The sequence below is a fragment of the Neodiprion fabricii genome, chromosome 5 (genome assembly GCF_021155785.1).
Source record: "Neodiprion fabricii isolate iyNeoFabr1 chromosome 5, iyNeoFabr1.1, whole genome shotgun sequence".
In the NCBI taxonomy this organism is placed as follows: Eukaryota; Metazoa; Arthropoda; class Insecta; order Hymenoptera; family Diprionidae; genus Neodiprion; species Neodiprion fabricii.
Window position 1 is genome coordinate 34,781,477 of NC_060243.1, and position 119,441 is coordinate 34,900,917.

General features: G+C 39.7%; 7 protein-coding genes across 22 annotated transcripts; 5 read left to right on the forward strand and 2 right to left on the reverse strand.

Annotated features, from left to right (window-relative positions):
- The first annotated feature begins 371 nt into the window (after window positions 1-371).
- On the forward strand, window positions 372-48,731 carry LOC124184045 (IQ motif and SEC7 domain-containing protein 1). 10 transcript variants are annotated; one of them, XM_046573388.1, is made up of 8 exons: window positions 372-906; window positions 39,902-40,240; window positions 41,350-42,304; window positions 42,372-42,742; window positions 43,008-43,663; window positions 44,055-44,396; window positions 44,499-44,549; window positions 44,700-48,731. In XM_046573388.1, exons 1-8 carry the CDS (start codon window positions 680-682, stop codon window positions 44,777-44,779), a joined length of 3,021 nt encoding a protein of 1,006 aa, XP_046429344.1. In that variant the 5' UTR covers window positions 372-679; the 3' UTR covers window positions 44,780-48,731. The 10 variants fall into 10 exon arrangements, with proteins under 10 accessions (XP_046429344.1, XP_046429338.1, XP_046429346.1 ...); XM_046573383.1 differs by lacking the exon at window positions 372-906 and adding exons at window positions 22,563-22,934; window positions 30,177-30,612 and having other exon boundaries at window positions 44,499-48,731; XM_046573385.1 differs by lacking the exon at window positions 372-906 and adding exons at window positions 22,563-22,893; window positions 30,177-30,612 and having other exon boundaries at window positions 44,499-48,731.
- A 979-nt stretch (window positions 48,732-49,710) lies between these two features.
- LOC124183996 (coatomer subunit alpha) lies at window positions 49,711-58,571 on the forward strand. Its single transcript, XM_046573271.1, has 5 exons — window positions 49,711-49,914; window positions 54,523-55,747; window positions 55,876-56,823; window positions 56,909-58,066; window positions 58,146-58,571. Exons 1-5 carry the CDS (start codon window positions 49,835-49,837, stop codon window positions 58,380-58,382), a joined length of 3,648 nt encoding a protein of 1,215 aa, XP_046429227.1. The 5' UTR covers window positions 49,711-49,834; the 3' UTR covers window positions 58,383-58,571.
- On the reverse strand, window positions 50,855-52,356 carry LOC124183997. The gene is made up of 2 exons (XM_046573272.1): window positions 52,250-52,356; window positions 50,855-52,161 (listed from the first exon to the last, which is right to left on the reverse strand). Exons 1-2 carry the CDS (start codon window positions 52,280-52,282, stop codon window positions 51,049-51,051), a joined length of 1,146 nt encoding a protein of 381 aa, XP_046429228.1. The 5' UTR covers window positions 52,283-52,356; the 3' UTR covers window positions 50,855-51,048.
- Window positions 58,572-59,583: 1,012 nt separating the features above from the next.
- On the forward strand, window positions 59,584-67,013 carry LOC124183995 (host cell factor 1). Of its 5 annotated transcripts, none has more exons than XM_046573268.1 (10): window positions 59,584-59,679; window positions 60,067-60,401; window positions 61,457-62,164; window positions 62,291-62,442; window positions 62,518-63,921; window positions 64,015-64,195; window positions 64,335-65,710; window positions 65,783-66,022; window positions 66,146-66,530; window positions 66,641-67,013. In XM_046573268.1, the coding sequence occupies exons 2-10, from the start codon at window positions 60,242-60,244 to the stop codon at window positions 66,760-66,762; spliced, it is 4,728 nt and encodes a 1,575-aa protein (XP_046429224.1). In that variant the 5' UTR covers window positions 59,584-59,679; window positions 60,067-60,241; the 3' UTR covers window positions 66,763-67,013. The 5 variants fall into 5 exon arrangements, with proteins under 5 accessions (XP_046429224.1, XP_046429221.1, XP_046429226.1 ...); XM_046573265.1 differs by having other exon boundaries at window positions 59,596-59,721; XM_046573267.1 differs by having other exon boundaries at window positions 59,615-59,721; window positions 60,055-60,401.
- A 2,573-nt stretch (window positions 67,014-69,586) lies between these two features.
- On the forward strand, window positions 69,587-72,393 carry LOC124182722 (cysteine-rich with EGF-like domain protein 2). Its single transcript, XM_046570306.1, has 4 exons — window positions 69,587-70,224; window positions 70,316-70,973; window positions 71,169-71,264; window positions 71,357-72,393. Exons 1-4 carry the CDS (start codon window positions 69,997-69,999, stop codon window positions 71,578-71,580), a joined length of 1,206 nt encoding a protein of 401 aa, XP_046426262.1. The 5' UTR covers window positions 69,587-69,996; the 3' UTR covers window positions 71,581-72,393.
- A 37,512-nt stretch (window positions 72,394-109,905) lies between these two features.
- Window positions 109,906-111,134, forward strand: LOC124182362. Of its 3 annotated transcripts, none has more exons than XM_046569511.1 (3): window positions 109,906-110,071; window positions 110,303-110,741; window positions 110,889-111,134. In XM_046569511.1, the coding sequence occupies exons 2-3, from the start codon at window positions 110,309-110,311 to the stop codon at window positions 111,122-111,124; spliced, it is 669 nt and encodes a 222-aa protein (XP_046425467.1). In that variant the 5' UTR covers window positions 109,906-110,071; window positions 110,303-110,308; the 3' UTR covers window positions 111,125-111,134. The 3 variants fall into 3 exon arrangements, with proteins under 3 accessions (XP_046425467.1, XP_046425468.1, XP_046425469.1); XM_046569512.1 differs by having other exon boundaries at window positions 109,918-109,985; XM_046569513.1 differs by having other exon boundaries at window positions 109,922-109,979.
- A 9-nt stretch (window positions 111,135-111,143) lies between these two features.
- LOC124182360 (VWFA and cache domain-containing protein CG16868) lies at window positions 111,144-117,667 on the reverse strand. Its single transcript, XM_046569508.1, has 9 exons — window positions 116,942-117,667; window positions 116,468-116,821; window positions 116,207-116,383; window positions 115,640-116,118; window positions 115,372-115,573; window positions 115,046-115,292; window positions 114,213-114,879; window positions 113,679-114,048; window positions 111,144-113,553 (listed from the first exon to the last, which is right to left on the reverse strand). Exons 1-9 carry the CDS (start codon window positions 117,393-117,395, stop codon window positions 113,021-113,023), a joined length of 3,483 nt encoding a protein of 1,160 aa, XP_046425464.1. The 5' UTR covers window positions 117,396-117,667; the 3' UTR covers window positions 111,144-113,020.
- Between the last annotated feature and the right edge of the window lie 1,774 nt (window positions 117,668-119,441).

Genomic DNA, 119,441 nt, shown 5'->3' on the forward strand with positions numbered 1-119,441 from the left:
CTGCTGGTACTATCGCATGGTAATCCATCGTGAGGTACCACGTACTGTTTTATCGACTCAGCGCTTCAGTGAAATCCCGCGATTCGTAAATTTGAAATAATTCAAAGTTCTAAGGCTTTTCACCAACGACATCGGTCATCTGACGGACATACAGGGTAAATTTATTGAAAACCACGGTAAGTTTACGATTCCTTGAACAATATACTTGGCATTCGGAATAAAACATCGAACGGTTCCACCGTACCAGTGAGACGAAAGCAGCAAACCCGAGATCGTTGAACGAACTCTGGCTGAGCGCGCTTGCGCGCTGCAGCTGCTAGTCGTTCACCGGGTCTGGTAGGGTTCCGGATCGCCGTGGAAAGTCCGAGACTGGTTTTAGAGGTAAGCACTAACAGCCAGCAGCAGGCAGCGGGTACCGGAATACAAGATGGCGAACGTGAGCCGAGAGTCGTCCGCGTCGTGAGTTTATCTGCGACGGCGTGGAACGCTATCAGTGAAGAAAAAACATCGTCGAGTTGATTGCTACCTGGAGGTGATGTAAGAGATGTTATGGCAATAATCGCACGCGCGTGTCCGGAATCGGGTGAAGTGAGAACGGGCCGATAAACGCTTGTTCCAAGTTGGAAATACAGAGTGTAGTAAGCAACGTACCCCCGCGGTGTGTGAAAACAAACAAACAATGAGCGATGTGACGAAGATCGGTGACCCGGGAGGGTTTCCGGATCCCGACCTCGAGACGATGCTCGAGGAAAAGAATCAGCTAATAGCGAGGCAATATGCAGAAATAGAAAGAATTCAGCACGAGCTTACGGACATCATAGGTGAACGCGACGCGTTGTTGTGCGAAGTGTCAAAACTCAAGTTTGAATTGGAGATGGCTGATTTGAAACGCCTACAGGATGACAGGTGAGTGATTCCTACTTCCCATCCAATTGCACCATCGTACATCATACTTTACAGTTTACACACAAGATCGACGGCGCATCATCGCTCTCGCGGAACCCTCATATTTCACATCTTATTTCGCTTCATGCTATCTAGACATCGGTACCTTCACCGCTAATGTCGGAACATTTTTTCTACCTAACGAGAGACCGCCAAAGCGACCTAGGATGCTGAATTACGTCAATCCATTTTCTTTCATTTGATTCCAGACCTCGCCGGATCTTCGAAACGTTGCTATCTCGCGATTTGTTATTTACATTATCGATATCGTTATAAGTGTCTGTAGCAGATTCCGTTCGACCGCTACTAACTACAAAATGCTTCTGCACACGTTTCAACGGTTGTGATCTCATGCCGGAAGCAATGTTTACGACGCGTACGTCTTACTTGGAGGATCACTTCGGTACGATTAGCACCGTCGCAGTACTTCGATCACTATTAAACACATCGGTGTCAATGATAATTGGTAACATTGAATGTTACGCTGGACAGAATCAACAATCTAATAACGAGGTAGACGCGCGGCATATTGAGTAGGCTGAGTACGTACAATTCCGAGCGCATCTCCCAGTAAAAAGTCATGAGGAAATACGCCCGAAGAATTTCTGGCGAAGGTGGATGGAGGTGGTACGGTTAACGCTAACACGGTTCAACAGCTTTCGACGTTTAATTTTCACTTTTTAAGACGAGCCGCACTCCGCCGGCGACACCCGTCGCTGTTTATCTTCAACCACAGACAAGTTTCCTATCCTACACCCTACTTGGTCTGCGGTTGTCGGATAAAATTCTCCTCGTGCAGATGTTCGTATACGATTACCATCGGTATTATTATATCGTGCGATTTTTCATAATCTAATTCCAACCTCTAGCTACACCTTATCGTTATCACTCATTTCTTTTCTTTCCCACTGAATTTTTGCCTTCAAGTCTGCTTGCAGATTCTTATCAAATCAATTCTATATCTAGATTTACGAATTTTCGGTTAACGAGTCAAGCATCGCTGTGGTTTTCGATCGCTGTTCGGTTAGTTCAAGTTCTGATCGTGCTGACTTGTAAATTACCAAGTCCGATTGCAAGAACAGGGGTACATTACCATATAGCGATCGAGCGAATCTGCTGGTGCTGAAAGTATTCGAATTGTGGCACTTGAGGACCAGAAGATTATCTTCGAATTCATTCCTGCATTATGCCGAAACCAACGTAGTTTTTTAATAAAATTTTCCGCCGAATCAGCTTGGCAATAAATTCTCGACCAATTCATCGTCTCCTTAGTTGCAAATAACCGCAGATTTGGTGATTTGAAATGACGCTCAATTTGAACGCACTTTCAGTGAGGAATGTTCCCGCGCTAGTGCCAACCGCTAGAGGATACCTAAATATATATAGGTATACCTAGTGCGCCGAAGAGATTTAACCGATAGGGTCATGGAAAGTAATTACGCTTTAACCGGAATCCCGATCGAATTCCTAGGCATTATCGGAAACGCCTCCAACAAGAATTGATAAAAAAGTCGGTGTTTGTTGATGCAAATTTTCTACACTCGAAACTGAACTTTTCAAACTTGAACAGCTGGGATATATCCAATTATGACATCGTGCAAATTAGATACATCTAGGTCGTGGCCATGAAAAACGCCATTTCGTGCGTCGAGGACGTAACGGAAATTTTTGCGCGTTGCCACGTTAGTTTACCGCAACGAACGCGTGACTGCAGAGGCTGTCTAAATAATCCATAATAAGCGGCAAAATTTAATTAGCTAAATTTTCGCCTGAGAGATTAAGTTGAACAGTGTACACAGACATACATGCCACGAATTCGAGGAACCTTACGATGGTAAAGTACCTTCGGTGACCATCGTTGCGTCCCAAGACTGGTAACCGCCTCAAAAAAAAAAAAAAAAAAATATGCAGGATGATTTGTAGCGAACCCTGAGCGGTACAAAAGGAGAAACGTGTTCCTTAAAAACTGCATTTACACACGTTATCGAAGAAGACTTACGACTGGAGACTTTTGCGCATGCGCATATTCAACTGTCATTGTTGACTGTACGTTGTACACATGCAGCTGTAGACCGTATGGACGACAAAGCGTTTAAAATAAGTTCCTCGAAGTGTGGACCCTCCTCTCCGCACAAAAGTCGACCTGATACTCACCGCTTCCTAACGTAACATGCACGTGGTGCCAACGCTTTCCTCTCGACTATTATTCAGAAAGCACACACAGATGCCTCGGCTCTCGATTTAATCCAATTAAAATTTCTTTCGTCAAACCAGAGAGCATGGAGACACGACAGTGTGGCGCGGCTATCTTATCACGTCTGGCACGCGTTCTATACGCCGGACTTTAAATACGTGGATTATCCTGGCCTGTTAAGGCCAATTAATCTCTAACTAAATTAGGACCGTTTAAACACTTTCGTTCCATGGGATTACTTCGCGAGTCATTAACGCCATGATTTTTATACTCATTGTCAAACGTATGAAAGTGTAGAGGACATCACATATGTACGTGTGTCACGACTATGACGAATCACCGTTCTGCTTCACCCAAACGTTAATTCGAATAACTCGACTTCGGTTGAGCCTTTTACAAGTTTACTACCGTTTATAGTCCGAAAGGCTCTGCATTTCTATCCGCTATTAACCATGTTTGGTTATCTCTTACGATGCAGTTGGTATTCGAATCGCTGTACAACTCTCGTGTAGCTCGGAAGGATGGCAAATTATTTCATTCTCGATTATCGCTTCGATGCTAATCGTAAGAGTGAAATGAATAGGAATCTGCTTGTCAGAAAACAAAGATGGAACTATCGCGTAGAGCGGGGATGCTGAAAACGATCCGATGAGCTGTTAACATTGAAAACGGACTTTGGGTCAGTCATCTCTTCGGGCGGTGCGTCATATGAGATAGATGTTAGAATATAATTTTATTATTTATACAGATGTGACGGCGGTCGTGCAGAAAAAAGGGTCGGCCTGTCCTGCCTCGCAGGCGAGTACAAGACACAGTGAAATTTTTTAAATAATTTGGGAAGATTTCGAGTTTTAGAGTCTTCCTTTGAAAGTGCAGTATTCGTACATATAATATATTTAGACTTCGTCACGAGTCTGAAGTCAGTCACGTTAACGTAACGAAAAATTACCATTTTTTAAGTTTATAGTGACTTTGAAGTAGTTTTCATCGTGTTGAAGTTAGTAACGTGATCGTAACGATTCATACTGAGGAAAAACCGTTATTTTGCAATTTTAGAATTGTCTGAAATTTAGTAAACTGTAATAGAACAAAGCACACTCATATTTCAAAAACTTAGATCCTTCAAAATTATTGTAAAATACGGAAGAGTTATTTTTTTCACCAATGTTTCGTTACGATAACGTTACTAACTTCAGCCTCATGATATTTTAGGGAAGTTTAACCGGATACGTGAGACTGAAGTTAGTAGCGTTATTGAAATGATTAACGCTTCGGAAAAAATGTTATTTCACAATTGCAGGAATGTCTGAAATTCAGTAAATCATACTCAGGCAATCGTATTGATATTTTGAAAACCTTACTTCAAAGTCACTATATAAACTTGCAAAATAGGAATTTCTCCTCCCAATGTTTCGTTACGTTAACATTACCAACTTCAGCCTCGTAATTCGTCACGATTTTACGAAGTACGTGAAACCTGAAAACCGATCGGAGCAGTTTCGAAATATTTTCACGGAATCTTCGTACGATATTCGTTTGCCTCGTGGCGGTAGAATTTCTCAGAATCAACCGATTCTTTGGTTAGGCTCTGGTGGCTGACCTCCCCGAAGCACACCACACACACCTATGTAACCTTAAGCCCACTTATTTAGAGGCACAAAAGATTCGACTCCGTGACCGTCCTTGAATCTGACCCCCGAGTCAAATGACAAAAATTGATCCCCGAGTTCGGCGGATGCTATCGGGGCCTTTGCCAACCAGCCACGTATGATTCCGTTATGTCGCTCCGTAATTTCAAATCCAACAAGAACCGTGTCACCGGATCCAGTAAACGACGTATAACAAGCCACACAGCTAGCTTTTCCCATCGGTATTGATTTGAAAACAAAAAATGCCGAATGTGTAAACGGTTGCCAGTTTCAATGTTTGTTCATTGCTTTTAAACTCGCGTGCCTGCGAGAGAGTGCCGGGATAGTAATGTGCTCGCATAGTTGAACATGATTCTAAAAATATCGACTCTCCGATGGTCCATTGCAGAGCAATGGAGAGCGTCTTCCTTTCCTCTCCCATCTCTTCTTCCATTTCTTCCCCGTCATCTTCCTTCGCCGCGGATGCGTAAGTTTTCTCGGAGTTATTTTCTTTTGTTGAAATAGCTGTAAGTATAGCAGCACCGCTGTGTTTGTGATTTCAATGAAATCTACTATCACGATCTACGTAGTTGCTGGGCCTACTTCGTTGGCTGCGTTTTATGTAGTACCCATCCGCCATTGGATTTAGGCATCCCAAATATTCGACGGCTGAGAGCCTGCTGCCGATAGAACGAAATTAATATCAGCATGCACGGGGGCCACTTTCGTTTGCAAACAACGTTTCACCGTCGACTTTTCGAGTTGAATGATATTAGCTAATGACGTAACAATGTTTGCCAACGTTCGGTAAATGTGAGTGTGCCACGAAAAAAAAAAACGCTACAATGGTCGAATAAAATTTCACTCCAAATAGGGCGGGGGTTAAAATTTGAAAGGGTCAATATTTGGAATGGCCGGTATATCGGAATTTCAAACATGCGAGAATAAAATAACATCACTGATTAGAGTGACAACTAATCACTGACACTTTCAAAAATCCAGATTTCGAACAATTCATCTTTCGTTATTTTATCTTCTCATGTTTGAAATTTCGATATACCGGCCATTCCAAATATTGATCCTTCCAAGTTTTGACCCCCAGCCTCCGCATACTACTCGCATCGGATTCGGCTAGGACAAGGAAAAAATCGATTGAAATTGGACTAAATCCACGCCTTGTATCTGTTGCGTATGGTGAAATTTTTATGATACGACACTGCGAGTAGACCAGACGAATTTATGACGACGGGGCGTCATTCTGTTGAGCGAAATGCCCGTACAGGTCTACCCACGCGCGGGTCTCGTAAATCGTCAAAGGCACCGTCAAGTATCACAACATCCCGATGACCATCTATCGTCCGCAGTTTACAAGCGAGGGGCAATCGCGGTAGGAGCCAAACGGCGATACATTCAGCGCGCCATTCGACCAGGCCCGGATTAACCGTAAGGCTAAAACGGGTGAAGCCTTAGGTCCCTGAAATTTTCTGCCCTTCAATTTTCGAAATCAAAATTTTCGAGATAGTACCGAGATTACCAAAAATGTGAACTCCTGATCTTTACCAATAATGGATCGCGTCGATGTCAATCTCTCGCTTCTATCCGGTTTCGAAGAATTTCCTGCATAAGGTTCGAGAACTTTGCATACACGGGTAGATACAAAATATCGTAGACCCCTAATTTTTTTCCCTAGTATCACAGGAATAACCAAATGCTTTGTCCCCGTTGAGCATAGAGAGCGAAATCGCTTGTAATTTAGATTTTGAAAATGTAAAAGATGATTTTTTCAGCATTGAGGCGTAAAAAAAGATGAAATATCATAACTCAATATCGTAGTACAAAATGTGTTTCTCTGTACAAGATTAATTTAAGCAAACTTAATTACATATACAGAGAAATATTATAATAAAAATGTTCTTCTTAACCTAAGTTGACTTAATTTTCTGTCACCACTTTTGAAATTTAACCTATTGGACCATCTTGCCGGACAAAAATTCGGTCTTTTTTGTAGAAAAGCCCCCTTAATCCGGGCCTGCATTCTACGCAGCTAGGAGAGAGGCGTAGACCGATTTTATCCCATCGATCAACGGCGGTCCGTCAAGGGTTTCGATCCCCGACACCCGATATGTTTTGTTATAGTAGGTGTATGTAGGTACCTCACATGTCGCATGCACGTGCGCACCTTTCTCTTCCTGCGATCCGCCACCATTCATACGTACACTTGCAACCCCAAACTTGCAGGTCTTTGCACAAAGATACGCCCCGGTGAAAATGATTTCTACGATTTTCTACGATTTTTTAAAGGAATTTGGAACATTTCGTACAATTTGGTACAAAAAATTATAAATAAGGATAGTATTTCATAAAAACTTATAGATTTTCAGTAAAAATTTGCGAGATGGTACAAGTAAAAAATCAGTAAAAATTCGTAGTGGTATAAATTTCCACCCGGGTATCGATGTATGTACAGAAAGATTTATTTTTCCACGTGCCAACTGCGGTACCGACGACTTGTGACAAGTACTCGCCAACGACTATTTCTGACGGATTATAAGTTTCTGCTTCTAAACCCCCTGCTTGGCTGGTTTAGAGTCTGCTATTTTCAGACTAAATGGCGTATATCACTTTTCGTTCACTTTGTTCACTGGTGTTTTTTTCGTCTAGAATGTTCTAGAAGGTTCTTTTATTCTCGAATTAAATGGAGTCATGTGCTGCTCTGGATGATAACAACTATACCTACATAGTTAACATCACGTACGCTCACTGATTGGGAAACTCATGAATACGATAAGCTCGAATGCAGATACATTGTGCATTCTGTGCAGAACAGAACTTATTATGAAGCATTACTAATCTGAGAAATCGTGACATCCCGTTGAATACCAACTTGTGCGTGATGAAGAATGTTCATCAAGACGCGTAATCAGGTACAACAGTGACTACAATGTGGTGAGACTGCTGAAGTTTCCACTCGAAGAAATAAAAGTGTCGACAGTCGGAACAAGCAGCTGCCTGAACTTATATCAAAACAGAATAAAATATTCTCCTTAACGGTGTTATTCACGTTTCTCAGGCTGTCTAAACTGCAAATATGAGTGCAGGATATATAATTATTCTCAGTGACCGTGAAGTCTTACAACTAGTCGTGAAATAATTGTATCTCAGCGAGGGGGTATTGACCGACCGTGTAACAAAACTCGCAGAAAATGAGGACAAAAAAATCGCGGAATTGAATCGAGGCAGAATTAAAAAAGAAAATGCCGAATCCTTTGATAACACATGTTTATAATCGTGTCCGACCCAGGGCGTGTAAATGAGCAGGTTTTTTTTTTTTAATACCAATTTCAGGAATTACAAGTATCGTGTATATCTCGAAGACCTTTTTTATTGCGAGTTCCTTTATGCTCGTGTTACTTAAGCGTTCATTACAACCCGACGTATACAATTAAGTTCACATGGGTAGAGGATACATGGAATTACTATAATTCCAGGTCCGTGAGAATTCAACGGCCGGTATAAAATACTAACTCCCATGTTTTGCTCGTGCTATTTTCTAACCGTCTTGCGGATAATTGTTAATTATCAATTTTCGGTATTGATGAGCTGATATACCACGGTGCGTTAGCTGTGCACCTGACAATAGATGGACAATGTTAACAATTATTAACACGACTCAAGCACATCATGAAATGAATTTTTTTGTGATGTTGATGATCCTTCGCACATCCACGCACCCACATGTACGAAAAATTGGAAACAATGACGAAGTGAATTTTCATTTTCAGGGTTAGGTTGCAATAGGGATATAAGTGGTGAAATTCATTGTATATATTACAGAGACGTCATGAGCTCTGCTACTTGTTTCGTACCATACTATTCGTTCTGCATTCATGGACTAGATGTGATGTAATAAGCTTGGAATTAAAAATAAATAACGAAACAAGAGAGAGAGGAAGAATAACACAGGTCTGCGATGGTTTTCCCCTGACAAAACTGAGTAGTAATTTCGGTCGGTATTAGGTACGAATCTGTGAGAAAAATATTTAAAAAATTCTATCACGTAAATTTTCTGAGAATTTTTTTTCTGTTTTTTTTAATACTACTAGAATTAACTTCCAACTTCTGTGTTAATTATACGGATCAATGGTAGTGTTGATATTTGAATATTCATCTACCCGCGCCAGTTGCTGTTTATGATGATTTTAAGCATATCTAGAGCTACGTAAGTAATACAAGAGAAAAAAAATTAAACAGGAGTTTCGAAGAAACTAGAAAAAGATATCACAAGTCTTTTCGATTTATCTAGTCTAAGTCTTGTTTAGAACTAATGCTATTCATTTCGTAACTAAGAATTCAATTTAATATTCATTGTATATTATTTTTTAATAAAAATTGATCGAACAATCTGTAAACATGTATATCTGGGATAAAAATAAATCTCGATGTGCCGTTAAAATAAAAAAAAATAAATAAATAAAAAAACTAGCGACATATATTAATTCAACGTGCCTAAATACCTAAAAAAAGCATTGTTACTTTAAAGGTGAAATTAAAGGTTATATTTCGCAGGCCTGTGTAATTCATGCAGTTTTCTTAGGCCGCGAAGTGACGGCGTTTCCTCCTTCGGGCGTCAGACGTACGATAAGGGTTGGTTTACCGAATACAATGGGAAAACGCAGGGATTCGAAGAGCGCAGACGCCGAGGGTTGGTTATAGGCAGCGATGACGCCGAGGGTCGGGACGCCGACGTCTCGTCCCCGCCAAAGCCCCACCAGTAGTTCCGTATAACGATTCGTCGTCGGTTCTTTCATTGACTGCGCGTGGAAACAAAAAGGAAGCAGGAATAAAAACAACCGGCTAAAAAAAACAAATCAGTGCCCTTGTAGTGTTGACGCCACGCGAGTCTTACACGGCAATGGAGTGCAGTCGCGTCATGTGTTTCACGTCTCTGTACAATCCATGCACGTTATAAGTGCCGATTGATTTTTGTTTTATCATATTATTTTAATCAACTCTCACGACGCCGGTTGAGAATAATCGTTCTATGAACTCCGTAAGCGTCGGCTAAGAGTGAAATTTGTTTTATAATTATTGTTGAATTATATTATTAAATAGTTGTGAAGCTGAAACTTTTCTTGATGAAAAAATCATTTCTTATTGGAAAATGAAAGTTGACACGATTTAGTTTGTTTGACGTTCAGTGAGGCTTACGAGGATCCGATAGTTCCGACTTGAAAATGGTACTGTTCTAAGGCCATGCTGCAATATGAGGTTTGTTTTTATCTCACTCAGCTCTGACAATGAATAACAAAGGAAATAGGAAGTCATGTCGATTAGGTTATTCATGATAAAAGTTGTTTCACCAACCTTTATTACGAATATTGAAAATCGTTATACTACCATGCTTCGAATATTTATAATTCACAGCTCCTACACAGCAATAATCAATTTCTTCTCTCAACCTAAATAATTAATGACCGTTTTCTTTTCTCTCTTCCTCACGTTATACATTCTTTATATCATATTTCCTTTGCGATACGACTATCCTTGCGGCAGTGACTAATCAGTCGATGATGAATATACTTGTCACATCCGTGTATTTTTTCTCTTTCCCCTACACTTTCAAGGTCCGTGAAGTTGGGCTTCCCGCTCAATCACGATCAATTGCATCAATTAGATCAGACTCATTGTACCCCTGCCGGATTATTAGCATGCGTTCCCCAACTCGTTTAAGCTATTTAATGCCATCAATTGCTCCTGAAATAATAACTAGCTATCCAGTAATCACCTCTAATGGTATTGAAATCCGGTACCCGATGCCAGAAGTTCTTTGGCTGCTGCAATAAAAATTCCTTTTCAATCTGTTCGACAAACGATTTGCCGAATGGGATAAACTTGACTTTTTCAGACTTTTTCAGACCGCATCCAACAAAAAGTTCCTGTTAATTCAGCAAACTGCTGTATTGTCCTTTCATCAACTTTTATCAACACTTATCTTACCGAGCGGAAATTATTCCTCTCTTCTAGAATATCTCTGCACTCGGTTAAGCACCGGAGTGACAGCGACTATATACCAGGAAAGCCAAATGCTGCACCCAAAGAGCTGATTCCTGCTATACTAGTCGCAGTTGCATGCGTGGGCATCAAGTTCCAAGATGTCAGTGCGCGTAGGTCGACTTTAACCTAGAAACAATCAAGCGTGGGCAAACCGCTTCGACGGTGTACATATGCTTGGTAAATGATCAATTTAGGCTTAGGGTGAATAAAAATATCCGAGCGTCGCCTCGGTAAAAGAGTAATTAAATTTATGAATACGATTCCCACCGGCTGGTGCATTAATTGAATAGGTACACCGAATTAAGTTAACGCAAACAATAATTACTAAACCGCTCGAATCGGCCAACCGTAATCTTATCTGAAAACACCTACTACTTGTAACGGATAAACGCACGTCTTTCTATCAGCTACTCTACTTTCTAGATAATTGCAAGTATATTGAACAACTGTTTCGAGAATTTGTATGGTACTCAAATATTAAAAACCTTCGCCTTCACCACACACAGTTATTATTCGTTAAGAAAAGTAAAATTAATTGATATGAACGTATAATTTGTAATCAGCAAGTTGTCAAATGCGTAAAACCTTAGTAGCTGCAACAATGTAAAAAAAAGCAGGGAAAGGACCCCACAGAATCGTTATGAAAATTGGCTGCCGGTCAAATTGGCCGGATTTTCAGTATGTTACAGTACGTATCCTTTCTATCAAAAGTTCTTATATACACAAATCCCAAAATCAATAGTTTCCGAGATACAGGCTTCGATACAGGCTGTGATTGATTCCGTCAACGCATTGACTCCATCCATGAACTCGCTAGTTTACCGGAAGGAGGTGCAACGTCAGATTTCGCGCGAAGAACGAAACCCTCCGACTCTTGCGACAATCGGCTTGTCCTGTTTTTCACGCGTATGCGGAGTCTCTGCGAATCGGCTGTGGGCTTTTTGAGTGATATACTTGATCTCAAGTCCGCCTTGAAGCTTTGTAATTCGTAAAAATTTTGTAACCCATAGATATCAAAAAATCCATCCACCCCCCTACCGAAGCCTATACCTCTACTGATTTTTTGGGACCTGTGTCCGTAAGAAGTTTTGATCGGAAGGATATGTACTACAACATATTGAAAATCCAGCCAATTTGATCGGGAGCGAATTTCCATAAGGATTCTGCGGGGAGCTTCGTCGAATCAGAGAATTGAAACGCTAAATTCGAACCCTCATCTCTTTGGCGTCGCCTCTCGTGGAGGTGCTGCAGCCATGCCAGTCACCGTGCTCTGTTATACCATTGCGCTCAGACTCTCTCGCCCCTTAAGCGATCGATTGCCGTTGCACGGTTTCGGGAGGGTGGATAATAAATTTTATTGCACCCTGCGCTGCACGCGATACCGAGTGCTCTGCTCCAGCTCTGCTGATGACAGCCTCGGCGAATAACATGACTGCGCTCTAATCGCGTCACACTGCACACATACATGCCAATAATATAATATGTACCTGTACATGCCAATGTGCGTGAGAATGACGCCATACATTAGCCGCCGACACCTTCAGTGATTAATTAATTATCAGAGAACCGAGTAATAACACGTTGCAATTTGGTAAGACAGATTATTCCTTCACTGCTCCACTACAACGAAACGACAGTAACAGTTAAACATTTGACGTGAAAGAATTTTGCCGCAAGTTTTTACACTATAGAAATATATCGCGGTGATAATTCCAAAAGGGCGTATAATTTTTTTTTTTTTTTTCATTGACGATCGTTCCGGAGACTCATTTTCAAGTTAAATCTTGAAAAAAAATTTTAAAGCCAAACGCGTGTATATTATTTTTTAATATTTAACTTGAAAATTAGTCTACGGAAAGATAGGCAATGAAAAAAAAAAATCAAAATTACACACCTTTGGCAATAGCACCGTAATATTTATATTCACGATTAGTTATGGAGCGCAGTTCTTTGTATAAAGCAGGAAGGATTTCATTCCTTTCGTATAGCTACGCATTTTTTGAGCGTGCTGCAGCATTTTGAGAATTGCAAATACAGTAACCGTCGTTCCCCGTCCGACATGAAACACGTTCCTGAGACGATATTGATCTTAAAAACTGCCCTATAATCGTTCTGATTCACCGGGTGCACCTCGAACCTTTGCTCCTGCCACACTGCAACCCCGTGCCGTGAACCACGTGACTGATGAAATTATAGGGGAATGAATGACTCACACTCTGCTACCCTCCTGCCAGGAGCAGAGAGAGACAGAGAGAGACAGAGAGAGAGAGAGAGAGAGAGAGAGAGAGAGAGAGAGAGAGAGAGAGAGAGAACATTGCGCTCACGCAAAGAGCATAATATAGTTCCAAAGAATCATTCGTATACAGGGTATATACGGTATTTTATTAATAGACTAAAAAACAGCCAAGCTATGATTCGATGGCGGCAAATTAATGTTACACGGTTTTTTGCACTTGTTTTTCACCGCGTCCTTGCGTCTTCCAAGCTCTGCCGCAGTTACCCTCCAATCTTTTTATACCAAAATCGATATTCATGCCAGACTAAATATAGCTGCATTATTATACCTACATTCGTACTATACCATGTGGAAAAGGGTCGTATCGTAAATAAAGCGTGCTTCGAATAATATATTATGAAATGAACACAGAGTGAAGATGTTTATGAGTTAGGTTCGCTGTCGTGCGGAGATTTGAAGAATAAAGCTGTTAGTTCAAGTTCATGATTTACTGAAATCCAATTGTTGAAAAACTAATAAGCGCTGTACCGCTGAAAATCAGAGATTAACTTGAAATCGTTACTTTTGTGAAACAACAATTCCACAACATAAATTTCCAGTCTGTGTACGCAAACACAACATGTTCTATGACCCATAGTGTTATATTGATCGTTGCAGTTGGGATAAGGGTAGAAATTCTCCCGAGGGATTGTAGTTCGCGGCTTACATGGAGCTCCACTGTCGCCGAGAGAGGAAGGGAAACGAAAGAGAAAGAGGAATATGACGGTAGAGGGAAAGAGACAGGGAAATGGAAAGGGAAAGGAAACGCCAAAGCTACGTGGTGCGGACTAAATTCGCCATAAGTCCCAGCACCGTACTACACCCCGTACGCTTGGCAGCAACGTATAGCCAAGGGTGAGCAAGTGGAGTAGGCAATTTCTCTCGGGTAAAATGCCAGCTGCACTCGGAGATGGATAAAGAAAAATAAAATTCCGCCCTGGGGGAACATGCTGATAGTATAATCCACATTTGAATTCCAAGTTCTTGTCCGTACGAATTTCATACGGTCTAGCAATTCCCAAGATGAGATTGAAATTTTTATCTTCATTTAATCAAACACAGTTGGACCTTGTATCAATGATTGAGTAATGAGGATCGTCGAATATACGGTAGTTGTTAGTCAAAACCTGCATGCATAGCGCGTATCGTTAAACGCCTGCTGTATGCAAATTTCTATTCTTTGGAGTCATGCGGGCTGCGGTATATAAACTCGCAGGCGCAAAAGTTGTCATTGCAAGTTGGCGTGATGCATGGTTGGATTTATCGAATGATCCATACAAATAACAGTATACGCGGCGAAATTAGAGGAAATTTTCATATCGCTGATAACGACTTGAGTCAGTGATTTCAAGTTTGGCACAAAATCACAAAATTAATGTAGTATAATTGCGCAAGTGATAGATGTTTCCATAGCAGTCGGACCTTGAAACCGTTGAATATTCCAGGAGGAACATGTGACTGTTAATAATATACTGTAAGAAGGAAAACAAGAACGTTTCCTTCGTGATCGATTTGGAGCTTACAACGCGACGACAGCAAACATGCCAAAAGATATTTATTATTAAAAAATAAAGGCATCTGCTTGTATAGAATAACGAGATATACATTGTTTGTCTTTCCTGATTAGTCAGATTGGGGGCGTATAAATTCGACTGGCAATTTCAGTCACTGTTTAGTCATTTAACATCTGGCTAAAATTATACGATACATTGAATAACGATTAATCAACAATTACTGTTCAGAGTTATGTACCATCGTGACAGATGCACGTTTTTTCTATTTCACTGTTGACGAATAAAAATATGATAATTATTCAGTTTGAATAAAATTCCTGTGCTGGACTGGATTCTTGCGTTATAATTATTCTACGTATTATAACTTATGTATCGCTTTAAAATAATGGGTCCTCTAATAAATAAAGTAAGTTCAGCAAACACACAGAAGATGATTAGTCGTAGGAAAACAGTTCAGTATATTAATTCACAATTCGTAAGTTGAGGTGAGGCTTCTCCTTGTAGTTGAAGCTCGTCATAATTCGCGCTCATCAACGAAAATTCAATTTTCACCAAATTGTAATTAAGCCTCGTAACGACGTAGCCACTCCACGTTATAAACCAGCCTGACAATTTTCCCGATCATTTTCACGCCAGCCACAGCATCCAATTAAATGGCGCGAACCAATTTGTGAAAAAAGTGAACGAACTTATCTCAGTCGTTGATAACGCCCCGAAAATTGCTAGAGATTCATTATTTCGGGCTTGGATCGTGAGATAGTCGAATGCCAAGAAACTGATCCATAGCAAATCACTGCAAACTTTTACGGTTCACGTGATATAAATCCTATTTCTAAGCGTAAGTTTAAGTTCGCGTAGTCACGTGTTCATTCTTGGAGATAAATTTACTGCCTGGTTGTCAAGATCAACGTTGACTGTGGATAGGTGTATTCAAACAAGGCATTAACGTCGCTTCTATAGCTGCATGTATTCACGATAAGTGCCAGTTCGTCACCAATAGCGGTGAGTGTAAGGTGTGGAAAGCTTGCGAGTGCGGCTATTTCAACTCGGGTTTCAGCAAATCAAGCGATTGTTGTTTGACTATCGCAGCGGCGTATTCTTGTCGTGCACGAATACTTTATCTCGCAATGTAACATCAGCGATAAGATAAACTCGAATAATTTAGTATTCCCTTATTCGATCTCGCGATCAACCATGATCGATATTCTTATACGTAAAGTATCGACGAAACGGCGTATGATTTTCGAAATAAAGAAGACAAAGACAAAGACAAAAACAGAGATAGATTGGATTCTTTGTGACGGTGCGATGTGCGAGGAGCAGTGCCTTTTTTGGATGTACAGTACCGTCAAAATGTGCTTCGCCGCTGTTTGCTGTCGTCGACTTGGTTATAGGTACTAAATAAAGGACATACAAATATTACAAGTCAAATGTGGAATGATAGTTCGTGCGTCTGTTCAACCTTCGAACATAAAATTTTGTACACTTGAGAACTTTTTTCTACCTTATCCAACCTTATTTCTCGCACACGTTTCTCCGTTCATTTTTTCATACAATAAATTCTTTTAATGTTTCGCTTCAGTAAAAGGCAATTGTCATTACAATGAGTTACGTTGTACCATTTTATCTGTTTCAGGTGAGTTGCCCCGGGCCTTTCAACAAATCAATTGTTATTAACAGACTACTTCGTGCGCTCTCGCTCAGGTATTTTTAGCCTATAATGCAATGCAGAATAAGACTGGAAACTGGTTTGACTGGTTTGCAGTATGGAATTCTCTCGATTCTTTTGTTCTTTTATTTTACAGGTATACAGTTTTATTTGCAACGGGTGGTAACAGCCATACATACACTAATCACACTTTTACACGCATCAAGATAATAATAGTAATAATAATAACAATAACACATATATCATTCTGATTTCTTACCTGCGAATTATTTTATTATTTGACCACAACATCTTAAAATAATTGTACCAGTACAGGTAATCCACATCTTTTGAATCTCAAACAGCACAGTAGTTTTTGCCTCCTTCAATTATGTAAGCCCGCGTTACCGCAATGCATGTCGTGTTGCCTTGCATCAGGAGATAGATGGCGGATTCGATCTTATGCTGGTCAAGAATTTTGCATATTTATAGACGTACTATTTATTAATTCACTTTCTAATTGCTGATATCATTTTCTCTTTCCCTACTTACTTCAATTTTAATAGCAGATGTTATCCTTCAGTTATGTATATATATATATATATATATATATATTATATATATATATTATTATATATTATATATATATATATATGTAACAGTACTTAGTCATGGGTAAAGTCGTTATTAGGCGAATTTGGTATACATAATTAGAGCTCCCTCCCGTTCATATTTCAACCTTTATCTGCACCCAGTAAGATCGGAGCCGTGTTTTTATTTAATTGATGTAGGTCAATTTGGCCTGCAGGAGTAATTACCAGTGGAATTTCGTCATTTCCGTGTTTTATTGTCTTTTCTTATTTGCATCTGTTACCTTTACACTTTCTCCTTACATATTTCGGCCTCTTATTAATTCCTACACTGCTCCAGATAGTTTTAATCAAATTCAATTCCACGCTGGATATAGTATATTTTCCTCAGATGTAAATTAATATCGGAAAGCTTGTGCTTACATTGAAAAAAAGTCGAGTTGAAAAAAAAAAGTTACTTTAAAAAGTTTAACAACAAGTCAAACCATAGGTGTTGTTGTTAATTACAGTTCAATTAGGAAAAATGAACGAATTAACATATGGAGTACAAGTCGTTTAGGTATGTATAATTATATTAATATCTTCCAATCGGTGAATGTCAGAATCCGCGAACAAGCTACCTGGTACAAATAAATTCTGCACCGTTACACGATTATCCAAGGCCGTCTATTTCTTGCTTCAGCAGGCAATCGTTTATAAAGTAAAGTAATATTAACAGCGATATAGATATATTAACAACGAACTGTCACTTTCGAATGTGATCTTTTTAAGGTCTGTAACTTCATTGTTACCATTGTGAAAAACGTTGTATATACAATACGCGCAAGCAGTGCATATTAATGTTCCGATCAGCATTCGCAGAAGTATTAATTAGCTGAAAGTTCTCTAACGCGAAATTGAAGCCCACGTCCGGTTTCTGTACCAATGAAAATTATAGATACTATAAATAAGCAGAAGAGTCGTCCAACAATACGACTCGTCGATGTTGTGAGAGGTGCTATATCCGTGACCGCAAATTAGTTATACGAAGCATTAACCTTAAAGAATCAGTAACGAACCGTCGCCGTTATCAATATGCAATGGTGATGTTTAAAGGATTTTCATTGAAAATCTGCATGTTACTTTCGCAAGACCCGCACGTGACAAGCGTCGTCCGTGTCCCACATGTGCAACTGTCGAATCGAACTACGTGTCACAATCTGCATAACTCGGGTGAAGCCGGCGCAGCTCTACATGCGCGTTTTAAGTGCATTATCGAGTCTAACTGCGGGTATATGCGTGAACTTGGCGTCGCGTCGGAGACAAGATGTCCCAGCATAAACCCACACATAGGTATAAGGAAAGTTTCTGCCTTGCGTAGGTGCAGAATTCACCGATCGGTGCACTTTCCACGAAGCGAGGAAACGTCACGGCGAACATTGGAATATTTATCTACTATCGGAACTTGGAAAATTTTTGACATTTTACTAGTGAAAACATTACGGAATCAGCGTACGCTCGAGTTCCGTTCAGGGTTGCCAACCCTAAAGAAATTTCGTTAAATCTAAAGAAAATAGAGACCGTTCCAAGAAAAAAGAAAAGTTGGCTTCTTATTAAGAAATATTGTCGTTTAAGCCGGAGACTGAAAAAAATATCTCAAGATCTCTGACGAAATATCAAGACTAATAGTGCGAGATCTCTAAATATGGTCTGTGAAATCGAAACAACAAATTAAAAATCAATCAATTGTGAGGTTCCTGAGAAAATATGCACTAATTAGATAGCGTCTGCAATTTTCAAACGCACTTATTTGACAAGTTGGTGGTCCTGAATATTGAACATAAAAGCATATTATATAAGTAAAAGTTCCTAATATATACAATTCAGATTGTCGGATATAAATCTGTCTGTATTACCTTGTACGGTGAGGATCATTATATATTTCTAGGAATATTGTCCATGTTATAAAGCGAAAAATGAAATGTGTTATGTATTTCTGTATTTATTGAGTTTCAATATAGTGAAACATCGCTCTTGAAAATGAGAAATATAAAGGATTACTGGTGCGCCATTAAGACATCTGAAGAATTATTTTCGTGCCATCTAAATAAGAAATATAAAGAACTTTTGGCGCCATTTAAAGAAATGTGCTTCTGATAGATTGGCAATGCTGGTTGTGTTAGGTTAGGTTACGATCAAGAAGGAAGCCACGATGACGCTGCTACACGTTACGTCAAGCTGTGCCACGCTGTGTATGTACAAAAAGTTTACTCATCAGCAGCGACAGCCGTGTATCTTGTAGGCGGCTATAAAGGACGATTTACACGGGACGTTTACCTTCACGTTTCCTCAACATTCGAATACTACAATCAAAAAGTATGCACGAATACGATCGTAGGTGTGAACATCAGTACAGTCATTATATACATTTTAAAATGCAAACGAACCGAGAAGGCTGATTTCTATATATGGTGCAGGGGGGACTTAGAAAAGCTTAACTTGAAATTGTCGACCAAGACAATTCCTATGAGCTTTATCCGCCATATTGTTTTATTGCGATAACTCGGCCTTCCGTTATCATACGAAAATTGCGATTATATACGTTTTCGTTCCTTTTTTTACGATCTACAATTCAAGTGAAATGAATTTTTCACCTACAGTTGTTCGATATCTCAACAACGATCATCCGTTGTTGATTGTGATGGTTTTATCCCGAGTTATCGGAAAAAAAAAAAACCAAATGGTGCAGAAAGCTAATAGAAAATCTTGCTCGACAATATCAAGTTAAGCTTTTCTAAGCCCTCCGTATACAATATATAAAAATCAGCCTTCTCGGTTCATTTGCATTTATTTGCCTTTTTTCGGATATAATGATTAGACTACATGGCTTGTATTCTTGTTGTCGAAAACGGGAATGTCCTTCTTATGCCCAGGTCACGCAACCGACTCATGCTGCAGCGGACGTCAATACTTACAGTCCGTCCGCTCACTCACACCAATTTGGTCGTGTACAGCCAAACGCGTATGTGTGTGAGTAGCGGCCGCGACATGAGAACAACGCGACGCGTCTCCAGTAGCCAATCAGAAAGCTGATTCTTCCGTTCGTCTCCTAAATCGTTCTGAATCTTTTACTGGCTGCCAGCTGCGTTACTTTCAGCGATACATTCTCTATGATTTAAACGCGAATGTTACTGCAGGTACATATATTAGTAATTGGCATGCAATCTTGTCAAGGTTTTGAGCTACTTCATTGCATGCGGTCATGTGAAAAGGCGGCATAAACAACTCTGTTTATAGCCGTGTGCATTCTTACAAAACTATTTCCATTATACTTTTGAGTACTCAATATTTCTTACCATAGAATTTGTAGACTATAACAATCGAGCTTCGCATGGAATCGCATACATGGTATGTTGTTTACCGTTGTATACAAATTCTGCTATCTGTACACGTTTATACGTTTCCCGAGTTATCGAAGAATTATTATTTTTTTCGCGCCGCCCACCTACTTCTTATCGCTCGACGATTTCATCCCCGCAAGGATGCAGTGAATCTAGACCTTCGCGTCGTTTTAGCTGTAAATAACATTTTTCTGCAATGCCCTGCAGCTGCGGTGCTGCATGCATAACGGTCGTTGAATCGTTTATTTGCAATTCCACGCGGGAGAGCTGTTGTCAAATCTGTATTTGCCGTTTATTTTTTCGTGTAAATTTAACAAGAAATAATAACAATAATAAAATATCGATTCATCTGTGGGAACGGCCTTCTTCGTGTTCAATCATCAATCATTTTCGGAACGCTGCAACTCACAATCAGTCGTGCAGTTCTCCGAGATGTGATATTATTATGCTTACTTCCAATCACGTGTCTGCTTGTTAGTATAACCTAGCAGAACTCTGCCACATCAGTAATAAAGTCGGTACGTAAGAAGGTCATTGAATGTCGTTAACTTATGGATACTACCTGCAAGGTATTACATATTTCTAATGAAGCGAAGTAATTTACAAAATATTTTTCTCTGTTTGGTCATTATCTGCACGTCGAGGTTGAAGCTGTGATAAATATAAACATTATATTTCTTGGAATATTGAAATGATCAAATTTACGTACAATTCAATCATTGCAGTAATCCGTGGAGTAAACTGAACCGCACTTTTCGCGTGCAGTCGTGTATAGCCTACTCATGGACGCAGTAAAACTGTATACGTAATTTCGTTGCATGCCGAATTCAGAATTTAAAATTAGTTGTTAAAATAGTACACTTACACACTGGTGTAAAGTTGTACTTAACTCACATGTCTGGCTTGTACTACCAGGCCGGATAGCCAAGAACCTGAGGCATTCTTTTGTTCGCGTAACTATACATATAGAAAGCTGAGTGTATACGGTTCTGAGTAAAATTGTAGTAACCTCGTCTATTCGAAACTTTTTACATTTGTTTCGTCGGAGATTTCCCAGCCTTACGAGATCATCTAGATTGCGTTTCATTTAGTATTCAAGAACCCCAACAAAATTTGAGAAATCGGATCAGGTTTAACATCTTGCGTTCTCTCTCTATGAAATAGGTTGGGCTTGGTCAAACTGCTCCACAAAATAATCACTAATTGGCCCAAATAAGCTACTGACGATGATTAAACTAATACCACGTAAATGTGTTAATTCTGATGCACAAATCTACGCATCATTAAACAATTTGATAAAATATAATTTTTCGCAAATCAACCGCCAAATCAGTCTGCACACTGGTCCATAAGAAAGCCATTCCTTATGTTCTTCATTTTTAATCTTTCTATACAAAACCCTGAAATACGTACTTGTATCCGATAATCGAATTTGCTATTTTCTCGTAACCCTGACGTTGAATTAACAACGGATATTGATCAGCAGGAAATACAATGACATGGCTGGGTGGTGTTACTGACATTGAGGATACGAGTGGTATCTATTCACCGTCTCCAAGGTTTTCTTTTTCCCTGAGTAATAAGGTCGAGCACTGTGACGTATCCCTCGGTCCTCAAAACTGAAAGAAATCTCTTCCAGTGATGTTGTATCGCCAACAGAGCCGATAAAGGAAGTAAAATTCTGAAACATTTATAAATACCAGCTCTTCTTGTGGTAGCAGTGAACTGCCAATCTTGTTACGGAGTGTAGATATTTTTTGGAAACTCGCCAGTTCTTCGTAGTTCTGAGAAATTATTCGGTAAATATAAAAGAAGATGCAACCACATACATATGAACACATGCACGCGCACACGTGTGACACCTATTTTTCTAGTCTTCTTAGATACGCATCCATCTTGTCTATTTTAAAAACCAGACTGCAATAAAACCATCACAATCTGGCTTATACCGTAACAGTTTTAGGACATTAACTCAGACTGCCCGACATCCCCTGCCAAGGAACAGACGAGAAACATTGTCGCAGCATCGAAAAACTAAGCCTTTCAATGACGTCCCATCTACTCCACTTCCATTCCTCATACGGTTGCGATCTGTCCGTTGAATCAGGTAAAGCAGGTTCAGCGGTTCGCTGTCTCGTGCAGGGTTCTTTAGTGAAAACACGCGAACAAGGGACCCTCCCAATAGTGTCAATTACTCGAAGTAGTTCTAGCGTGGAAAATATGCACTCTAGACATCGAAACAGACGTGAAACTACGAGGTGTCTAGTGTTATTGCGCGGCACCAGTCGCTGCCGAGTAGTGGACAGGGCCACTGTCTGCTCGCTGGAAGAGTAGGGGACGTCCCATAGTCTTACAGCTGAGCTGAACTCGCGAGACGGTGGTGAACCAACACCAGGAATCCAGTCATGCTGAAACCGTCAACCGATACCAAGCGTGCTGTCGCTTACAGTACGGACGTTTCGTGGATACAGTGGTGATGGATATAAATAAATCGACGTGTGGGTTCTGCAGTGTTGTGATCAAATCGAAACAGTGTTCCGTGAATGGGTTCCAATGATGCGCCTTTGCCAGATCAGAGACTTAATCATCCGTTTATTGTTCGTTTCATGTGACCGTGGAGATAGAGCGTCAAGCTTTACACTTAGAGACGGCAAAGGTTAATGAGGTATCCGACCTCGGAACACTAATGGAAACATTACATGCATAGTACTGTGGTTTTACTAGTTACTTCGCGCGTAGTATGTACTCGGAAAGCGTTGACGATGTCTGATACAGAAGTTTAAGCTCACGCTTCATTTACACAAGATGGGAAATCTAATTTGAAGTCCAAACTGCGTATAGTTAATTTAGTCTTGAAATGGGGATTTTCAGTAACTAAGTTTCATTACGGCAGCATAACGACTTCTTCGTAACAGTCAATTCAATCGGTCGATATTTGCACAGCCGTTACCGTGTCGGCTGAGCTTCTGTGTCACGGATTTTTGAAACAACGTTTCGTTTTTACACCGAGCGTAACCGACTGAGTGTTACAAATCCAAATGGTCAGTTCGTTGGACACCCATTTCGTGGAAGCTTGACCAGTGGTGATCGTTGCGATGGTATCAAAGCCAATTGAATTTACTGTTACATACTTATAAAGGTCATTTTTGTCACTGTTGCAATTAGCGACAATTTCGAGGTTGAAAGCTCTTAGTCTTTTTTGCTGAAATGAAGCATAAGTTTCATACTTATAAACAGTACGTCAACAAGCCTCTCTCGGTATATCAGTGGGATAAAAATTTTAAACGAATGGCGTACCCCTTTGTTTTACTCTCGCCTGAATATACAAAATGCGGATTATAGGTATCTGTTCATTAATCCGAAATTCCCGCAGCGATTCCTTCTTCTGAGAAGAATCTGCTGCTCATAGAACGGTGCCAATTTACAATAAGTTCATAGAAATACGAATACCATTATTCGATACGACACTGAGATACTTTAATTTTTGAAAGTCATTAGCCACCCGTAACAAAGAGCTAGAGCAAGTGAAGGTAGAATTGTCGGAAAGTTATATAGAGTCCCCGGTGCCATTGTGGAAAGTCGAACAAAAAACGAGCTGAAACTTTCTCATAGTTATGCAAAGCGTGTTACGATGAATTACTGCACGCGTCACCCGTGCAAAGGTATATATATATATTCAACATACATATATGTATTTACATATGTGTACATATAATGTATACGAGGAGAAAAAATATATAATACCTACCATACAGGAAATATTTTTCTAAGCGGGACATTCGCATTATAATTCAGGTGTTGATGGAAAATTCCGAGAACTGTATTGTCAATTTAACGCGCCGGACTGACCATAACAGATCTTCCAGCGTATAATTTGTGTTGGAAGTCGCGCTGCTCCGCCTTTTGACTTACGTCAAATCATTTTCGGCTGATATCCGTGCATAAATGAAACAAAGGATAACCTCGACTCGTGCAATGTCAACTACAGCGTTGCCGATGTCTACATCAATCGGCGACATCAGACGCAGTAGGCGTAGTACTTAAACAAAATTAGCAACTGACGCTACTTGGACGCGTCTCTGAGGCACGTGGAGCGTCACCGCCGTTTACCCTTTAAGGTTCCTGCAGAGGCGTTTATCTAATTTGCGACTTATTGTTATCGGTCGTCAATCGTCGTACAGTATGTACCACGGGTAAACCTTATTGTCTACATCCGATTCGACGTTACGCTTTATTTTGCACGTGTAGTGACTCACCGTTATTGAATTTTACAATTAAATTATAGCCGGAGAATTGTTGGATTTCCATTTGCTTATTTTTACAGGCTCGTTTTGTTTGTTACTTTATATTCCTTTACATTATTATCATCATCGGCATCACTTTGCTGTGCCAATATCCGACTGCATGCGTATGTATATATAGTTGCCTGACAAGTTCAACGTGTTGATACGTACTGCCGTTGGGCCACTCTCTCGGAGCAAGTTCAACGGTAGATAAGGCCGTCTGCTGACTTTCTCCATGAAAAATTACCGGATAACTTCACTAATCAGTTGGTTCGGGTTCAACATTACCTATACCTACATTTAAGTATTCCCTTCTCCGAACGTTCCAGGCGATCAATTTCTCAGCTTCAATTAAGTGAAAATATAAATACAACATATCCTATGATCTCGTGCGTTCTTGGAGGTTAATGACAAACAGTTTCTGACTATAGTTATGTATATACCTGTATCAGAGTAGTTGGTGAATATGGGGCGACGATGGACTGTTTATTTTCGTAAATTAAACTCATGTATTGTCCAAATATAGGCGTGAAAAGTGCTTTTGCTTTGGATGCCGTTATCGTTCGCTCGATATATTGTATATACGAGTATAGATAATTTGTTGACGTAAGTGCGCACTCAGGCGTAATACCCAAGTGTTATCTAATATCCTTACGCGTATCGAATCCGAAAAAAAATCACGAATCTATAGCAGCACAGTCACGTTATAGAAGGAAATGACAATTGCGAGAAATTGATGAACATAAATCTAGCCGACGGATTGAAAAACGGTGCCGAATCAAACTCTGGTTAAAAGTGATAAAAAGGGAAGGTAAAGGAGTGCAGGAAAAAATGCCGAGCATGCATCAGGGCAACAGCAAGTGCTCAGTTTATTTAGGTTAAATTACATCACGATTGTCTTTACTAAGTAAAAATTAGAAAATGATAGTTATCATAATTTTTTATTTTTTTTTCTTACCCACGCGTAACACACATACAAGTGACGTAATCGTCGTCGATGAGATTATACTTCCAGGATGTACTTTGTACCCGATGAATGGCTTCTCCTGGTTTAAATAATAATGAAACCTCGATTTATGTACGTGATTTTTGCCACATTGATATCCTTAAAAAATGCCGTATTAGCTCCACCCACCCAGCCCCAGTGACGTAATCAATATCTTGAAAGAAATTCGGCCCACCTGCAACAGCCGGATGCTCTGTAGGTTAAAATTAATCTATTCGTTACAAAAATAAAACCATTCAGAACGAAAGCTTAGTGGATAAATAGTTGTGCTTTATTTTATCATTGTAGAGTAAAATCATCACGTTTTTTCAAGTAAAATGCAATATTTTTTTCAAACTCATCCTTTGACGGAACATTCAGCAAGAATATTTTGAGAAAAATTGCTGACAACACTAAATATCGGTCTACGCCTCTGCCTAACTAGTTCTCAACTTTCACTCGATTGTGAACTTTTACTTTTCAGACATAGATATACCTGTGCAACCACGACAGGCGAGTATAATGTTTCACTATAGATGACGTTCAAAGTCCTGTTGGCTGGTTATTCCAACGATAGAGATAAGTAATCGCCGATAGCAATCCTGAGACGTCGACAGCCCGGGACGTAAAATCACACGTGCTTTACAGTAACTAAGACGTATCGCCAGTCAAACGACCCTTCAACTTGTTCGACGTCTAAACAAGTGCAATGCTGCGCGCGCTTTATAGCAATCATTTTACAACATTTGACCTCACGTCAAAGCACTACAAGACGATCGACGTTATTTTCATTGCGATAGCTGGATTTTCGATGTGATGCCGCCAATGGGCGCAGCTGTACAGTTTAGTTCACCTTTGTAGAGAGTCTTCTACCTAATTCCAAACGTATTAGTAAGTGAATTTTTGAAATATTGTGCGATCTAGTGAAAACGGTATTGCACGTTTCGCGAACTACGAACTTGAAAGAAAAGAATCATTCGGTGAAGCCAGTCAAAGTAAAGAGCAAGATTCATGTATGCCTGCAGTGTTTTTCAATATCAGAGGACTTAGGACCAATGAGAATATTGGACTGTCACGTCATTCAACGACGAATAGAACAGTCAAATTCATGGAATGCCTGGTACTGTAGGAACTGCAGCTGTGATATATCCAGCGGCACGCAAAGCGGTACTTTGACTCGAAATGTCTTTACTCTAGCTGATATATCATGTAGACCAGGGTCATATGTTGTCAAAAACGTTATACCACAGCGTTCGTAAAACCATTGGCCGAAAAGACCAGAAGTAATCAAAATATTGTGTAATTAATACATGGCGAGACTGTATCGTTTATGTAAATTGAACCATACTGTTAGACCATTTAAAGAGCGAATCATTCGGAAGAAAAATACGGCATTCATCCGCTTTCGAGCTGTTCAGAGACTCGTGTATAATGTACATTTACACGCGACCGTTTTCACGTTTCTGATTGGTATCTCGTACAGGTAGTGATCACGTAGGTGTACGTTGTAGGCCGTACCCATCTACCATCCATACGTACACACTGTGTATATGTATACATAGTGCAGGATGTGCCTGATATTGATTTCTGAATAATCCGTTATTATGACTTGCCGCGTGGGTATAAGTCGACCCACGCCAAAACTGCAGTGACCGCTGACACCTATAGCACACACGACTATGTACAAGTGTTTGCGAATGGTTTGAATACGTGAATCGAATATTGTTACATGCAATTACAGGTTCAGGAATATTATTCACTTGTCAGTATAACCTCAATGATATTTTTCCTACTTTCTTTGTTTTTACTCACGCTGTATGGCGGGTACTGTATAGTTAGCGTAGAGGATGATAATTACCCACTCTGATTTTCATGCTAATGACTACTGCAGATTGTTCACCTTGCATGCATGGACTGGTCATCGAGCATCATCTTTGTCTGTGGCCTCAATTCGCGTCGCGTTTCATATAATAAAATAGCTCGACGATCCAATCCGTGCGGAAGTGACTATAGAAAATATCGAGTGTTCCAAATTAAGCTAAACAATAGACACAAGTTCGCTGCAACGTCGTGTTACGCCATGAATGTCCCAATTGTAAAGATATGTATGTGTATCCGTTTTTGAACGCGTCGCGAGAGAGTGTACATGACCACTTGTAAACGTATTCGAGCAGCAACTCTGGGACAAGTTAGTGATTAGTAATTGCAGACGAGGGAAAGGCATCGAAATTATATGCGGCACCGCATGCAATCCTCGTATGTCAGGGGTCGCGAAACTATTCAAGAAAGTTTTCACAAGGAATTGCTGTATAGCGTTAAAAGTAGGAATCGCATAAGTGAACGTAAAATAAAAATGGTGAAGAGGGAAACTGTGTGACAAATCGTATCTATGAGAAAACATAAACCACTGATACTTTAAGTTTTGATGCTTGCTCGAATTCCTGCTTCACCGATGGCACTGAACTAAGAAGTCCTCCAAATTCTTAAAATCTCGATCGATTAGCCTAAAAATTGTAGTTATGCATCTTGGCTAGGAATTTTAGCTTCGATGTTGACTAGTCGGTGGCGATTTGCTCTACGCTACCAAGTTGGTGTTCGCAACTGCTAGTTGTTTGTCCTGCCACCCCGGCTTTTTACGATCGTTGACAACTGCTTCAGCAGTTCCGGTGCTTGACAGTAAACAACAGTAGTGATTGCGGACGTTATCCTCCGCATGTCCATTACTTCGCTGCAGGTGGCAACGTAATGGGCACTTTTCCACCAGTGGGAAACCCCGTCACGTCCTCCGTCGCAGTCTACTAGTTTCTATTCAAGTATTACTGGGTCAAGCGGTTCTTAACACGTTCAACATGCCCATGGTTACCGCGTTTGTATGAGTGTGTTACGCTCCCAACGGGTCTAATAGCGCGAAAGCGCGCTTTGCCGCAAAGTTGAGAGTTGAGAGTTGAATGCAATCGCTGACAAAGCGGTACGACGAATGGACTTTCTTTCCGGTTACAAGCGTTCATTTTAAAATCAGGGAAAAAATTTAATCATTTTTATAAATGAAAAGTAAGGACGTGTAGTGGCGCGTAAGAGCGTAGGTGCGCAAGGTCAATACATCGGCTGAAACCTTTCTATGGCTTCACAACTTTTTCCCATCGGTTGGCTCGGTCGAAGTGTCGTCGTGCGGTATTTTACTGATGCCAGTGGCCAACGGCAGCAAGAACTTGTCACAGTTTTGTAAACGGTAGAATAATTACCCGACAACCAATTCCAGGTCGATATCCAAATATCGTTGAACGCGAGTTGAGAAGAGTCGTCGATTAATTCAAGAGTCTTATTACAGAAGGACGAATATTCAATTCGCAGTCAAGTGTTAAAAGTGGGGCAGACGTGCGGTTCGAAAATAAATTTTTTCACAAATCATTTGTATGACATAGACGTTTAGTTATGGTCAAACGTAGGGAAACAATAAATAAATAAATGAATGATGTACAAATTTATTGCGTGAGCGCCATTATTATTGGCGGGAGTACAAGTTTATTTCAGTGACATGCGTACGTGAACTATTGATGTAATAATACTCATAGCAGTTAATTGTATGCCAAGTTGAAGGACGAATTCAAATAAATCCTTCTTACAATAGTTATCGACCTCTCGACTACTTTTCTCGATAGTGGGGGGGAGGCAAGCCCCCCACTGAACTAGCCCATTTGCCCCTCTCTTAGTTCCACCGTCCGTTTGATCGAGCCTTGCAAAAGTTCGTAAGGCTTGTGTGCGGACGCTTAGTTAGTGTCACATTGTCATCCCGCGGGCGCGAGTGTCGGTATCGCTGATACGTTTTGCGTGACATTCGCATTTGGGTTTATCCGAAATGATTACCTGGCCCACGAAATGTGCGTGCATGTCAGAATAGATGCGATTAGAAAAACTAGCCGAGTATAAGAAGACAAATATTTCACTCAAATATTCTCTCGATAACGATGTGACCTCGCAAATGAAAGGTATCGACGAGGACGGAAACATGTCACATCATCCCTTACAAAGCAGCAACTAAACTTGTCAGACGCAATTACGACACTCGAAAAGTGCTTTACGTAAAACTGAGCTATTTACAGCGTATAACAGATTTGTATCTTGTTAAAACCAGAAATAGTGCCTATATACTGTCAGTATGTACATGTGAGTAAAAACTATGCGACGAAATTAGTGAACGAGTATTAACGGTGAAAACATTTGATTCTTTCACCGTTCGCGCAGACGGCTTACTATGCCACGTTTAATAAGTTGCACAACTGGTTATTTGAATGTTCCGTGGTTTTGGTTTCGACTTGGAAAGTAATTTGGCACTGGTTAACCCCAGTTAACATAACGCGACTGGCCTTCAATTGTACTGACAACTGGAAATCGTCTGAGTTGACCCAGTTTCTGGCGACACGTACACATGTGTGACAACTGCAACCTTTAATAAACCGTAAACCGCATGTGTGTATTTATACGGAATAAAATACCCGATACCCAACTGCATGATATTCGTTTCTAAACAGAAGTGAATACAATGCAATAATTTCTATTCCACCTACGTCCTTGCCTACTGCAACAAGTATGTAATATCCGTGCTGAGAGAGCAGCTTGAAAACACCATAATTAAATTTCAAAAAATCTGCATCTTTTTTTAAAAAAATTCCGATGCTGCAGGTATACTGTGTGACACAATGGTGTCTCATTAAGAACAAGTTCGAGTCAAGTTATCCGAACAAACCAAAGAAATATTGTGATAAATAAAATTGAACATATACGTATAGTTGTGAGTTATTTGAACTGATCGATCTAAGAGAACTTTATAATTCGTCGAGAATATTTCACCCCGAGTGTTCAGTGTTGATAAAGTGAAGTTCGTATAAAGAAACGCACCTAATAGCTTAATAAACATGTTTGGTGTAACGATAGTGGAACAGCGCGAAAGAAGACCACCGCCCGCGGGATGTGGACAAAACCATCAGTACCACCAAACTGTTCGAACATCGAAAGTTCATCATAGTTCACGAACGACAAGAATAGTTACCGTCCAGGAGAGAGTCGTCAGGTCACGACTTCAGCTCGGATATTCAACACCCACAGCCTTCATGCACCGGTATTTCATCCTTTTACTCTGTTGTTGTAAAGCTTTACTCTGAGTTGCTGTTACTGTAGGTACAGTGCTAAACTTCACTGGTGCAGTCTGTTTATCTTTGGTGCGCGATTTCTGCTATACATATTTATCATTCACTTGAAAGAAACCGTTGTTCAGCAAGGACTGACGAATTGACAGCTAGTCGGACAACAGTTGTTTCGTAAATTAAAGAAAAAATGGATCATTTACCATTTCTATAGACTGTATAAGACCTAGTCTCGTCTATTAATGGGCTCTTTTCAGTATACGGTGGAACTTGTACGTCAATTACTCGCGGCTCTTACGTAAGCTCTTACCTACCATGCATGCGCTGATAAATACCTACACATGTGTATAGAATGATGTGGGGCAAATTGAGAACGCTCGAAGACGTAAACGACGAGCACCTTGCTTTAGGATATCTAAGATTTGATATTCTCCGTTCATCTAAGCGAACCGGAATAGTTAACAACTGACCGTTTTGTAAAAAGTTAATATAAGTAAGTAAAAAATGTTTGCTATAGATGTATACGGAATATGCATTGAACAGGATTATTTTTGCTTGGTTAATGTACAGTTACGCTTGTAGCGTATGCAGTCCGGCATGTATGCGGACGGATACAACACACACACACGCGACGGGCAGGTGTGTCTTATTGGTCGGCTAAGAAATACATACGTTCGTACTAAAGCATTGACTTGAATAACAAACTGTTTAAGACCATCAAGCCACCGTAATCCATACATGGACGTCCGTCACACTCTGTGCAAGACTCATGCTTCTGAACCTACTTATCATTTAATTAATACATGCGCCATAAGGTACTGGAGAACAATAATTGTGGTAATCAGAACTGAGAACTTGACGCACGAAAACCCCTCGACAAGATGATCAAGTTTTATTTACGTTGCGCCATTTTCGAAAGTTTGGTCTATAAGTACAGCAAAAACCAAGCAATCCTTAACCTTAATCAATATAAGGTCATCGACAAGGTGGTGCGAAACGTTTCGAGCGGTGAAATGCTTGCTCATGTATTTGCAGTGTTTAAAAATACATACTGTACAGTTGTGCAGAACAGTATTAGATGGTATCTTTTCCTATTAGAACGTCGTGGAATACCTGCGCATGTGGCATTTTCGTGACGTAAGCTAACATGAATGGTCAGTTAGCAACCGAGCCGGATTGGTTATGATGATGTTATGAACGAAGAAAAGCTGGCCATCTGCTTAAGACTCGTCAGTAGCTGAATCCCTGCATATGATGCCTTTGAATGCAGCCATTCCGTGGAAAGACTCACCTTTACCGAGCCAATAATTGACTTGACCCAACGGAATGATACGGCAAACAGTGGCTCACTCACGTTTGTCTGTTTTTCCGTCGTCTATTGTCTAGATATGGACGTTGGTCTGTGTGCTCAATCTATACATGATGTTTAAGCGCACTTCAAGACACTGTAATTAACAGTACTAATTACGATCAGGTGTTGACCTAACTTTAACGATGGTTTTTCAAGCCGGAATTTCAGTCGAGACGAACCGCTCATTCGTTCCTCTGATGTCTACGCAAAGTTTCAACCGATGCATATTGCATTTGCGCAGTTTCTTAGATTCAGAGTAACTTGGTGAAAGAAACCTTGGATTAAAACTTGCGACTGGCTGCGTCTCGGAGGCGAGACCGTACGTTCACTCTTTACCATAATTATTCACATCTATACGCCACCGCCAACTCTTGATTACATAATATCGATGCCTTTGTATGGCCAGTCGCCATACTGTGCTAAATTCATTGACGTGATAATCTTTCGAAAGGATGGTTCGCCGTGTCGGTGAGTGCGCAGTCTCCTTACTGTACAGCTCGTTTTTCCGTATGGTGTGTGCATGGCCAGTTGACACAAACGTGCCAGCTAATCATTGATACGGAACGGAAGTGATAAACCGGAAGTAACAATTTTGTCTGCCGTGGGACAAGTCCAGCGGCAAAAGAGGACGCACTATCAATACTGTCACGTGGCTATATCAGTCGGCTTGTGGCAGTGGGGAAATAGATCGATGAAAGGTTTCGGAGTCAAGACACCGAGTGGCACTGTACAGTCACCGACGCAAAAGCGTAAAACATCTGGTCTTGTTTACACGAAAAAACATTCGGTGGGCGTGGATTTCCGATATTTTTTCGATTTTATTCAATTCGCCAAGTGCTTCATTTACATGTTTTACAGCATTTCTAAGACCGATGAAAAACTTCCATAAAATTTATCATTTTTAGCAATTTTTCAAATAAGATATGAAATTTTCAGTTATCAGATAATTCACCGAGATCCCCAGCAGGAGAAACAGAAAATATTCTTTATGCTTTGAAATTACCAGTATAACGATATAATCCTATAACATCAATAAAACGGTTGAGCTTCACGGTGGCTAAGTAAATTATTTCCAGCAGGATCCTTGCTAGCTTTTAATGGCAATCAACGGTTGTTAATTGGTTAATGATAATTACGCGCTAAATGGTTGTGCCTCTCAGCCGTGATAATGGTTTCTACTTAAACAATTTTCGAGAAAGAAAATGCGTGCACGTAAAGCGAAATAATAGCAACTCAACAATTACAACGACATCAACAGTTTCACTGCAAATTGACAATTGAAACAAGTACGCGTAAATTGTGTGGTTTCAACTAACGAGATCAAGGTGAAAATTTTAGTTCATGTTGGTACAATTCGTTCGGCCCTGAGATTTTAATAAAAGAAATCACACGGCATATTTAACTTTTCTTGCTCTGCCTTTATGTTCACTGTGAACTTGTGCAGTAGATACTGGAAGTAATTTATTTACCTAACTCAATTTCACCAAGGTTTCTACATAGTTACTGATATCGTGAGTCTATTAATGAAACGAAGCCGTAACTGGACTGCGGTCATCGGAAATCGTGAAGTGGAACGGTCGAATATGGACGCGCCTCGTACTCTGCTACGAACGCAAAGCACGTGCACTTCAAAGTATACAATAGCTACTGCATCGTCGTCGTCTACTGACTTTTACGTGTGCCATCGGTGTCTCCCGCACAAATAATCCCTTCGTTTGAGGCTCATCGGAACTTATTGCGACCGCTGAAACATGCACTGTGTTTTGTATTAGATGCTAACAAGTCCAATCAATAGCTAGAAATCCGACGCTGTTCGCTGACTAGAACGAACGGTAGTTACAGCTAGACTTTGAGGTTACTAGGAAATTACCAACGAATTAAATTACCAGCACGTTGCGTGCTCTAGTTCAATTCTTCAAAGGAGAGTTCTCGGTACATGTAAAAATAATCCTCCTCTATCACACCTGTGCTTCAAATTTACCATTCACTGACGCTAGATGATGAGCTTTGATCACCAAAATCATCTCAACTCTTGTTTTCTAATTATCAAACAAAATTTTCCGCAATCCTGACTCTATAGCCATATCAAATAGTAAGTGGCACAACAAGACGTCACGTGTCAGTGGAGACGTATCGCGTGTCAGATATTATTCATTGCATTATTTCGTTCACTGAGTTGGTTTATACGATGCTACGGCTAATCGTAAGTTGCGAACATTCTCTGTGCTACGACATAAAACTAATGTCGGATGACGTCAAATGTCGAATATATTTTCTTCAACGAATCGACGATGCAAGTGGATTTTTCGGTTCGTCAACGGGCGTTGAATCGCTGACTTTAGTATCGTTCATTGAAGAAATTAAAAATAACAGATGGAGTTATGCCTTAACTCACTACATACAAGTATGGGGTACACTTCTGTGCGCAGAGGCATGTTTTACAACCTCGTAAAATGATTCCCATATCCGCAAATGTATGTCTACATAACCATTTATCAAAGTTGTAAATAGTGTTACTGGATGAAGCCATCTATCCAGTTAAGAAAACTGGCTGGAATCGAGCAGCCAGAAACATTCGAGCCACTTTATGTGCGAAACAAGGTATGAATTCATGTTTCTCGGACACATCAAACTGGCAAAGTGTAGGTAATTGGAGTTATTATGTGAATACTTAGTGTTATTTTAATCTTGAAAGAAGCATTGTAGAAGTCGGGTTATTACGGCAATTGGAAGTTTCTGACTTGATTGGCAACAACATCCGACCCCAATGTCCTTGAATTAACTTTGTTTCTTGCCAATCGACGGAATCAAGGTCTACGCGTGCTTAGAATATCATGAAAAACTCCGTTCCGATTGAAAACCCACAGGGGCGACAACGGGGACCAAGGTCATGGAAGTTACAGTAGAAAAACGATGTTTTAGGATATCATGGAGTACTGATTCGGTACATATCCAGTCGAGTATTTGAGGATATTTCGAATCTATTCCGGACTGTTACACGAGATTGGAGACCAAAATCCCCGGCAAAGATGGCAACTTTAATATCGACGTTGCGTTTTCCAATATCTGGACTCTCATGCTGATTAACAGATGTTTCCATATCCGGTTGTGCACTTGACGAGCATCCTTTATTTCAATAACACCTCGTGTACCAAGAACGCGCGTGGTGGTATCATAGGTACGTGTAGAATTAAAAACACAGTGAATATGATACCATAGCTGGCTTCTGCGGCGCGTGTCTAAGTACCAGGTGAGCCACTTCAAACCTGAAGTCACATAGTCTGAGGATCCGTCTCGAGGATTTTCAAGAGCTTTACGTATTCGCGGCGCTTTGTTAGTGACACTGGATCGAAATAGTACCAACGAAAAGCGCAAAGAATTCGGGGATAAGTTGATAAACTGTTTGGTTTCATTGCCCTTTCGAATTTACGTCTGCCCTATTATCCGGAGAGACAAAATGGCAATCCATTTTGTTCGTCGACACGGAAGTATGGAAGTTGTATTTCCCAGTTTACAAATTCACAAATAAAGGTATTAACGTTCAACCTATTTCGGTTTACGACTCAAACTTGTTTTTTCTATCCAAGGGCCGAATCGAGTCGAGTGTCTTGCGGCTTGTTCTTACTACCATCATCTGGTTATCGTCCGCGCGTGTGCCGCGATGTGATGAGTCACTTCTGTGCTGCCGCCTAGGCAGCCATAGGAGGGGCAGAGTGTTCGACACGTGCTATACGCTCGGCAGATGTTTTTTATCCCCACCATAGACTATGGACACGAATCTTCGTAACTGCACAGCGCGTGAAAGAACAGACTGCATCTATTGCAATCAATGTTTCGTATGACGAGGTAAATTCAGTCGATCCTGAAACATCCATTCAACGAATTAAATGGCTCAATTTTGACGGCATAATTATGAGTTGATAAAACACTGTAATTCAAGTTTTTTTCCACGATGACTTGATGAATATAAAAAGCAAAGATAAGAAGGGAATGAGTTCGGCAACGAATACATGCATCGAGCCAATGATTTTGTCGTTACGGGGATACCTTAATTACTGAAATTAAATTAAATGATGTTCGTAATCTCTTGAATGTGTCGTCTATTACCAAGAATTGACAGGTATGCGTCTACATAATTATACATAAGTAGTGTAAAAATCCAGAAAGGAAGTGTGAGTAAAACCGTATAAAAATAAAAGATGACCGCAAAGTTAAGCCCTTGGAATATATTGTCAGCCTAAAAAAACATTAGCCATCAGAACGGAGCTGAGAATAGAAAATAACACAACAAGGATTCCGTAACGATAATCCTGCAGGACCGAAAGTTATTCGAAAATGCAAAAGAAGATCGGCGATATTTTATAGATAGGTACGTAAACATATCTTCCTTCGTTGTTCAGAAACTAGGAGGTCTTGCGAGGGTTTAAAGATCTATTGTACTCTTCACGGACCCAATTTGTAAGAGGATTACCCGACCCAGGGTTTCAGATTTGTCGTAAGTTGGGAAGGTCCGTGGAGAATACGGGATAAGTATTTTATACTTACGTTTAGTCAGAAGTGTATTCGTAAAAATACATACCCGCATTATTCCTAGGCTGCTGTTAATTTTTCGATGCGTGTTCTTTTCTACTGCAACGGTGTTAAAACGGTATATTTATAAGTATAATACATACTCGCTACCTTACACGTACAAGAAGTAAATTATCTCGCAAATCGATTTGTACTTAAAAACTCATTTAGGTTAGACGTTAATTGCACCCTAATTTACGGTAAGGTTCACGGTTCACTGTTGCAGTAACGCTGAGAAGTCTGATTGTATAATACATGTAATAACCAAAGCGCAGGTGCTGGACTATCCTTCCAAAACATCTGCCTGTGATGATCAATATATTCATTTTATTTTCATTCTCGTCTGCGGTCCCTCTCGACGATCAGAGCTTCACGATACATTTCCGTGAAAATCTCGAGCCAGGTGCGATCTGAGAGAGCATGTGCTCCTGAGGTTGAGATGGCGGGGACGAGAAAAAAGAAGGAAGAGGGATCAGAGACCAAGTAAAGAAGCCTAGGAAACGTGCCACGAGACACAAACACCCAGCCGGCAGATGTTCTGTTCCGGGCACCTCGGTCTTTCAACTTCAAGTCCGGATTCACTTCGTCAAAAAACCTTTTAAACTGCAAACTGGTCTAAAAATTATCTGAAATACTTTCAAAGTTATCGCTTATAACGAGCTTTAATTGAAAAACCTCGAGCAACGGTACAACGTTTACTTATTTTCAAGCACGTATCACGATCAATTGCAAGTTAATTCTTAAGATGTAAAGCAACGCCCCAAAGTTTATATATAATACGAATTGATATCGCGCCCACTAAGCGATGTATATACATAGAGTTACGCATATGTAACGGATACCATGTCCGCTAAAAGTGCTCATCAAAACAGAGTTCAAGAGTTATTCTTGTGCGCTGATCTCAAGCCCACCTACTTTAATTTATCCGCTAATAAATTGGAACTTGGAAGCTCAACATCCAAAATTTTACCGGCACATTTTTTTTACGCATACTTACAGAGTGAGATACTGTAATGTACTTATAACACATTGTCACACACCGAGTTGGTTATAAATTCATTTCAGCATTGAAATACCATGCGTCTCGTATATTCGGTATAAAACTAGATGATTGTATGGCACGAACCGAGTCCCCTTTTTCGGTGCAACTACCTGCTGACAAGCATGTGTTATACCATTGCATCCATACCTTTACCACCGGCGCCTTCTCTCGAGCATTTGTGCTCCTGCCATGCCCTTCAAGGGCCCTCTCTAAAGACAGCTGCGGCGCTGTTGGCCTTCTTCAGTCAACCGCCAGAAGTTGAGTCCTACGGATGGGCCATCACCGGTACCTTAAGAATCTTCGTGAAAACTTTTCTTCACTTATTTTCAATATACATACGTCCTAATAATATTATAGAAGAATATAAACTACCGTGTGTTGTCAAAGGACATGAAATGGTTTTATAATTCAAGCGCGTTTTTAAACAAGTGTTGATAATTATTTCCGAGTGTACTACTCTCACAGGACTATCGTCGTTGACTTGGTTTTTCTTGTTTTCGGTGACCCTTACGTCAGCTTACAAGATGATCATTTGTGTATCCGGATTTCTTGTTGGGTATGTCATAAATATAACATATACATACACAGCCGTAAATTCTCTTATCAATTAATATAGTCAATTATTCACGACACCAGCAGACACGCGTGTTGCGCCGGAAACGTAGCATCGGCAGGAAATTGCGTTCGGCAATCACTTGAAACGGATATTAAAGCTCCAGAGCAGACAAGTTAATACAGAAATCTCACGTCCTGTCGATAGCAAGTTCACAATTGAAAAACCCGCGGCGATCACATGTCTAAATTTTTCCATGCGAAGAATTTCATTCACTTTTGCAACATTTAAAAGTTTACGCGATATCCTCCTTACATAACTCATTCCGGGTATCTCATATCGCTTACTCATTGTCACATGTGTTATATCTATGTAAAGCGATAACAATATGAGCTAGTACTATGTTCAAATTGTACAGAGTCGTGTCTCTCGACAGGCGTTTCTTATCTCGCACAAAAACTGATGTTGCACTAGGCTTCAAGCTTTTTTTTTATGCCACGTACTTCAATCACACGTCACAAGTATCTAATACTTGTACTTTTCCTAGTGAAGGCAAAACTCAGGCATTATCCTTTTCTCGTGCGTCACTTTTGTTTTCCAAAGTTTGACAATGAAATTTTTATCCAGATTGTTATCTATGCATCGTAATATTGCTACCAGTACACGTTTGCCATGTTGTACTCACAAGGAAAGTATCTCAGGTCGATCTCTCCGATTTGATTTCTTTTGTAATATGTTAAAGTAGACTAAAAATTGAACAAGGCGAATTTTTTTTATATACCATTAAACACTTTAAGGGGGGAAACCACCCTCCAAAATTACGCACGTTAAGGGGTGATTGGGCAGTTTTTTTTGTTCTCTCTCAATTGAGAAAATTACATTTTTCATTTCTGGTTGTGAGAAAACTTTTCCAGTTGGATTGGTTAAAAAGTGTTATTTTTTTGTGGTTGAAACTGCCAAATCGCCCCTCCACATGCCTTACTTAGGAGGGTGGTGTCACGCCTTTAAATCGTTTAATTGCAGATGAAAAAAATTCGCGTCGCTTAGTTTTTAATTTCCTATTACATATTACAAAAGAAATTAAATCGGAGAGATCGACCTGGGATACCTTGCTTATCAGACCAAAAATATAAGCTGGGAAAAGAGTGGAATTTGATCGTGAAAAGGAATAAGCGATGTAGCCTTGGGAAATCGATCTTTTTTTTTCATTACCCTCCTTGTAATTCGCGGCGAACAAAGGCTCTGTACTCTGTACTAAAAGCCTGGCAGCTTTATTCCTTTGTTCTCATCTTCAGCCACCTTCATGCCTCTATCCTTTGAAAACGTGACGGGAAGAGAGCCTCGTTCGTCGTAGACGAAAATGGATTCGAATGCGCCATCATTTTTCACAAACTGAACGGATGATGATATTTCCTGACCAGGAAAGGTTAAGGCATTACTTAGACTTCGAGGAACGGAGCCTAGGTTGCGAGGAAAAGGTAGCTTCGTAAAACCAACGGGAAATCGAGGGAAAGAGGGTCGACAATGTTCTTACAAAGACCCATACACCTTTAAGCCGCTTCAAATGAAGTACCTGGGCAAGCACTGACATGCTTGCACCTTGTTTTGACATTTAATTTCTCAGTCGAGAAGAAAATTTCCTCCGTCATGAATTGTGCAGATGCGTGATCTGATCATTTGCCAATTCACGTTCGTTTGTGATTCGGACTTTCATTGGTTAACCTGCAATACCTGTTTCCGATGTTACAGTTTTCCACAAAAAATGGATAGGCCATCGCACAGCACCAGTCTTGGGCAAGTTCATGGTGCGGGTTCCCACGGGATGTATTCTACCGGAAGTCAGTCGGCGCTCTCTACTTCGTACATCACAGGACAGTCGTACATCCAGGGCCAGAATTATATTCACACGTCGTACCCGGCATCAACGACCCAAGCATTTCCACACGCTGGATACTCGCAACCACAAAGCTATGGTGCTATGGTCCAAGGCTATGGTGGGCAACCTCAGTCATCTTACCAGCAGCCACTGCATAAAAAGGGCTCCGTCAGAAATGGCGACGTTCTCAAGCGTTGCAGACTTCAAAACCCGTAAGTTTAACTCGCCATATCAAACCTTGATCAACTGTTTCCTTCAACTTCACATTTGAAAGTATAAGAAGATACTCGTATGGCAACGCGCGTCAGATGGTTGACTTCACACGAACACGAGATCCCACCTGAAGCATTAATCATTCTATCATAGTTTCAAAACAACAGGGAATACGGGGGAAAGGCTTTCAGATCTAATTTTAAATTCCTCGAAATGTATGCCTGTGTAGATTGAACTCGTTCAGAATGCTGGCGCAAACTTTTTTCCCGTCAAAAGTTAGGATTGCCGTTACAAATTCCACAATAAACGTGTGATTTTTAATTATTGAACGGCACTGTAGTAAATCGCTCGAGACTGCATTTTACCGTGATTTCACTTACCGTAATGTTTTGCATTTACTCTCGCACAGTTGCGAACTCGAGAAAAAAATATTTGCACAAATTTTAACAACCACATTGCTACGTAAGCAGTAATTAGTTCGACGTCAGCGTGAGCTCGACGAGCTGTAGCGGGTTTTTAAGTAATTATTAGTGGTTCGATGCACAGTCCTTGGACGAATGTAATTTTATTCGTCTGTTAGTCTGGTGTGCGTTACCTTTTTTCTTTTTATTAGTAAACCATTGCAAAATTTAATTTTTTTTTTTTTTTTGTTTTTTATACGTAATTATTTTGTTCAAAAGTTATCGTTATCACCAAATGTCATGTGTTCTTACTTGCGTTTATCTGCATCACAGTTGGACGTAACATTTCATTATCTCAAAGTCAGTCTCCTGTCGCACTTCTCGCGTTCAAACTAGACCCGCTAATTGTCAGCTGTGAGAGAAACTGGAATCAGATTTTTCGGCATCATTGTCACGGCAGAAATAAACTGGAATAAGAATAAGATATTAATTCACAAACTCGAAGTTGTTATGTTTGCCTCAACAATCAAGAGACCGTTTCTTCATATCCGTTAAAAATGAATGTTTTACCTGACGTTCCGTGCATGTGAATATTTATCTTACGAATGTACAACTCGCCAACGAATCCCTCCTCGTTTTCACGAGAGTATAAAGTGATTTTGATTATTATGTCATCAATAACAAATAATCTCGTGTCTGTCGAGCAGGTACGAGCTCTCCCAAGACCTGCTAGACAAGCAGATTGAAATGCTGGAGCGAAAATACGGCGGTGTAAAAGCTAGAAACGCAGCTCTGACAATCCAGCGAGCGTTCCGCAGGTATACACTGCTGAAGAAATTCGCGGCGATCACAGCAATGGCCAAAGCAGAAAAACGACTCAGCAGACGTCTGCAGGAGACAGCTGAGAGACCAGGAAGCGCGATGGAGAATGAGAGAGTCGCTTACCACAGTCAGATATACATACAGCAAGTCCAATCGGCAAACAATCGACCAATGCCCATCAGAAGTATGTCGTTGAGGGAAAGAAGGCACATCGACAATTCTCAATCGTCCGCTCATATACCGAGAAGTCAGAGTGGCCGCTGCGAGATCCAAGCTGGTCCCACTCAGTCCCCGGCCGTAGGGCACCATCAGAATAACCACAACTTGCATCAGAACAGTCACAACGTGCATCAACTTGGCCGTCACACGCCTTCGCTGATGCCTAGCCCTTGCGTAAGACATCAACAACCTCCTCCGAGTCCGTGTTGGGACTCGAGTTCCCAGGGTAGCGGGTCTAGCATCCATTACTACAACCCTCAAGAAGCCCTGTGCGGCTTGAGACAGGAGACGCCACCTAGAGATATGCATAGAACTCCGTGCACGTCTCCGTCGACCCCGCAGAACCTTCAGGCCCCGCCGCCTCAGTCATGGGGCAACAGTTCCCAGCCAGGATCCGGGAGCAGAGTCAGGAATTCGGGGAAAAAAGTACCGCCGGAAGTCCCGAAGAGAACGTCATCGATAACTTCCAGGTCTATGGAGGGTAGACATAACGGGCTCAGCAAGAGTGTTGAGAATGGAAGTCTGAGCTCTGTCCAAAGCTCTGGGAGCGACTCGACAAATTGCGAAAGTTCCGAGGGTGACGCTCACAGAGGTTCGCCGATATGGAAACACAAAGGAATCGTAAGTTTTCTGTGAAGTCTCCCGGGGCTTATTCGGGTTTACCAATTTTCTCTTTATCTCATTTCAGTCGAGTTCACCCGAACACCAAGAATGCGGACACATAACAGAGAGCAGCGGTCCGATGAGCAGCATAAAAGAACTAAGTCATTCGCACGCCAGCTCCGGCTACCAGCTCCCATTGATGGATGATACGGAAGCACCACCGCAAACAAGTTATAAAGTTTCGGAGACTGTCAGAAAACGCCAGTACAGAGTGGGGCTGAATTTGTTTAACAAAAAACCGGAGCGGGGTATCAGCTACCTAATCAGACGAGGCTTTTTGGAAAACAGTCCCCAAGGTGTCGCCAGGTTTCTGATCAGCAGGAAAGGATTGTCCAAACAAATGATCGGGGAGTATCTTGGAAACCTCCAGAATTCGTTCAACATGGCTGTTCTAGAGTACGTACCTGATAACATTTCGCCTTTCCGCAACCTCTTGAGACGCGTCTATTTACACAAATGTTGAACGGCAGCGGACTAATTTGCGTAATCACCGCGGAGTCAATTATTTACACCGAGCCTCATGCTCGACGTCATAATCTGGTTAAATATTGTCTTTGCTCACCGTCTACTAACTTCGGTGCGCATTTGAAAACAACGGTCTTACATCCAAAGGATAAGAATTTCTCTTGTTTTACTTTAAGCATCTCAATTGTGATTTCAGGTGCTTCTCTCACGAACTGGACCTGTCGGGTATGCAGGTCGACGTAGCCCTTCGTAAATTCCAAGCATATTTCCGCATGCCCGGCGAGGCACAGAAAATCGAACGTCTGATGGAAGTGTACAGCCAACGGTACTGTCAGTGCAACCCTGACGTAGTCGCTCGTCTACGCTCGCCGGATACGGTCTTTGTATTAGCGTTTGCGATAATAATGCTGAACACCGATTTGCACACGCCAAACTTGAAACCCGAGCGAAGGATGAGACTCGATGATTTCATAAAAAATCTACGGGGGATAGATGACTGCGGAGATATCGACCGGGACATACTCGTTGGGATATACGAGAGAGTTAAGGCCAACGAGTTCAAACCTGGTTCGGACCATGTTACTCAAGTGATGAAGGTCCAGGCAACGATCGTTGGCAAAAAACCAAACATGGCTCTGCCGCATCGTAGACTCGTGTGCTACTGTAGGCTGTACGAAATACCGGATATCCACAAGAAGGAAAGACCTGGCGTTCATCAGAGAGAAGTATTCCTCTTCAACGATCTCCTCGTTGTGACGAAGATATTGAGCAAGAAGAAGAGCAGCGTCACTTACACATTCAGACAGAGTTTCCCACTCTGCGGTATGGTCGTTACTTTGTTCGAAGTTGCACGTGAGTATTTTATTCATTCGTCAATGCAGTCGATTCTCTCAATAGGGCTAGTCATGGGGGTGTAGGGGAGGATATTTCTAGAATTAGTATACTCCCACCGACGAGCTGGGCCTGCGTTTATAGCGCTTTGAACTGAGACGCTCGCAATACGGCCGCCAAAAGTCCATAACAGTTTCGCTATTTCTTCCAACATTTCACTTTTGTTGCCGCCCTATTGCGAGAGTATCTGGCAAAATTGCGGCTACGCTTTGGTCAACTGGAATAGTCGTGGAAGCTGCTGAGCTCTTTTTAGTAGAAGTGGCCCTATTGAAAGAATCGACTGTAATCCGTTTTCTGATAGTAGCGGAGTGAATTGAATCTGACTGATCCTTTCACATTGTTTGTAAATCAGATTATCCTTACGGGATAAGATTGTCCCAACGCGTCGACGGTAAGGTGCTCGTGACGTTCAACGCGAGAAACGAACACGACCGCTGCAAGTTTGCAGAGGACTTGAGGGAGTCGATCAGTGAAATGGACGAGATGGAGACACTGAGGATCGAGACGGAACTGGAAAGGCAGAAAAGCAGCCGCGGGGCGAGAGGCAGCGCCGAAAATCGAGACTCCGGCGTTGCGGACGTCGAGGTTTGTCCCTGTCCCGGAACTTGCACGGAAAGAACTGAGGCGGTGGATCTTGATACGCAGCTGAAGAGGTCCGCGCTGAGTAATTCACTATTGGATATCCACGAGCAGTGTGAGTTATCAATTTTGTCACATTCATCATGTCCCTGTCAAAGACTGCACAAAACGAGCGAACGTTAAATGATCAATTTTTAACAACCGCCAATTGACACAGTTGCAGGAGAGAAACCACAACGGCGTGGAAGCGTTGGCTCGCTGGATAGCGGTATGTCTATTTCTTTTCAATCTACTTCAGCCAGCTCGATGAGCCAGGGCGTAAAGAATCAAAATCCGGTGCAAGCGCATCATCCTGTTCACCCAGGGGCAACTATCCCTGGGGGTGCTAAGGGTTTGGCTCAGCAGCCATCTTTTCTAGGAGGTCTTTTCGCCAAACGCGAACGCAAACCGTCGAGATCTGAAGATACTGGGCCATACAGTCGTACTACCGAAGTATGAACCTTGGATCTTTGTCCTATCAAAGGATCGTACTTTTGAAAACACATCACTTGCTAAAAGCAGGAGTCGAGGCTCGTTCCAACACTTATACTCAACACGACAAATACATCTTCTGTGTGTTCAGAATAATCGGAGAGAAAATAATCAGATCAGAGGTTCACACCTCTCCGTGGGATCAATTTAGTATTAACTTGTGGAGACTGAAGAATTCTACTACAGGTCATGTTCTTGTCTTTCTGTCACCGATACATCATGGCAGACCAAAAATGCACCAAGACATTATTTTTCGATGAGTCTGATTCTGTTCTTCCACAATAATCAACCAAAGGCTTATTTATGATTTTAATCAGGTCAGATATTTTTTGCTTTATATTATTCTTGCGTTGACCATGACAGTTTTTGAAAAAAAAAATTTTGAAAAATTAAGCAAAGTAAACCTGAAAATAATCCAACCCATGACGTTAGTTCAATTCGTATTTGTCAGCTGTACGTTAAATCGACGTGCTAATTTGACAGTGAGCTCAGGTTGGATGATTACAGTGGCATCTAATAATACATTTGCCAATTAAAGTTTTTGCATGTGATGTGATTTGAAGAGGTAGCGACGACGCACTTTATTTTCGTGATTTGGCAGGATCGAATCTGGGAGTATCCTCGTAAAAAAAACTAAATTAATTTAAATAATTTTCGAAGAATGGTTGGATAAATTTATGTACATACAAAAATTTGAAAACAGAATATTAATGGAAGGAAACTGATTAAGTACGCGTATACTGCATACATGCGTGATGAGTCTCGTTAATTCGATAACACACGTGAACTGACTGAATCCTTACAAAAATTGTATCAGAAATTGTAAATTTTCATTAATATGTAACGAAAAATGAATGAAAATATCCACGTAAGTAACAACCGTTTTAGAAATCAGCCTACAGCTTGTAGAACGCGTTGAATTGTATATGTATTGTGTAGCTATAGCTGCGGACTGTAAAAAGGTACTTTTGGAACAGCGGTAAAAATTATAACAAAGAATAGAAAAATAAATTTATATCGTACGTAATAGATTTTATCTTTATTTATAAACTGTTATTATTGTATTAGAATTTTTATTTCCAACTTGAGATATATCACATGTAATGTAAAAAAAGAAATGATTTATTTTCATTCTTTTCTAAACTTTGTAAATCGAAGCATTATTGGAAGAATTCACGCGACTTGTTACAACCATGCGAACATTTGCACAATATCCATGCATACTTCCATTATGTTGATCGGAATAGTAAAATAAAATAAAAAGAGTACCTATTGATATGTAAATATATCAACTTCATTTCAACTAGTATAATTATCATTCGCATCCAGTATACATATATATAATATCTGTAATAAGTCTAGAATATTTTTTAAATCCCTGTAAAAATTTAATTACGTGAGGTAAATTTAATTACCGTTCAAGTAGTGATTCGAATAATTGTCATGTATATAAAAATATTTGAATATAAATACAAATGCAGTAAAGCGGTTATTAATTAATTGATAACAATATCCACGTAATTAAACGCCGAGTATTAGATAATGAAAATCGAAAATTAAACGCAAGTATGTAAATTTTGAAGATGTCGAACGAAATTGTCGCTAACAACGATCGGTGACAAATAACGGTCGCGATTTGTTGAAAAAAAAAAAAATAATGCAAATTGAAATTACAGTTATTCGAAATAGTTTGACTCTCGAATGACGAACTACACGACCGTAATAGTGATCTCTAGTCTGTCACGTAAACACAGTCTCTTGTATACTTTATCTAAGAACAGAGATAATTACTATCAAAATTATCGGGAAATATGGCGTTGATAGGTATTTATTATATTCATCTTAGTAAGGAAAACGGAGCAATCTCATGCGCCTTATGATGCGCAAGGTGCACTGCGAATTATTTATCATACAGCTGGATCTTTTTCACTTCGACCATCGGAATATTAAATTTCAACGGTTAAACCGCGGCCCATCCTGTCGAATAGACAATAAAATAGAATGAAATGAGAAATGCAAACTTCGTACAAAGTATAAGCGTTTGATTGATGAAACAATATGTTTGATTATAAGTTAAATAAATTAAACCACGTATTAAAATGGAGGTATACCGCTGAAATCTTATCTTGCACTCATACTTCTTGTATCGACGGTGATTTTAGCAAGTGTCTCTGTAGCAATGGCGATTATGTAGGTGAGCCTTTTTCACGACGACTATTTTATTAATCGGCACAATATGTATGCTTGTAGTAAAATTTATTTATTGTAGTAGTTGAATGTAGCTATATTATACTAGATAAACGTCGTAATTTCTAATGTTTTTTTTTTTTTTTGTGCACGTAATATGCAGGTCAGATGGTCATATGAGTGACTATTGTGGAAAAGGCTTGCGGTTAATAAAAGAAAAGCAATTGATTGTCGATAGTGTGTACCTACGATTAGGAAGCATATAAAAAAAAATTCCTTTATCTTTTTCTCTGTGTTATTGTGTCATTGTATAAAAAAAAAACCAATAGTAGATGTATTTTTAATAAAAATTGTGTTAATAAATACTTAATGAAAAAAGAACATTAATATCGTCGTTATGGTATAATATAATAAATGTATATAAATAATATATGTAGTTATTACAAAAACTTCCTGTCGACGATTCTTATCGACGAAACACTTTCTTCGATTATAGAATCTATGAGAACGAGTTTTTAAATAGCTTAGGAATAAATCTTATTCAAATTATTCCAAAAATTATTGAACAGTTACCGCATTAATTAACAGCAATAACGAAACATCGCATAATTAAAATTATTTACTATTTATAGTATTATGTATATCAATAATGCAGTATAATTACACGTCTTAAAATCTATATGTATATTAACTATCCGTCATCATTATATCTTATACACTGCAACACAACCTGATCGTAGTCTAAAAAAAGTTTCGTATGATTAAAAAGAAATAAATTATCGCCAAAACTGTTGAAAGATTTTGCAAATATATGCATATACAGTGAAACAATCTTGAAAAAATTCTAAACTAATAGCAATTACAAAATGTTCGCAGTTTGGTCAACTGAATATTACAATCAGAATATACATACCTATATGTATTACCGAGTGAATGGTAATACAAAAGACTGCCTGGTACAAATTTAATACATACAGGTGATTTCGCCACCTATCTCTCCCTCTCTCTCTCTCTCTCTCTTTCTCTGTTTCTTCCCCTCTTTTTCTTACTTCAAGCAATTCATTGAGTAGAAATTCAGCAAGTATTCGTAATACTCGTGGTCCCATTATTAAAAAGTAAATATGGGACAAAAGAGTAGACAGAATTTACGAAATAAACTTATTCATGATAACAACCACATATATTATATTATGTTATTATTGTTGAAGGCATTTGAATGCATATAATGTAAACGTGTCAGGAAATCATTACTTTCGGAAATCAAGAACAGATGTATACCTTCGCAGGGTAACGAAATAGCAAATAATATTGTGCTTACATCATATCATGTTTCATCGTTTAATATATAAGTGGTGTAATTGAAATATCTTATAATATTTACCAAATAGATTATAGACTGTATACGGAACGCGAGAGCACACTGTAAAATCGACAATACATGAATTTATCCGTGGTTTAAAGTTTTGGAAGCGATAATAGGCGCGCGTTGCACGTGTCATTATTGTAATTTAAGGCAAGCATCATGTAAAATAATAAACTGTACATATTATGAAATTAAATATTATAAATACGTGAACTTTGTGACGTCAAGCTTATTACTGTCGCGTTGGCCATGCAACATTTGCAGTGACCGCGTGTGCAGTAAGTTTGATAATTTATAGCACGTATGTTACAGTGTGTGGTGACGTTATTCCATTGTATTCAAATATACTTTACAATATCCCGCCAAGCATGCCATTCGTCGTATTTACAATTATTGCAATACGTATGAACCATCTCGTCAATTACCCTTCTAATAATAAGTAAAGATATTACATATATTTCAACCTACATTCTTGATACTGTAGGTACTTTATAGCGCTAGAATGACCAAACAGAGAGCTCATCAGGTTAGTGTGGACGGTATAAAATTTTTATAGGCAATTGCAGTAGCAATTGGCGGTCCTGATTTTTAACTATCAAGTGGAAAATGCAGATCATATGTAGTCAGTTTCATTAAAACAGTGAGTGAGACGGAATACATAGCTGTCTTTCTCTATCGGTTTCAGTTGCGTCCATAATCCTCCATAACTAGAAACTACGGACTTAAGGTCATTTAGTAGTCCTACTCTTACCGACCGAGCAAACTCGCCCTTTTTTTTCTTCCTATATTAAATAAACAAACAAATCGAAAGGATTCAAACACTGAAATTATAGTTCAGTGGGTTAAAAAATGCTCTCGCGTCGAGTTGTCGCGACCATGCGAACCAAGGAACGTGTTGCCGAGCGCCCAGCTGATCGTGACAGCTTCTTTTATTTACAAAATTATTGTAATTTCTAGTTCTCAGCTAGCGACCTTAATATTGCGTGAGAACAGTTTTACGATAGTTCATTTCACTCTTCATTCTTCCTGGAATTGCGCAAAGTATCTCAGCTGTGCGCTTTTTGGCCCCTGAAATGCAGGAAATATGGAAATATAAGTAAGACGTGTCGAAAAACCACACTTTTTTGACGGTTTTCAGGATATGAGTAACTTTTCTGAATTCCTTGAAGAGCGATGCACCCTCGAAATTTGAATATACCTATATATCAGTCAACGCATGTGTAAGCATGCGGTCTGACTAGTTCTACGAAACTCCGCTAGGTAGCGTGCCTCTGCACGCATCGTTTTGCAGCATGAGCATGTTTGTCTATGATCGTAAACCGACCAATGCTTATGGGCGTCAGTAACAGCTTGGGTAACAGCCATCAGCAGCCATACTGTCAAGTTTGCTAGTGACGTGTCTAGGTGTATCGCTAGGTGTATCTTGCTGTCGATAATGCGATTGTGATAGAATTCCAGAAAAAACCTACGAAATGTTGACAAAGTTCGAAACGAAATCCGCCCGCGTCAAGGGCTTGTCTTTTCATCCTAAGAGGCCCTGGATCCTTGTTAGGTGAGATATATTTCACGTACATGCCGTCTTCTCGGATGGCAAAGGCTTAGAGCAAATTTCACTTAGTAATTTCTATACGTAAGAAATTGGATGTTAATCGTCACCGAACGTTGGTCTCAGTTCAAGACGCAACATTCAATATCCAACCAATTGACCGGGTGTCTTACAATGCCGACGTAATTGAAGTGATTCCACAGCAGACGGACAGACACGTCATCAATTTTTGACATAACCTACAATGCTAAAAAACTTAACCTTCCTTGAGATAATAAGCGCTCGGTCGATTAGGGTTTGTATACAAATACTTAGTAATTGCCGTTTTGTTTACTAGACAGATTCAATTTTTCCTTGCCAGTATTAAAATTTTACGTATTCAAAGACAACTCTGTCACATTTTTAACCAAACTTTAAATACAAAAAAAAAACAATCTACTTACTGACCTACGAATCACCTGATTCGTGTTTTTTAATTCCGCTACCAATTTTCGAATACTAGCGGCACATTCCGAAAGTTGACCGCATTTGTGTCTCTAACAGAATTGATCAACAATTGTAAAATGATGATGACGGTCGTGCGAGTACATTTCGGAATACAATTTATTGATAACTCGGAAATTCTTAACGAATTGTTATCAGACAAATATTTTAGCGCACCTATTTATCTAGCATGTCTCGTGGCTCCATTAATAGGGACTTAGGGAGAACGCGAAAGCGACCGCCCAACAGTGTCTTTTACTTTCTATAGTAGATAATTTGAAATGGCTTACTGGCGGTTTGTAGTTTACACAATAGACTACTTCTCGAAAAATTGAAACAATCCGTTCCCTAGAAATAGGTCGCCCAAAATTGGCTTCAACGGATTGAAAGAGGATGCATTGGTGTGGAAATCTTTCAACGAAATAAAGCAAACGTGGCAGTCTTGATGTACAAAAGAAAAAAGTAAATTATAATTTTTTATTCGATTCAATCCCAATATATACACGTCAATGTGATAAGTTACATTTAAGACACGGAAAGGGCTATTTCATAGTTAGACTGCCTAAAAAAGAAATATCTGAACTTCTCAAGGCTATCTAAGCCGTCTCCTACTGCCTTGAACAGTGAATTTAACTTAAATTCCGATGGTTATATTAATCAAGCAACAGCCATGGAATCGCTAACAACCGCGGGAGTAGTTGGTTCCACAGATTCGGTTGCAGTCGAGCTTGAAGGCGATGATGTTTCCGCGGAGATTGTAGTCGACTCTGTAGAACTTTCTGCGGATTTTTCTGTCAACTGCTCAGTAGACGTTGGTAATTCAGATAGCTTTGCGGACATTGCTTGATCGGTAACGGTGACTGAATCCTTGGACGAATCTTCTTCGGTTGTTCCCGAACTCACGTCACTTGTGGCAGACTGCTCCGAAGTACTCTCAACCTTCTCGCCGGTTCCGGAACTCTGGCCGACCTTCAACGGAATCATATCTTGAATTTCTTTCAAATCCTCTGGCATGCTTTCCTCGGACTCCCCGGAGATGTAATTGTTCACCGATGGTGTGAAGATCGGGTTTTGATGCAACGACGGAAATAGCGGATTGTAGTATTCCTCAAATGTCGGGTACAATGGATTATAGAGACCCTGGTAAGAGCTGTACTGGTTGTAGAACGGCTCGTACTGAGATCCAAAGTAATTCGACGGCCCATAGCTAGAGAATCCGGACGATAACTGAGGATAATAGGAATTGAAACCTCGCAGTCTCAGGATAGGGTAAGGCGCTTGGAACCCGACACCCTTTTCCGGGATGAACACCTCATCTGGTTGGTCTTGCTTCGTGCCTTCCGTCGGGTTCATGACTGGAGACAACGCATCATCCTTCGGGACGGGCGTAGAAGTTTCTATCGTATCAACCGGGACAAGTGGCACGGCCGTTGTTGTTTCTTTGTTCATTTCCGCGACTTTCACCTTCTTGTCATCTTCAGTATTGCCAAGGTTGGAGGCTGGAGCCTTGATAAATGGCATCGAACTCAGCTGATCGCGCATAGCACTGACTTCATTGTTCATTTTGACATCCGATTCCGGCCCAGTGACAAAAACGACTTCGGTTTGCCCGCCAGCGAAGTCCTTTGTGAAGTACGAGTAACCCGCAAAATCAACATTTCCGCCGACCGGCGAACTGTAAATGAGATGCGGGGTGAGCGACAGAGGAGCATGAAATTGCGGGTACGGAAACTGGAAGGTACCGAGCGCTGATCCGACGTATATTAGAACCTGCGTGAGAAATTAAAAATTAATTAGGAAAGTGAAAGAAGAGTCATGGCCGTCGGCGCGATAAACATCAAAGAAATTTGGTACTTACTAAGCACAAAGGGGAGTACCAGATAGCCGACATCTTGTTGAAGTTAATCAACACTACTGCACTGATCGAAGAACTCCTAAAGACTGCCAGTCTTGTCGGAGACGACGTAATCTATATAAACTCCGTTAGGATCACGAGCAAACACCCCACCAACAATACTTACCAGAAAACTCTTGTCGTCAAGCCTCTGACCCGGTTCCTCCGTATGGCCCGAGGGTACAGTTTGTTTCTTCGCCGTTACTCGACGAACAAACCGAACAATGTAAAATCCTGATCCATATATTCACTGACTCACCCAGTGCGTCGACTGCACTAACAAATTGTCGTGCATCAGACGTATACTTTACTTTTACATTTTCAAGAAAGCGGTTTTAATGCTAATGACAGACACTAGGAAGAATCGACTTATCCCTTTTTATCGAATATCATTCTTTACACTCATCATCATAAATTCTTGATCAGAAATAATGAATGATCACTTTGTAAGGTTGATGCATCGTTGATGAAGAAATTTAACCTAGGTAGTTATACCAGCACGGCTCTTCACACCTAGGACAAGTACCGCTAAGATTTTTTAGCGTCTAGTCATGTAAATTATTTCACGAGTCGTTGACTCTACTCAGTAAATAGTTTTTCAGCTGCCTCTTCGAACCGAGTTCAAAGACACGTCTCGATGTTATAACCGACTGCCTGCATATCGTCCGATTCTTTTCGGCCTCATGATTTCGCTGTGCAACAAGTATAAAGAAACTTTTTCCGCGACACTGAGTGGGTGTAACCTGAAATTATTATCTCCTGTGACGAGTTCCCTTTCTCTCGCACTATTCTTTTAATTCGTGGCAAAAGACAAACCTTGAAGTTGGTCCAGAGCCTTGAGAATTTTAATGATCGGTCAGTGTAGAAAGGTTGCAAAATAATTATTGAATTCGTTATAACTTCGATTTAAATTATTTTTGCACGATGCAGTAGAGAGATGCACTGTGTTCTGCTCAGCAATTTTAACGGCCTTGCTCGTTTAGACACTTAAGATAGTCGTGCACAGAAACGATTACTAAGATCGATCTTTAGAGGCAGCAGAATTCTGCTATTGTCAACTTTTGAAGAGTTAAAGAAAATGAAAACAAAAATACCCGAAAATTAACTTTCTATTCTCGCATTGCACCCATTCGTGAGACGTTCCAAATTACATCATACTGACAGTGCACTCGTGAATTCCTTGTCGCGCTGCAAAAAAACAAAAAACATTGGAAGAAAAAGTTGTTTAATGAAGGTGTGCGATGTTACGATGCTCAGAAAGTGGCACGCCTTTTGGCAAGGACGGTATATACATTTATTATAGCATATCGTAGTCCGCCCGACTAGTAAAATTGGATGTTGAAATCGTTTCTAGAACTGAGTTTACGACTACTTTGATCAATTCGCTTATCACTGTTTCAATTTCCGAAATTAAAAGATACTTTCCATGCTCGTTTTTCGCGATCAACATCCATCTCATCCGCACCCCTCCCTAAACTTTTGAGAACGGTGCATTGCGCGTAAAAGCAGGATACGCTCGCTAGGATCTTGAATCATTATCCGAGCAACTCCTGTATCCACCGCTGCTGCGTTGAGCAATCGGGCTACCACGCCTACTCCAACGATTGAGATAGGATATTGCAGCGTTACAGCCACTATCTCTATGTTATATGGATCGGAGGCTTGTGACCTTTCCTGTCGGAACAATTTTGTAACCAACTGGCCTGTCTCCTGCTCATGATTTGAAAAGAACGGGGCCTTGCGCGATGTTTTTAAAGTTGATAATTGATCAAGTGTAGTTGATTGACTATACCGCCTTTAGGTGAATATTATGAAGTCATAATTGTGAGTAACTATGTGGCGAAGAGATATAGCTCTCGATCGAACCAATTCCCACTCTCGTAATCGCGAGTAACAGTCAATCGTGTATCGTCTGTCTATTTGTATCCTTACTTGATAATCTCCTTCCGGATTTGAGCGTACCGATCGCACGATACACTGAGTACGCTGAATTTATGCAGAATTGTATCATCAATTACTATTATACATTGTTACAAAAGGTTTGATAATTACATAACAATTCATCTCATTTTGCAAAATGCGTGAATTAGGGAACCGCGTTTCGATGAACGTAAGAAGTAGAAAGTTTAATGTTAGTCCTCGAGAATTTTGAACCTACTGTCTTTTTCTGTAAATGAACTTGTTGGTCTGGGGATGATTTTGTAAAAGGTATTTCGTACCAATTTTTCATGTTCTAGTTTACATAATGGCATTATCCAACTCTGGGACTACCGCATGTGCACCCTGCTGGATAAGTTCGACGAGCACGACGGTCCAGTCCGAGGTATCTGCTTCCACAATCAGCAACCACTGTTCGTCTCAGGTGGTGATGACTACAAGATCAAAGTATGGAACTATAAACAGCGCCGCTGCATATTCACCCTCTTGGGTCACCTTGATTACATAAGGACAACAATGTTCCATCATGAATATCCATGGATTCTCAGCGCATCTGACGACCAGACGATACGGATTTGGAATTGGCAGAGTAGAACGTGTATATGCGTATTAACAGGTCATAACCACTATGTGATGTGTGCGCAATTCCACCCTTCGGAGGACATTATCGTCTCGGCATCTCTCGACCAGACGGTAAGAGTCTGGGACATTTCCGGATTGCGTAAGAAAAGCGTAGCCCCGGGACCGGGCGGGCTAGAAGATCATTTGAAGAACCCTGGAGCGACAGATTTGTTTGGGCAAGCTGATGCCGTTGTAAAACATGTCCTTGAGGGGCACGATCGCGGCGTAAACTGGGCATGCTTTCACCCGACCTTACCGCTAATCGCTTCAGGGGCGGATGATCGTCAAATTAAAATGTGGCGAATGAATGATGCCAAAGCTTGGGAAGTCGACACTTGCAGAGGCCACTACTACAACGTATCTTGTGTACTCTTCCATCCGCGGCAAGAATTGATTCTGTCAAACTCCGAAGACAAGAGTATTCGGGTCTGGGACATGACCAAGCGAGCCTGCCTTCACACCTTCAGGAGAGAACATGAACGATTTTGGGTTCTGGCCGCGCACCCAACTCTCAACTTATTCGCGGCTGGACATGATTCCGGAATGACTATTTTCAAGCTCGAAAGAGAGCGTCCGGCTTATGCCGTCTACGGCAATCTGTTGTTCTATGTGAAAGACCGTTTTCTTAGGAAATTAGATTTCAACACATCGAAGGATAGCTCGGTAATGCAGATCCGTGGGGGTGGCAAGGTGCCGGCTTACAGTATGTCCTACAACCAGGCTGAAAATGCTGTTCTGATCTGTACGAGGTCTGCGCTGAACGTTGAAAACAGCACTTATGACTTGTACATGATTCCTAAGGATGGTGACTCCAATAGCGACCCCGATGCTAAGAGAGCCTCAGGCGTGACAGCGATATGGGTAGCAAGAAACAGATTTGCAGTCCTGGATAGGGGGTATTCTGTGAGTCCCAATTTTGACTTGATTTTTTTTTCATATTTCTCGTCTGATTATAGCAGTCTCAAGAATTGGATTACGTATGAATGTAATTTCCAGCAGCAGAAATGACAAATAATTTCTTAAATTTTCAGTTGGTCATTAAAAACCTCAAAAACGAGGTGACAAAAAAGGTGCAAATTCCAAATTGCGACGAGATTTTTTATGCTGGAACAGGGATGCTCTTGTTAAGGGACGCTGAACAAGTCATACTCTTTGATGTTCAACAGAAGAGAACACTAGCAGAAGTGAAGATCTCGAAGTGTCGTTACGTCGTATGGTCAAACGATATGTCACATGTTGCACTATTAGCTAAGCACACGGTGAACATCTGTAATCGTCGTTTGGAATCAATATGTTCGATTCACGAGAATACCAGAGTGAAATCTGGTTCCTGGGATGACTCTGGAATATTTATTTACACTACGAGTAATCACATAAAATACGCTATTAACAATGGCGATCACGGAATTATTCGTACTCTAGACTTACCAATCTACGTTACTCGCGTAAAAGGAAACCAAGTATTTTGTCTAGACCGCGAATGCAGGCCAAGAATATTGAATATCGACCCCACAGAGTACAAATTTAAATTAGCGTTGATAAACAGAAAGTACGAAGAAGTCTTGCACATGGTTCGTACAGCGAATTTGGTTGGTCAATCGATAATCGCCTATCTACAGCAGAAAGGGTATCCAGAAGTTGCTCTCCACTTTGTGAAAGATGAGAAAACCAGATTTGGACTTGCCTTGGAGTGCGGTAACATTGAGGTCGCCCTAGAGGCGGCAAGAACTTTGGATCAGAAGAGTTGTTGGGAAAGCTTAGCTCAAGCTGCTCTACTTCAGGGCAATCATCAGGTTGTAGAGATGTGTTACCAGAGAACAAAGAACTTCGAAAAGCTTGCATTTTTGTACTTGATTACTGGAAATTTGGACAAATTAAGAAAGATGACAAAAATAGCAGAAATTAGGAAAGATGTTTCTGGTCAATACCAAGGAAGTTTACTTTTGGGAGATATTTATGAAAGAGCAAAAATATTGAAGGTTGGTAAAGTTCATATGACAGTATGAAATCAGTGTTACTCAGATTAATTATGGTTTCATGTAATAATCTTATTCAACGTTTCAGAACTCTGGTCAGACGTCACTCGCGTATGTAACAGAAAAAATTCACGGAATCGCTAGTGAGGAGGACGACTTGCAGTATGAATCAATGAAAGAAGAATTGGAGGACCTCGAACGGGGAGCAGTATATCTCCAGCCTCCAATTCCTACTCAACAAGCCGAGAACAATTGGCCATTATTGACAGTTTCCAAAGGTTTCTTCGAGGGTGCAATGATGTCTCGTGGTAAGACTCAAGTAGCCGCTGCTCTGGCACCAGAAGATGACTCTGGGCCGGTTGAAGGATGGGGTAATGACGACGAGTTGGGCATGGATGACGAAGAGGGTGGAGATACGGAAATTGTAGGCGATACCGAAGAAGGGGCTGGCTGGGACGTTGGCGATGAAGATCTAGAATTGCCACCAGAATTAGAGGCAGCGACACCATCTTCTGAAGACGGCTACTATTCTCCACCAACAAAAGGAATTCCCCCAACCCAACACTGGGTCAATAATTCTCAGCTGGTATCTGACCACATCTTAGCTGGTTCCTTTGAATCTGCCTTCAGATTACTACACGATCAAGTTGGAGTCGTCGAGTTTCAAGCTTATGAGTCAATATTTTTGAGTACATTTGCACGAGCACGCACCTCATACTCAAGCCTTCCCAGTATACCATCACTTTACGGCTATCCACAAAGAAATTGGAAAGAGGCGAACGTCAAAAACGGCTTACCAGCTGTTGGCTTGAGATTGACTGATCTTGTGCAGAGATTACAAGTCTGCTACCAGTTGACCACAGGTGGAAAATTCACTGAAGCAGTTGAAAAACTACAACACATTTTGCTCAGTGTTCCACTTCTGGTTGTTGATACAAGACAAGATATTGCAGAATCTCAACAGCTAATACAAATCTGTAGAGAGTATATTCTTGGTCTCAAAATGGAAACTACTAGAAAAACTTTACCCAAAAGCACTTTGGCAGAACAGAAACGACTATGCGAGATGGCTGCTTACTTTACACACTGCAATTTGCAGCCTGTTCATCAAATTCTAACTCTACGAACGGCTGTAAATATGTTCTTCAAACTAAAGAATTATAAAACTGCAGCTTCATTTGCTAGAAGATTATTGGAACTTGGTCCAAGGGCAGAGGTTGCACAGCAAGCTAGGAAAATACTACAGGTAACGTTCGCTCTGACTTTTTGCGATCAAGCAGAATTCTTGAACTTACATTTGTATTGATTTTCGTTTTCTCATTTAGGCATGTGACAAAAATCCAGTCGATGAACACCAGCTGTTATACGACGAGCACAATCCATTTACTCTATGTGCGGGTACTTACACTCCAATTTATAGAGGCAAACCCGAAATCAAATGCTCACTTTGTGGGGCCAGCTATCAACCTCAATTCAAAGAAACTATCTGCACAGTCTGCGAGGTAGCTCTGGTTGGAAAAGAAACTATTGGACTCAGGATAAGTCCCTTGCAATTCCGATAAGATGCTACTGCTTTACACATTAAAATAATTCAGCCGTCAAGGTGCATTTATTTGTAGCGATTGTATAAAAATATATGTATGAAGGTATTGTTTAAGTTTTAGATACTGTCACTAATCAGTAAACAATGGGTCGTTGCAGTTACGACATCATATACTTTTAAGTAATAAATCTAAATTTGTATAAAAAAATATGTCTTATAATTGGCGAAAAATTCTGATTAGAACATCAATTGATGTAAAGAGTTATGATTAGTTTTCTTTTCAAGTTCAAACAGTTGCTATATTGCAACTAAGAGTGGTAACAACATTGCAGAAGTCGTGTGGCACATGTCTGCTCAACGCAGTCTTATCCAACTAGGTTCTGTCATATGCAGCTAATTGTAAGTGATTTCTTTGGAATCTGGGATCTTTGAACAATTAATTGTTCATAAGTATGTAAATCCGTTTGGTCACTTGAAAAAAAAAATCAGACTTATTCTTATAATTGTGGTGGAATTAAGGGAGCCAAATTGAAAGCAAACTGTTGTGACACGGTTCAAAAAATTTTACTACGATATTCTAAAACAACAGAGGTTCAATTTACCACTCTGAATCCTGCTACTACTTTTCCACTTTCGAAAACCATGGTGCGCATATTTAGCCTGCATTCTCAGGTCGTTAGCGCCTGTATCCTCAATATCTTGGCCAGTCTTGGCTCAAATCCACTAAGATTAAGTACCTATTCTTTTTGATCTTCCGTGATACCTAATGCGGCCATATTTACAGAACTGACTATGAATAAAGTACACTGAAAATGGTGCTATGAATATTCGAATACATAAGTAACGAATTACCGCCACATAGCCGCTGCAAGAATTCTTGCATCTACCGCATTGGCGTAACGCACGAACAGCTACTGAATTATAGGTATGGTTTAGTGCCAGTGGCGTAACCCTAGGTATGATATTCTAAAAAGTACATACATAAACGCCTTAGTGAATTCTCTCAGGGTGCGTAAACGGACAAAATAAAACTTGCACGGTACATACATACGTAAACGTATTAACTGTCGCTGAAAGACTCTTTCGTCAACGGTATGTTATATCGTGAACGTATATTGGACAAGTGCAAGCGAGCGGTAAAAACGATTAGCGAACGATACCAGGGGTCCGAAAGTCCGTAGTTTAGGAACACACCTCAAATAATCGGGAAGTTAGCATCGTAGGGTTGTCATCCTGCAAAAGGGTACCGACGCAAGTTTACACGCTATGGTGGAAGTATCGTTTGTGTGTACCGTCAGACTGCCGATTAAGCAGCGGTTAATTTCAACATTTTCTCCAATATAGAAAAATTATCTCCGGTGAATATTTAATTACCGTTCTTGTGCGCGCCTCTAGCAAAGTTAGAAGTGTGGGATCGAAAATAAAATTTTCATAACCAAATAAAAGTTGATTTAATGCTTTTGTCGCTCTCAACACATTACTCAGTGCATATTTCACCCTATGAGCTGCTTTCCTTTTACGTCAATTTCCTGACACGAATCGACACCAAATGGTTTCATTGGTCGAATCTAACGGAACAGACCAATCGTACTGCTTTCTGTTGGTTTGTGTCAGAAACTTGTAAAAGAAAAGCAGCCAAGTCTTTAGATAACCTCGTCGGCAAGCAGCATCGAAAATATACGCGCAATGAGTTTATTTTTCAGTGTAAGTGAAAAGTTGGGTGTCAGTCGACTGATTCACTGATTTTATCATTGGAACAAATATATAACTAGCCTGGTTTCGAGCCAGTAAATATTATCAGTGTAAAAATATAGTGATGTCCCGTCTGGGATACTGTACGGTCCTGGTCTGAAAAAATGATGTGATCGGGCGGTCGTCATGGCGGCACCCATGTTAAAGTGGAAACGAATCACAAATCCGACCGGGCCTCAGCCAAGACCGAGACATGGGCATCGGGCGGTCGCTCTTAAAGACCTCATGGTCGTCTTCGGCGGTGGTAACGAGGGAATTGTTGACGAACTCCACGTATTCAATACAGGTGAAATTTTTAACAAGCTTTGGTAGAAGTAGCGCGAAGCCAGAAGCCAAAATGGCGGCATTCGTTGACAAGACGGTCGCCGGCCGCACTCATCCCCGTATACCGTCACAGTTCTCGGTTCTTTTGTTCAAAACTAGCGCGTTCTTCTGCCATACAACAAACGTCTCGATAATCGTCATGTTTTTTCCCTGATAGCTGTGCTCCCGACTCTGCGCGGGATCATCTGACATTTTTCATGTTTATACGCGCGGGAGCCGCCATTTTTCTCCAACACCCCCCACTATGGTCCCATCAAACATTACCCAGCCGTCCACGCGACGCGTTTCTATAGCTTTTCAGAGTTCGGATTCCACTCCCCGCGCGTTACTATGCGCAGACGTCAATATCCACACGACACACTCGCGCGTTTCCCACCCCGGTACGCTATCTCGTAATCTGACTTGAGATACCGAATTGAGCACCATCTTTGACACCCACATGTACAGACCGTGGTACAGGTACACGCACATATACATATCACTTATATCATGGTCAAGGTTCCAAGGAGTCGACTGCACGCGGTCGTTACTTCAGTCAAACAGCGATCTGCGTCAAAAAATTGTTTTTTCCTGAGCTTCGTAGCCGCTACTGATGGAAAAATATTTATTCAACTCTAGTAGGAGTTGTACAAATTTTTTTGCAGTTCCTATAGCGTATTTTGTGGTCCGAATAGATAGATGCCTGTACCGGCTTTTAGAATCAACATAAACATAACCTCTAAGCTCTTGTTATATAAAGTACATCATTCGATTTTTATTGAAAAACGTCATTTTTGTATCCATTCTTACAATCATCAGTTACGCTAACAGTAACTAGGCGTTTATATTCAGATCACTCAGCACCCCATGGTGTGAATAGAATTACAGTATCGGAGGCTTAAAAAACTGACATAAATATAAAAGAACGTTATGTAAGTCGCATAAAGATGAGAAAATTTTGATGAAATGCATTTTAACCTCCACCAAATATTTCCCTGTTGATTAAAACGTAAACTCACTTTTTTAAATTCATTCCAGCAACAAACCAATGGTTTGTTCCATCGACAAAGGGAGATATACCTCCCGGTTGTGCTGCCTATGGGTTCGTAGTGGATGGGACCCGAATTTTGGTATTCGGTGGTATGGTAGAATATGGAAAGTATTCCAACGAATTATATGAGCTCCAGGCTAGTAGATGGGAGTGGAAGCGATTGAAACCAAAACCACCTAAACAGGAACAACCACCATGCCCGCGGCTGGGTCACAGCTTCACACTGATCGGCAACAGAATATTCTTATTTGGAGGATTGGCAAATGACAGTGATGATCCTAAGAATAATATTCCGAGATATTTGAATGACCTGTATACTCTGGAGTTACTTGGCAATGGTGTAACAGCATGGGATGTACCACAAACTCATGGAAACTCACCGCCGCCAAGAGAATCGCACACTGGTGTAGCTTACGCAGATCGCACAACTGGGAAATCATGTCTAGTTATATATGGGGGAATGAGCGGGTGCAGACTGGGGGATCTGTGGTTTTTAGACATAGACACAATGACTTGGAACAAGCCATTAGTCCACGGGCCGACGCCACTACCTCGTTCTCTGCATACTGCTACTTTGATCGGGCATCGAATGTATGTCTTTGGTGGTTGGGTACCACTGGTCGTTGACGACGTCAAGGTAGCAACCCACGAGAAGGAATGGAAATGCACAAGCACATTGGCATGCCTAAATTTAGGTGAGTACCTTGGGGTGTTATTTGGAAAGTAGAACTTAGGTGCAATCAAAGTATATTTTTCTTACTGAACACTAATACTCTTATCTCGATTATTACTTACCCAACCGACAATTAAATTGTTTGTAGAAACATTAACGTGGGAACAATTGACCGTTGATTCACTGGAAGAAAATGTGCCGAGAGCCAGAGCGGGCCATTGTGCTGTCGCGGTCCATAGTCGTCTATACGTTTGGTCGGGTAGAGACGGATATCGCAAAGCTTGGAACAACCAGGTTAGGGTTAGTTTTTATTAATTATCCAAGGACAATGTGTATTAATGACGAATTTTCTTACCATTGACAAATCTTGTTCAGGTATGCTGTAAAGATTTGTGGTACTTGGAAGTTAAGAAACCACCATCTCCGTCCAGAGTGCAATTGGTTCGAGCTTCGACTCAGTCCCTAGAAGTTAGTTGGGCCGCCACACCTTCTGCTCAATACTACATCTTGCAAATACAGAAATATGATATGCCACCAACAACGGGTACTTTCCCAGCAGCTGCGGCTCCTGTTAGCGCGCCTACAGCTGCTCCTGTTCCGGTTGCGGCAGCCGTTCCGGCGCCTGCTACTGTATCATCTCCACAGATACCGCCAGTGGTCACGCCAGTTCCTTCCACCCCACCAATCGTCCGGCAGCAAGCACCATCCCAGACACCTGTACGAATTCAAACGGCTGTGCAACAAAGTCCGGGGCAAAAGACAATCCAAACACCAGTTATGGCAAAACAAGGAAGTCCAATGACTCCAAGAGTCACTGGGAATCTTATCCGCATTCGTTCACCGCTTGTTACAACTGTAACTCCCACAACGGATCAGGGTGCCTCACCTGGCACAACTTCTGCCAGTCAATCTCCGACCACCGCAATGTCCGGCATACAAGCTTTAGCTGCTGCAGCTGCCGCAACACAAAAGATCAGCATGAACAATGTGCAAATACTTCCACAACCTGGCAACACCATTAGAATGAAAAACATGCAGCCTGGTCAGCAAATACGATTTGCTGCACCAGGAGCAACGGTATTAAGGACTGCCTCACCACAGCAGAGCAAACAGATAATCCTCCAAAAACCGGGACAAAACATAACTGGGCAGCCACAAATTGTTCACCTCCTCAAAGCCGGACAGGGAATGGTCGCGGCAGTACCAAAAGTTAGTTTAATTCAAGGAAAAACCGTGCAAACGGCAGGATCAAAGCCTCTTAATCAGGGACCAACAATTCTTAGATTGGTTAATCCCAACACTGTGGCTGGCTCGAAGGTTCTCACGACAGTAAAAACTTCGAATTTAGTTGCAATGAGCAAAGGACAAAGTATTTCCGGAAAACAGACTATCATGATTACAAAACCTGGCGGGAATGGCGGGCTGGTTGGCAGAACCAATCAGATTATTGTCGTCACCACTGGCTCAGGTCTGAGAGCTGTTCAGGCTGTTACAACCTCTCAGGCCGGCTCTGGCCAACCTGGAAACCTAAGCACACCAGTTAACGTACTTCCTTTATCAGCGACAAATCATGTAACCAATCAGCAAGGTGTTAAAATGATTGTTGTATCATCTGGTGCCATGGGTGGTGGGACTGCTGGGAAGCCTATCACCATAACGGTACCTGGCCAAGGGGGAGTACCAAAGACTGTTACAATTGCTACAAAGGGAAATCAACAGACACTCTTCAATCCAACGAAAAATCAAATTGTCGCAGTTCCACAAATGCAAAAAACACCAGTGAGTATTGTACCTGATATTTAGTACGTAGTCTCTAGGTTGAAGCAGCTTCAGCTTCTATGCGTTGCAGACATTGCAATCATTTCATTTCAGGAGGCTGTTACCGTTTCTGGTAAACCTGTAACGTTGCAAATGTCCAGCGGCATTGGTACCAAAACTGTCACTCTGATGCCTAGCAGCAGCTCGATTGTGACCACTGCTGGAACATCAGAAATCATCGATACGAGCAAAATGATTTTTGTACCCTCACAAAAACAACCATCAGCCTCGCTGGGTAATTAAAAATTTACTATGAATTGGACAAGAGGGCTCAGGCTGTACTGTCAACTGAGTTTGAAGCACTCTCTTTTTCTTTTTGAGACTCTCATCTATTCTAAACAGATATTGTAGAATAATGGCCTTTCAAATTGTAGCTTCAACATCTGATGGTCCAGCAACGACTGATGCTGCGCTAGCAGCTCTAGCCGCAGAGGCTGGATTGATTGATCCTGTTCAAGAATCCTCTGGAGGTTTATCGTTCATGGTATCTGCAGATGAGACTGGAGCGGTAGATGGCAAGGGGGACAGTTGTAACGGGAATGAAGCAGCTGTTTTAGCGTCACAACTTGGGTCTGGGGAGCCACTACAAGTTGACAACGATGGGAACTTTATTATCCCCCAAGTTGATGGTCCTGCTGATGATTTAATGGAAGATGGAGAGGGGGGAGGAGAAGAAGAAGAAACAGCAGCAACAGAAAATGAACCTGAAACGAATGAGCCCACCGATTCACACCCCGAAAATGATTCCAATGAAGCTGAACAGCATACGGATTCTGTTACAGCCGACGTAAAGCTACGGCTTCAAGAAGCTGTACCTGAAGATAGTAGTAAGGATCCACAACTGGGCACTGAAACTTCAAAGACTCCACCAACTTCTGCAGAACCTCTTTCAACAGAACTGGATGAAACAACGAATTCAGAAAATCCGGAAGCTCAGATAAAACTTGAGGGAACTGAGGAGTCTGAGGAGAATAGTGAACAACAGGAACAGTTACCAAACGAAAGTGCAGAAACTGAGGCTAACCTACCAGCTGAGGATATAAATATGAAAACAGAAGACATAAGCCTGCCTTTAGATGAAAAAATTCTTGAATCAGAAGGGGAAGCAGACAATTCTCAAGACGAACAAAATTCTGGAAAAGACATTAGCAATGAACAACATCAGCTTGAAGCTATCAGTATGTCGGTAGATCAGTCGGATTCAGACAATGTTTCGCAAGCAGATTCACAGCCTGCTGTAGATGACGCAACATCTCAGGATTCGCAGACATCCCAGGATGACATTGATCGGAAAAAAGTGGATGACGAACCTGAAAGTGAATCACTTAGATTAAATTTGGAGAATCCTTTATCACCAGAAAATATCAAGGCAAAGGATGAGCCAATGGAAACTGAATCGGAATTTTCAGTGGCATCCAAGGCTCCTATTCCTTCCCCAACGACTGCCACTCCCACAATTTTACCAAAATCGGAGCCACAAGAGCCACAGGACGAACCAATGAATGAAGACGAAGATGATGCAGTGTCTGAGCCTTCGCCAATTGCTACAAAACCATCTACCGCCACAAATGTTACAACAAATGGCATTGCCCCAACTGTTAAGAGGCCAGTACCAGTGGCAATTTTGAAAAATGAACCCAAAGATGAAAAGGATGCTACACCTACAAGTGGTGACTCGACTGCTCTTACTACTTTGGCTACTGCAGCGTTAGGCTCTGCTGGACAAGCAGTCAAAGTCAAAGCTGAAATGGTAATCCCTAGAGAAGATATAACATTGATTTTTAAAATCCAGTAAGGTTAGGAAGTATTAAGTTTTTTTTAGTTACGTTTCCAGACTGAAGAAGAAAAGAAGGATGCCGACTGGTATGATGTCGAAGTGATAAAGGGAACAACTTTTACAGTCCAGCATTACTATTTGCCTGGGGATGAGCCCCTAAATACATCCCAACCCCTGCCAGCGGATGTATTTAAAGGACGTACAAAAATCTTCCTTGAACCTGGCACCGCATACAAGTTTAGAGTTGCTGCTGTGAATAGCTGTGGTCAAAGTGGTTGGAGTGAGGTAAACGTCTTCTAGTTGTCGTAATTTTTTGTTAATGTATGTAATCCATTGCAAGCTCAGGTTTTATCAAACCCGATTATTCTTGCACTCATCTAAAGTGTGTTATTTTGTTCTTGGTTTCAGGTGTCCGCATTCAAGACTTGTCTGCCTGGTTTTCCGGGTGCGCCTAGCGCCATAAAAATATCAAAGTCTGCGGAAGGAGCTCAGCTATCTTGGGAACCACCGCCAAGTAACTTGGGGCCGATACTCGAGTACTCAGTTTACTTGGCAGTGAGAAGTGCCAGTGCTGTTTCAAACAGCGCTGGAGAAGCCACCACTGTTGCTACAACACCTACACAGCTTGCATTCATCAGAGTCTATTGCGGCCCTACTAATGCCTGTTCCGTACCTAACAGTTCGCTGAGTGCTGCTCACGTCGATACGACGACTAAACCAGCGATTATATTTAGAATAGCTGCGCGCAATGATAAGGGGTATGGACCAGCGACGCAAGTCAGGTGGCTGCAAGGTAAATACTTTAATCGACCGTTTCGGAATCATTTTTACTCATACGCCCTAACTGTTCAATGTTGAGTAATTAAGCGCCTACATGTTGAATTTTGTTTATCGATTGTTCAGATCCAACCACTGCAGTTAAGAGTAATCCTCAACTTAAAAGGCCAGTCGCAGACGCACGTCCTCAAGCTAATTCTCCTCAGAAGAAATTCAAGACGGATACCGGAACCGAGAATTTCTCGTGAGCAAACCAATTGCTACCTAATCGCTCAAAGGACCGCTCTATTCGCAAGAAGTAATATCTGCAGATGGTATATGAATAACATTCGACATTGCAGTCACAGGCACACACACACATACACACATATAAGATCATACTCAGCTCGCGTAACAACACCCATTCGGTATCTAACTGATATGCGAAGCTAGCAACAAACAAGTAACGAGGTAGACGGAACAATTTCATGATACTACAGTGTGATAAATAGAAGCGATATATAGAAATAGAAAAATAAAGAGAGAAGGGAGGCGAAATATGCAGATGGCTGTAGAAGATAAGTAAGGGTTGTATCGTTTCATAGATACGCTAAGGTCGCGACTCATATGACGAGAGTATTGTGATGCTGAAGATATAAAAAGAACGAAGGAGAGCGTGTGATTTAAACATCTTTCGCAAGATAACCCTAGCTTTCATCATGACACGTGTGTAACCTACCCCTCGTTTTGAAAATTTGTATGATATATCGTCAATAAAAAAGAAAAAGAAAACGGTAATTTGATTATTCACGAAGTTTGATAAATTTTACAAATTTGTATAATGAAAAAAGTATGAAGAGTACGAAATATTTTGCCAAACTATTTGTTTGCGTATTATTACACGATATCAAGAAGATTTAAAAAAAAAGAACATTTCAACGAAATTTCGGATCGATTCAACTTTATTGACATATCTCTGATATTTTTAAAACACATAAATTTCGGTAAATGTGAAAGGAGAACAGAGGTCAGTTTTTGAAACTAATCAGAAACTCTGATTTTGCTGGCAGGACTGAAACGGTATCGTTATCACGCATTGTATAGCTATATATATTTAATAAATCCAACCGCATTGGCTATTACAGACACAATGAGAAAACATTCTTTTAACTTATTTTAATTTCATTTTGTTTAGTGGTTTTCGAAACTTTCCGTTACAAATAATCGTAAGATTGTATATTTCGGAACTGATGTATCTCACAAAATTAGCCTGTAATGTTCTGTGTGGAAATTGTGCCCATTTGGGTTTGTTACGTGAGGTTGAACGATTTTCAATTCAACCGTACGTATGGCGAATTTTTTAATGGTAACACATGAATTGATGCAATCATAGAATTCGTTCTACTTGTGTACCTATTTAGGGAGTCCTAGAAATTGTAAATATTCATACCATGTCTAGAAGGCATGAGTCGTTAATTGATAAATAATTTTTTTAACATCGATAAAACGAAATTGTTGAAAGCAAAACGTGAAGGCAACGCCCGAATTCGGTAACAATTTTTCTTTCTAACGGGAAGACCGTAGGCTGCAAAGGCAGCAAGACCTCAAGAATCATACTAAATTAATATGAGGCGAACCAAGTGAAGATGAAACAAAAATTTTCGTACATCCACAAAACGTGTTTAAAAACAAGAAGAAATAGAAAGCAAAATAAAAACCGAGTATTGAAGAATGAGATCAATAAGAATAATATCTGAAGTGAATATTACATTTATGATATATATTTTATTTTTGTTTATAACTAGACTTGATTGTAGAACTTGGGAGAAAGTGAAAAATGGTGCGGCCCCCCTTACCATGTTCTCCATCAATTAATATTTTCATGGTTTAATCCCATATCAATCATTTAAATGTATCGTTATAATTATTGATTGATAAGTGAATTTCAATATTTTTAAGTAAAATACATAATACTACAAAAGTATATGTATCAGATCTAAGAAAACTTGTCTTGTTTAAGTTACAGTGTTCGAGCACTATACTTACTTTTCGTTTTAATTCTGAAACTATAAATTCTATTCAGTGGTACTTTTAAACACATATATATATGTGTGTATATATATATATATTATAAACATATGTGTATATGTATATACGTATATAGTGTGTAAATGTGCACACACACACACACACATATATATATATTATATAATAAAGAGGAAATAAATGTGATTTTTTTATGTACCGATTCATTCGTCATTAATTACGTTACACTTCGTTCTTATTCCGGTTCTTGCTGATCTCGACTCAGTTGAACCGGTATCAACAATGCGTGTATACGAAACGTTATAATCTAAAGAAGGTATCACGTACTGAGCATCGTCTACAGGCATTTTTGATGTTGGATTAGCTACATGGATATAGTGACACCAGAATAAAGAACATCATGTAAACGTAGACGTTATCCCGATCTTATTTTCAGGCTCCGCGACGTCTTTCGATGGTCCTGCGGTAAATTGTAATAGAGCCGCCGATTGTTGTATTTCATTGTCAAGAGAGAGATCAAGGGAAAATCTTGAATTGGAAGTGATGATAACAGGGAAAACAATACTCAAAGTATTAACTGCTAGTCTCTGTTCAACTATAGACGAAGCGGACAAAATTTACCTGCACGTCTTTCCATCCAACTCCAGTTAGATACATCACTCGGCCAACGAAAGTGCCAGGAGGTAAAAGGAATTTTTCTGATTCGTCAACACTATTTGACGTGTGAATTTTCAGATTAACGTAACAGCAATGAAAAAACTTTCTGCTTGTAAGTTTTCGTACTTTTCGCACTCAAAACGATCAGTCGACCTTGTCCGTGATGCACTTCAAAATCTTACTAGAATTTATTTTGATACTTGCCTTGGTCATTTTGCTTAATGAAGAGACCAAAGAAAGGTAGAGAATAAAATCTGAAATGATGAAATGCAGCTTCGGTAAGGTGTAGAACGAGGCATTCGTATCCCTATTCTCTGTGCTAGGTGTATGTTCTTAAATTGGACAACTCTTAATCAAGGCAGATAGTCCAAAAAAGCTCTAGTATTAATCCGATTTGAAAATCTCAAACCTCACTGATGCAGCGCGTTTATGAAAGATCTAGAATGTCTTCTCAATGCTCTTAAGCTTTTCTTAACTCTCGACATTAGAGTCAAAATGCGCTAATCAGACGTAGTGCTCTCTAATTAGTGTAAACAGTCTTATGTGGCGTGAAAATATTTACCAGATATGGCGAGAAGGCTATCGAATCTAACAAAAACATGGCGGAGCCGTGCCAAGCTGTCTTCCATGCGTCAAGACCGTCGACACATGTACTTGTACACGCTGACAAATTATAACAATTTCATTACATTCCACTCTTACAAACGGTGAATCGTAAATATCTACGACGCGGTAAGGTCTTTGGAAAGAATTGTACCAAAGCTTCAGTGATATTACTGACAATTAATTAATCTACAAGTATGCTTTTACGGAAAATAGATGTAACTAGTTTCGCATGCCTTACGCTTATTGTCCTTATGTTGAATCACGTCGACGGAACCGCGTCGCAGAATGAAGAGAGAGCAAAAACAAGCAAAGGTCAGGTCCGTCAAACTAAAGAACAATTGAAACAAACTAAGGAACAATTGAGAGCTGTCAAACTGCCGCCATGTGCGGCATGCAAGGCTCTCGTCGAATCTTTCACACACGTGAGTACACGTTTCTGCGTTTTTTTTTCAAAATACACATTAGTACAAAAAAAAAAAAAACAACGATAATCTCTTCTGACATTGGTTTTAGGGCATGCAAAAGACTGCTCGTGGAAAGTTTGAAGGTGGGGATACGGCCTGGGAAGAAGAGAAGCTGCGATCGTATGCCAAAAGTGAAGTGCGACTTGTCGAGATCCAGGAAAATCTGTGCAAGGTAAATGACAGAGGGGCCGATCAATGTCATTTGCTAGCAGAGGAAACAGAGTCGGACGTTGAGGACTGGTGGTTCAACCACCAGGACTCCAAGGACCTGCATACCTACCTATGTATTGATTTACTTCAACACTGCTGTCCAGACAAGCATTTTGGCCCAGAATGCCTGCCATGCGAAGGGTATCCCGACAACATTTGCAACAACAATGGGAAATGCAAGGGAGCTGGTACCAGAAAGGGAAATGGCCAGTGCACTTGTGACGAAGGCTACTTTGGGACCACATGTGAACAATGCTTGCCTGGCTACTTTGAATCTTACAGAGACGAAGTCAAGTTTTTATGCACTAAGTGCCATTTAGCATGCGATGGGAATTGCACTGAAGGAGGGCCCAAGGCTTGTCAGAAATGCAATCAAGGCTGGGAAATGATTGAGGAAAAAGGATGCATTGATATCAATGAATGTCTCGTCAGTGGCAAAAAAGCTTGTGTGGGGAATAAATTTTGCGTGAATAAGGAGGGATCTTTTGATTGTTTAGGTAAAAATTAGTGCAAAGAAGTCAAACCGTTGGCAATTTTACGAGGTTGAAGTTAGTAACGTTAGCGTAACAATGAATATTTAGAAAAAATATTTTGTTTGCTAACTTCAACTTTGTGCAATTTTAACTTTCAAATTAGCTGTAGAATGATGTTACTGTTTTATTGAAAATTCACTTCGATATGCTTGCTTCCAGATTGTGATAAAGCTTGCGATGGTTGTACTGGCGATGGTCCAGATATGTGCATAAAGTGCATTGAGGGACACCGTAAAAAAGACAACATTTGCGTCGGTGAGTCAGATAATTTTCATAGGCAATGGTTATGACCTAACGATCTGCAGCGGGAAAAGAAGTTTAATCGAACCAATGACTATCTGTTTCAGATTCTGATCTTTTAGGGCGCAAGAAGACAGAAAACATCGCTCGATACTCAACGTACTTTGGGCTCTGCCTAGCAACATGCATAATACTGCAACGTAACGTTTATGCAGCCAGCTTGATTGGCTTACTAGTGGGGATTTATATTTCTGTGTCCGAATACATGATCGCATTCAGTACAGTCCAAGATACATCTGCGAATATGGATATTCTTGGTCCTGCAGTTTAGAAATTATTAGAAAAAGTTGACCAATTTTAAAATTGAGTTTCAGCGTGTTGTACGTTGATGAAACCGTTCACTTATCTAGAATACCAAAAGTGTGGTAATAATTATTATTAATTATTCTCAAATGATAAACCTGCAGTTGTAGCTTACAGACTTAAATTTGCGAACTTCAAATAATATGCAATCGACAAGATCATTAAGATCAGTGTTTCAAGTAAACTATGCTCAAGTTTTACTGTAATCTTTGCCACGTGATCTATCACGAACATTCCTTGTGTAAGAAGCGCGTGCGTCGTATGTACGGGTGTAATATGTAGGATAATTTTAAAAATGAGACCACAGCAATTAGCTACTTTGCGTGATTTTAACTCCGCAAAATTTAACTAAACACGAGATAATATTCGAATATAAACATAAACGTGGAATGTCTAGTCTCTACGGTGTATAAATTATAATGAATGATTGAGAATTTTCAAGAATCAGTGGGCTGTATTAATTTGCTGAAGCAAATATAGTGCAAATTTATGTAATATATACAAAATACAGAAATGTGTTTGATAGCAAACCCGAAACACTAATTTCCGGAATGAAGTTCAGTCCAATCTGCACAGTGTGATGAGACAAGAAATGACTATCGGATTATCGTAACTTGTGGACAGAGCGTTATAATCCGATCATTTTTATATCTATTTCATATTTTCCCGCATTGTGTCGAGCCCATAGACTTATAGAAATAGACTGCGCGCTCTGTGTACCGAGCTGAAACCGTGACAAGACAGAGAACAGCAGCTGCGGGCATTTCCACGCACTTTTATCGGTGACTTATCTTTTCCCCGCGATACTCGCCACTCTTTTGACGGTGCGACACAGAGAGGACTCCTGCAGGGCTAAATAATCGATTATTTGTTCCCGAATTATCGAGTATAATCGGTTTTTTTTCAAACTCGATCATTTTTCTCACAATCTGTTTCTGTTTTTTTATGCCTATGGCGGACACATATAATACAATATCAATTTATGTGATTAAAGTATCAATTATTATCATTGTCTTACTAACTGCCTGTTTGATGTAATAAGTGAATGATAAATGTATATTTTCACCTAAAATTGAAAAACATTTTGAACGAAACTATGATTTATCAAAAAACTTTTTTGCTATTACGACTACATAATGAAATTTACGAAATTTTAGTTTTATATACACAATTTAAAAAAAAATATGAAACAATCGATTAATTCTTACCGATTCGATCGAGTCGTGTTCGACTATTTTTTTCAACTCGATTAATCGATGCACCGATTATTTTTAGCTTATTGTTAGTGGCCGACACCACCCCGCGAAACCGCGCAGTCTATCTCTAGTCTATGGTCGGGCCCTGAGGCTAAGAATGAGATCGTATGTCGATCCATCCCCCTTTTTCCCACCCCTCACCGCCTCACTCAATTCACGTGCACACAGAACTAGTAACGCAACTCGCAACAGCCTGTTAGGGGTTAAAAATCTGGCCCACTTTTGTGACAACGATCGAAATCCTTTCTTCCATTCTTTTCCTTTTTTTCCTCGTGTTTCGTTCTCCATTCTTTTTACTCTCGCAGATATATTTTAGCGATACGTAGGGTGGTTTTGAATAGGATTTTTACTGCAGCCGCCTTGCCCCCTGCCGCTGCCACTGCTACGCTATTCGGCAGTAGCTATACAAATTCCACGATATAACTTGTGTGTTGCGTCAAATCCCGTAGTTGGCTGGGTCCCGTTTCATTTTTCTTTTTTTCCAGAAAAATGGGGTTAATATTAGACGGTTTCACCCTACATCCCGCACCCTATACCGTATACCGTTCTCGCAACACCGTTAATCGGCTGGATAAAATGGGCGTAAAGTTCTACATCCTCGCCTAAGACCCCTCCCTTCCTCTTTCCCTTGTTCCAAAGTATTGCAAACGACGCTAAAAATTTTGCTAACGGTTTTTTTCCCTTCTTTTTCAATATCAAACGTATCGTCTACTCCTGCCACAACCCGCTGTGAGGCACATTGTTGGTCGCCGTCAATGCCGCCTCGATTAAAATAGCCATCGATTAGACGCGCACATGGCGAGGACCTTCGCACCGGTCGCCTGGCACCTTTGTCGGATTTAACTGGAATTATTTCGTCACGCTCGATTTTTGATAGACAACGTTTTTTTTTCTCCCCCTTTAGCGTTGAGTTTTTTTTCTCCGTTTTACGTGCGAGCAGCTCCTATGACGATGATGCTCAATCTACTATACCGTATACACTGTTTGTTGCAACAAACAGTATGTGGTGCAGTTTAGTATTCGTGTTATGCTTAAAATTGAATAAGGTAGTTGACGTGAATCAGATCACTGATTGTACGATTGCATAAATTACTAATTACTTGCTAATATTATTGTACGAACATTACGTCAAACTGATCTGCAGTGATTTCTTAATTGTAGAATTGGATTATCGAATCGTCTCCCTCAGCCGCATGAAGAGCCGTATTAAATTGAGGGAAGTAACGGAGCAGATAAGACTGAATACTGTAACTGCACTAAATTTTTAAAGTTCACGCTTTACAATTAGATTCCTGCAGAGTTTGCTACCTGACAGACTTATCAGTGATTGATACTATTATATCCACCCAAGTATTTCAAATGTGATGAATGAACGTTCGCTCGCTGTACGAACAATGTATTTATTACAAGGGCCGTATTCAAAGAAAACCGAAAATAATATTCTCCGAGATATTACAATCGTTCAATCGAATCAAAGCCCAAGTTGTCGCAATTTAAACATGGATTTCTTATAAATCATCTACTCCCAGTTACGATTGAATATCGTTCTACAGTTATTTTCGTATAGAACAACTGAACGGTGCACGGTTCAAATGAGTTAGACTTGTTAAATTGAGTTTTAATTTCAGTTTATTCATAAGGACTAAGGAGTCAGAGTCCCTTGTAGTCCAAATCAGTACATCATAAAACAGTGCATTGAGGAAAGATTGATAGCGAGACTAAAAGGTCCGTACTTTGGAAAAGGATCGTCCATAAATTACGTCATCGAATTTTGAGGATTTTTGACCTCCTCCCCTCCCCTGCCCTTCCGTCATCTTCTATCTCATGTAAAAACTCTTTCCTCCAAATGACATAAGAAAAATTGCAATCCCGTTCCAATCCTTATTTACGTGCGTAATATAATTTCTCGGCCCAAAAAATATTTTAAAACTAGCATAATCAAAAGAAGTATTTTTTATTTGTGAATTCCGCTTTTTATATATGACGTCATAGGTTCTGTACCCCCCTCGCCCCTTCCAAATCGATGACGTAATTTATGGGCGCTCCCAAACGTTAATTAATAAACCTGTCCTACTGCATTCGCGAATCACGAACTGGTAGCTTTCGGCCTTTACTTGGATTCGTCTAGCGCGGCGAAAATCTGAGTCTGATATTGAGAAAATTGGAAAAACGGTTTGCGAATCGAACCTTGTCGCAGTCTCATCGCGTCGCTTGTTCGAGTCCTTTGCATATTCCATGCTTCCAAACGCTACAGATCCGTTCCATCGGCTGCATGCTAGTTGACAGGGGTCGACATTGACGTATTTCAATATTTAACCGGAACAACGCCCCCGCGGTGCAGGCTTTCCTTGTAGAGCCATACCTGCACTTGCTCTAGGTGTGTATACCTATACCTAAACAGTGACGGAGTGCCGCACTCGACTCCGTCCTCGAAATTGACTTTGATTCTGACGCTAACGTTTCGGCTTTAACCCCAACTTTCGACGCGCCGCTTTCATATTTTACCATTGTTTTCGCTACTGTCTGCAGACTCCTAACTTCTTGCTTCCGCTTGCCAAGGTCGTTCACCGGCATCAGACCGAGAGTACTTTGCTGATGAACATCCTACTGCTGGATACATCGACTTTGTATTCAATTATACACGTGGATTTACCAAGGCTTGATCGATAATTCTTTGAAGTTACAGCCGCACCATCCTGCACTGAATGTCACGTAGCGCTCATCGTAATATCATATTTTGGGAATGTATGAGAGACGTTGTAAAACACATAGCGCAAAATTTTATTATTTTCCCCGAGACGACTGGTCACAAATGTGTAAGGCATACTAATTGATACCATAATGTTAACTGTAAAACTGTGTATACGTACCTAGAATTTGCTCCGCGTAATTAAGTGCAGAATAGACAGAATATCTCTGAGAGGTGCACAATGGGCGATAATAAATTGATGATAATTGAATTTAACTCAGTCTACGAGCGGAAAATTCCTTAGAAACCGTCCGGCAGCTGTCCGAAAGAGCCAGGTATAAATGTGCAGTGCAGTGCACCTTAACCTGCAGGTACATTAATAATTGAATTCGCCGTGATAGGTGATACACCGTCTGCAAATCTTAACCAGTCTGTGCATTTCGAGTCATAATAACATTCCCTTTGTTTTAGGTATACGTATAATGAATTTAAATCAGATTAATTACACACAAACAACAAATAAACGGTAACATCGCTATTTTGTATAAATTGCAATATTACGTGCACACTAATCAAAATTTCAGTGTTCTTCAAGATTTCACTTTTAAAATTTTTTAGAACCAAAAGATTTTCGTATCGTGACTTGATCTGATTTGTTTAATTCTCTGGCAATATTCGTGTAATTGATCTGTACTTGATGTAGTTTATACGTCAAGCCTCTTAGTTGCACCGATAATAATATAAAATTCAAGTCAATAGTTTATCAGATATGAAACCTGTGCCGATCCTACTTAGGATGTAAAGATTGCATGAGATACGTGCAAGCGAGAAGGAGAAGTTCTTTTCTCGACGAAGATGGATATCTTAAATGAGATTACGACGTGTCAGTTACCAGATATCTGCTACATTCCTGTAAGGAAATCAATTTTATTGAAACCCGACTTTCAGAACTTATTGCCCGAAGTTGTGATTAAAAATTTTCTTATACGAGTAATACAGCATTTTACAAATGTGATAACAACAAAAAAATTTAATTGTCACCTGAAAGAAATTGTTCTACTGATTTTTCTTTACGTGTATATATTTAATTGAAATACGATTTAAGTCCTCTGTAACGAAATTTGATAAGCTGCCGCTCAAGAAAATACTTGCAACGATGCAGAAAATAGGAACATAAGTTCGAAATTTTATCCACATAATCGAAGTTATCAACCGCTGATGTACATCTGTCAGGACCCATTGATTTGTGGGACCACCGTGTCGCATTTTTACTTCTTCGGCGGTATTAACTCCTGCTACATTTAACATACCCTCATTGATTCGCCTTCTCCCACTCTGGAGCAGCCCTACCAGCTTGAGTCAAGCAAAAGCTTCGACAATAATTTTCTCCATCGACCTACAGTTTGCACACATTTTTACCTGTATCACAATTCAATTTTTAGGTTACAAGTTCCTTAGCAAGTTGATGTTGTTAACAAGCACTTGTTGGCTCCTGTTCCTTTTTTGCTACATGAATGTTTTGCTATGTAATTTGACATGCAATGCTACGTACGATAAAGTTATCAAAATCCACCACATGTAAACTATGTCAACTACTGTTCCACATTTATGTGGGAGAATAGCTTTTCTAATTTCAAATTTTTCCGATTTAATAGGAAAAACAAAACAAAATGAAGTTGATTATTTCATCGTCTTCAACAGAATTTGACTGTAACTCAATGATTCTTGGTATGACAAACTCAACGTATTACGATGATACCGCATGAGCCAATGAATATTAAAAAAAAATACAAAATAAGAAAGGTCATTTAGCTGGTCATCCATTCAGATTATAATATTATCCAATTAGATCAAGACAAAGACGTTTAATAGAATAAAGAGGTCACTAAATTCAAAAGTAATGTGTGAATTATTATTAAGTATATCTCATCATAAATTAAACAAACGAAAAATGAATCATTTAAGTATGATTGTACTAAATTTCTATGGAATACGAAGAGGTTTACTCAGCAAAGGTGCTGCTTGGTCTGCAGTCCAGCAGAAATGGAAACTGGACGATGCGTGTTTTAAATTTCAATGAATAAAAGAGAACCTGATGGATCATATTTCAGAATGTTTGATCATCTGTACAAATAATATAAACAATCCTAGGTGTTTTCTTGGTAATAATTTAATTGATACAAAAAGATCAAGGCTAGATGTCTGTTCACATCCGGAAGTCAGAAGATTGGCGAAGGTATCTTTCTAGAACAGTGTGGATGACACTGCTTACGGGAAACTACCAGTTGATTCTGTATAATAGTTTAACTCCCCATTAAACAATGGTATCTCAATAAATCATGGAGCTCTAGCAGTGAGTTGTTCTCTTCAAAAAACTATAGGTGATATATAATAGTAATTCTATATATTTGTAACGTGGTGAAGTATATAAGTCACATAACTTTCTTCCTTGGAAGAAAATAGCGTGTAGGATGTCGACTTCTGAGGTCTTCCGGCATACACCTCTTTCCAAATACAACTGGCGACGGAAAATTACGTAAACGTCGAAGTAATTTCAACTCCGCACAACGAAAATGTAATCGTATAGAATATAGCTGATGTCCACGACAGCCGGAAGATAAAGCAGTTTTCTGCCTTAGCATCTACCCAGCCGAAGATCACAAAAATTCTTACTTGCGCTTCGGTCTCGCATCGGTCTAAGAATAAATCTGTTCTTATAAAGGCTCTTTCAGTTCGTTCCCGTTGCCGTACCGATTCAATACAGAAAGCCCTGATTAGTCGCGTGGCTGCAGGTTAGGCTACTACCAGTCAAAGGCTGTTGTATTGAAATAATATAGTATTGGGAAAGCAACTCTGGTTTTCGTAGTTTTAATTTAAACCAAGAGGTGGCCGCGCAGACCACAATTTTCTGACTATCCCATAAGAAAAATATAGCCTAGCAAGGATTAGTTAGGCTAATTCATGATAGAGGTTAGTATAGCTTTTGGTATACCGTTAATGTTTATGTATTGAACTTTGCATTCACGTAATTTTTCTGTGGCGTATGCTTACGCCATTTAGTAGGTTTAGAAAAACAATTCTGTGTGTTGATTAGAAAAGTATGCGATGTGATAATTTCAATGTTATCCTAAATGATAACCCCATCATGTCATATGTGCAGTGTTTGCATACGTTATCTAGGTGTATCGATTATTTGGTAACTATAATTATTTAATTCCTAGAGTATGTGAGAATTATTTTACGGCCCGACATTATTTTGGTATATGACAGTATCACAGCAATGGATGGGACACCCATCACAGCTGCCTGGCACTCAAAAAAAATTTTTACTCGATCGATGGACAATCAAGCCATTGGCAGATTTCTTTTCTCGTAAATTTTCGGACACAACTCAAGACTGAGTGATTTCATTGGCTTATTCCGTTAGGTCCGACCGATGAAATCACTTAGTATCGTGTTGCGTCAGAAAATTCACGTAAAAAGAAAGCGCCTAATCGGACCAATGACAGTATAATACGTGCAACAAGCACTGAAATTCCGGCTACACGGGTCGAGAAAATTATTTCCTTAATACGTTCGGTGTGTTTTTCAAAAAAAGAAATGTTTAAAAAAATTTCAACTATTAGCGATGACTTAACAACCTCCATATTTGTCGTATTAAATAAACGCTTCCTATTGTTAGCCGAATGAATGGCGTGTAGGAATTCCAACCAGAGGGATCACAGGATTTGAGATTCAAACCGTAGAATTGAAAAAGTTCAATTCGATTTTTCGTAGTGAACGTTTTAAGTATTCGCACTGTGGAATTTTTATAAATATTATGAGAAAACATTATAAGAATATTATAAATATATTACACCAACGTTTAATTCAAATGTAACAAAAACATTATAAATATCACATTTCTAATTCATAATGATGTTTATATATATTGTTACAAAAACCTGACTAAAGTTGCTATAGACACGTGAAACATATTACGGATATCATATTTCTAAAATGCTTTTGTCCATGAATGTGCTGTGTGAGTACACATTCACCATTTGTACTTGGGCTGAACGCTAACTCTAAAAAATCATTGTTAAACAGTATACTTATATATTTATACTTAAACGTAACAAGGAATTATGCTCCAAAATTGACGTCAGAATCTGAATTTATTGATTTTTTAGATTTTGTTTTCAACAATCAATGTTAAAAAATTACTTTCCATAAATTAACATGAAATGTAAGAATCGTGATATGAATGAAACTGAAATATTGATTGTTTATGCCGCGTTTTGAAAATTTATGTCGATTTCGGAAAATGCTCGATACATATTACTGTGTGTAACAAAACTGAAATATTCAGTATTTACGTAGCGTTCTGAAAATCGTATGACTGATGGAAGCAAATGTGATTGATACAGGTACCGCATTTTACTTTAGACACACAAAAATTTTACATACTTGTGTGCGCAAAAACTCGCTTCACGCTCAGAATTCGGGACTTTACACACGAACTTTACGCACACAAGGCCAAAAAATTCTCGTACGCTACTTCGGTAAATCACTCAAAAAAAAAAAGTAAAACACAATACGTCGTTCGGTTCAAACGATCCATTTGAATTATATGGTATTTCAAGGTTGTTAAGCAAATATTTTGACTATAAAAGCCATCCAGTTACACCAAAAACGATTAAAATGATGAGGTCAGTACATTCAAAAACTCACTGTACAGGTTATTAATATAAGTATTTTAGTATAAATTCGGAGAGAAAAACACTTATCCAGTTTAATAATTATGTTAAGCGAGCAAGTGTGATTTCCATTAATTATCACCTGTAGTCTCACATCAGTTTCAGTCTACTTCGCCCATTTATAATTCTGACTTATTCTAAGCGGTAACCATGTCAACCTTACAATTGTAACTGTTCTCATAAAAGAGGTACGTCTTGCAAATCCTAAAGAGGCTGAACTACATCGATATTAGATTACTTTTAGTAAACAATCGTATTGCCTTGAATGTAACTACTATATAACTACTATATAATTTTTGCGGAGTATTAACTGCATTTAATCTACAAGATTAAATTTGCCTTGGAAAAAACGTACCGGGCAAATCTCTTGTGATTTTCGTGCAACCTTCCCACTTATTGTTAGCATGAAAATTTCATTAACCTTATTAACTCATTGTATGTAGTATATTATCAATTCACAGGCTTCTGCAGAGATATTTTACTCATTTATGCAAAAAGAGAGTGGAACCCGAGAAAACTCAAATCTGCTTCTTTTAAATATTCAAATCGCACTGTTTTATTTTATTGAACTTTTTTTTGTTCGTGTACAAAAATAGAGTTCCTAAGAGAATTAGACCTCATCAGAATTTGTATTACTTTATTAAGAATATGTATGGTAAATTTTTGGACTCAAATTTTGGCCAAAAGTCGTAAATTTGAAACGTATGAAACGACTCATAGTTTTTGAAACCTTGCATTTTTTCAAAAGTGGCGAAGGTACTATATTCTGGCAAAAAAATTCTATAGTAAACGGTGTTCGAAAATTTCACGTTTCATCGTCAATGAACCCATGAATCAGTTTTATATATATTTATACATATGTTTATCATGATTGATAAAAAAACCTCACTTATAATTTAAAATTAAATAACCTCATAAACTTTAACTTGTAATAAAAATCCGTAATAAGAATCAGTTTTTGAAACTTTGCACACAACTCACTCACAGGTTACAGAAATATAGTAAATAATGTTTTTAGCTACAAGTACGGAACATAGTCATGTACAGAATGAATATATACATGGATGGTTGGTTTTATTTTTTCACATGTGTATATACTCACATGAGTAACTAGCTGTACTGTAGGTATACAAGATAACTCGTAACGGTAATCAGTGTAACGTAACTGTAGCAGTGAAATGGACAGGTATCAGTCTGTGTCGGTAAGTAAAGGAAGCTGATTACCCAATGAACATTCTATTGGTTTGGTTGGCCCCATCGTTGGCCCTTGAGCTGTGAACGCCATCTGGCTACATTAGTTTTCTTTTTCTATCAGCGTTTCATGTGGATTTAGAGTTTATTGTTATCGGTAGATGGCTCTCAGGTAGACCAATTTACAAGTTCTCACAAATAATGTATCGCTGTGTCAGTACAAAACAGTTGGCATGACCCACCGACGCGTTCTCAAAAAATCCTGAATACTGATTATTCATGTTTTTTCAACACATCGACTGATTCGATGTAATTTAGGTGTAGGATACAGTATTTATAATTTTTTAAAGTGTCGACTTCTGTGGCGGTCGACGCGTATAAATTTTGAACGACAAGCAATGTAACGCCTATACTGTGAGCACAGATGTATCTTGGGCAAAATTCATCGAGTATACTCGTATATATCACTTATGATTTACGTGCAACCTTGCACCAATTAGCATAAAAATTTCAAGAATAATCAATAAAGATGAAAGAAACAACTTCGTTTATTCATCATTATCCATTTCAACTCAATTATAATATTTCGTAAATAGGGGAATCAATATATTACCGGGACCACCCAATTGCATCGAAAACAATTCAAACGACGAGGTTAGTAAATTGAAAAACTCACTGTGCGAATTATAAATACAAAATATATGATTACTAATTCAGAGAAAACGAAATGAATAAATGTATAAAGAACAACTTTTCTGACTAACTTGAAAAGAGATATACTTTATCTGGAGGCATATATTATGCTGTCGGATTTATTAATTCTGATAAATTAAGCTATGCAATTCCATATCCATATTTACACGCAGCAACTTGACTGGCTGAACAAATGAGCAAACAGAAGTGGTAACTAGCGTAAGTGCATTGTATTTTAAGTTTTATTCGATAATTTCGGTGGCGAATTTTAACTTTTATACATTAAAAGTTAGTTTTGGATAAGTGAATAAATGAGACAAATAAATGATTGAAATTCTGAGTTTTTTAGTATTTATAATTTATAAGCATAGATTAACATAGTACAAAAATTACTGGCAGTTGGTAGAGATTTGTCAGGTATTGATTATCCAAAGATGACTTGGAAAAAATATATGAATTATATGTGCACAATAGGAACTGTTTTTCTTTCTCACTCTAATTTTTCGATAGTCAAAAAAAACCCTCACGTAATTGACACAACTTGCCATCTTTCGCGGCAAAATTAAATCGATCGGAAATGTGCTTCTCATGTTAAATTCTTTCGACTAATAAACTAAAAAGACATCCCATGATTAGGCTTCCTTAGGATTTCTGTTATCCTAGTAGCGTATACTGTCATCGACGGCGTTCTCTTACGACGTGGTTACCCACATTGTCGTTGCCAGCAGAAAAATATTAGGTACAGGTTTGGTAAGTATAGAAAATTGAAGTTGCCCTCGGACCTCCCAAAAACATTGACAAAAACAATATTGACGACTACTTATACTTAATAATACAGCCATGAGGATAAGGAATGAAATTCTTTGAACCCTTAGGGCTCAGGTGTCTCTGGACCACGGGCTAGTTTTCTTTCCTTCCAGAAGGTGTCAGTAGAATCAGACACTAAACTTACACTCTCTCGCAACAAAAACAACATTCTGCTGAGTACAGTATGTGCCACAGAATACCATTGATACTCATGTTCTCAAAAAATCTAATCATGGGTTAGATCATTTGTTGGCAAATGGGCATGGCCATCACCCTCCGTCGTATGAATTATAATCAAACCGTCGTTAGCACTATGGATTTTGGTATATTTATACAGTATTTGAAGCAAGGTAGGAGCCATCGCCTAAATTACCCTTATACACTGGTAATTTTGAATGTAATCATGAAAACCTATATGCCTCTTTCGGATAATTTAAGATTGGGTTTCTAATATAAAATTAGTTACGCTTTTGCAACAGTGGAACAACAAAGCGTCAACTGAGAATACGTGTAACCGCCTGTCTATCCTTGGGGGATCAGTATTGCAGTTTACTAATTACAAAATGATCGAACGTGAAAATGTAACACTGAGAGCAATAGTACACTCCGTAACGAGTATGGATGTGATTGTATATGCTATAACACACGAGTCGAAATACCTTGTCCTATCGAGTTTCGAACCGTAATTTTTATCACGAAAACTAAGAAATCGCGGCGAAGTTGCGATTTTGAGGTTGGAGTGCTAAAAAAAACTCACAGAATAACAATTCGAACGATCGAGTGAATGTATGTATACTATCATGACTTGAAAGAAGCTTTTTTTTTTTTCACCCACCGGCTCAAACTAAAGTTTGCGGCCCCGACATCACCATGCATCGTTTCAGACCCGGCAAAAATCCTAAGAGGTCGCAAAATTGAATTTTCGATTTCCCATTTGTAATAACACATAGGTAACTTGATTTATCAGTAAATGCGCGCATTTCAGTGTAGTAAAGGTAAGAATGTACACTTATAAATGTTCTTTCATGTAGTACGATCTATCTATCGAACGTGAAGTATATTTTGCCAATGTTATAAGTCATACCATCAACTTCCGCTTATATTGTTTGAAAGGATATTTTCACGCTTCAGAGGTGGTACAAGCGTTACATAGATTTTCTATTCTTCCTTGAATGTTGTCTATATTAAGTTACTATACCAATTTATATACACACATGTATAAAATCTAAGTGCTAGTTGCGTACAACTCAATCGAACAGAAAAAGTTCCTGTGCCGAATACATAAACATAATTTCCATCCAAGTCGCCAGGGACCCAAGATGGACGATGCTGAGGATGTACTCATACACGGGACTCGCACACTCAACAGTGACGTCCACGCCAACGCACACAATCATTGCTCGAAGGTTACGTTCATCAAGTTGCCAGTAGATGGCAAATTGACTATCACACTCGACAACACTTCCCACAATAAAGAAAAGCTCACAGGGTAAATATAGTTGTACCAGGGAGGTCCCTCGTTGCCGGCCACAATGTAATATTATCCATATTTAATACATTATTTTTGGGGTAGTTGGATCTGTACAAATCCAACCAAATAAGACTTGCAAGCATTACTCCGAACATACCCTTCTGAAGTAAGCTTGTGCTTAAAAGTTCACGATTGGGATCGCTTAATTTGGTTCACTCTGTCTAGTTTGATAGTTCAAACTTCGGACACCGTTTACTTGAATTAATTAGTTCATTGTTCCGGAGCTCTCTGATATTCATAACTAAAACATGCTTAAGTAATTATTTTGATGCACAAAGACATTGGGGTAAAAATAAAACTATTAAAATTAATAGTTTTTATTTTATTTCATCAAGTCAAATATAGTATTTCTTCTCTGATTTTTAATTAGTAATTACACAATAAGAAACAAAAAACAAAATGGCACAATTTTATGGCACATAAAATTCTTTATATTTGTAGGTAAAGAAAATAAAAAAAACAAATCTATTATCTCACACTATACTACGTAATTATATCATAGCGTTTATTACATGTTATTGTGTAAAAATATTAATTTGAAAACTTTGCTCGGTTTTTAATAGCCTGTGACGTTGACTAATAATTTGTCCGGTCCAAAGAACACGCGTTCACAGGGCACAGATTTTGCAACGACGCAAAACCTTTTTAATATGTATGCATATAAATGATGATATACATTGTGCCGCTCTTATTACTATCACTGTAGAAGAACTTTCATTTGATCTAAGTACTCTTTGTTAAAGTACTTATCCAATTCACGAATACCAGTCACAGTTTTGTTAAGTAAACGTACTACGCTTATTTGATTAATCCTTTTAAATCCGAATTTGCAACTCAAATATCTGATTCAATCATCATGGAGTTCTTAATCTAATCCTCTATTTCGGCTATGCTCTAAACTTTCGAATGTTGGTACGCATTTACGCAGCTGGTAAGGCCGGAAATCCAGTTACTGCAAGCAGGCGATGCGAACTGTTATGATAAGGCAGGAAGTTATTAAGGCCTACTACATTCTAATTAGTTTTCCCCAATCTATCGGACAACCGATATATTCGTGTGTCAGGTCAACGTTATGGTATTATAGCAATATTTTTATTCATAGTGTACAAGCTGCCGTTTCACTGTACACTATATGTGTACGGTTTGAGATGTCGGTAAGAATATTTTGAGGGTACGTCGCTTAGGTAAGGATGGCCACGACGTACCCGTATTATCGATGTGAAAATAAATATCGTACGAGGATTCATAATCACTGTTGAGCTGAAAACATTCATTGGAAGGATTCAACTCACATTACTGTTATATTGCAGCCCTATTTTTCAATGATCGAGGCCGATTCAAATTCAAATTATCGGCCTAAAAAATAATTTGAAAATAAATTTGTACCCATGTACGCATATTTAAACACAATATTATGTACAATTGGCAGTAAATAGTTATATCGTTTATTCACAAGTCCAGTGTCATAACATTTTGCATTTTCGAGAATGTCATTATAGAACAAGTAGAAACTTGTTGCAGGCTGCTTTAGTCTAATCTCAAGTTACCTTATAGTTAAAGGCAACACCACTAGGCTGCAGCATAGAACATTTCCTCCCGCATTTAAGGTGTTACCAGCCAACTTATGGTATGCGCTTCCATGCTGCTCAAATTCTTTACTGCAGCGTTCAGCCAAGCAGGATCCGTAATTCTTATATTTTAGGGAGAGTTTTTGCAATGAGCACCGAATTTATATTACTAATTATAACACACGCTAGCGCAGGGGATCTACACTGTGTGGAGCACAATTTATAATATACTAGTTATTAATCCTCGTGTTCATCAAACCAAGTTCTGTTCTCGATACAAGGATAAAATGAATGCAACTGCAGTAATATCGTATACCGAACGTGGTGTACACAAGTTAATTACATTTTGATACAGAGTGCCAGAAATCGCTTCTTTCATTTAATTTTGTTATTAACAATTTTGATAGTCGCTTATTGAGTGTTTACCAAATATAATTGTAAACTAAAGCGTTATTTTTAAATACATCGAAATAACAAATACTGAATTTAAAAACAAAAACTTGGACATCGATGATTCATTACAAACCCTTTAAGAATTGTTAAAATTGTAGTAGGCACGTTTAATTCCACTCTACCATCGCACATTTTATACAGAAGGCTACTCTTTTTCAAGGCATTGAAATAGATTTCCATTGCAAACTAATAACCGATCTATGAATTATTACGAAATGTTGTACTCATCTACGTTTTATCAAAATCATGCAGGTATAAGGTATCAGCAACTTTAGTTGCAGTCGATCGTTAAATTGTCACAACGGCGGAAAAATTAGAAAATCCTCATGGCTTACAAATAAAATCTTAGTACACGGCGAGCTTTGGATACGTAGGAATGAGAATATTCTCAAATTCCAAAACGCATAGAATTTGCAAACAAAACCATACGTATCGGGTTATACTCACCTCGTGGAACTCTTCGCAGCAAAAGTTCGTATTCTTTTACATCCTCGCAATGTTCGATATGTAGGTATACGTATTAACAGAGAAACCAATATCCCCTAACCCCTGCTAACCCCACCTTTTTTAACAGAGTCTTCCAGCACCTGGACCAACTCATACTAGCACTACCACTAGTACCGTTTCCACACATGCCCTTCACCCTTCCATATTCCCTGCATACCCTATGGTATAGCTTATATAACCTTTTTCAAAACGTCTCTCCCTTTGCGTCACATATCGTCCCGCTCGTAGTACAGAATGTACTGGGCATTGCCATGCGAAAGCTTCTGTAAAAATTCGAGCCTCCCCTTTTCCCTTTTTAACCCCCTTTTTAGCCCCTTTCACTTCCCGCCCTTCTCTCTGTACCACAGCTTCAACTCCCTACTCGAAGGGTTGTTTTAAATAATAATACAATGCGAGGCCTAGCGTCCCGATACAGATCCTGCCACCAGGACTTTACTTCAGTCGTACCCAACTGCAGAACACGATGCCACGTAATTTATTTTATTCTCGCGTTTGTTTTAAACTTGTGATTATAAATCTGTTCTGATAAGAGTGACACATAAATTAGTGATAATTTAAAGTGTCTTGTTGTACGTTCTGGATGTACACCACTCCCTCTCATTGAAACGAATTAACCTGTACTGTTTTTAATCAATAACTCAAAATTGTGGCTGAACTAAGTTTTAGTGACTGTGTAATGGAATTATTTTGTGATCATTGTAAAACTTGTGTTTGTTGTTACCAACGTGGCAAGCTTTATAATAACACAATGAAATGAATTTTGCAAGGAGAATTAAGTGCAATGCCGTCAAATCGACAAGGCAATATTCGTCAAGTGCATGAGATGAAACGGTTATAAGTTTCCGCAACCGCTGCGACCAATGTACCAAATAGTTTCACCGAGCGTCGAGGCACAAGCTCTTCATGTTTAGTAATATGGCGGAAAGACGTGGACGTGATTTGCGAAGGCACGTCCGACACCAATTTAGATTGATCGTATAGATCCCTGTACTCTATACTTAATAAAATAGATTTCAAGGAGCCAACTCTTTCGTGTGTGATTTCTGCAATGTGCTCGTAAACTCAAACAGCACCTGCACCTACTCGCGTATGGTGTTGTATAATACTGCTCCTGGGCATGGAACACTCGAAAAGGAAGAAATCGATCCCGAGTTTTCTGAAGACAGGCTTTTTTCCCGCGCACCAGGACAACGGTCGAGGGTCGGTGGTAGGGCTGGGGCCAAGGCGAGGGCAAGCGCGGAGAGGAAATGGGAGGGGGGGAGGAGAGGATTTGGGGTGGATGCGAATGATTGAGGGTTGAGGCGAAGAGGAGAGAGGAGAGGAGAAGAGAAAAGAAGCAGCAGCAGCAACTTGGGTTACTCGAGGCGTGCAGGGTAAAGTGGAGCGCGAAGGAACCGCGCGACGTTAAATTTAAAGGGGTAGATGACCCGTCGTCCGTGCCGCCTTGATTTCTTCTTTTATATTACCATTACTCCATTCACGATGACATTTTCATTTTTCGTTTCCTTTTTTGTGCCGCGTTAACCTACCTTCTTCAGGCTTCCGCGGTCGTCCGACCGAAACAGATATTTAATCGATGTTTCACGCCGGAATGAATCTCAGCCATTGTATAACACGCGTATACACCGCATATACACGATTATACCAGAGGCGGTTGTTACTTCGGTAGACGCTAGGTTTTCCAACGTTTTTTGAATTTATCAAGAGATTACAGGATCCCAGTGATCAAGCATGTTTGCAGTATTGAGATAGAATAGACGAAAAACTACATGTTTGCGACCGTCGGTCTTCTATATTGCAATGATTTGTTCTTCCTCGGGTTCAATGCGTATAACTCGAAACCTTCGATAAATGTTCAACTTTTGTCACCTATGACTTGATCGGTCTTACCTGTTCTCTGATACGAAGATCAATTATTCTACTTAAAAGTGCGATTTTGTCCCTCTCCATGCCATTCCTCTCGAATTTAACTCCTCTCGGTATAAGTGAAAATTGCTAGGTATAACTTTTCACTAATGGGACTGTCTGATCAGAACGAATCACGCATACGAGACTATGGCTACTCAGCTGTAAGCTACCCTTGAAAATTAAGCGACAGTTGTTAATCGGAAGGTTGAAAGTGGCGTTCTGTTGTCCCGGGTCAGTGGGATTTTTCACGGTGAAGTTTTTCACTCCTCGTGCAGCCTGGACGGAATTACAGGCGCATATGCAGGAGGAGGAGAAGGATGATGCAGAGGTTACATGTATGGGTGTATAGGTGTGTCGTAGGTACAAGGCAGCTAGACCCTAGCGCTACCCTTAAATTACGCAACCATGACACGACAAAATGTAAAATTAAAAAATAACGGTGATTCTGATTGAACTCGGTTAGTTTTTTTTTCGATAGATAGAGAGCGACGGGGAGAGAAAAAGAGCGAGAGAGAGAGAGATAGAAGAGGTGGCTGCCTGCTGCATTATGCGGCTCTCTGAGCCCAGGACACATCGATAGGAGCGTCATCATATGGGTACTCATACACGGAAGGGAAGGAACGGAACGCAGGGTGTCGAATAGACGGGGTACGCCATCCATCGACACACGGCTGGTTCCATTGTGCTCTTTCCTTGATTATTACCCAGCTCTGGAAGGCTGGGTCCACTCGGCACGCTCAATCGTAGACGTTTTGTCAATCTAAAATATACCGTATAAGTAAATTGATATGACTAATCACTAGAATGGTTCGCCAAAAAGAAATTCTTTTTTATTCTAGAGTGCGGATGCCTTACAAAACCGTTGTTTGGGGGTGAAAAAAAAAATCCTCTGCAAATTTGAGCTTGATCGGATAAGAATTAGAGGTCTCGCTTTGGAGCTTTCGTTTTTGCATTGAAATAACACGTTCAAAAAAGTTTTACCTTGACTCAATATCGATTTCGCGTGAAAATACAGATGAAAATAAAAATATAAAGAGCCCGTTTTTGCAGGCAACAATATATTACAAAAAAAGCAAAAATGATTAAACCTTTTTTATTTCCTCTGAATTTAATACGATTATTTTTGATTTTTCAATTCTTTCAGTCTCAACTCACAAAAATTCTCAAAATATGCAAAATTGCATAACATCCCTGGACACTTTTTTTGTACTTTATATTGTTACCTACAAAAAAGTCCTCTTGATATTAATCATTTTCGTTTACATTTTCACCTGAAATTGACGGTGAATTAAGGTAACCATTTTTTTACGTGTTCTTTCAATGTAAAAACGGAAACTCGAAAGTGTGACCTCCAAATCTTGTCCGATCGAGCTCAAATTTTCAGCGGATTTTTTTTTTTCATCATAAACAACAGTGTTACGAGGAATCCGCATTGCATATAATTACTTTTCTTTTTTTACATTGTTACACCTTTCAATTTCCGCCGCCGGGACAATTCGAATCCGCATAAACATGTCGAGCACAAATCTCCGTACATAGGTATGTACATTCAACGATACAAACATGACACTTTTTTTACTTCGCCTTTAATCGGTCTGAAACTTTAAAGTGAAGGAAGTGTGTGTTCAGTGAGTAGCTCGTAGTTGGGTCTACATGAAGCCTCAAATCTCAAATCGTTTACATATCGTAACAGGCGTTCGAATAAAAATACGTCCATAAAACTCCACAGCATTATGGTGACCGCGGTCATATTATCTATATGTGACCCGAAACACTGTTTGTTTGTGCTTATATTTTATTTTTATAGTAGTACTTTGCGTTTATGGAGATTTTCATCGTTTCGCGCATGCGATCACTCGTCCTCGACGTCCCTCGAATAACGTTTCTTGACATGGCCAACTGAATTTATCGCGGACCATCTTACGCCATTTAACTCTGTATCAGCTTCTCTCCTCCCACTTATCCAGGTTCTTATTCCCCTTAAAAAAATCATGTAAACATGGAACAGCGAAGTCAGTCAAACTTCCGTTGCGCACAATCCGTAGGCAGTTAGACTTGACGGGGTGCGGGTAGATCTTGCTAGATCCGTACAATGTGCATTAGGTGTACAGGTAATAAGTATGCGCGTCGTTCGCCATTTTCCTCCGAAGCACCCCAACTATACGAAAAATGAATGTTATTGAGTTGTGCGGGACTGGAATGCAGGGAGGGTAAGTTTGGAAGACCGGGCCGTACAATAGTTCCTACACTTTTGGTGGGTTGGGTCACCCTGACCCTCTCGGGGTGTCCGCCCTCTGCCCATTGGTCAGAGCCCTGTCCTTCGGCAGGGCTATCGATTATTTGTTGTCAATTCGGGGCCTGTAATAAGCCGGTTTCCCTCTTCCTAACGTACACCTATCCCGAGGGGGTGGGGTTTCGCAGTCTTTGACGAAATATGTAATTAACGCCCGCGCGTCGCGGGGTAGGGGTAAAAAATTAGAACTGCTGATTCATAGGAAGACGAGAATACCGAATTTTCATAGACGGGAAAATTTTATTCGTAGAATTTAAAAATGTGAACAGTTCAAGTATAGAAAATTGAAATCATAGTTAGTCGAGATACGGAAAGACAAAGTGTAGAAAGTTCAAAACGTGTGTACGATATTATCGAGAGGAATTCTGACGATTCTATAGTTTGGTATTCTATCTGCTAACCTTTCTAATCTTTTACTTCTCCATACTTCGACTGTCAACATTTTTTTAATTCCATATATTAAGATTTCGCTATTTTAAAAATTTGATATTGCGCAGGCCCTTCAATTGTTGATCTTTCTCTATTTTTATCCCCACCCTGATCGCGTCCGGATAATTTTCAACACCAATCGTTTCATCTGACGTGCAACTATGTTTTCCGACACTTTTCATACTATAATAATTTCATCATTGAATTTAAGATCCGAAATTTCGTGATCAATTTTTTATTCATTCATCAAGTAAGCACATTCTGAAATTCTTTCTTCTACTATTTGTCTTGTTTGCAAACAAAAATATAAACGTTGCGGTGTGTTCAAGCTGGAAAAGTGGATCAGAATTCGCGTTGAGATCGGGGTAAAGATCACGTATTGGAATAATTTCACACTTTAGTTGTGAGCGTTACATAGACTTCTGAATCGTGTAGTTAAGAGTAACGCAAATATCAAGCCTACGCGGAGAGAAGAAAAGGAGATATTTTGAATTTTACGAAGTATATTTTATCAAAAAACCTGATTTGTCCCTCTTTTGCTCCAGTTTTGGGTAAAATCTGCCTTTTTATTCTCTCCGTGTACAAAATATTCATATTCTTCTTTGCTGTTTCGATGATAACATTTTGTTTCCTCGGACAGAGAACAAAACTTTAAATATAACAATTATGAGTTTTCTTGTTAGAGAAAAATATACGTAAATGAAGTGAAATGGATCGCACACATGTGCGGGGTTCAAGAATATGAATTGTAGAATGTTTTATGACAGTGCGCTTGAAATCAATGCTCAGTGCACAACAATATTGGGAATTCGTGAAGTATTTCTTAACCCTGTGAGTGCTGTTCTGCGATTTTGGAAACAGCGTCACAAGTTTTTGCTGTTACCTAAGTTACATTCTGAGTAACTTTCATAATATATTTGCGCTTCTTGCTTATTCGCATATTTTAGCAGAGGCGAATGATGAATACAGTAACGTATCCAGTTAGGATCAAAAGTTCATATAAACATTTGAGCCGATTTGCAAAGGGAAAGCATGACAGCCATTTTGTTTAAAAAATTCGCTTCACTACTTTATTTACAATCGTGCGTAAGGATAAGTAAACGTTAAGAATCGTAATTTGATCCTTTGGAAGATAGACAGCATTTCCTTTACCCTGCAGGATAAATTAACAAAAGAACATACTAATAAAGACGCATCAATCGCAGGCAAAATTGCAATACGTAAGAGCTGATTTCCTAGAGCTTGTACATCTTCACATGAACACGAGTAAAGTGATTTTGATAAATTTGAAATGCGATTTTTTCCACGATCGCCGTAAAGAAATCAAATCAGTTTATATCTCACTGTAATATTTGCTCGATTAGCAGTGTTTTTCGTTTTTACGAAGGCTGCGAACTTACTTTCTTTGTGTATATTACAGAAACTCAACGCATTGCCAGTCTTTAAACTGCGTGCCTAATGTATGTATAGGAATGATTTTCTTCTCTTGATTTTTGCGTTCCAGCACTGAATGAGAAAATATAAAAAATAGCTGTTTTTAACTTTACATGGTCCTTGTCGAGGAAATTTAATCGAAATAGTTACTGGCTGACGTGAAAATATCCAGTTTCTCGCTGCGACGAGTGTGTAAGTACCCAATTATATTCGGATACGAAATCTTTCCCAGATGCATTAACTCTCGGAAATGAGATTAGTATTTCATCTCGAAGTCACGCCATATGAGCGAGAGTACAGGTGGGCTTGATACGACACTCTAAATGCTTTTGCGTCTGCCGGATCGAATACGTGAAAGCTTGAGGCACGGCTTAAAATGAATAAGTTCGGTGGCCTCCCGTCCGTTCGGATAACTCGTACGAAAAAGATGAATCGTGAAAATCGATTGGCTCGATCTGGCGAGACGCAAACATGGCCATTGGCTAATTATCGATAAACGGATGGTAATAGGTTTGGGACTCGCCATTTTGTGGGTCGGTGATACCCGCCTGCGCAAAAGAATCATTTTTTACCGGCCTCCGCGCCGCTCTTCTTGGACATGCCGCCAACGCTCAGACTCCCGGGGTCTCCACGCGTAGTCAAGCGGCCGCGCAAATGTGGTCGGGTGCGTTGGTGCGAGGGGTTCCGGAGGCGGTTCCTGATTGGTTGGCGGCTGTCGCGTGACGTCAGCGCGGTGCGAACCACTGAATGAGTAGAAAGAGAGGAGCTGCCGCGGCTGGCGAGGATCACGGGCGTCGCGGACGTCGAGTGTACGCCGGGCGTTGGGGGGGCGTCGCGACGCTCCTGATCACAAATTCCCGCATTCTGACGACAAGTTTCGTCCATAGTGGACCTACCATCTCGGGTATGACCGCCACATACCTCTCCACAAACATATTCATTTTCGCACATATCAAGGGAACGCACGTCGATCTGTTGTGATTTTGCATTTCTTGATACATACTTTCGAATCTTCGACCCACCATTCGTCGAACACCTAGATACATACTCAAGGCTTTCAAGTGTGACGTAACATAAACGCCGTAATTTAATACGTTTCATGCTAATTTTCTTTAAATTTTAAACACCTTTTTTGTGTAGTTTAGTTCTTTCAACCTCCGCACTCTCGCACCCACACACACATATACGCACATGCACACGCAGTAGTGCAATCGTTCGCTAACCATTCTCTTGTTATGCAGCATATTTACCCGTAATGACACAATTGCCGTACAGTTGTTTTCCTGCATCTTTGCCGCATCGATATATAATTGCAACGAGCATAATCATAATCTATCGAGTGATATTCACATCATTGTTATTCAATTGTCAGCTGCAATCCGACTGACAATTAGAAGAAGCTAATTCGCCGATGAAAGTGATAATTATTCTGTATTACGGAGGATCTCGCAGGAGAATTGAGAGGTAAGATATTTATTATGTACATTCAATTAATTATTTTTTTAAATTTCGAGCGCCGCGGATTAAAATGTAACGGGGGTAGGAAATAATATTGTACACCGTGTTTTGATGTCTTGCAGTTGCAGTGTCTTTAAAAACGAATAAACAAATGACATGTGTGTTGTAAAGTTTGATATTTGTATAATGTACTTGTATATTACGTCTAGAAATTGTGAACATTAAGGAGGATAATCATATATACATTACTGTCCCATGTGTCATCATCAACAATTACGCCTGTTTATTGACCTTATTCCGAGCGAACTTTGATTACATAAACTGTAAAAAATGTTGTTAAAGTTGACCAAAATTGGCTAATGTGGACTGCTGTGTTACAATTATTTTGCTCAAGTCGGGAATTTAACATCGAATAGTCTTCCATTGATATGAAGTTATAGTTCGTAAGAGTCCACACGGCATTTTTCTTACAATCTGCGAGAGTGCAATATTACTCACGTTCATCGCTTAACTACACTAGGAAAATCATTTGAACTCCATTTTTCTTTTTTTTACAAATTTAAGGCATTTATTATTCTTATTTGTTCTCCAAAATCGAGCCAGTTTTTTGGTTCTATATTTTTTTTACGTTTAATCACGTGAACCTACAGTAGCTGTGCTTATTTATCGCCGTTGCACCAATTGATATTGTCCAAACTATTCAAATATAAAAATGACTCCCCTCCATTCAGCAGTGAAAAAATGATTCTGTTTTTCTCCGTGATTATCTGTGTGGTGGATGTTCTGCAGTATAAGATTGTCGCGCGTGAACGAAGCATTACTCGATGGTTACGCTCTGACAGTCAAGTCGTTGGAATCGTAATTGAGGGTTTTTATTTACATTCTTTTTTTGTAAAACGGTTGTTCATCCGTGATGAAATCTGGGTTTAGATCGAGAGAAAACTATTGTTTGACTCGTAGCTCGGTCGTAGTTCGGAGGTGGAGGAAGTGGCGAAGGGGGCGAAGGGGGCGAAGCGTTGCTCGTTCTGCTTCACTTGTAGCACGTAGTTATTTAAGCGGTACTAACGGCAAGCGTTTTTTTCCAATACACTTTTCTTATCCTTCTGTTACGTAGCCGCAGGTTCTATCCCACCGAGGCGTTTTCGTTTCGGAATATTGTGACTGGTAAAAAATTCCCGCAGCTTATGTCTCTTTTTATTATTCTTCGTCTTTTTCCTTATTTCCTTTTCTTTTTCATCTCTTGCTTGGAGACAAGACTACTAGACGGCTAAAAAGCGGAGCGAAACGAATCTTCATCGACAAGGTTCGTTTCAATGCTGCTTGATGGAAACCGTTCGATTGTACGGGGAAGCTGATGTTTTTTGTGTACATCTCATACGTATACCTTATACCTACCTGCCAGGCGAAGGGATCCCTCTTTTCTTATTCACGAACGAACAAGACGCGTGTAAAATTTCGTATACATATATCTACATGGACACTGTATACAATTTCTTATTATACGGGAATCATTAAAAGCAATAGAAAGTGACTTGATAAAAATTATTGGAATGCCACCGAAATATCTTTCATAAATTTATTGCAACAAGTATATAACAAGTACAAATATATAATTATAAAGATTCATGTTTTTAACGATTATGTGAGGTTCATGTTTTTTTTCTGAAACTTATTAGTATCCGTCTTAACTTGCAGCACCAAACTCTTCAACCTGTATCGATTGGAGTCGACAACTACAGAGTCTAGAATTTAAAAACATGCGTATAGAGAACAACAGATTGGTTTCGTAATCTCCAACATTTTGGATCCCTTTTTATGATTTCGCTCACGTATATAACAGGATGACGAGGCGGTTTCTTCTTGATGTAACCCACCTCTATTTCAATTTCTTATCAAATCCCACACCAGGACTCCATCATTTCCGTCGCTATTCGGTTACTGTGTTTAAACTTGACAAGATCAGTTTCGAGTGCCAGGGAAGGTTGACGTTGGTTGTCAGTTTGTCACCTACTCAAGCGACTTATTGTTGCAAACCACGCCATTATGTCTTATAACACACGAAAGTGGTTTGACAATGGAGACACCAAAGTTTTCGGTGGAATTCTTGTAGTGGAAATGAGTTTCAAAGTACAGATTATTTCATATTTATTCAGGCTGTGACTTGTGAGCGTGAAAATAATGATTCTGTCCCTTTCGGTGCCTCAAAAACTCTCCGATGCTTGAAAACTCATCATCCAAGTACACGTAGAAGAAGAATGTGTAGAGTGTGGTTCCCCTCGAGAGTACGTCAGGTTATCAGCGCTCCTCGATGTCTCATGCGTATCACGCCAACAATCGCCGAACATACATTTAACATTGTAATCACTCGGTTTATCGGCTGCGGGGAGTTTAAAGAAAATGAAATGAATTTTTATCCGTGTTGATACGCTCTTCACTCTTTTACGTCTACGTGACATCAAGGGTGTAGAGTTTTCGCAACGGCACTCAGCCACTTGAAACTGTGGGGATGAAAGTGCACTTAAAACCACGGTGATATCTTTGAAACAAAAATGAACACGTCCGGGGCAGAGGGCGACGAATCTTTCACCGCAAATGGGTTTTCGATACCATTTATACAACACGATGCTTAGATCTTGCCTAACGAAAGTTCACAACTCGATCCTTCAATCTTCTGCTTCTAAAGTTTGAGAACTACTGCGTCAAGGTTACGTATAACTGGCGAGTACCTATGTACCCGTACATACTCGTACCTACAGTGTCGATTGCAGCAGCTGAAGCCGGTGCTTTGGTCAGAACCCATGAAATTGTGTTCTCCGTTTTTCGATCGAATTCTTCGCTCTTAATTCTCTCGCTGTGAACGTAACGTTTTTCATCCATATAGCATTGCAGATATATTCATGCAAATCTCTCACGTCTATGTACAACCACCTTTAAACCGCAGACACCACCAAAGATGAAAAAATTTATGTCTTCGTGCGGTAAGTAGAGCCGTATTGCACAACGCAGACATCATCTAGGCACCTTAGCACACGGCAACACTGTCTTAAGTTGTGAAACAGTTCTCTCTGACTTTGCTCTTACCCTTCGGTTTCTCACAGAATCCTAATTTTTGCTCGTTGAGGAAAGAATATTTCTCAGGGCGATAATTCGTTGCATGGCAGGATCACTGTGACTTTTTAGGGATCGTATATTGCTGCTTTGCGCAGGTACGTTCGTCATCCCGCATGTTGCTTGGGAAGGTGATGATCGACTACAGCCATTTTTCGAAAAACTCTGACACCTCCGAGATCATGCAAGAACTAATAGGAGAATGTCGAAAAGTACCATAATGTAATAAAAATGCACTGGTGCTCAGTGTAAACTGCGGATCCGTGAAGTTTCAGGAGACAAGGACTTCAGAGCCGTAGTAATCTGAAGAACCTCTGCAAGGAATGCTCGCTCCGAGCATGACTTGTATTTACCAGGGTATCTCAGTTGCCAGGGCTTCTCATCCTGAAGAAATACATCAGCCTTGACAGATTTTTTTGCCTAAATATCCACCACCATGAAACCATGTTGCTCCTCAACGAAAGCAATCATCACATGCACGTGCTACAAAACGAATCTGCTATGTGGGATGTAATTTAATGAAGACTTATATCTACAAATGTACTTCGGTGTCACTATATTTAGTAGAAAATTTACGTTCACTTATATACTACATGGTTGGCTTCCGGTATTGCATGTTTGTCAAGAGAGAAAGAGAGAGAGAGTGAAAAAGAGGGGCAGCATATAGGGTAACCGGATATTCCAAGATGGCGACTTCCGTTCTTATCCTTTGATCCTATATGAGCTGAAATTTCTCGTGTCTCCACTAATGTGGAACTTTTAACGTTACACACCGCATCATTTTTGTGGTAAATTACACAGGTAAATTGACAAATCTGTTTCTGTGTATGCAACTTGTGTTACTTCTCAGGATCTCTACATGCACGTGGATTTACTCAAAAAGAAGATGCACACGTTCGTAAGAAACTAGTCTCATTTTTGAAGCACATACTCTGAATCCTGTCTAAACGACTGCTCATACTTCTTTCGCTAATGTCTTCGCATTTTTTATTCTTCTTCAATTTTTATTCGTCTCTCAGACGTCTCTGTGAAATTTTACGCGAATGGTTTAAAAGATTGAAGACCAACAATCATGTACAGACATGAGTGTTGTTTTGTCTCGAAATGGTTCCTGGTCCATACAACCTGGCTGGTTTGTTGCTAAAGTAAAGAATCGGACACTCACTTTTTGCTTTCCTATACGGACCTGAAACTCTAGACATCACAACGCGTACGATGATTCATAACACAGCGAGGTACTAGTATTACATTGATCACTGTTATCTGTTGCGTTCAACGTAAAAGATTTACCTTCTACCATATCCATAATAAAGATTGATTGGTGGAAAATCGATTTCAAATTTATAATCATAAATCGTTAGATGAGTACTGGCCCCATCGAATTTTCCAACCGTGCATCGCGATTACTATAATAATTCATTGTGCAATTTTAAATACGAATTTTATTCTATAGGGTCGTTCAACTCTTACCGAACCCATGCTTAAATTCATCCGACCAGTCCTGTTGGTGAGAGGATATAGATCTGTGGGAGGCTGTTCACAGCTTCCCCCTGAAGATACGGCCAAGTATCATTAACCTCTTATCAATTTTTTGATCGATGTATCACGCCTGAGGTGACTCGTTCTTCGGCTCGACTTGTCACGCAATCTCTTCTTCGTGAATCTGGCCTTTTGCAGAACACGAAACAGTGTCATTCTTATCCTGTCACTGAACTCGCCACAAATATCATGACAACTGCGTTATATGTATTGGTACTTATATACGAGGAGTTTGAATCTAGTTAGTCCAAGCAACTTGACATGACGCGTATTCAACTTTGATTGTTTTAAAGCTTACAAAGCTTGATCTAGATCTATGCTGTATATTCTTGCTGTCTCGAAAAGATAATGAACCAAGTCCGTTTATGTTTTTGCTATGTCATCAACAATAACAGGATGACGATTGTCCGTATATGAACAGTTGTATAATATAATGATTGGAGTGGTTATCTGTCACGACTATTTTTAAAAAAATTATCATTTCAATTGTTATACAATCGCCTTCTCAAGCCATGAAAAATCGTTGCATTTATTATAATTATTGGTAAAACTCTCAGCATAGCATTCACGGAATAAGTCTTTTAAACTTTTGCAGGGTGAAAGATTGATTGCCTTTGATATTCCTTTTAAACTTTTCCCCAGCTCCGGTTATTGATTCACCGCGACATCCCGGTTCCGCCATAGATGTATCTCCGATTGTCCTTCAGCTCTTTGTCACTAGTTTCTTTGTTCAAAAAATACGATCTTTTCTCAATCTGTCGATTAACTTTCCGTTACATAATTATCGCGTTTACAGTTAATTACTTGATCTCACCAACGGGTTTATTCCGCGTTACTTTGTGCCAGCAATATCCTACCTTTGTTTCAGACAAACAATGTGTACAAAAACGTAAAAACTATGGGTCGTTTTATTGACCATTACAAACACTGAAACGTGTTACTGGATAGTTTCCCTTGATTCCAGGAGATATCTTGCACAAGAAATTGCTCTCTATCTGTGTTCCTAGAACCGTGAGTCACGGTTGATGAAAAAATTAACCAGCCATTCTTCCGCAGTGTTGAGGGAGAAACCAGAAAAAATTTATATCCCAGATAGTTCAATATCCGATAAAAAGCCACTGGTGAGAGGTTGTTCAAAATTTGGGGATTCGCTTAACGGTGTAATTCTGTAACCTCATACGTTCCTTGTATCACGAATCGTATGTATAATATCACTATATTTATCTGGTAACGTCGCATCTGGCGAATATCCGAAAACAATGGATCGAAGATATTCGGAGTTTATAACTCTCTTAAATTTCATTACGCATAGATTGTTAATCTTGACAGAAAAAACCTTCATGCGGTATGTCTAATAAATATATATGCACATACTGAATACTCATCTTAATGTTGAATTTGTTTTGTACAAGTTTCCATTTTATAGTCGAACTTTTTTTTTTTATCGTTCTTTGCTTTTCTTCTTTGTTACAAAAGCATCATCAAGATAATTGGTTCCTGGAGCTTAACGTATTCTCAGTACGACTGTATAATATGTATACAATAAGGTATACGGATGGGCGGTGGCTACACTGCAACTATGGTTGTGCATATTAGGTATACCTGTACTTGAGGCTATAATACTGCAGATATAAAATTACGACAAGAAATACGGCGAAGAAAGATATTATTTAATTGATTCTACAACATCAGGCATTGTGTCAGGTATAAGTGATTCTACCAATCGACTAGGCTTGACGGCAGACGATACTGCGTACAGCTTTCACTGCCTACTGACTAGATATTTTTTCTTCTCGTATATATCTCTTTTTCGAGGGACCAATACCGCCTTGTCGAAAACACGTGCTCGCTCTCAGGTTATCGGTGGAGAAATCCTGATACAAAAAAGCGCTTAGGCCCCTGGGATAAAACTGCATCAGGCATAAAAGTATGGGGTACTTCAGATTCCGGATTCCACAATTCACGCGATTCAACGTGTCCCATGAACCCTCTGCAGCTCCGCGTATATAACTCGTATGACGAGCGGTAGAGTTGCGGAAGTACGAGCTAATACTCAACGTGAACGAGTATATTTAGGACTTTTTTCGAGCATCGGATTTAAGCTCGCGGGAAGTTACTTGCAGCCCAACGAAAGTAACCGATTCTCATCAAATGACGCTTCGTGTCTACAGAACGGCAAAGAAACAATTGCCTGGTGTAGATGAACCAACGAAGAGCATACCTGCTCAGAGAGTGAAATAATAATGTCAGCTCGATAGTGAAGGGGGCGCGAACGAACTGGCACACAGCACAGGCACTGCGCGCCAAGACTTTACGGCATGGAAACTCTTTTGCCGTACGCAGAGAGCTCTATAGGTATACGTACGGTACGTACGGTGAAACGGTTGCATAACCAGGCTCCCGTTGCCACGTGGATCGCGATTACTCATAGTTTGCCCTTGGTTGGAACTTTTGAGTCGACGAACTGGACGGCCGAGAGAGTTGCGGCCGGCGAGCATGGCACCATCGCATAACCAATGCCGCAGGAGCATTGCACTATCCTGCGTGTATAGGTTATGTATCACGGCTCTAGCTTTGTCCGATTCGAAAATCGAACAATTCAGTCTTCGACGTGCAGGCACGACATTGTTCTTGCATGATATGTCACATTGAATTACCATTTATTTACGTCGTTCACTTTGAGCATACTTTATCGAACTTTATAGCCCTACTTATTACTTTTTACACTCTAATTAGCCTTAATTAACGGTCGTCACGGTTACGGCTTGTATAGTCGTCACGCTTGCCTGAAGCATTCTGAAGATGTTTACGCAACTCTCAAGAAAGCAAACTCGCAGAAAATAATAAAAACAAAGTTCGAAGTTACTAGTACGCCGCTCGGCATATCATCTGCAATGACTTAAGACTTTTTTTTAAGCTTTCCCCGATAATATCAACATGATTCACGTGAGTTAGCCAGAACAGAATGTGAAGAGGTTTCGTTTGTAAATCTTAATTGAAGCTAAAGCTGATTGTAACTCAAGCAGACCGAGAAATATTGAGTTATAAGATCAAACTTCCGTTTGTACTTCTTAATGATGATTTTATCTTATAATTTTTTTAATCCCGGTTCGCTTTGTACTGATTTACGTAGTTCATGACTGTATGGCATAGCTGCAGCACTGCGGATGCAAAATCGTTATTTACGACGGACACCAACACTGTCCACAATGATAATCATTTTTGAGCCTTGACGAATGACATTACAAGAACTCTTCATCCGAGTCCCGTATGAAATAAAGTCTCCTACCATGCCGCAGTAACGCCTTTCAACTTTTGTTAATAATTCCGTATACAGTGGAGCCGAATTCATGTTTCTCTCACGCGATGTACAGATCTGTTCAGTTTAGCGACACCAGAAATGTACAGTGGGATGAAAATGATGTTGGAACATACAGGCGCTAATTTTTATGAAACTCAGGTTTTGATGTATAGTACGCGGACGCAAGGGACCATCATAAAAACACAAATCTTCAATCGAAAAACCGAGGACTCATGTTAAAAATAAACAAACTAATGGAAAAATGTAAAGAATCTACGAAGTTAGATTACCCATCAACTATAATTCAATCAATGTTTTTAAATTATTTATTACTTAATACCTACAAACGATAAACGTTATACTCATAATTCGATAGTTTTGGGAGGGGTTGCTCGCGAACGTTAGCAACCCAGAAGTTGGCGGCTATGAATTTGAAACAGAACGCAGAATTAATATTATCTAATGTGTTAGATTTCCACAATTTTCACTCTCAAAAAGTGATATTTCCCCTTCAAAGTTGATTCCTGTTCGGTCGAAATGACTTGTCAATAATCGTGGCATCCATTCCAGAACAATGTTCTATATTGCAAATATTTCAATCTGCTCAAAATCAGCTGTATTTTTTCCTACGCGCGAGAGGATAGAGTTTAATCCGTTCAGACGTGTTTTACGCCCGGTTGAATATACAGCTTTCTACGAGACAGATGTTTCGTTGGTTAACTAACGTATTGACGATGGTTATACAGTACGTATAATATAATCCGCGACCCTCTCTCATCCACGAGATTTATGCAAAGGACATATTGAAAAAACTGCGTCAGTTTTCGGATATTGAAGCGATGAAATATTTTTTTGTTTCTTCAGCTCTTCCTCACTCTTAGCGACAGATAAAATGAGCGCCTGTATCACGGTAACTGAATAACGTACAGCATCAGGCGACGACGACGATCATCAATTTACGCGCAGATAAGAACGGTTTGAAAACTCATGAATATTAATATGATTTCTTGACGATTAATCTTTAAACGTTCTTTACACACGCAAATCTATTACAGCCATGTAAACGTATAGACCTGTATCAAAGTTGGAATCTAATTTTACTCTACAGGTGGATGCGGATCGAGTTAAAAGGATGAGAGAAGGCCGGTTGACGTTGTCGGAATATCCGGGGATGCGAATTTCACGCGCAGGCTCACTAAGGACCACGGAGTTGCATCTCCTGATCATCCCCACCCGGGTCGACAAACCCTTACTGCGACGGAGAAGCGCTCAACTGCAACGCGAACCGGTCAACATTCGCGCTCAGGATCTCCGGCGCGGCGGTCGTTCGCTCTCAAACGTTTCCTATCTTTTGAATAGATTGCAACTCGGAAGTGATCAGTGCAGTCAGTTTTTATTTCTTTGTTTTTAGTTAAAACACCAGCACTGATCCTTTGCGACGATATTCACACTGCTCATCAGCCCGACACAGAACAACACAATACAACACGAATGATCGACTGCCCGCGCCACATGCCCAGTGATACGAATACAGCACGGTTTTAAATATTGTGCAACGATTTCGAACTTCCTTATTTAGGATTAGATTCGCTCCCTTCTTTTCTAATCATACTTCCAATTAATTTTCATAAGTTGAAATTCACCCAACTATGCAAGAAGCTATAATATATTATAGTTGCAGCTATCCATTTGGCGACTTGACTTACTTCCTACCGGAACGCACCATTTTTGGACGCCGGTGAATCATAGAACTCCAATGAATCTTTTTACAATCGGTTGTGGAAGATTTACAGAGGAATTGGCTGGTTCGAACGAGGTATAGCAAGTAGTGTGTCTCCGTTACGTCACGCGCGTTCGAATTTCAAATCCCGCTGCACGTGTTCTGGCTCCTGAGGTCATTTCGTATTTCTTCATCTATTCTTTTTTTTCCGTTTATACAGTCATCATGCGTTCACTTTTTCACGCTGGTATTAGATCACGGAGAGAGATTAAAGCGTCTAGAGCCGCCAGTGACGAACGTGATTCTTTATGTTTTTCGTCTACTCATTGACTGCAAAAATTGTATAATTTGAATTCTTTGTATCATCTAAATGTTTTTATAATTACGATAGCCAGTAGTTTTGTTTTCAATTAATGACATCATAAAGAGGAACGAGTAATTTTGTTGAGTTTGATGAGTGATCACACGACAAAACAATACACCACGTTTCACCCTGTCGATAAAACCATCCGAACATATCTGTCATGTATGACAATGCGTCTGCGAATTCTTATCGTTACCTTTTGTCAAAAAGACGGGTACTAATTATTGCAGTTTTGTTACCGTGAACTTTCATCGTTGCAGGGGAAGGAGGACCGATTTCAACAACTGCGATCTGTTCTTTATGCTTTTGATTGTTGCTCAGAAAGCCTTGTTTACTAATACTGGCTTTCGGGCGATAATCATAATCAGGGAAGAGCAGAGATTCAACGAAACTGCTATCAATAAATAGGATATAAGTATAGACTATATTCACTGTACAGTACACCATTGTATTATAGTAGTGTATGATCCATACCACCCAACCAATGAGCATCCAGATTCAACTGCAAGTGTATAAATTAAACTTGTGTCAATTTGTACCATGGACATGCATCTGAACTTTGCCACAAATAGTTCTGTACACATTCTCATTGCAGGCGTCTATCTGTACATCCTCCGTTGGTACCGCAATGCTCGATGGGGTTGTTCATTATACACAGGTATTGATAACACAATTTTCGTAAATTGTACATTAATTATATCGATAGAGGTATGTTTCTGTAGTTGAGAAATCTTCTTGGTGGAGTTTAAGAAGAATTACAAAGTGAAAAATAATAAGGAAACATAATGTAGGCATCTTGAAAACGATTCAAGAAAGACCCGGAGTTTCTCCAACTGTATTTGAATTGCCATAATAGAGTGGGAATAGACGAGTGAGCGTACAGAATGATTGATGGTTGACTGACGCAATCTTCTTCGGTCATGATGCCGGCCTGTAGAAAATAGTTGTGCCCACATAGGCGTGCGTACGTTTATGAACATGTGGTCATCAGAGTGTATACATTCTATATGAGAACATGATATATATTTTTCATTATTCTCTACCATGATTTTTTACATAGGTAGGTCGGAATTTATTTTTTGCTGTCAATTGCCCGTGAACCTCACCTGAAACATGAGGAAGCACAAGACGCGATGATCCCGTTGTGTTTAGTGTCGAACAACACCATACTGTCTTCCAGGATAAATTCCTGCAGGTTATACTTTCATACTGCACGCATGTTGGTGATGAAGTGTTCTCAAGTTTTCTTGCTGCTGCCGCCGCTGCTGCTTATGATTTTAAACTCCGAATAACCAGCCGCCTGTTTTCTTCACGTAAATGCTTGTGTTTCTAAGGCGATATTATCTCTATCCAAATCGCGTGATGTCCTAACTGCGATGTGATGCATAATGATTTCGAAGAGATCCGTAGAGATTCTTGACGGAAAAAGATAGAAATGACACCGATGTGGAAGGTCTTGGACATCTTTCTCTTTCTATAATTATAAAGTCAAGTGATTTTGGCGTTAGTGTTCTCCGTAGAGGAATTAGCGTCGGCGCGAGAAAAGTGGCACTTAATTGATAACTAGGGATATTTATTGTAAGGAAAGCAGCTTAAATCAGCTCTGGTGGCTGGATATCGTAACTGTATACATATTTCGGTTCACTATTTTTTAGCACAAACTATAAGCGCGAGCTGTAAACCTACTCCGTATGGATATCCTGTTTCAGAAAACAGGTTGTACAGAGTGCTCCAAGCTGAGCAGGTCCTATTTCAAGATAAAACGACTAGAGTACAGTACTACGTATATACTCTCGATGCAGGCACCCCATGGGTTGCAGTGATGAAGTGGGACATTCAAACTATCCGATACCAGTTATGCGATGGCTGCGGAGACAATTCCGCAACTTACTCAAATACTACAGTTATACCTAGGGTATCTTTGCCTTTTTGCCAATCATTATTTCGTTCTTTATATTCACCATAATACGCACGCTATCACAGAATCATGATTCAAAAATGAATGAACGAGTAAGAATTTACGAGAACGAATTAGTGTGTACCCGTGAATAATTATGTTCTTCTTGCTAGGCGGTAAAGGTGTACAACTACAGTTGATCCACTCTAATAATGAATAGAATCGTTCGTAGCAGCTCGTTGGTGTATGGCACTAATCCATATATGTATATGCACATGTACAGGGTATTATAAATTAGTTTCCAAAACCCAATGCAGCTCACGTCTGTATATCTTGCTGAACTCTCTCGGTGGCGCTATTACCCCTAATCGGTCACTCTGGGTGAATTTCACCCGAAAAAATTTTCAAACTCCTCGTTGAATCTCTTAGTTGTAGAAATGGGCCTCGTGGCGCCATTCTTCACGCGAAATAAAGGCCTTTTTTCGACTTTTTTGGTTTTTTTTTTCAACTTTGCCGATGTTTTACAATATTTGTTGGCAATCAATCAATATTTGTTAGGAAAACTGAGAGAACTTTTTTCTGCATTCCTTAAACAATACCTAGGTATTTTGTTTAAACTTTTAGAACTCATTTTTGAAGCAAAAAATCACTTTTCGGGTGAATTTCACCCAGTGTGACCGTTATGCGATTCTACCGAGGTGTGAGCGACTAGGATTATACAACAAATACAGAGCGTGAAGAATCAGCAGGACGGGGAATAGCTAGGGCCATTCGTTAATTACCATAATTTGAAAATAACTTTTCCTCCTCACGTGGAGTGGAAGCTTTTTGACGGGCTGTAATTGGTGGTACCATATTCATACCTTTACCTGCCACGTGACATATCACGTTTATTCAATTTATCAATCAAAGATGGTAATTATCGGCTAGCCGCGACCGGGTGCAGATCGCGCCGCCCTCGTCGGGGTCATCGGAGGTTGAAAGTTCGAGAGGGTAACCGGCATAGACTAAACATAGATTCCACGGCGTCGGTGTGACAGGTGAAACGACCTAAAATATTCAACAACGGCATTAGCGCGACTGCATGTCAATCTGTCAAGTGTCCTACACCAGACTGCAGTAGCCGCGCCGGCAGATCCACGAATTAACCAAACTTTGAAATGCTTTTAAAATTTAAATAATGTACGTCTGACCCATATCTTCCCATTCCACCATCAGAGCTTACGGAGTAAACTCTTCGAGACCTCTATTATAGGTGCAGTACGTGGGTATACGTCACTCGCATGTTTTTCGCATGAAAAAAAAACCAAGTGCAGATTTCCAATACATTGCAGCGAGTTCCTTACACACCTGCACGATTGAAAGCGCTGCAGCCGTCATGAACAACAGAAATATGCAAACACACAATATACTCGTTCTTACAACATCGGTTAATCACATCAACGTCCATTTCTGTACGATAATACCACAAGTGTCGCGGGTCTTTCTCTGCAAAACTTGGCATTCGCGTAGTCTGTGACAACTTTCAAGTTCGAAAAGAAGTGGCTCTCTTGTTGATGAGGAAACGTTCATAAGCCACGTGGTTCATTTACATACAGTTACCTCTAGAGACGGGGGGGGGGGGGGGGGGGGGGGGGGGTGCCAAGAAGTTACCTTGCGACCGCATGAGGGGGAGGGGGTACTAAGGGAAGACCGCGTAGCTCTTATATTTCTTAAAGCCCTTGAAAATAAAGCAATATAATTATTCACATTCGATTTGAGATTTTTTTTTGAAATTTAATAACAAAATTTTGTTAATATAATAAGTTTAAAAGTACGCAAAAGCCAAGTGCCATTTGGCGGATGGGTGGGGGGGTCTGAGGTAGGCTACATCGACGTAGGAGGGGTCGAAATATAGTGAAAATAGAACCACGTGGTTTGTGAACGTTTTCCTGTGACCGCGACGTCCGCAACTTTGTCCGCAATTGTCTGTTATTTCAATTCAAGAAAGATGCACCTACAGTATCGTTGCCGGAAGATGTGATTCTTGCAACAGTCTAGCATTATAAAACGGATAATTTACTAAAGATTGTATTAAAGATTGTGTTTATTTTTACTTTAGTACCTCATGCGACAATGAGTCAGCGGCCTCGCGGAGGTTTGCGGTTAATCGATGCCTGGTAACAATAAACGACGTCGCCAACCTATACGGAAGTGGATTTATCAAGAAGAGCATTGATGGAATAGCGCTAGAAATTCCGTACAATCAAGTTTAATAAATTCGATGAATCCTTTTCGAGCGTCTCAAAGAGTTTGACAAACCCTGAAAGAAATTTCATCCGTTACAGTTCCGATGAACTTCTAGTAAAATGGGTGTTATTACAATGAAGGTTGAAATATCGTGCGAATAACAAGAAAATGTGGTAAAAGTAACTGTTTAATGCGATTGTAATTTTCGATGCTACATTTTCGGGTTTCCGCAACATTGTATCTATTTGTTTAGTTGACTGTATTTTTGTAGTTTAATGAGACCTTAACAGCTATTTCTTTTTGGGCTAACATCTGCCATCACCAATAGTTGCAAGAAAATATGGCAGGAATGACCGTGCAACCAGAAAAAATAGTAAACCATACTAGATTTTCTGGTTGTAACAATAAAACTCATTCTCATTTTGTAATCAAAACTATATTTTTCGGTTCCACAGTTATATGTATATCATTGCTCATCTTGAAATAACACATACTCGATCTTTGAAATGGAGCTCAGAAACAAAAACCAATTCGTTGAGATTCTAACAGATTTATTTCTTGATTCACGTTCCATACTATCCATGGCAGTTTCACAGTGGGAATATTTTGAATTTCGAATGGAAATACGTACAAAAATATAGTGAAGCCCGTCTACTAGTAAGACGGGATAGTAAATCAAATAATTGCAAGACAGTAAACCTCAGTATCCGTTATACAGGCGGTACAGACCCCCCACGTTGTGACAACATTTTATTATTCATAAAGACTTTTGGCTACCACGTTACGTAATTAATTATTCTTGTAGATTATGGCAGGTAGACAGCAATTGTCGAAAAGTTGCCGCGGGCCTTCCGGCCAAAAATATAAAACAAGATAATTTGATGATCCCTTGATGACCACTATTCATAGAGACTACATTTCGATCATATACTGAATTCATCAAATTGGATCCGAATTCTTATTTTTGCCGACGTTTAAAATCGGCGAATCCTGGTAATCGGTCCAGATTCAAATGTTCTATAGAAGAGTGTTCGAAATTTAAATGCATTGTAAAAATCGCGTCCACGTATTCCAGTGTCAGAGGAGAATTCTGAGCAACTAAGCATGTCATTCCATCTAGTGACAAGATTACAAAGTAAATTGTCAGACATGATGTCCGACCATGTGATTATATAGGTTCGCAATCCCCACGTTAGGGGGTTACAAGCAAGTATCCCACCAGAGTCCCTACAACGGGAAAACAGATGTAACAAGTATAAGTACTGAAGAAACATATTAGTATCTGCAATTTGGCGATAATAAATTACGTTGTATCGTAATCACGCAGCTTTATAAATATAACTCAGTAAATATCAATCTTCTGTCTCGATACTGTATTCTTAAATTTTCTTGGATGCTTCAATAGAACGTTGAGACCGCACGTAACCTAAGTACTTCTCACGGTTCTCACTTCATGTGGTTAGATTGAAGATAGTACTTTTGGCGGGAATTCAACATTCCGAACTTATTTCCGTTCCATTTCACATCCATGCGGTTTCCAACTACGTGTAATAATGATAAAATTGATCTATTTCAGATTATAATGAGTTCACAAAAAGGCAACGCGGCGCGTTCCAGGCCACAAAAGTACCAGAACAGGCATGCTTTCAAAAACAATCTTCACGACACTAGTCACAAAACCAAGTTTATTAATGGTATAGATGTGGCGAATGTGTGCGAACGCTGCAAACAAATAATCGAATGGAAGATTAAATACAAAAAGTACAAGCCTCTAAAGGCACCGTCCAAATGTGTGAAATGTGAGCAGAAAACTGTCAAACATGCTTATCACATAATGTGCGGCCCTTGCGCGAAAAAAAACGAAGTTTGTCCAAAATGCGGAATCAAGAGTGAACTTATTCCTGGTAAACCAACAGTTCAAGAACAACTCAAATTGGACACCGAGTTACAAGTTATGCTGAAAGCACTGCCCGAACGGAAAAGGAGAACGTTTATTCGCTACATGAATCGAAAAGGTGTGCATCATTTTTACTCATATAGTATTTTGTGTGAAACTCGCGTAATTTCGAATGAACTCAAATTGTGAATTTGGCAGTATGTGTAATAATAAATAATATCATATGTTGGTTAATCTATTCACTCGTGGTAACATCATTTTTCAGGTAAACCACAAGGAGCCAACAATGAATCATCAAAATCGGAAGAAAGGATGGCAGAAGAACAGTTGGAAAATGTTGCAGAGCAGCCTAGAACTCGAGAAGAATTACTTGAAAAATTAAAATCGCTAAAACTTTCGAACAATGAAGAGGATGAGATGAGTGATTTTGAAGACGAAGAACTGAGTTCGGAAGATGATTTAATGATTAAAAAAAAAAAAAATGATTCGATATTTAAGTAAGGAAAACTATGACTAATACTGTCAGTGTAAAATGGTTTTAATAACGAAAATATATACGGTTTAACATACAAGAACGATGTAGGTACTTCAATTATGCAGTAAATTTGTCATAATCGGAGGATCACGTTGCACAATTAATTCATTCTTAGAAGATACATTACTTTACTATATCATAATTAAAACAAATAACTAAGCATAATAACTACATACGTTATGATGTTAGGCAGTAAACATTGGCAAGATACATGCCACAAGAATAAATTATCAACTATTCTCGAAGTATAAAACGTAATACAATCCAAATAATATTCAGTATTATAAGTCCACCAACCACAGTTGTTGGAATCGAACGAGTAAATTGTTAGGAACAAAACCTGTTCCTATAAATGAAACATTGTAATTCTCTTACATATATTTATGCATCTTATTAAAATAGATACTTCCCATTATACATCTTGTGCGTATATGTTTGTATAAAAGTAAAAATTATACTTCATATCTAGTGTAAATACAATAATAAATAGTATTAAATTTATATCTCAAATGTAGGAAAGCTACTCAATTCAGATTTCAGTCTGTAGGGTTATCGTTATTTCTATTAGCTTGCACCGGTTTAATATACTGTAATTAGTTACATTTTGTTGTAACTTGAATAGAAATAAGATTTGTACATTTTGGCAATTTCAAACTAATGGGAGAATCACAGGAAACTGTAACTTCGCATTAGGCAGAACCTGCATTCAGTTTTTGATAACTCAATCTAATACTAGAATTGCGGTTCAGTACTTTTTTAATCTTATTGCTAATATATAGAAGTTTAATTTGAAAAAAATTTAAATAAACAATTCCTAAGTTTTGAATTATTGCCAAGTATCTAATAAGTTTTCGGCAATGGTTCAAAATTTGGAAAAATACTGTATTTAAAAATAAAGCTCAAAGGATCACTGTTTGGAATTTCGGGCAAGATGAATTTGCAAAGATGAATATGGATAACAACTAATTAAAAATTGAATCAGCATTCTGTTTCGTTTAAAAAAATATTTTCTGTGTGGTGCCATATAATTTAACATGGCAAGACCATATGACACACCTTGCGAAGTCGTAATAATATATATTACATAAAATTCCGAGCTTAAAAATTTACGGAAAATTAGACAAAACCAAAAAAAATGTGCGCGTGGTATGTCCTACTAAATAAATGTTCACCGAGTGTGCAAATTCTGTTTATCAAAATCATAATCACTGGCAGATTTTACTATTTACTAAATAAGGATTGAGGTTGCTACGGTTAGACGAAATTACAAAAGATAGTGGGCATAATTTGTTCAAAGGTATGTGGTATGCGATAGCGAACACAGTAAATTAGTTAAACAGCTACAATACCTACAAAAATATAGCTGCTCACCTTGTATAACTTATAACTTAATATTCCTTAAGTTGGTACAAACGAGTGAACGGTTAAAAAGGTGGGTGAATTTTGGGAATTTATGTCTCAACAATCAGTGAATTTAATTGGGCTTTGTTTTATTCGAAACTATATAATTTGAGCTTCATTGACATCTTTTTTAATTGGAATTAATTCATTTTAATAAATATTAAAAAAAAAAAAACAAAAGAAAACGCCACTGAAGCTCAGTCTACATACTTCCGAATAAAACAGTCTTGAATCGAATTGAACGAATTTTTTCAGCCGTCTACTCGTACGTACATACGTACGTACTTCTTCAGGAAAAAGCTACATCTTTACCTACACCTCAAATTAACAGATAAGTGAATCAAATTAGTGGGCTTACTAAAATTGGGAATAAACGGATAAGTAAAGTAAATAGCGTCTACTTAACCAATTTAAGAATTCAATCGGTGGCATCTAGGCACATTTTCTCAAAAGATCGATGGCTAACAGTAGTTTGTTTCCATGTTCCGATGGACTGTAACCGGCGCTAAGACGTGATGGGGCGACCCCAGCCGTGTTGTCGGTGAAGGAGGCCTCACGGACTGTTTTTGGAGCTCGGGCTCGCTGCTTCCGCCGACGACCAGCAACGGTTCGGCGAACGTTTGTTGTTCGGAGTCGTCGTGTGGCGTCATGGTGCTGTAGCCATGGTCGCTGTCGCCGCCCGGAGGTCTTCGATAATTCGTTGAAACTCGATACGGCGATATAGGAGCCACTCCATCACGCAGAAGAGAGTTTAGGTTGCTTTTTGCCTGGTCAATTTCCATTGGTTCTACATCGCCTTCCAAGTGCGACATTCTCAGGGTTTCTGGAGAAGCGTGCATATGGAGACATTGATGCTCCAACCCGGATTGCACTGACCTAAGGCGGTAACAGTACAACATTATTCCCAGAACGAGCAGTAGCGTTAAAATACCGCCTGCTACCGGTCCCACTGACGGCCATTCGCGAACCCCCATCTCGTCCGCCGAATGAGAATCTGCAATAAAAATAACAATTGTTGCAGTATTGAGGCAATTAAACAACTATTAGTTGTGGGAAAAAATTTGTATTTCGCTTTTAAAATAATTATAGAAATGGATCTTTTTTTTTCTCCAAGCTTACGATAAATCCCATCACCGTAGGGTGTCAAAGAGCCGAATATTCCCTTAAAGCATAAAGTCTGTTCAGAGCAGTATGGTGTGGAAAGTGGAGTTTCTGCATCACTGTCCATGTGGCACCATTGGCATCCTGTAACTCCAAGACATTCCCTTGCATTCTCGAAGGATTTACAATCAAATGATGGGCACTTTTTTAAAGTTGCAGGATACGTCCAAGATGGCTGTAGGCTTGGTCCGTGCTCGTAAAGAGCATGGCAAGCTTCAAGTTCATTGTTATCGGACTGACCGCAGCTCTCTGAATACAATGGGCATTCACATGGGCATTCACAATCGGTTTGCTCCATCCTTTTGCAGTTCAAACAAAGTCTATCCATCTGGAAGAAAATACAAAAATACATAGGTTCATCATACTGGATGGAAAGAATGGTAAGGTACCTATTTGCGAATTAAATGTAATTAAGAGACTTCAATTCTTTTGACAGTTGTACGAATGATGGAGAATGTCTGATATTGAATATTACTCAAGTAATATACGTACTGTACTGCAGGGACAAAAAGCTGATAGTACATTACAGGTAGCATTGACAAGACCAAGGAAAATGTTGGTTCCAGGCACTACAGCAACCTGATACTTGACACAATGTTCCCCATGAACGATGTTGGTCAGCACTTCCTCAAGGGAGGTATTGAATTGGTAATATCTCTGTATAGTGCCATCAAGGTGGCTGGCACAGAGTTTTTTCTCCACGAAAAATTCATGGTTAAGTATATCGTTGGCAACAACAGGTTCCACGTGGGTTAAATGCTGTTGCTCTACTTTGTTTTGGGCCTCAAATAGCGCCGGGTGAGATATTAGGTACCCTTTGTCATCCATCAGAAAACACTTCACCTTAATGTCACCGCAAAATGAAAACATTTCTAGTAATAGTCTTGCAAAATATCCCATCGTTACATCCATCGATACCACTGCCAAGACAGGATCGTTGCTGGAATGAAGGGCAGCTGAACGACCCTCAAATATCGTGTGAGAGAGCGTCACAACATAACCAGCACCTCCTGCATCCAGGTATGGCGATGTTAGGGTTACTTTCCCTGGATGCTCCAATGCCTTTCCGTACCACGATCTCCTCTTTGGATCCAAACCAGTATCCAGTACTGTTCCTGGATAAACTTCCATCACCCCACTGACTACCGCGACGATATACCTACATACAGTTCTTGGTGAAATTTTATTTTCTACTAGAGTATAACGACAACCGCTAAGAAGACTAAAATCTAAAGTATGCGGAGGGACAACGATAAATAAGATGATTAGAACAGTTTTCTGATGCGATAAACGAACAATACTCAACAGTTCATTTAACAAATTACCTTCGGATGATGAACTTGTTCAATGTGCTGTGCAAATGACGTTGTTGAAAGTGACTCAAAATTTGAGATAGCATGGCAACATCAGGCCTGACAGATGGGTGGAGAACGCGATTGACCAATAGTCTCGTAGGGTCTTTGATGTATGCCATGTAACTCTGAACTGTGATTGCAGAATCGGTTTCAAGGAGGTGCAGCTGCTCGGTCGGCGATTTAAAGCACCATGGTGAGAGATAAACGACACCAGTATCTGTAGAATGAAGAGTAGTTGATAACCATGATGTAAAAAATTTTAAACATGAATTTGAATGTAATTAATGACTACTCACGCAAAGCCACTATTCTATTATGATTGGAACACAGAGTATCTTTATCTATGACCGATTGTAACAGCAAATCAAGCCGATGATGCAGGAGATCTGGAGGCAAGGAACCTGTCGTCTTAATGAGTGATAATGACTCCTGCACTCCTTCCGACACAATGCATATAATCAAATCTCCGTATGCCAGATGCTTCCATCTGAATTGTTTCTGTAAGTTAAGAATAAGCATCGCATTCAGTTTCTACAGCATTAAGTGTATCATAAGAAAACTCACCGTTCGACCTAAAATGGTGGTGAAATTAGCATCACCTTCTGATAGTTCGTTAATCATTTTCAATGTAGAATTTTCATCAATGTTTTCAATATTTTTGAGTGAAACTTTCAAGGGCTGCTCAGTCATGACTTCAGGTCTAGGAAAACTTTTATGCATCCAAACATTTCGTCTTTTATCAAAAAGTATGGCGTACGTTTTTGGACCTCCGTCGAAGTACGTTATATCTTCAACAAAGTCCTTCAACTTTATTTCCAAGGTAAGGAGGGCTGTTTTCGTTATTTGCCCCATAGATATGCACATTGATTTGCTACGAGGTTCGTAGTATGGATCAGATAAGTAATAATTGCTTGTGTTGGGTTCAGTACATTTTGTTCCTGAGAATAACTTAGCTAGTTCAAAACTCAGAACATTTTGGGTAGGCAGTGTCACAATTGTCTCGTTACCCGCGACTTCCTTAATGTCTAATTTGAGCTTTAAATCTGTAATGAATAAAGATTAATTAATTACATCTGCTTATAAGATGTAGATCAGGGTACATTGTGATGCTACATTCATTGCATTATTTACCTGACAAAATTAAAATTGTGCATAAGTATGGAATTAGCTGTTCTGTGGAAATGATACTGCGGACATGCTTGATGTTTGAGATATCCTTCAATGTGTTTGTCAAATGTATCAATATTATTTCACCAGTCAAATTCGTGGTCAAGGATTTAATGTCTAAATTGAGCGACTGGTTGGAACCTGTGACATAGAAACATTGGTTGGTCACCATGAACAAAATCGGAATAACTTTGAGTTGCAATAATCAGAGATTTTGCAACTCACCAAATCGGATAATAGTATCAATGTGCCTGGTTAATTGAATTTTGTTAACGTCCGTAGCTCTGAGAAGGTGATCTGGACAATGCGTTGAACCATGACCAGTCAATCCAACAACACCAATATAATCTTTGTCCGAAAGCATGTCGAGAAGGGTTTTAGCTGTTAGCTGAGCCAAGCCGGCATCCTTTTCAGATATAAAGATTCCATGCTCAATAAGCAACAGAACTTTCTTGGGGTTTTTGCATCGGGATAACAACAAAAGCCCTGTGTTTTGAGAGAGGCTCGGTGGTCCGCATATTGTACCTGGATGAGAGGTTGGTAGGATGTGTAGATGCCTTAATTCAGAGTTCGTCAAAACTGAAAACCAAATGTTCATGAAAAACAAAATGATACGAACAGTAAAGAACACAGAATTATTCAGATTATTCATGGAGGAGTAATATTTAAGTTTAAGTTAGTTTGAATCCAGATTCTCACCTCTTTTGATTTCATCGCATATGTTCGAAGAGCGAGGTAGATTTGAATAAATTTCGTTTGAACTTTTGGCATTTAATATTGGCTGCACCAGGTCGTTAGACCTTGTGAGGAAATCAATGTAAGATTGTAGCTTAGCGTTTAGTTTATTGGTAAGGGATTTGAGTTTCACATTCAAATCATCACGAACCCGGTTGAACTCGAGACGGTCGAGGGTTTCTTGGAAAGAAGTTATTCCCAATTCCTCGTTACCGACGTTACGAAGAGTTTTTGACACTTGATTAACGATGTCACGTAAACACGAACCATTCAACGGCTCTACCTCGATTTGTTTTCGCAGCGGTTTATCAACCCTGCAGTTAACGACCGATCCGTTATCCGTGAAGTCAGCGTTCGCTTGTATTATGAATAATATCACGAGTCCTAAAACTCGGATAGGTAAATATTCAACGGCCATTCTAACCTAGAATCACGAAATAGCCGAGGTAGCGTCTTCCAGGAATCAGGATAGGTTAGGAATTCATTGTGCCGCTTGCACTTGACGAGACATTTCAAATCACCGGTTCATTTATACATTGGAAATAGTTATTGAAGACCCTTTCAGCAAAGAGTTTAAATAATCTTTTGCAAAAATATCATTGCGTGTACAAACATCTTTGGCCACTGCACGGTCGTTGTTTCTCGGCATTTAGGCCGAAGCACACAAGCCTGGAAGCATGAAGGCGAGTAGTCGTTACTGTGTGTAACCATGGCATATCCATACATAGCAACTCTATGATACGCATATAACACAGGAGTGGGGCAGTCACGTGATCAATCTGTCTATGCCATGCGCCGTGCTTATCGTAACTGCGCATGCGCAATAAATCACGGATACGATCTGAATTGAGCATGCGAACTGGATTTATGAATACGCACTAGCTCGAGTTTGAAACACCATTTGGATGTGCTCAGGATTGGGGCCTAAAACTTCGAAATGGCATTGTAGAAATTCCCCTCGGTTTTCAAAGGAGGATTCCCAACCTGCAGCTAAACTTTAGCGAACCGTACTTGAAACCCCATTAGCTTTAAGTAAAAAGATGTTTTTTGGCTCTCCACCAGAGTTCTGCTCCATGAGACATCACCCTATAACCCCATTAAAATCTTCTTAATTACGCCCCATTAATGAGACACATAAATTTCGACCCGTTTAAATAATATTTACGATTGGATACTACTTACTATAATCATGGTCTGTGTGTATTATACTTGTGAAAGTAAACGATATTATAAACGAATACTATTAATTGAATAAAATGCATCTTGATTTGATGCAATTCGAAGCTGTGAGGTAACTCTAGGCTCCATGCTGTGGGGTTTCATTTGAATCGGTATAAAACTGGATTTTCATGGGCGTCAAATAGACGCGACAGTGCCACGCCGTCGGCGGCAAAAAAATGCTCATGAAAACGGGTACCGCCGCAAAGGCAAAATGCCGCGAGTCTGAACCAAAAAGAATTAATGATCTGAAATACGCGGTTGCCTGAGAAGTGAAAAATCTAGGATGGTTAATTGGAAGTGAGAACTAACGAAAAAAATAAAGGAGCTAGAAGAAAATCGAATAAAACGGTAGTAGTTTTTCAAGGTGTGAAAATAATCTAATTTATTCTCATTATTCCAGAATCGTGTACTCGTGGATAATTAAGATGCCCGTTCATACGTTGATTACCACATAGTCCATACTAAAAATATTGCGGTGTGCCCAAGGCCTTTCTTCTGAACAATAAACCAAAATAAAAAATATATCCATTCTTGGTTCATTTCAATGCATGGCATATATTACGATTCTAGAATAATGAGAATGAACTTTATTATTTTCTCACATCTCGAACAGCTATTTATAATCCCACACTCTTCTTGATGTCTTTTTCGCATTCCTAAGGGTCTGACTATTAAAGCAAAAGTCCTGCAAAACGAGTTTGAGACGAAAAGTTCCCGATATCTAAAAATCGCAAAAAAGCAAGGTTAACCCCTTTGGATTTTGTCAGTCGAAATTTCGCGGATTTTGAAAAATGGTTGGATCAATTTTTTGTTGCACTTTACCGACGTAATTTTTCGAGAGGAATCGGTTACGCGCAGTCCGTATATGCCTCCAGGTACTTCATCTGGCTTCTTCGTTTTCTCTGTTTTTTCGCACTTCCAATTAACAGTCCTGGATTTTCCAATTCTTCGATTAAAAATATAATGCAGAACCATTGACCTAACGACGTGCTTTTCGACGCGCGACATTTTGCCTTTGTGATGGTACCCATTTTCATGAGCGACTTTTCGTGCTGTCGGCGTGGCGCTTCAATTTGACGTCAGTGAAACTCCAGCATATTGCAATCATGAGTATGAAAACAATGTAATAATTTCGAATTATTTAATTTGTGTACCGTAACTTTCAAACCATTGGTGCCTGGAATAAATTCTGGCACTTTTGAAAATAAGTGTAAGAACTTTCTTCGAGAAATCCTGACTATTT

Coding starts and splice junctions, on each gene's coding strand:
- LOC124183996 (XM_046573271.1), top strand. CDS start 49,835: ATGTTGACAAAGTTCGAAACGAAATCCGCCCGCGTCAAGGGCTTGTCT. Junction 55,748..55,875: donor TCCTGGATAGGGGGTATTCT/GTGAGTCCCAAT, acceptor TTAAATTTTCAG/TTGGTCATTAAAAACCTCAA. Junction 58,067..58,145: donor AAGCTAGGAAAATACTACAG/GTAACGTTCGCT, acceptor TTTCTCATTTAG/GCATGTGACAAAAATCCAGT.
- LOC124183997 (XM_046573272.1), bottom strand. CDS start 52,282: ATGTCGGCTATCTGGTACTCCCCTTTGTGCTTA. Junction 52,162..52,249: donor GGTACTCCCCTTTGTGCTTA/GTAAGTACCAAA, acceptor TTTCTCACGCAG/GTTCTAATATACGTCGGATC.
- LOC124182362 (XM_046569511.1), top strand. CDS start 110,309: ATGAGTTCACAAAAAGGCAACGCGGCGCGTTCCAGGCCACAAAAGTAC. Junction 110,742..110,888: donor TCGCTACATGAATCGAAAAG/GTGTGCATCATT, acceptor ATCATTTTTCAG/GTAAACCACAAGGAGCCAAC.
- LOC124182360 (XM_046569508.1), bottom strand. CDS start 117,395: ATGGCCGTTGAATATTTACCTATCCGAGTTTTAGGACTCGTGATATTA. Junction 115,293..115,371: donor TAATAGAATAGTGGCTTTGC/GTGAGTAGTCAT, acceptor TTCATTCTACAG/ATACTGGTGTCGTTTATCTC. Junction 114,049..114,212: donor CTTTTTGTCCCTGCAGTACA/GTACGTATATTA, acceptor ATTTTCTTCCAG/ATGGATAGACTTTGTTTGAA.
- LOC124184045 (XM_046573382.1), top strand. CDS start 680: ATGAGCGATGTGACGAAGATCGGTGACCCGGGAGGGTTTCCGGATCCC. Junction 42,743..43,007: donor TTCAACATGGCTGTTCTAGA/GTACGTACCTGA, acceptor TTGTGATTTCAG/GTGCTTCTCTCACGAACTGG. Junction 44,397..44,498: donor ATTGGATATCCACGAGCAGT/GTGAGTTATCAA, acceptor CAATTGACACAG/TTGCAGGAGAGAAACCACAA.
- LOC124183995 (XM_046573268.1), top strand. CDS start 60,242: ATGGCGGCACCCATGTTAAAGTGGAAACGAATCACAAATCCGACCGGG. Junction 60,402..61,456: donor ACTCCACGTATTCAATACAG/GTGAAATTTTTA, acceptor AATTCATTCCAG/CAACAAACCAATGGTTTGTT. Junction 66,023..66,145: donor GTCAAAGTGGTTGGAGTGAG/GTAAACGTCTTC, acceptor TCTTGGTTTCAG/GTGTCCGCATTCAAGACTTG.
- LOC124182722 (XM_046570306.1), top strand. CDS start 69,997: ATGCTTTTACGGAAAATAGATGTAACTAGTTTCGCATGCCTTACGCTT. Junction 70,225..70,315: donor TCGTCGAATCTTTCACACAC/GTGAGTACACGT, acceptor CATTGGTTTTAG/GGCATGCAAAAGACTGCTCG. Junction 71,265..71,356: donor AAAAGACAACATTTGCGTCG/GTGAGTCAGATA, acceptor TATCTGTTTCAG/ATTCTGATCTTTTAGGGCGC.